Below are 116,441 nucleotides of genomic sequence, written 5' to 3'. Positions count from 1 at the left end.
ACTTGGGACATTCTGCCAATGTGGATAATGCTAAAGTGTCCTTTTCTTTAAAAAAAAAAACCTGAATGCATTTTATTTGTTCTCAAGAAGTGTGCAGCATACAGCTGGTGGTCTTCCATAATGCATTGTCAGGGGTGGAATTCTAGCAGGAGCTCCTTTGCATATTACGCCACACACCCCTGATGTAGCCAATCCTCCAAGAGCTTATAAAAAAGAGCCTTGTAAGCTCTTGGAGGATTGGCTACATCAGGGGGTGTGGCCTAATATGCAAAGGAGATCCTGCTAGAATTCCATCCCTGGTTATTGTACTTCTGGCATGTGCAACAGATGTCTTAGTAAAAGTCAAGCAAGTGGGGGAAAAAGAAAAGAAAACCCTACAAGGTTGCCATAATTTGGCCACAACTTGATGGCACTTCCCAGCACCACCAAGGTAGGAAAACATCATCTATATGAATATTGTCTGTGAAGCTTTCCACAGCATGGCCCATTGTAAGGCCAGTTAGTGATTTCCCAAAGAACTTTTGAAAACCTTCATTGTTCTTGAGTAAAAATCCTTGACAGAAAAAGGGACAACCAGAACACAACTTAATTAAACTGTCTTTAGCTGGTCTCTGTATGGTTATTTATCTTTTAAAAGAACTTTTTAATTACTTTGCTGCAAGTGTGTAATTGTCTTTTCAAAACACGGCTGGTTTTTCAAGCTACATTGAGTGAGTTATCGACCCATCAAATCTGTTGCTGATGGAGAGGTGGTTAAGCAAAAGAGATGCAAAGATCCACTTTGCATTTGTGATCACATGGTGCGCCAAGAGCCTTCAGCATTTTAATTGAAGCATCTGGCCAAATTCAGCCATGGTGGAACTTTGGTAGAGCTCCATGAAGACTTCATCCTGATCACTCTTGGCCCTCCTAAGAGTCCACGAACACCCACCTGTACCTAGAAAGACTGTGAAATGCCACCAGGTCAATATTGGTGGCTTTTATTTACAGGGGACTTAAACTATCCATTAGCAATTAAAAAAAAATGAACCAACTATAATACCAGGAAGGTGGTCGAAGATGCATACTTTCCAACACAACTTTGCTCTTGAACACCCCATAAAAGACTAAAGCAAGACAGATTGGTGCAGTGATTAGATTACTAGACTAGAGTATAGACTATAGAAGACTCAGATTGGATTTCCCCTCTCTGCCATGAAGCTTGTGAGGGTGACCTTGAGCCAGTCACTCTCTCTCTCTTTGCCTGCCTTACCTGTTGTGGTGGCAGTGAGAAGGGGGGATGAAGTTGTAAGCCACTTTGAGCTCCTATGGGGGCTGAAAAGTGGGGTGGCGCCCACCTGCTTGAGGACATCAGGAAGGCTTCCACACTTTTATCATTCCACTGAATGCAGAAAATGGAATCGTTCAAAGAGGCATTTCTATAAAGAAAATAGGGTTGTAGCGACATGGAATAGTTGGGACGGGGTTGTAAATGGCGTAGGGCTGCATTTTGTAGTATTAGTATCTTGGCTGCACTTCCTGCTGTTGTAATCCAATTTTGACACTGCTTATGGTATGCCAAAGAGCCCTGTGGCACAGAGTGGTAAAGCTGCAGTACTGCAATCGGAGCCCTCTGCTCACGACCTGAGTTCGATCCCAGCGGAAGCTGGTTCAGGTAGCGGCTCAGGTTGACTCAGCCTTCCATCCTTCCAAGGTCAATCAAATGAGTACCCAGCTTGCTGGGGGGGAAGTGTAGATGACTGGGGAAGGCAATGGCAAACCACCCCGTAAAAAGTCTGCTGTGAAAACGTTGTGAAAGCAACGTCACCCCAGAGTCAGAAACGACTGGTGCTTGCCCAGGGGATTACCTTTACCTTTTTTTATGGTATGCCATACTATTTTCTTATTGCAGTGTTTTCAGACCTTCAAAGACACCCCTCCTTGAGAAGGCATGAGAACAGCTTAACTTTGCCATTGTACCCCACCTTTCTCCTAGGCTAGCAGGGTAGCATTTATGGGGAGCAACCAATTTTACCCTTGCAACAAGCTTGCAAGGTAGGTCGGGCTGAGAGAGAGAGTAAGCAGTCCCAGCTCACCCAGAATGTTGATTCCTGGTTCTACTTTGGTGCTCTCATAGGCTATGAGAAAAGGAGTGGCCCTCGATTACCTTGTGAGTAATATGGCTGAACAGGGATTCAAACCCAAGTCTGAGCCCAGCGTTATCTCACATGGCCTTTCCACCCTTGGTATGCCGCAAGGACACAGGTTCAATCCCTGGTTTCACCAGTTAAGGGACCAGGCAGTAGGTGATGTGAAAGACCTCATCCTGAGACCCTGGAGAGCCACTGCCAGTCTGAGTAGACAATACCGATGCTGATAGACCAATGGTCTGATTCCATATAAAACAGCTTAAGTGTTTAGGAGTTCACTCTTCTCTCTATCTGACAGATCACAAAGCAGAGAGAACTTAAAGCAAGGCAACATATGGCAAACACAGTACAGCACACCATATTTCTAGAAATTGCCTAGGAGAAACAGATCCTCTATCAAGAAAGTCACATAGAATTTCCTCTTACCTTCCTTGCTAAGCAGTAAGAAATGCTGCAGAGTAGAGGGGGAAGAAGAAAGCAAGGATTAGCCTTTGGGACCCCAGAAGCTGTGAAATCCTTTGCTACTACTGGCTGCTGCAGCTGATTGAAAGGAACTCGAGACTCCCTTTGGTATTTAAGTATCCATGTGTTAGATCTAACTAGTTGCCAGCTCATCTATATGCAATGGCACAATTAGGACTGTTGGTTTACTTTATAACTTTCCTGAGAGGTGTGGCCACTTAAAAGGTTTGGGTAGAGCACAGGTGTCAAACTTTCAATGCTTCAAAGGGGGGGGGGGGACTCTTGCAGAATAATTTTTCAGATTTTTCATATTGTTGCTGTCTCCAGCCACTGTAACTTCAATATCTATCAATTTCTGCCCTCTAAGGACCATTTTAAAAGACAAAGGAACCCATGTACATTCCCCAGGATCCTGGGGAATGTTTTTAGAGTGCACATCCTGTCTATTGAGGAGAGGCTGTGGCTCAGTGGTAGAGCATCTGCATGTATGCAGAAGATTTCAGGTCCAGTCCCCAGTATCTCCAGTTAAAAGCACCAGGCAGTAGTTGATGGGAAAAACCTCTTCCTGAAATGCTGGGGAGCCATGACCAGTCTGAGTAGACAATGCCGACCTTGATGGACAAAGGGTCTGATTCAGTATAAAGCAGCTGCATGTGTTGGTTGCCCCAGTGTGAAATGCTGCTCTGAGCAATTGTGGAGTGTGGGATGTGGAGAACCAGTGTAGTGTAGTGGAAAGAGCAGCAGACTAGGACTCCGATAACCCCAGTTAGGATCCCCACTTCTACCATAGAAGTTTGCTGGGTGACCTTGGGCTGTCACAAACCCTCAGACTGGTCTACCTCACCGGCATGTTGTGAGAAAACGGAGGAGGTGTAAATGACATTCTAAGGTGCTTTGAATCCCAACCAGGGAGGCAATGGGATATAAATAAATGCAAATGCATGTATAAATTAGGATCTATCACTTTATATTAGTGATGTTTGCTCTGGAACACACTAGGGATGTGCAGATGCACATTTTGCTAAGGATCCAACACAAAAATGCAGCAAATGTTCCATATTTGAACAGAATTGTTTCTATCTATCTATCTATCTATCTATCTGTCTGTCTGTCTGTCTGTCTGTCTGTCTGTCTGTCTGTCTGTCTGTCTGTCTGTCTATCTATCTATCTATCTATCTATCTATCTATCTATCTATCTATCTATCTATCTATCTATCTATCTATCTATCTATCTATCTATCTATCCATCCATCCATCCATCCATCCATCCATCTTGATGGTGGGCAGCCCAGGGTAGGGAAGAGACAAAATCACCTTCTTATATTCTGCTTTTGAAATGGCATATGAGAGGCTTTTGAAAGTTCAAAATAAACAAAATGTTTTATTTAATTTGGAGGAGAAAAGGCCGGGTGGAATCAGGCGGAGGACATATGAGGTGAACAGATTATAAAACTGAGGTAACTTTGTATTCACAAAACCACCAGATAATTTGTTGCCAACAATAAAGTGTTTCTGCTATTCAACAAGGTCTTTAAAAACTTTGAAGAGAGATGCTTTCTTTTCAATTTCTGCCTTAACACTCAAGCATAAGTGTCTGAGTTTCACCAACACATAATGTTTATAAGGCAGAAACATAAAACCAAGTTCCCCAAATCTTTCTTTATGTGCATACCAGGGATCATTCCTCTTTTCTAGAAGCTATTTTCCCTCTTAACTGGGTAGGGAGCACTTCTCTTTACTAGAAGCTATTTTCTTTTCACTTGAATGTGAATCCTCCTTGATCCACTTACTCTCTAAGCCTCCTTCCCAGCCCACAGTCAGTGCTTAACTGACTCTTCTTCAACTGTCAGTTCCCAACCGTTGTTACTTAACTGACTCTCTCAACACAATTCCATTTGATCAGCCTGTCACTCAAAAGTTCTCAGACTCTGTTAGGCATTAGCAGGGGGGTTTTTTTGAGCAGGAACGCACAGTAACGCAGTTCCAGCTGGCTTGGTGTCAGGGTTGTGTCCTGATATGCAAATTACTTTCTGCTGGGCTTTTTCTGCAAAAACAATGTAACAATGGTGATGTCAGAGAGTGTGGCCTAATACGCAAATGAGTTCCTACTGGGCTTTTTCTACCCAAAAAGCCCTGGGCATTAGCCCTTGATAGTCCATTAAATCCCATATATTTATTTATTTTATTGCATGTGTGTGTGTGTGTGTGTATGTGTGTGTGTGTGTAGGAACTGCTGGCAATGCTGTGGTAAAACCATAGAGTCTCAAGTGATTCCTAGAGCTGCCCATTATACTTGGATGTAGCTGGATTCTAAATGTTGGACAAATTACATTGAGTATCCTAATGCTGCACCAATTTCAGACAGTAGCTCTGTTTCCTCTGTCTGAGCCCAGGTACATCCAGGTGCATAAGGGCTTGCCAAACCCTTCATTTTTGTAGTTAGTTCTGCTCCAAAACTTTCTTCCATTGCAAACATGAAACAACTGGACTGTTTTTTCAAGAACAGGCAGTGTATGATCTCCTTTCTTCCTCCTGCCTTTCCAACCATATCCTTCCTTCCCATCATGCCTCTTAGCTTATCCTTTCCCCAGTCCTCTGCCTAGGGCCTTTATAGTTCTCTGGTTTCCCCTAGCCTCCCATCCCTTCTTCTCCTTGCTAGCCATTCCATCTTCCCCCTTCTCCAGGCTCCACGTGCCTTCTGCCCTTTGTACTTTTGCATTCCTTCTGGGATGACTCCTGCACCTTTCTCTTCTCCTCGGGAGGACTGCTTATTTAGAAGAGTCACAACGCAGGAAAAGCTTGTTGAATTCAATGAACCATAATTGGGCACTAGTTTAAGATTTGGCAAAGTAAATGGTTTATTGGTTTGCCCCAAAGAAATTGCAGCTGTATTTTATCATTGAACAGTTCGGTTTCAGTTTCTTACATCGCTGTCGTTTCACTTTTCTTTACTATTATGTAACTTGGCCGGGGCAATAAAGTTACTCTCTGCTTAAGCATCTCTTTTTTCCCCTTTTATTCCCTGCCCCGGGAGGGACTTTTAAGTGTAACTAAAAGCTGTGTGTTCAGTAGACTTAAAGGAGCCACTAGGGTTTGGTTCAGATCCTGCACCCATCAGGACAGTCACATGTGCACAATCTGGTTTGTGGTCAATTTTGGTTAATGGCTCTATGGCGTAATGAGCATTTTCTCCCAGCCAGGCTCCAGTATCATCTGGGATGGGGGGAAATCAGCTTAAAAATGGAGTATGGTGAGCCCAGACCCATCTTGCTAAAGGCCTCTGATGGTGGTGGAGAGTCTGTCAAGTCACAGCTGATTTATGGCAATCCTATATGGTTTTCAAGGCAAGAGACTCTCAAATGTGGTTTGCCATTGCCTCCCTCTGCGTCATTACCCTGGACTTCCTTGGAGGTCTCCCATCCAAACACTATCCAGGAATGACCCTGAGATCTGACAAGATCAGGCTGGCCTGGGCTATCCAGGTCAGGCTGAGTTAATCCCTAATTAGGAGGAAATGTTAAGTGAAACCTTCATGTCCTATCCACAGGTGATAAGCTCTGAAAATAAATTTCAACAGGACAGTGTAAGCATAAGAAGCCTATTTCTTTAAAAAAAATTCTTTGTTGATATTGATTCACGTATAGTCCGTCTTTCTTGCTAAAACTTGATGGCTAAATACAGAAAATGGTTCAATCAGACAATGAAAGATTGCCAAGAAGCAAGGCACTTGGACTAGAATTACAGAATGGCAAGGCGGTGCGGACAAACAGAGCTGACTAAGGCATGACATAACGTAATGCAGAAAAAAGGGTTACAAGACACTGCAGTAAAATATTGCAATCTACTGCCATCCTATGCCCTTGTAAAACTGACTTCTGGAGCAGTTCCACTGTACTACAGTTCAAACCCCTTCATAAAAATGCCCTCCTGTTGTGTGCAATACCCCACGGTTGTTGTGTGCAATACCCCATTGCCACTTAGTGCCATGCAAAAATACATCTGTTGTGTACAATACCCCACTGCCACTTAGTGTCATGCAAAAAAATCAGCTTCATACCAGATTACAGGCAACCAAAACCTTTTCCATTTCCCTGGGTGTTTCATCAGAATGTCACAATGAACAGCTCACGGTTAACTCACGGGTCTCCATGAGAGTTCGCCACAGCTCAAGGGGCCACCTCTCTTGGTAAGTCCTGTACCGCATGTCCCTGGTTGCTTTCGGGTTCCCGAGTTGAGCTGCTATAAATATGCCTTGAAACCCTATCCAGTTGCACCTGCATGTGATGACCTGTGTCAAATGGATAGCTGGGGATGCCACATTTGCTTACAAGCCACAAGGAAATTCCAGATTTCCAGGTGGCCGATGCTGTTTTTTATGGAGCAGTGAGTGTTTCCAGGCATAGTGCTTCTCCCAGTGGTCTCTGGAGCAGCTACATGATGTTTTCCTTCAGAGATTCCCATTTTGATGAAATTACTCTTTGTTAGGTTGCAAGTCTCCAGGTGGCACCTGGAGATTTCCCACTATTGCAGTTTATGACAGAGACCAATTTCCATGGAGAAAATGGCTGCTTTGGAGGATGAACTCTAAGGCATTATACCCTGCTGAAGTCCCTCCCCTCACCAAACCCCACGCTCAATAGGCTCCACCTCCAAAATCTTCAGGTGTTTCCCAAGCTGGATCTGGCAACCTCACTCTTTGCTCACCTTCTGACCAGGAATCCAGAATCTCAGCAAACAGCCGTTACTGCTCCAGCAAGCATGAATGCTCAGGTTTCCATTCTGTGGCAAAAAGGGATTGTATTAATATTGCAGGCACCTATTGGTCAATGCCTGTGAAATTTTGTTTTCTGTTGCCCCAGAAGGATGGACCAAAGCCAATGGGTTAAAATGAAATTGAAAGTGTTTCCAGCTAAACATTAAGAAGAACTTCCTGACAGAGTAGTTACTTAGTGGAACAGGCTTCCTCGAGAAGTGGTGGGCTCTCCTTCAGAGGTTTTTAAACAGGGGCTAGATGGCCATCTGACACCAATGCTGATTTTTGCATAACCTACATACAACTTAGGCAGTTCATGAGAAGGAGGGCAAAAAGAGCTCCATCAATACTCAGATCTCATGGCCCTTTCTTACTCACCCAAGGAAATGCTGATTGTAACTTTGGGATCAGGAAGCACTTTTTCTCCAGGCCAATTTTGCCCAGGGACCCTGGGGTTTGTTTTTATTTTTTGGCATCTTCTGGACTTGGAACAGGGGTCACTGGGGTGGGGGGAAGGTACTTTGAATTTCTTGCATTGTGCTAGATGACTCTGGAGACCCCTTACAACCCTATGATTCTATGAAATGTGTCACCAAGTAGTTCCTTCCATCTCCCTGCACCATTTTCAAAGACCATCGTAAAATGTGTCTTCTCAGAGGGGTGAGAAGTGCTCAAAATGGCCCAAAACACTGCACATGAAAGGTTTCTATTTCAACATTCATACCTATAAGGGACAAGGAAAGATGTGTTCTTTTTGGAGACCTTGAAAATCCATAGCCAGTCATAAGAAATCTTGCAGGGCTCAATGGACCAATGATCAGAAGGAGGAATATGCATTTATGTTGAGTGTCCAACTTCTCTAGTGTCTGTATGTGCCCCTCAAGGTTTTTCCATGTACAGCAAGGCTAATCTACCTCCCTTCTCCCAGGAGGTTTGGGTAGATCAGCAATGGAAGATGAAGCTGCTCTTATTGTTCTGAGCCACTGTGAGATTCAGAGTGAAGGGCAGGGTATAAATCCAATTTCTTCTTCTTCTTCTTCTTCTTCATTCAATGTTTTGCAAACATTTCTGGCAGTGCCAAAAAACGCCTCTCGCTTTCAACAACGATCTTTCTGCCATCCTGCTGAAAACATCTTTGTGGCTGGCAGGGAGATCACCAGAGCAGATCTGTAAACACTTGACAGTAATATTATTGTATTGCTGAGGGAGTTGCCAGCCCTCTGTTTCTATTTCATATTGATAGAACTTTAAATCTTATTTGCCACCTTGGAAAAGGCCAATATCATATACAAATGGAAAGAAGGCTTTGCCTCTTCATTGTCCTTGCTTGCCCTTGCTCCGGTTTGACTTCATTTACCCTCCATGACATCATCATGTGGCAGATCATCCAGTGACATCATTTTCATAAATGGCTGGGATCACTCATGGGACCAATCCTGGAAAAGGAAAGAAGCAGTATCTGGTAGGAAGGGCACCAGATGATCACCAGATGAAGCAAGGACTGAAAAAAACAGTGAATGGTCAAACAGGCACACTGTGGAGATGAAATATTTGTACCTCTAATAAAAAGGCTGGTTGGAGGATGTTTGCTACAATGCTGCAGTCTTGGGTTCTTCATTCTGTCTAGCGTCTGTATGTACACCTGTGCTGTCAAGTTACAAATTACTTAAGGCAGCAAGGGGCTTTCAGGGCAGGTGAGAAGCAGAGGTGGATTGCCTTCCTCTGCAGAGCCTTCCTTGGTGGTCTCCCATCCAAATACCAACCCTGCTTAGCTTCCAAGAGCTGACAAGATCAGTTTATACCAGGGGTGTCAAACATGCAGCCTGGGGGCCAAAACAGGCCCCCAAAGGGTTCCTATCAGGCCCCTGCTTCCTTCACAGCTTCATCTGCTTCCTACTCATTCTCTCTTGTTTCCTTCTGCATCACAGCTTGCTTTGCAAGGTTTGCTCCATCACACAGGAGCTTCAGAGCAAAACCTCTATTTTCTCTATTGGCTGAGGCTCCTCCTTTGGGGAGGAAGGGGGAGGAATAGCTTGCTTTGCCAGGCTCTCAATCACACAGCAGAGCTACTGAGCCAAACCTCTCTTCCTTCTATTAGCTGAGGCTCCTCCCCCTGGTCTCCTGGAGAAGGAAGGAAAGAGCCAAAGCTTCCTTTGCCTGGTTTCCTGCATCGCACAAAGAAAGCACCTTTAAGACCAACGAGTAATAACATTTTAAGCATTTTTTAAGAAAATCTTTAATTGTCTTTGTCTGTGTCCTTTATACCTCTGCTACCTAATCTTAAATAGGTACACACAGCTGGACATGGCCCGGCCCAACAAGGTCTCATTTATGTCAGATCCGGCCTTCATAACAAATGAGTTTGACACCCCTGGTCTATACTATGCCTCCTTCTCTCCCCCAGTTTCTGTATGTAGGTTATGCAAAAATCTTTTCTCTCAGTTCATGCATCCACCCAGCACAAAATTGGTGGTTTGTTGACAGATGTGAAGCTTAAAAGCCGCCCTGCAGACAGAAGCTTGTGGACATTTTGCTTATCATTTCCACGGGGGGGAGCTTTTGACAGGCAAAAATTATCATAATCACATGAAGGTTATAAGCACGACACTCCACTCTCTTTTAATATTTCAGCCTTGTTGAGCGGCAAACAGACTTCCCGCTTGCTCGCACTCTTTTCTGCCCATATCATGCAGGGAATCTCGCCCCTTTCTCTGCTTGGCAGGTAAAGAAGAGGAGTTTCAGAATGGTGCAGGTCAGTTTGCCTGGGAGGTGCCTGAACTTTTGATTGAAGAAAAGCCCTTGTTTGTTATTGATTGCATCCAGTGATCAGTGCTTTGGAATGCAAGGAAAAAGATTTGTGTTTTATGAAACTGAGGATCTGGCCGTACCCACGTTTGAAGTGACACACCTGTGAATGGTGGGGAGAGCACAGTTTTGAAATGGTTGAGCAGGTGTTGAAGAAGTGCCATTTGTTCAAAACACAGCATGGCCCCCTCATCACCAACAATTGAGACTGTGTCAAGGGAAATATTGCTAAAACAATTAACAGGGATATTTTTCCCTTCCTCAAGAGAAGGGCATTAAAATATCCAGGGCTTTTTTTTTGTGGCATTAACTCCTTTGCATATTAGGCCACACACCCCTGATGTAGCCAATCCTCCAAGAGCTTACAGGGCTCTTCTTACAAGGCCTACTGTAAGCTCCAGGAGAACTGGCTACAGCAGGGGTGTGTGGCCTAATATGCAAAGGAGTTCCTGCTACAAAAAAAGCCCTGGAAATATTTCATTAATAGTTATTTTGCTGAGACATTGAATAGATTGGAGGGGGCGGTACTTACAGGAGGCCATTTACAAGGCAGAAAAATACAATGAGCAAACGACTGTCATTTTCAGAGGGGTTAGTATGAGAGTCATCCTATGAATTTGTATCTTTCTCATTACCAACTGGGGGGAAATTCAGAAATAATAGGGCACTAGACCCCAAAGCACACCCTTAGGTTCTAAGATCCCTTTACAAGCTTTGATTCCAGGGAAGATGAGTAGCAGATATTCGTGCTGCTTTAGGTAATAAATGATTAATATTCAATTCAAATGTCTCTGTAATGTCTCCAGTGCCCTCTGCTGGTGCATCAAGTAATCACAAAAAAGTTGCAATGACAAAAGACTGTAAGTAGTTGTTTCGGTCTGTTAGGAAAAGAATTCTGAACAGCAGCCTTTTAATTCAGAGGACATGTATTCCTTCACAAGCTTCTGTGCTCTCCAGAACGCAGGCTCAAATACCCTCTGTGCCTTGGAAGCTTGCTGAGTGATCTTGGGCCGGTTATGCAATCTCACCCCTTACCTACTTCCAGGGGTGGAATTCTAGCAGGAACTCCTTTGCATATTAGGCCACACACCCTTGATGTAGCCAATCCTCCAAGAGCTTACAAAGCTTTTTTTTTTTGTAAGCTCTTGGAGGATTGGCTACATCAGGGGTGTGTGACCTAATATGCAAAGGAGCTCCTGCTAGAATCCCACCCCTGCCTACTTCACAGGGTTGTTGTGAGGATAAAATACAGGAGGGGAGGAAAAGGATGCAAACCACTTCGGGTTCCTATGGGGGGAAGACAAGTTACAAATGTAGTGAATAAACTGCGCAAAGAGAGGGGCACCAAGTTCTGAGCATGGCCCTCAAGTATACATCTTCCTTTCTGCATCAGGTGGGATGCAAATTCTCTCTCAAACAAAGCAGTCATCAAGGTCAGGCGGTGCTGCAGATCTGACTCTGCCAAGAACAAGATGTACAGATGTGTGGAGAGATGAGACACCTGGCACTGCAAGCTCACCTGGCTGCCTGCCAAGGGAAAGAGACAATGAAGATACAGTAAGGTTTAAAATATATCTCTTGAGAGCTACCTTACAACACTGCATCCTCAAAAGAATAATGTTTTTATAATGTCACCCACTTTGGAGGGGGGGGGGATCCAGGCTTTTAAGCAGGAATTTGATTTTCTCACTTTCAGGCAAAGCAATCAGCATCCCAGATCAATAGCCTGGTCATGGTGTGGAGCATCGATTAACCTCCCCCCTTTCCCCAAACTCTGGGTCTGTTAGAATATGACCATGCCCAGTTGTCTTCTGTGCATCATCTATCTGTTTCAGCAGAGGAAAAGGACGCACTGTAAGCATCTATTCTTGGAAGATGTATGACCTCATCAAAACTAAGGGCAGAGCTGAGACCAGAAATTAGCTCTGACATAATGTCCAGCCAGATTTTTTCCCCCCTGCTCTTCTTGCACACTCAGGCGATTTGGACAAAGGAGAGAAGAGGTGGCCTGGGTTTTGAAGTCATCGGTGTCTCTGAGCTCCATGTGGCAGAGTGGCAGCATTCTGGTGGGATTATCTGCAAGGGAGATCACCTGGGGATGTGACAGATGCTCCTTTGAGTTCCATGTTGGGAGACAGGTGGAAGGGAAGGAGAGTTGGTTTCTCTTCCCTAAGGAGTCTCCAAGCAGCTTAAAGCACCTTGGGAGAGGTTTTGCACTTGCTCAGAGCAATGATAGCATTATTCAGATGACCCACCTTGCAGGGCTTTTTTTGTAGCAGGAACTCCTTTGCATATTAGGTCACACACCCCTGATGAAGCCAATCCTCCAAGAGCTTACAGGGCGCTTAATACAGGGCCTACTGTAAGCTCTTGGAGGATTGGCTACATCAGGGTTGTATGGCCTGATATGCAAAAAAGTTCCTGCTACAAAAAAAAGCCCTGCCCATCTGCATGTTCACTCATCACATGGGGTGGTGGAGCAGCAACAGCAGAAGAGTTGTTTTTATACCCCACTTTTGAGAGCCAGTTTGGTGTTGTGAAGTGTGCGGACTCTTATCTGGGAGAACTGGGTTTGATTCCCCACTCCTCCACTTGCACCTGCTGGAATGGCCTGGGGTCAGCCATAGCTCTGGCAGAGGTTGTCCTTGAAAGGGCAGCTGCTGTGAAAGTCCTCTCAGCCCCACCTACATCACAGGGTGTCTGTTGTGGGAAGGGGGAGGTAAAGGGGATTGTAACCGCTCTGAGACTCTAACATTCAGAGTGTAGGGTGGGATATATATCCAATATCTTCTTCTTCTACCTTGAGAAGTCTCAAAGTGGCTTATAACCACCTTCCCTTCCATTACCCACAACAGGCACCTTGTGAGGCAGGTGGGGCTGAGAGTCCCACAAGAATGGTGACTGGCCCAAGGTCACCCAGCTGGCTGCAAGTGGAGGAGTGGGGAATCAAACCTCATTTCTCCCAGATAAGAGTCCGTGCACTTAACTGCTACACCATGCTGGCTCTCAGGTGGGATATAAATGTAGCAAGCAGGAATCAAAATCAACAAGACTGGCAATGTGTTGCCAAGAGAAGTGACTGTTCAATCATCTTTCAGAGGGGGCTGATATGATTTGGGGAGAGGTGTCAGATGCTAGCCATCATTTAGAGGCTATCTAGTTTAGCTTTTATAGAGAGCCTCATTGATGGATGTGGAATCCAAATTTTGAAGCAATGATGGAATCATCATAGACTTTCCTGGAGTCCCATTTCTTGGTGTGATGTTTGTAGAACTCTGAGAATCAACTTCATTTATATAGACCAGGGGTCCCCAGCCCCCGGGGCTGTGGACCAGTACCGGTCCATGGCCTGTTAGCAACTGGGCCTTGAGTTGTATAATTATTTCATTATATATTGCAATGTAATAATAGAAATAAAGTGCACAATTATATCATCCTGAAACTAGTGTTCCACCTAAGCTGAGTTAGTGTGAGCTAGCTCACAGTTGTTTAGCCTCTGGCTCACACGTTTTTGTCTCAGCTCAGGAAAAATGGCCTGAGAGCAAACTAATTTATGCAGCAGCTCACAACTTTCATGCCAGTATCTCACAAAGTAGAATTTTTGCTTACAAGACTGCACAGTTTAGAGGGAGCATTGCCTAAAACCACCGCCCCCCTCCCTGATCCGTGGAAAAATTGTCATCCACAAAATCGGTCCCTGGTGCCAAAAATGTTGGGAACCGCTGATATAGACTGTTCCAGAGGGTGCTTTGTTTCTGGGGCAAGTGAAGAAAACTTAATTTGCAGCAGGAAATTCTGCACAACAGAACTTCTTAAATGAGGCTTTGACAGTTGTTTAGTGGTCTAGTGGTTTGGTAGATATTCTGTTGGATTCCCAGGGCTTGGTTGCCTCCTGTTTAATTGTCTGTGCCATATTTTAATCTGGAGGGACTGTTTAACATTTTGATACGTAAACCGCTTTCAGCCAGGGTTATAATTCTTTGCAATTAAAAAGTCAGTTGAAGCAGGGCCAGCCCAATTTTGTGGCGCTTTAGAGACTGATAAAGATATTATGGTCTGAGCTTTTGCAAGTCAAAACACCATTCTTCAGATGTGCGACAAAGAAGAACATGCCATCAAATTGCAACCAACTCATGGTGACTCCATCTATGGGGCATTCCGGTGCAGTGTAGTGATTAGGAGTGGTGGACTCTAATCTGGAGAATTGGATTTTGATTCCCCACTCCTTTGCATGTAGCTGCTGTGTGACCTTAGATCAGCCATAGTTCTCTCAGAGCTGTTCTCTCAAGAGCAGTTCTCTCAGAGCTCTCTCAGCTCCTTGCAGGGTGTCTGTCGTAGGGAGAGGAAGGGAAGGAGATTGTAAGCCACTCTGAGACTGAGTGAAGGGTGAAGAATAAATCCAATAGTCTCCTATCCAAGTGCCAACTGTGGCTGACTTTCCTTGACTTCCAAGCTCTGATGAGCTCAGGCTAAGTTGGACCATTCACACTGCTCAGATGTGCAAAGGAATCCTCAGAATATGTCTGCTTATGCCCCCCTGTGAAAGTACACATGGGTGCAGACACACAAACCCACAGCCTGACTCTATGGGAAAAGGTTGCGGGAATGTTTTCCTGAAATGAGACCATAGTAAATGGAAATGAATAGAAAGCCAAAAGCAGTGCAGAAGGTTACTAGATAGCAAATTGTATTTTACTCGATTACTCAAGGATAGCCATATTTGAGAAGCAGAGCATGTGCTGCGCATACAGAAGGCCTCCAAGCGCATGCTTTGCATGCAGAAGATCCCAGGGTCATCCTTTGTGTATCTAAGACTGAGAAAAGATCTCCACTTGACAATCTGGAGAGCTGCTGCCTCTCAGAAAACACTGAGAGCCAGGCCTTGAATTCAGCAGGAGCTCACAGGAGCACAGTTCCTGAACCTTTCTGATGGCCCCCTCTTCCTCCCCACCTGTCTTATCCATTGAATAGTAGGTGCAGCTGCATAACAATCCCTGGATTAGGAGAGCAGGCAGCCAGCCAGCCACCAGGTGCTTTGCCACACCCCTAGCAGCTCTCATTAACCCCTGGAGAAGCCAGCACCACCCTTTCTCCACTTCTTATGTGATTTTGGGTGGTGGGTAGCTTGCTTGCCTTTTGACTGGGGCGGGGGGCAGCCCAAGAGAGCTCTGGGCAAGCGAGTCCTGCTTGGGCTGACTGGATCTCTAGCCAGCCCAAACAGGTCTCGCTAACCCAGAGCTCTCCTTTCTTCCATCAGGTTGCTTTTGGCTGGGGTGGGGGGGGGGGGGAGGCGGCATATGCTAATGAGTTATACTAATGAGCTCCACCACCTATTTTTCTACAAAACGACCCCTGCTGAGAGCTATATTGCGTACAAGTGCACCCGCCTACCTAAATACACCCACAAGTGACCGTAGCATAGCAAAGTTTCTTCTGTATGAATGCGTGCAATATTAGTTCTAGTTTTAAAAAAGGAGAGGTTCCTGCCCCAGGGAAGTTGTAGTTCTAAAGCACGACTATGGATTGGGGAAAGAATGCAGGCAATAGTGAAGGTCACATGGAAAGGGTGTATTGCATCATCTATATTAAATGGCCCCAGCAATCACCAAGGTTACAAAAATAAAAGTCTGGCGTTCTGTTGTGCCCCCCGCCTTTCTCTAGTAATTTTAAACAAGGTCAAGGGAACAGAATATGGTAATGAAAGCTTGGACTCGTTTCCCTTTCCAAGGAAATCTTGTCTGGCATCAACGGAGAGAAAGCTGCTGCCGGTCGCCAAAGGCCAAGGATGTGGTCTTCTGCTTCCGTCCGCCTCCCGTCTTTAGGGAGATGGCTTCTTACAGAGGTCTCCATCTTGGCTCCCATTTAACTCTGCTGGTAGCGTTTGTATGTAATTGAGGGCATGGTCTTGGCAGCACTTGGTCCCTCTTGCACCAGTAAAAATGTCAGCATAGTTTTGCTGCCGGCAGCAGAAGGTCACAAAATGCCACCCTTAAAATTGCTGGCAAAAAAACGCTCTGCGCCTAGAATAACCCCTCAGTCTCTTGCTTCGTCTCTCCCTTGATTTTTTTTTCCACTTCATGCAAAGGGCTGCTGACAGACCCCTATGCGCAGGGCTTTTTCTATAGAAAAAGCCCAGCAGGAGCTCATTTCCATTTTAGGCCACACCCCTGATGTCACCATTGTTTCGCAACAGCCCAGCAGGAACTCATTTGCGTATTAAATGTAATTTGCATATCGATGGTGCTGCCTCATTTGGAATACTACATTAGGGGGTGTGGCCGAATATGCAAAGGGGCTCCTGCTATGAAAAGGAAAGAAGCCCTGGGTACTACATTCTAGTTTGGTGTAGTGGTTAAGTGTGCGGACTCTTATCTGGGAGAACCAGGTTTGATTCCCCACTCCTCCACTTGCAGCTACTGGAATGGCCTTGGGTCAGCCATAGCTCTGGCAGAAGTTGTCCTTGAAAGGGCAGCTGCTATGAGAGCCCTCTCAGCCCCACCCACCTCACAGGGTGTCTGTTGTGGGGGAGGAAGGTCAAGGAGATTGTGATCCACTCTGAGTCTCTGATTCAGGGAAAAGAGCAGGGTATAAATCTGCAATTCTTCTTCTTCCCCACCACCACCATCATCAGAATTCTATCTAAACTGCTCACATTTCCTTAGTTTCTACACAACATATGAACAGCTACCAGGTAAAACGGCTATTCAAAAAGAAGTGAAGAATTCCTGAAGGAGGGCCTTATCAAACGCTATTAGCCAGGATCCCCAGCTAGCCCAATCTCATCAGATCTTAAAAACTAAGCAGGGTCAGCCCTAGCTAGCACTTGGATGGGAGATCACCAAGGAAGCCCAGGGTTCCTATACACAGTCAGGCAATGGCAAACCACCTCCAAGTGTCTCTTGCCTTGAAAAGCCTATGGGGTTGCCATAAGTTGGCTGCAATTCGACAGCCCCCCCAAAAAATTAGACAGGACGGTTGAATTAACCTTCATGCCCATATTTAATTTATCACTGAATACCAAGTCGCAGAAGTGGGGTATGTGGGGTATGGATGGGCCTTGTGACTGCAGGCCGGATTGAAGAGTCTGGGATTCCTGAGACATAGACACACACACACACACCACAATTCTACATCATCTGGAAGCAAACTGCATGAGTATCATGGAACTGTGATATTAGTTTTGAACAAACACAATATTTAAACTAGTGGGGTGAAGATGATGGCGGAACATCTGTGAATCTTCCTCTCTTCCTTGTTTACTTCGGGTTACTTGAGCTGCTGACCAATAATTGCTTACAAGCAGGGCTTTTTTTGAGCAAGAGTGCACAGGAACGCAGTTCCAGCTGACTTGGTGTCAGGGGGTGTGACTTAATATGCAAATGATTCCCTGCTGGGTTTTTCTAAAAAAAACCCTGCACGAGACAATGGTGATGTCAGGGGGTGTGGTCTAATGTGCAAATGAATTCCTGCTGGGCTTTTTCTACAAAAAAACCCTGCATGAATCAATGGTGATGTCAGGGGGTGTGACCTAATATGCAAATGAGTTTCTGCTGGGTTTTTTCTACAAAAAAAACCCTTCTTAGAAGACTGATTAAAATTCTTTTTATCAAGCAGACGAATGGGATCTGCTCTATACAGATTTTAAGCCACCTTGCAAACCCTGCAAATTTCTTGGATATTGTTATTGCCTGTTCTATATGGCATGGGGAGGAAAAAATGGATAAGGATTCCTTCTGAATACCAAGTCCCACGGACAGAACAGAAAAGAAAGCTCAGATCTTCACTCCCTTCTAGGGTGTTCTCAAAGTCTTCCAGCTGCCCATTGTTGAAAACAGAATGTTTCACTAGATGGACTTTTGGTCTCCTTCAGCTTGTTCTTCTCTTAACGTTCTTTTCCTTCCTTTGCGGGGGGGGGGGGGGACGAAGAAACTCACCAATTAGTATGAATCGCTGATGTGCATGTTGTCCACTAGGAGTTCAAGGCAAAGCAGCCCACTCATTTGAACAGATTTCATCCTTCTGTAGGCTGGCCTGAATTTCTGTTAGGCAGTCACTTCCTTATACCCTGAAGGAGAACGTCTTTCATTTCCCCCTATCTTGGCATTAACATATCAAAGGTTTGGAAATTGCAACTCCCCCATTATTTTGTTAGCAGCAGTGGGTGAAATACAGAGAGTTTTCGTTAATGGGCTTTGTTGCATAAATCTTCTCCCTGGCTGAGCCTTCTCTACCCTTGCAAGTCTGCTTGGGGAAGCTGGAAGATTGATAGAGCCACAGTAAAATACTCATGAAAACTGGGCCAAATGGATGAATTAGATTGTGTTTAAATTCTCCGGAGGGTCACTTGAAGTCTCAGGGCAGGTTCGCATTGGCTCATCAAGGAGAATAAGGGGAGACAAATATGATCTCAGAGCTCTTCATGGGTGCTGAGTCCCATGATTGCTTCAATTTTTTTCCAGTGACAAACAGGAAGTGACATCCCTCATCCTGGAGACCAGCTTGCGAGTCAAATTAAAACAGCGCCCAGAGTCACTGTCTTTGATTTTTATCTCATACTGGAAGCTCAGACTCAAGACAGTTGTGGCTGACTCAGAGGAAACAACGAGATGTCACTGGTGGCACTCACAAAAGAGATGAACGGAATCTTGTTTTTCGGCTCCATGACAGCCTGTTTTGCTCAAGTGGGATGGCATATCTCTTAGATCCAGTTCTGCAAATGGTCTATGAATGGGGGCGGGGGGGGAGCTGCACAAGGGGGCCAAGTTAAAAAAAACCTGAGGGAATCTCCAAGTTTAAAACATTTGAAAACTTTTTTTAAAAAAGTTGGAGGGCTAACAGTTCCAAAATGGAGAATACAAGCCAAAAAATTGCAACATCCTGTGAGATCACAGTTGGTATTGTGGGGGTCACTTAACCACCCCAGTACTGTGTGGGGAAGAAGGCAATAAAAGGCAAAGGGATGGAGAAAGGAGAGAAAGCCACAGTTAGGGAAGCAATGGAAGGGGAAGAAAGTGATGATTGGGAACCATAGAAAGGAGAAAAAATGGGGATGGAAGGTAGAGAATGGAGAAACTGGGACCCAGCAGTGGACTGATGACATTTCCTACCTTTGGAAGTCTTGTGAGTTCCTGCTTGTGTGTGTGTGTCTGTAAGACTAATGACCCTTGAAAGACTATAAGAAAGCCAGGATATATGGATTGTAAGCACAGATAGCTAACTGGTAGTCTAAGGGACAGATCAGGCCCACAAAGCAATTTGCTCTTTCAAAAGCTGTGCAGTGTGTGTGTGGGCGTGTGTGTGTGTGTGTACGTGCTTTCAATTTATGGTGACCCTGGAATTAATGACCTCCAAACATCCTATGGTTACAGTCTTGCTCAGGTCTTGCAAACCGAGGGCCCTTGCAGCTTCCTTGACTGAGTCCATCCATCTCATGCGGTGTCTTCCTTTCCTGCTGTCTTCAACTTTTCCTAGCATTATGGACCTTTCCAGTGAGTCTTACCTTCTCATAATGTGACCAAAATACAATAATCTCAGTTTAGTCATTTTAGCTTCTAGGGAGAGTTCAGGTACAATTTTATCTAGAATTCACTTTTTTGGCACTTTAAGGTATCCATAAGACCAGGGGTGGCCAAACTGCAGCTTGGGAGCCACATGTGGCTCTTTCACACATCTTGTGTGAATCTCAAAGCCCCCACTGCCCCATTGGCTGGCTTGGAGAAGGCATTTGTCTCTTCAAAGCACTTCTCCAAGTCGCCAGCTGGCAGCTTGGAGAATGCATTTAAAGTTGCTTTCTTTCCACCTCTCTCCTTCGCCCTCCCCATCTATTTTCCTTCCTTCCATCCTATCTTGAGGCTCTCAAACATCTGACATTTATTCTGTGCGGCTCTTATGTTAAAGCAAGTTTGGCCATCCCTGCATAAGACTCTTTTCCAACACTACAATTCAAATGAATCAACTTTGGTGCAATGTATTCACAGGGAATTAGCCTCATACACTTTTTTGCATGGATATTCTCCCCCAATGGAAATATTCACCACCATGCAAAAAAAAAAAAAGTATTGTGGGAAAAATAATAAACTGTCCAGAATGAAGCTGTCTTAAGGACTGTTCTCTCCCATGTGAACCTGCCCAGTGACTAGCTATGATCTTCTCCTTCTCCAGGTACCCATACAACTACAATTGTCACCCCTAATTGGTGGAACCAACTCCCAGAGGATGTCAGAGCCTTATGGGACCTTGCCCAGTTCTGCAAAGCCTGAAAGACTATGCTATTTCAGCTAGCATTTAATAGAAATGACGGCCATCGCCAAGGTATTAGATCTGAATGGATGTTTAAGACTACTGACTGCCATCTTTAAACTGCACTGAAATTAGGACCAGATTGTTTTAATTTAATGTTTTAAGTTAAATGTTTTTATTGTTGTTTAATTTTTATTTTATTTTTATTTGGGCAATATATATTCCACCCTTTCCCAAAAAAAATCGGCTCAAGACAGATCACAACATTCTAAAAAGAGTATAAAACAACTGTGAATTGTGGATTGTAAGCCACCCTGAGCCTGCTTTGGCAGGGAGGGTGGGATATAAATCAAATAAACCTAAACCTAACCTAAACCTACAAGTCAGGCAGGCTGTCTTTAAACAAAGGATCTTCTCTGTGGTGGCACCTTGATTGAAGATCATTCTCATTGGTCAAGTTCTTCTGACATCTACATTAAGTTCTTTTAAGTACCATGAGAACCACATATGGATAGAATTTTCCACTTAGAATCATAGAATTGGAAGGAACCTTCAGAGTTATCTAGTCCAACCCCCTGCACAATGCAGGAAACTCACAAATACCTCCCCCTAAATTCACAGGATCCTCTTTGCTGTCAAATAGCCATCTAGCCTCTGTTTAAAAACCTCCAAGGAAGGAGAGCCCACCACCTCTCAAGGGAGCCTGTTCCACTGAGGAACTGCTCTAACAGTCAGGAAGTTTTTCCTAATGTTGAGCCAGAAACTCTTTTGATTTAATTTCAACCTGTTGGTTCTGGTCCTACCTTCTGAAGCCACAGAAAACAATTCCACACCATCCTCTATATCAGTGGCCTCCAACCTTTTTGGCACCAGGGACTGGTTTCGTGGAAGACAATTTTTCCACAGACTGTGGAAATTTTCCAGTGGGGGGGCGGTGTTTTTTGCCACCCTAGGCTCCTGCCCACACCACATCCCTGCCCTCCATAGGGGTCTTTAAATGGGGGAGAGACTGGGACTGTTTCTGCCTCCTCCTCCCATTTAAAGAGTCTACAAATGAGAGGTAGGCTAAGGTCACAGCAGCGCTGCCCCTTTTACTGGGACCCTGCAAGGGGAGGCAGCCTTGGAGTGAGACCATGCTGTCTCTTTAGTCCAGGGCTGCTCTGCCTCACTCTGCAGCCCTCTTGCTAGCAAGTTATGGACTGGTACCGGTCCATGGCCCAGTGGTTGAGGACCCCTGCTCTATATGACAGCCATTCAAGTACTTGAAGATTGTGATCATATCACTTCTCAGCGGCCTCCTCTCCAGGCTAAACATCCCCAGCTCCTTCAACCTTTCCTCATAGGACTTGGTTTCCAGACCCCTCACCAATTTCTTTTAACATCTCTGTGGGTGTCTTTAGGGATGTGTGTGTGTTAGTCTAATTGCTTGATTCTCATCTCCATTTTAACTGGGAATTTGATTTAGTCTGGAAGTTTTTTTAAAGATTTGTCTTCATTTTAGTTTTAGTTGTTCACTGCCTTGAGTGTCTTTATGATACAAAGGTGAGCTAGACAGTTTCTAAGTGAAATCAGAGAATAAATTAAATGGGTTTTGAAAGTGAATGAAGACCAATTTGCCTGTAATAACCATAAATGCTACAAGACAGCTCAATTTATGATAATGGTTATCACAGATCAGCTGTTCAGGACAAAAGCACGGCACTTACTTCTTATTTGACTACAGGGCCTCTAAGTGAAGGTAATGTTACCAAGTGATAAGCATATCATTTTGAAAACTGCAGCTTCCACTGTTTGCATTAAGCGGCCCTTCGAGTTCTAATTTGCTGGCCTCACTGAGGGGCAGTCAGCCATATCGTAGCGTATTTGTTAGCATGGCTTGATTTGTGCTTCATTCAGTGAAGGAACTGATGGGAGCAAATGGGGCTTCCTTCTGTAGTATGCAAGAAGACCTACCTTTCCCCTTACCTTTTGAGACTTTATGAACTCAAGCACTGATCTAATAGAGAATAGAAGCGAATAAAATGGGAGGCTGGGAGCTCATGAAGAGTTACAGAGAGGGAAACCCATCGTGGAACTTTGCTCTATAGGATCTCTCACACATACACATTCATAAGTACTTTCTCACAATACAAGAACTCGTGGGCACTCTATGAAATTGCTGAGGTTAGAACAGATAAAAGGAAGCACTTCTTCACCCAAAGGATGATTAACACATGGAATTCACTGCAACAGGAGGTGGTGGAAGCTATAAGCATAGAGGGGATTGGATAAACATATGGAGCAGAGGTCCATCAGTGGCTATTAGCCACAGAGTATTGTTGGAACTCTCTGTCTGGAGAAAGTGATGCTCTGTATACTTGGTGCTTGGGAAGGGCAACAGTAGCAGGACTTCTAGTGTCCTGGCCCCACTGATCGACCTCCTGATGGCACCTGTTTTTTTTGGTCACTTTGTGACACAGAGTGTCAGACTGGATGGGCCATTGGCCTGATCCAACATGGCTTCTCTTATGTTCTTATGATGTCCCATTACTTAGCAAATGATGTCCTGCAACTAGGTCTTCACATTCAGAGGCAATAAACCTCTGAAAATCAATGCCAGGAGGAGACATCAGGGGAAGTCCTCTGCCAAATTAATTTGGCCACCAGGTTGTCAACCATGTGGGAAAGGGTGGTGAAGGATCACGGAGATGAACTAGCAGGGCTCTCTTGTGTTCCTGTGACCTGTCTGGTGAGCCACCTGGCTGAAAAGTTGTTGGTTTTTTTTACTAGGGTTACCGGCTCTAACTTGAAAATTCCTGGAGATTTGGGGGGTGAAGTCTCAGGAGAGTGGGGTTTGGGGAAAGGAGGGACCTCAGCGTGTACAATGTCACAGAGTCCACTCTCCAAAGCAGCCATTTTCTCCAGGTGGACTAATTTCTTTAGTCTGGAGATCAGTTGTGATTCCAGAAGAGCTCCAAGCCCCACCTGGAGGCTGGCAACCCTATCTAAGAGGCATCTCTAGACATTTCAATCGGGGTAAATTAAATTGTGGATCATAAAATTTGTAGTTGTAATCCCAGGAAATCACCAAGTTCCACCTGGAGGTTGGCAACTCTAGTTCCATCTGATATTAGGTGACAGAAAAGGAGTCTACTTGTGGGCTTTGGCCTATGATGCATTTTTGGTGTTAGTTGCATGTCTATAATTGGCCTACGATGGCTCTTTCACACCTGCAGGCGAATTCATCAGCAAAAAGGGGGAAGGGTCTTTTACTGCTTTTCAAAACAGGAGAATAGCAAAGAACTGATGAACATTCCTCACTGGCTATGATATCTGATTTTCCAGTTTGCAAATGTCTTTCGTCTTTGACTTGTGTATAGATATTGGAATAACAGTGGCCTCTCTTTTTTTGCCATCAAGTTACAGTTGATTCATGGTGACCCCTCATGGAGTTTTCAAGGTGGAGTTTTCATGGAGTTTTCAAGATGTTCTGAGGTGGTTTATAATTGCCTTCCTTTGCATAGCGACCCTGGTATTCTATGGTGGTCTCCTATCCAAATATTAGCCCTGCTTAGCTTCTGAGATCAGGCTAACCTGGGCAATAACGGCCGATGCATGGGTGCAAATTTTCAGTTTTCCAGTTCAGACAAGAGCTGATTTGGGTGCCACGCCCACTCCATCATTTGTCAACAACACAATCCAAAATCCAGAACTCAGCCTCTTTTCAACCCTCCTGTCCAGTCCATTCTTTCACTTGCATTTATTTTGTTTCTGCTGTGCAATTAACCCTGTATCAGATTCAGTTTCAAAAGAAACCAAAGGAAATCTTAACTTTGTAAAAGCAGGGCAGATATTTGCAGGAATAATGTAATGGGGTGGAGAAGAACCCTGCACCCCAGCAGATGGCAGTACATGGCAATCAGTAGAAGGCCTGCAAGCTTTTCACACAAAATCTGGATGGGTTTTTGAAAAGGAAGGTTGATTAACCAGCTTTTCAAATAAAGCAAAACACCAAGTGATGACTCCAGTCATACGTTGTTAGTAAATTTCATTGACTTTCATATTTTCATCATAAAACCATTAACCTCACAAGCCTCTGAAAAGTTGACTGAAGCTGGTGGTGAGTTGGATTATAGACTAAGGTTCACCATATCAGAGCTTCACTAATGCAGTGCTTGGTCACTCCTACCATTCAAGCACCCTCAACAACGGAATGGTCCCATAGGTACCGATAACATTCGTTCAACAGATAAAGTCACTTCCACATGCACACATGATGACTGAAATTAACATCGAAGAGATGAAGAAACGGACATGTCTTTCGATTATAGACAGGCGGTTTCGATACTACTTCCTCAACATTTTATCTTACACAGAACTCTTATTTGGAGCCACAAGAATAAATTATACATGGATGTACACTTTCTCTGTTGTTGGATATGATTTCCATTTCCAAAGGCTCTACAGGTGGTGGCTGGAGATCTCTCACTATTATGGTGGATCTCCAGGTGACAGAAATCAATTCCCTGGGCCACATTGGAAGGTGGACTCTACGGCATTATATCCCTTTAAAGCCCCTCCCCAAACCTGGCCTTCCTTGAGCTCTCCACCCCCCAAATCTCCAGGTATGACCCAACCAGGAAGTAGAAAACCTACTTTCTATCCATCAGTCACACTGAATAGCAAGTGTGACTCTCTCTCTCTCTTACAAGACAGGAAGGGCTGAACCACGATTGCACTCTGAGCTTCTTGGTAAAAGGATGGGCTAAATTCATCTGTACAAAGCTATTAGGATGAAACTAGGTTATTATGCACCCATGACATTATATGCATAGACCTTTTCTCTGTTGCTTTTCAATCAGCTGTAACACTCATAATTGTTGGAGATGTTGCTGTGGCTCTGTGGTAGAGCATCTGTTTGGCATACAGAAGGTCCCTGGGTTCAATCCTGACTTCTCTAGTTAAAGGGATCAGGTAGTAGGTGATGTGAAAGAACCCTGCCTAAGACCCTGGAGAGCTGCTGTCAGTCTGAGGCTGCAATCGCACACACTAAATATTGCACTTTCAATCCACTTTCAATGCACTTTCCAACTGGATTTTGCCAGTTCACACAGTAAAATCCAGCGGGAAAGTGCACTGAAAGTGGATTGAAAGTGCATTATTTAGTGGGTGTGATCACAGCCTGAGTGGACAATACTGACCTTGGTGGACCAAAAGTCTGATTCAGTATAAGACAGCTTCCTGTCTGAGAATCAGATACTACCCTGACAAGCATGTACTGGCATTTCAAAGCTGTCTCTAGCAAAGAATCAACCAAACTTTGTGAACAGATGTTCAGAGGCGGCTTGCTATTGCCTGCCTCCACATCTTGACCCTGGTATTCCTTGGTGGTCTCCCAAATACTGACCAGGGTTTAGCTTAGCTTCTGAGAACTGATGATATTGGGCTAGCCTGGTCTATCCAGGTCAGGATTACAGAAATCTGAAACATGTGTGATCACTGATATAGGTATAATCAGGCGTGGAATTGTTCCAGGAGCTCCTTTGCATATTAGGCCACATACCGCTGATCTATGGACACCCAACTAACATTAAAAATGCATATATTTTACAGGAGAAAATGTGATGCAAATAATGGATGCCAAAAGAAAAGGCCACAGGTATGATTTGCATTAGGGAAAAGAGATACTGAATCAAGGCTCAGAAGCCTGAAACTGCAGAAATTCAAAAATCATCCCTAGTTTTCCGAGTCCTTTTGTAGGGAGACATGACATGGTTGGAAATCAATGCAAACTTACACTGACGTTTGAATAGATACCACCTCCAGAAGGCTCTCACCATTCCATGGTACTGTATTATTTGAGTAGGATGCCAGGAGGCATCCTGAGCACCAGGGCTCTTTTGGTAGCATATTAGGCCACACTCCTTTGCATATTAGGCCACACACCCCTGATGTAGCCAATCCTCCACCAGCTTACAGTAGATCCTGTACTAAGAGCCCTGTAAGCTCTTGGAAGATTGGCTACATCAGGGGTGTGTGGCCTAATATGCAAAGGAGTTCCTGCTATAAAAAAAGCCCTGCTGAGCACATTTCACATTAGAGGAGGACACACAGTTGGCTGCCAATTGAAGCAGTTGTTGTGTTCTTCTGTTTTTCCTAGTTCTTTGTTCTCTACTCTTACTCCCTAAAGCACAAACACTTATTCTGTGCAGTGCTACAAATATACCTGATATGCTAAAAATAATTTCAAATCTTATTATAAAGGTTTCATTTATGGGGAAGGAAACATGATGGCTTTGTGAAAGTGACACTGTCTTTCGGGTCACAGAAATTACATCCAGTTTTTCTGAGAGGAATGTCTAATATTCAATGCCTGCCAACAGGCCGGTGATAGAAGGAAATGATCCCAAGGGACAAAAGGAGGAGCAACTCAGAAAATGATTCTGTTCTGTCTTAAATAAGCATTTTTTGTTATGAAACTGACCTTTCTTGTCACAGTGAAGGGGGGGGCAGCCCAGGACCTGGATGAGGCACTTATTTCTAAGGTGGCAAATTAAAATTGGACTGATATTGACTTACAATTTACATTCTGGTTCATTGGTTCAATTCACACATGCTGTTCATGCAATAATGGTCAAGAACTAATATGCCAATGGACACATGGAACATGGTATCTTTGCAGAGGTGTAGCCATCTTTAGGATCACAGAAATTACATCCAATGCACATGACAGGTTCTGTTTTATAAAGTATGGTATAGTGGTTAAAGGAGACCTGTGGTGCAGAGTGGTAAGCAGCAGTACTGCAGTCCAAGCTCTTCTCATGACCTGAGTTTGATCCTGGTGGAAGCTGGGTTCAGGAGCCAGCTCAAGGCTGACTCACTTTTTCATCCTTCCGGGGTCAGTAAAATTAGTACCCAGCTTGCTGGGGGTCAAGGGTAGATGACCACGAAAGACAATGGCAAACCACCCCATAAAAGTCTTCCAAGAAAACATCCTGATGTAACATCATCCCATGGGTTGGTAACGACCCAGTGCTTGCACAGGGGGCTACCTTTGCCTTTTTATAGTGGTTAGAGGGTGGGACTAGGCTCCCGGAGACTCTGGTTCAAATCCTGCTTTGCTAGGTGACCTTGGACAAATCATAAACTTTCAGCCTAACGTACCTCACAGAGATGTTGTGAGGATAAAATGGAGAAGAAAAGGGAGTAAGCCACCTTGGGTTCCCACTGGAGAGAAAATTGGGGTAAAAATGAAGTGTTCAAGGTTTCTTCATTTTGGAGTTAAATTCTAGCCTCTAATTTTTCCTTTGTTCTATTAAGGGCTCATTTGGACTCTGTTCTTTGTCAGGGTAACATCTTTTGCCCATGGAGCTGTCCTTGGTGCTGCAGAATTGACCAGGGACCACAGTATCTCCTACTCAGTCATTATGCTGCCTTGCTTCCTGTTGCTGTCTCAACCCAGCTGTTCACTACTGTTCCTGCTGTTTCATTCTATTTATTATCCCTGCCACATCAGCTCCCAGCCTAGTATGTACGGGATCCTCCTTGTCATAAAAAAAAGACAATAGCATGACCCCAGTCTTGCAACCAGAATAACAAAAAATGTCGGGCAACTGTCCCACGTTGCCATTCACTTGATATATTATAGTTTTGTATGAAGGGTAATATCTCAGCGGAAGAAGAAGAAGAAGAAGAAGAAGAAGAAGAAGAAGAAGAAGAAGAAGAAGAAGAAGAAGAAGAAGAAGAAGAAGAAGAAGAAGAAGAAGGGTGGTGGTGGTGGTGATATTAGATTTATATCCTACCCTTCTGAATTTCAGAGTCTCAGAGTGGCTCACAATCTCCTTTACCTTCCTCCCCCACAACAAACACCCTATGAGGTAGGTGGGGCTGAGAGGACTCTCGCAGAAGTTGCCCTTTCAAGGACAGCTCTGTGAGAACTATGGCTGACCCAGGGCCATTACAACAGCTGCAAGTGGAGGAGTGTGGAATCAAACGCGGTTCTCCAAGGTAAGAGTCTGCACACTTAACCACTACACCGAACTGGCTCTGCATCCAGAAGGTCCTAATTTCGCAGCATCTGCATTTAAAAGTTAGTAGGTGATGTGAAAGACCTCTGCCTGAGACCTCGGAAATCTGCTGCCAGTCAAAGTTCACAATGCTGACCTTGATGTACCAAGGGCCCAGTTTACTATGAGGCAGCTTAATAAGTTCAAATGCAGTGCAAAGTGAATTATGCCTTATGGTTTAATCCAGAAAAGAAAGACTGTACTGCAGCTATCAAATGTTTAACAAACACTGCATTGCAGTGATCAAAAGAGTGATTTTGTTAAAAATGTAATACTTTTCATGTTCATTATCTGCTATGGTCAGGTCATCACAAGTCACTCTTATTAGAGTGTTTTTAGGCTCAATAAGCTTGTTGGAAGATCTGGAAACTGCCCCCATGTGAAAATGGAAGGATCCCTGTGTGTGAAGTGCCATGAAGGTTTCTAAGGCAAGAGACATTCTGAGGTGGTTTGCCATTGCTTGCCTCTGGGCAGCAACCCTGGACTTCCTTGGTTGTCTCCCATCCAAGTACTAACCAGGGCTAACCCTACTTAGCTTCCAAGATCTGACAAGATTAAGCCATCCAGGTCAGGGCTGGAAGGATCTATGATGTCAAAAAACAACATGGGAAATGGATCTTAGTGGAGCAAAAACTACAGCATGGTGGGAAACATCGAGGTGTATTTCTCCTCAAGGATGGAAGGCAAGGCATGAAGGTGGACCTCTTCCAATACAGCTTATATGGGCTGCTTTTTACCATATAAAACTACCTTATACCAAGTCTGATGGAAGGGAAACCTCTAAGGAAGACTCTACAAAGAAAAGCAATGGCCAACCACCTCTGCTTCTCACTTGCCTTGCTAGAGTCACCGTAAGTGAGTTGTGATGTGACAACTGATAGAACTGATAAAAGGAAGTACTTCTTCACATGGAATTCACTGCCACAGGAGGTGGTGGCAGCTGCAGGCACAGACAGCTTCAAGAGGGGATTGGATCAACATATGAAGCAGGGGTCCATCAGTGGCTATTAGCCACAGTATATTGTTAGAACTCTCTGTCTGGGGCAAGTGATGCTCTGTATTCTTGGTGCTGGGGGGGCACTGTGGAGAGCTTCTAGTGTCCTGGCCCCACTGACGGACCTCCTGATTGTGCCTGGGTTTTTTTTTCCACTGTGTAACATGGAGTGTTGGACTGGATGGGCCATTGGCCTGATCTAACATGGCTTCTCTTATGTTCTTATGACAGCACTTTACACACATGCACACCATGTCTGACCACTGGTTCACCCAATTCATGATTGTCTGCTCTGATTGAAAGTGGCTCTCTAGGGACTGAGGCAGAGGAACACCTGTCTACTGGGGATCCATTCGCTAGAGATGTTGACGGGAATTGAACCTGGAACCTTCTGCATGCCCAGCAAGTGCTGAACCACTGCCCCATGGTCCCTCCAGCAAGGTTTTCTTTCTAGCACCTGGGGCCATGCCCTTCCTGATGGTGACACAGTTGCGCACTCAAAGAGCACCTATAGCTAGAGGAAACATATTTTTGTTTCGGTTGCCAGAAAAGGTTTGGCAGAATGTACAGTTGGAGGAGGTAGGCAACACAAGGGAAAACTGAGAAAGAAGAGGAGAAGATGAATGTCTGGCATCTGAGCCCAGCTGGCAGAATCGAACAAATGGTGCAGAGAGCTGAATAATTTGCAAAAGGGAGAAAAACCAACAACATCTTTTCCTCCCAATCCTGGATCATTTTTTCCCTCCCAGAGGTGAAAGTTGAATATAAGATAAACGCATTGTTGGTAAAGTGGCTAAATCATTCATTTTATTATTTTATTAGAGGCGTCTTTTGCTCTTCCTTCCTCTGAGGAGGGCGGTGCACCATGCAGGGCTCTGCTCTTCTCCATTTCATGCTCACAACTACTAGGATATTTGGTTTGATATAGCAGAGTGTTGCCCAGTCATGGAAGCCTGATACTGAGTGCAGTAAATAAATCTCCCCCAGAAGTATATTGCCAAAAAGGTAAGCTCACATTGATTCAAGTAAATCCAGTTCACATTCAGGTTGCAATCAAAAGGAGAGAGAAAAGCCTAAGCTAAAGAGTACTTTCCCTATCACAAATGGCCAGCTTGTCCAGCATTATGTGTGTGGGAGTATGAGAGCATTGTCTCTACAGGAGAGACTCGCAGACACATGTGTCTCCATGGAAGGCCATGTGAGATGAGGGAGAGGACAAAGGGAGAGTGGAGGAGTCAGAGGGCAGTTCCCAGGTTAAGACAAAGGGAGGCATTCCATTCAAGGAGATAACATCTGTACACACAGAGTGACGTAGCGCCCCCAGTATCAGTCCAGGCATGCTGAGTCGTTCACTCCAACATCAAGAACCCAGTGAGGTTAGTTTGACTGAGAGAGAACTAACTGACCCGGTTGTCATCCCTTAAAGTCCCCAACAGTGAGACCATCAGGCCTAAGATTCCGCGGGAGCTCACAGGAGCACAGCTCCTGAACCTTTCTGACAGTTCCACCTCCTTCTTCCCACCTTGTCCATGAATAGTAGGTGCAGCTGCATAACAATCCCTGGATGAGCTCCACCACCTTTCCCCCCCTACAAAACGACCCCTGGAGACCATCACACCTAAAATACTACCTCTCCCATTGTGACCCCCCCACACACACAGAGTGTCTTAATTCAGCTGCACATGGGCTTTTGGTGGTGACTGGCCCTCAGTTTGCCACTTGAGTGCAACAAGGATTAAGGCCTTTTTCCATTGTGGCTCCAACCTGGTGGAATGCTCTGTCTGGGAAGACTCATGCTCTGTGGGCCTCATCTGCATCTGTAAGACTGAGACCCATTTCTCACTAGCATTACTCCACCCCCAGGCTTGTTTTCCCCTGGCACAAGCGATCGATTTCCCACCAGTTGGGCTCATTTTGATGTGGGGCTCCTTCCAATTCCCCGCGTGGCATCACAGTCCTTAAAAGAGAGTATCACAAAACTGCACGGAAAACTGGAAGGAGCCCCACATCAAAATGAGCATATAGAGAAACTGGTGGGAAATCCATTGCTTGTGCCAGGAGAAAACAAGCCTGGGGGTGGAGCAATGCTAGTGAGAAATCGATCCAAGTTATTCCACCAGGCATCCCACCAATGTAATTCTGGTGGCCTCTACTAGTTTGAGAGCTAGTTTGGTGTAGTGGTTAAGTGTGCAAACTCTTATCTGGGAGAACCGGGTTTGATGATTCCCCACTCCTCCACTTGCACTTGCTGGAATGGCCTTGAGTCAGCCATAGCTTTCATAGAAGCTGTCCTTCAAAGTGCAGCTGCTGTGAGAGCCCTCTCAGCCCTACCTATCTCACAGGGTGTCTGTTGTGGGGGAAGAAGATATAGGAGATTGCAAGCCGCTCTGAGTCTCTGATTCAGAGAGAAGGGCGGGGTATAAATCTGCAGTCGTCTTCTACTAACCACTCTGGATTTTTCAAAAGCTGTGTGTTGCATTTTAATTGGATTTTATTGAACTTATTATTTTATTATCGTTATTGTACTGTTATATGAAGCTGCCTTATACTGAATCAGACACTTGGTCCATCAAATTCAGTATTGTCTTCTCAGAATGGCAGCGGCTCTCCAGGGTCTCAAGCTGAAATTTTTCATGCCTATTTGCCTGGACCCTTTTTTGGAGATGCCAGGGATTGAACCTGGGACCTTCTGCTTCCCAAGCAGATGCTCAACCACTGAGCCACCATCCCACCCCTATGTTGCTAGCTGTCCTGAGCCCCATTGTGGGGATGGGCAGGATAAAAATCTAATAATTACAGAAGTACATAAATAAACTCCATGGAGAGCAGGGATTTGAACCGGAGCCCAGCATTCCAGCCAGTACACAGCATTGAGGTTGGCACCCCAGAAATTCAGAGTAAAAATGAGCTTGTCTGAGGCTGCAGGTGTCAGAATCTTGGCAGATTTTGATGGCACATCCTTGATTTGAAGACCATGTTTTAAAAACCCAATTTTGCATGGAGTTGATCAAAAAGGGTTTTTAGAATTGCCTGCATTACAATCAGTAGCTTACATATGAACATATGAAGCTGCCTTAATCAGACCCTCAGTCCATCAAAGTCAGTATTGTCTACTCAGCCTGGCAACGGCTCTTCAGGGTCTCAAGTTGAGGCTTTTCAAGCCTATTTGCCAGGACCCTTTTTAGTTGGAGATGCCAGGGATTGAACACCTGGGACCTTCTGCTTACCAAGCAGATGCTCTACCACTGAGCCACCGTCCCTTCCCTTTCCTTCCTCAGGGAATGCTCATTTCTAGTTTTAGCGGAGCAAATGAACATGAAGAGGATGTAGAAAAACAAGAAGATTCCATCTAGCACATTGTGAAAACCAGATTGGATGACTGGGTCTTGGTGGAAAGGGGGAGGGAATTTTGGGATGTGAAATTAACCTGCAAAAGCTCCTGCCTTAGTATCCAGTGAGGATTGCCTTCATCCTGATATGGCAAAAGAAACTAACTTATGTTGGTGGCACGGATTTACATTCAGATGACCTTCCTGCCTACATTGTGATGCTCCTCTGAACGCCACTGAACTCTGGATTTGTCTTTCACCTTCTGAGCCACTGTGTCATTGGAAAACAATGGATATATTCACCTGGGGAAGTCTGTTATTTATTTATCTGTTGTGGAAACCTTTGTATGCCACCTTTCCACCCAAAAAGGATCCCCCAAGGTGGCAAACATCGAGGCATTAAAACATATAAACATTAATTAAAATGTGTGTGTGTATACCCATATGGACATAGACGCATAAGAGGGAAGGTAGCATGGTATAGCCCCAACTTGTGAGCTCTCATAAGCTGAGCAGGATCAGCCCTGCTTAGTAGTTGGATGGGAAACCTCCAAGAAAGGCTGCAGAGGAAGGCAATGGCCAACCACCGCTGCCTCTCACTTGCCTTGAAAGCCCCTTTCTGGGGATGCCATAAGCCGGGTGCAACTTAGCAGAACTTTGTGCACACACACGAGTAAAAATACAACGATACACTGACATGATATTTGCATAATTGTCTGGGACCGTAGCAGGAGATTTAAAGAATCATCCTTGCAGAAGGATGTTCCTGCTCACTGAGCAGGGCAGGCCCTGCCACTAGGCAAAGTAGGTGATTGTCTAGGGCGCTGGCCTTCTGGGGGCACTACATTGGCCATCCTCCATGTGGCTTAGTGATGTTATCAGTGGGGGGGGGGGGGTGCCAGAATTTAGCCTTGCCCAGGGTGCCATATAGCCTAGGGCAGACCCTGTCTCTGAGGGTTCTGGCCTCGGACTTTTCTTGCAGCTGCTGGAAAGAAGAAGAAGATTGATGAGGATGGATTTATATCCTACCCTCCACTCCGAATCTCAGAGCGGCTCACAATCTCCTTTATCTTAGTCTCCCACAACAAACACCCTGTGAGGTAGGTGGGGCTGAGAGAGCTCTCACAGAAGCTGCCCTTTCAAGGACAACTCTATGAGAGCTATGGCTGATCCAAGGCCATTCCAGCAGCTGCAAGTGGAGGAGGGGGAATCAAACCCGGTTCTCCCAGATAAGAGTTTGCCACTACACCAGGCCTGGCATTCTGGAGAGGCCCAGGAAGACCTGCCCACCACTTTCTGTTAAAGGCTGAACCCAGCCTACCCAGCTATGGAATGAGTTCTCCTTTGTAATGAGTTCTCTCTTCAATTTCAAGGGCTCATCTTAACCTTTGGTTTGTGTTAATGCAGAACAAGAGAAAGCTTTAGAAAATTAAGTATCCCCTTTCTGTATTATTTTCATCAAGTATGCACACGCACGTGCAAACAGGTTTAGAAGATCCTGTGCAACCGTTCTACTGATGGAAGAGATTCCCTTGCCCCTGTTCCCTCAGCATCCTAAAACGCCCCCCCTTCAGGGACAGCCCCCTCCCCACAGTGCTAGATTAAATCCCGTGGAGGCCCCTAGGGGGTCAAAATCTTGGGGGCCCCCTCCCAAATGATCTCAGAGACTCCACTACAGCCTGCAGGCACCTTCTTAAAAGCCCCTTTTACTGACCTGCGGGGAGAGGCAAACTTGGTGAGGACGCCAGCAGCAGCCGCACCAGGCAAGTCGGGCAAAGAGCAGCTCAGTTGCTGGCTGCATGTGCAGGCTGGGAGGGCTGCAAGCAGCGGGGAGAGAGCTGGCCTGGGGCCCCTTAAAGGTGTGGAGGCCCATAGGCTGGCCTAGTGCCTACTTGGCCTAATTGTTAACCTGCCTCTGTTTCCCCAACAGCAGAAGACGAGACTCCGAGGGCTGCAGTGGGAGGAGGGACCGCAAAAATCACTTCCCTCTTTCCTTTCTGGAACTCCTTCAGGAGATCCAAGTCTTACACACACACACACACTCTGCTGCACAGGGTTCTATTCCGTGGCACAGTTTCCCAGAAAGGATTCTTGTGGATTAATTGGGGTTGGGGGGGGGGGGTGCAATCCCTTCTTCTGCAGCGAGGCTCTAGGAGACAGCGTGGCTTTCTAACTCGCCTCTCCTGCCAGCCTTTGTCTAGCCACACATTGCAGGGAACAAACCCCACAGAGAGAGAGAAGAGAGAGAGAGGCCCGGCTGCTTCTCTGCCTCTCCTCCCCCTCCTTGCCGCTTCTTCAAAAGCGCCACCTTGGTGGCTTCTCGGCAGCGCCTGATGGGTGCGTCAAAAGCGGGCAGAGACCCGCACCTTGGAAAGCGCCTGCATTCCTCCCCCCCCCCCTCCCCTTCTCCGCCGAGCTTGCCTAGAAAGAAAAGGGGAAAAGCTAGGATTCTATATATCTCTTCCTTAAAGCAGCAGCAGCAGCAGAGCTCCTTGCAGTCTCTTGCTTGCGCTGGAGAGGACTCCAGAGGCGGCGGCGGCGGCGGGGCAGGAGAGGCCAACGGGCAGGCGCTGGGTATCCTCCGGGCAGCGACCCACGAGCCCCTCTTGTCCCGGGCCCCGAGAGGCCCTCGCGCCGCAGCCGGAGAGTTGGCCCGCCGGCCCCACCCCCTTCCTCCCCCCCCCACACCCCGTCCATTCAGAAGAGATGATGCGGGCGTCACATGGGCCCCGCTGCCCGGCCTCCCCTCCCCGCCGGCCCCTTTAAAGCGCCCGGTGACACCCAGCCTGCATTTGTACTACACGCACCCGCCCCCCCCTATGGAGGCAGCCGGGCAGGGGGAGCCAGCGGCGGCGGCGGCGGAGAGGGACCCTTAAGCGGCCCCAAGTGGCAGCCGGGATGGAGGAGGCGGTCGGGGGCCAGGGAGGCTGAGAGAGGGGCGTGCACCTGGCCGGGCTGGGGAGAAGCGGCCAGGCTGCGCTCCGACCGCCACCGTCTCCGGCTGAGGATGGCCCGGGTGTGCCGGGTCTCCCCGGAGCCGCCTCGCCAGTGCCACCGCCGCCTCCCTCCAGCGCTGGATGCGCCGAGTGGCCTCGCCGGGTCTCCCGCAGCCTCGCCGGACGCGGGTAAGTTGCTTGGGATTGGGGAGGCTGGCTTTGCGCGCGGAGGGCGAGGGGGGTCCTGCTCCCTTGGGGGCGCTGGAGGATCCCGGCGGGGAGGGCTTGGTTGGTTCCGAAGGCGGGCGGAGCAGCCCAGGGGACGGCGCCAGAAGCTTCCAGGCTGCTTTTCTCGTTTGCGCCCTCCGCGGCTGGCCCTGGGCGAGGCTTGGTTCTGACAGGGCCCGGGAGGGTGCGAGCCGGGGAGCGCAGCCTGCATCCTCTCGCCTGCCCTCTCTGCCCCAGCTTCAGGGAAGTCGAACAAGCGGGGCTGGGAGAGGCAGGGAGGCGACGCACTGCTGAACTGTGGCCGTCCTCTGCAGAGTCCCTCTCCAGGCGGCTCCAAGCCGCCGAGATCCATGCGTTGAGGCTGGTGTCGCTCCACCCGATCGCGCCGCCCGTTGGGGATGCTGGCCGCGGAGGAAAGTTTCGTCTCAGAAATGGGATTTAGTTATTAGCATTATCAGGGGTCGTTTTGTAGGGCGGAAAAGGTGCTGGAGCTCATCCAGGGATTGTTATGCAGCTGCACCTACTGTTCAATGGACGAGGAGGTGGAACTCTCAGAAGGAGGAGGTGGAACTCTCAGAAAGGTTCAGGAGCTGCGCTCCTGTGAGCTCCCGCTGAATCCGAGGCCTGAGCATTATTATTTTGCGATTGCTGGCTTCACTTAGGGGCAGGGTTCCTTGCTACAAGCTACAGGGATAGCTTTTTAAATAAAAATAGGCAAAATGTATGGAGTTCAATAGAACCTCCAGTGACAGAGGCAGTGTGCCCCAAGTGCTGCAGACACCGATCTACTGAGCTGGGGATTTGGAATGGAAACAAGAAGTTTAGTATCAGAAACGGGATGTCATTCATTATTAGCATTAGCATTTTGCAATAGCTGGCTTCACTTAGGGGGAGCGTTCCTTGCCACACACTAAGGGGATAGCTTTAAACATAAAAAGATTAGGCAAAAAATGTATGGAGTTAAATAGATGCTCTCAGGACAGAGGCAGTGTGCCTGAGATGCTGGGGACATAGATCTACTGAGTTGGGGATTTTGATTGGAAACGGAAGTTTAAGTATCAGAAATGTGATTTTTAAAAAAATTTGTTGAGGGGTAGCAGGAATTCCTTGCCACATGATACAATGATGACTTTTTAAAAAAAGGATCAGATGAAAGGTATGGCGTTCAATGAAGCTTCCAGTAACAGAGGCAGTATACCTCAGATGCAGTGGGAACATAGAACTATGGAGTTGGAAATTCCTGCTGAAAAGTGAAGTTTAGCATCAGAAATGCATTTTAAGAACAACTGTGAACGGTGCTAAGGGGGTAGCAGAAATCCGTTACTCCATGATATGATGGTGGCTTTTGAAAAGGATTAGACAAAATGCATGGAGTTAAATGGAACCTCCTCCAGGACACAGAGCAAGAAAAAGGCATGTTACGCCTTGTTGGCAGCCTCAAAGGTTTGGGCTGAGACTGAATGCCGGACAAGATGGACCTTTAGACTGATCAAAGATGGTTCTTTTTACATTCTTCACCCTCACTTTGGAAACTAACAAGCATAGCCTGTCCTGAGATCTTTGAGACAACCACCAAACTGAACACCTGGATAGAGCTGCAGGTTCTCTACATAGCTGTGGGCTGCCCATCCACCTGGTGGGTGGGTGGGTGTGGCCGAGGTTGCCATCAAACTGTTGACAAAATGTGATCTTGACATAGCCAGACCTAGATTGCTCCAGCTACCGAGCCGATGGGTAGTCTGTGCCCTACCTCTCAAGGCTGTTGTTAGCACCACAGTGACATTCTGAGAGGGAGTGTTCTGCGTCCCTTCTGATCCCCTCCTTTAAATTCAACTTGCCGAAGTTTCGCTTTGCCCTTTAATCACTTAACACCAATGGCAGCTGTGGGTGAGATTACATGTAAGTGAATTGGTGGTGCAAAGCCTTTATCACCTTTCCCCCTTCTGTCCTCTTCCTCTGTTATCTGGGTGGGTGTTAAGCTTTATTGATAAAGCAAAAGTGAGGTGCAGTTGAAAGGAACTGAACTTTCTTAGTGCCGCACCAGCTACATCTCCGTATCTTCTCTGGTCCCTTCCTCAAGACCTTTTCTCTCAGTGGAGTTCAAATGAGGAAACAAATGCTGGGGTGGGGGTGTTATGTAGAAGTGGAAGGCATAAAGTAGGTTTATCTTGAGACAGACCATAAGACAGTATTTTCTGCTCTAACTGGCAACAGGATTCCATGGTCTCTGGAAGCCTTTCCTGTCATCTCCTACCTGGTCCATTTTAATTAGACATGTCCGGGATTGAACCTGAGACCTTCTGCATGCCAAACATCTCTACTGCTGAGCGACACCCCCTCCTCATTCATAGTCACAGCCCGAGTTCTAAATAGTGGGGTTCCCCCTCCCACTCTCTCTCTCTCTCTTTTGATATATTGGGGCAGAGATGAGTTAATTTAACTTGTCAGTCTAATTCAGGGGTGGCCAACATGTGGCTGTTTCACATGTATTGTGTGGCTCTTGAAGCTCCCACTGCCCTGTTGGCTGGCTGGGAGAAGGCATTTCTCTCTTTAAATCACTTCTCCAAGTCAAGCCAGTTGGCAGATTGGAGAATTCATTTAAAGTTAAAGTAGCTTTTTCCCCACCTCTCCTCTCCCTCCCTCCCTCCCTCCCGTATCTATCTATCTATCTATCTATCTATCTATCTATCTATCTATCTATCTATCTATCTATCTATCTATCTATCTATCTATCTATCTATCTATCTATCTATCTATCTATCTATCATCTATCATCTATCTATTATCTATCATCTATCATCATCTATCTATCATCTATCTATCATCTTCCTTCCTTCCTTCCTTCCTTCCTTCCTTCCTTCCTTCCTTCCTTCCTTCCTTCCTTCCTTCCTTCCTTCCTTCCTTCCTTCCTTCCTTCCTCCCAGCTCTCAAACATCTGATGTTCATGTATTGTGGCTCTCAAACATCTGGCATTTATGCTATGTGGCTCTTACATTACGAACGTTTGGCCATCCCTGGTCTAATTTGTCACATTTGATGCTATGCAAATTTAGATGGTAAAGACCTATGGGCAGAGACCTTTACTTTGTGAAGCGCCCTGTCTTTGGAGTGGTTATCTTATATGGGGTTGCTGTGGTATAGTGGCTAAGGGACTTCCGATGCAATTCTTTTAAAAGATTTATTTCAGTCTAGGCCCTTTGAAATCAAAGGGTTTATATTGGAATAAGTCTGCAGAAGATGGCACCATAAGCTGCAAATCAGGATGTTCTGTGTACGAATCTTGCCTCTGCTTTAAATGTTCGATGTGCCCTTGAGCATGTCTCAGTTCCCCTACGTCTGCCACACTGGGAGCATAATATTGACATACCTTATAGGTGAGTTGTAAAAACTGCAGCCAGCTAGCATGTGAAAACATGTAACACTCTAGAAGACACATCATAATATAAGTATTAATCCATGATGACTAATCCTACAGAGCCCTGCATGTGTAAAGTGTTGTCTGACTCATGGTGACCCCAGCAATGAGCTTTCAAGGCAAGGGAAAAAGCAGAAGGGTTTGCCGTTGCCTTCCTCTGCAGAGTCTTCCTTGGTGGTCTCCCTTCCCAGTACTGCTTAGCTTCTGAGATCTGGTGAGATTGGGCTATACCATACCTCATTCCCTGCATAAATAGTTCTCGGTACACAAAGATATTTAGCAGCATTCCAGAGTCCAGACACCCAAGCAGACTCAATTATCCTCAAAGCCTTACATGCACAGGAGGAGATGGGTTCTGCAAACTAATCAGAAGTGCATGAAGTTTTGTATCGTCCAGAGTCCTTTTCAAATTGGCAGGAACACTAAACTGTGGATGCTGTGGACTTCCATGTGGCTGGCATCTAGGGCTGAGGTCCGGCCTGGATTTTCTGCTGTAGACACAGCTGCCGATTGATGGTGCTTATTTATTTATTTATTATACTGTATCTTGAAAACACTTTGATTTTGCGAACTGTCCCATTGTGTTTCCTCCTTGCTGCTGGATTTTAAGGTCTTACTCTTCTTCCCTTTTTTCCAATGCGAAGTCATATTTGTTTTGTATTACATTTTTTTTTGGGGGGGGGGACAATAACATTGTTTGTGGGGGGAAAAAAGATATTGCCAACACACACAGTGCCCGTCTGCTAACCCTCTTTCAAACCCTCTTTCATACAACCCCACTGGGACCTTTTCCTGGCCGAGTCCTGCAGTAGTGAATGCTAGCCATGCTTGAATACAGTTTGTGTTCATTCCAGTGGAGGTAACCAGTCACTGGATTGCACCGGATTGCCAACCGGCCAGAGAAAAAATGTCATTTTAAATAGAGGCTTAATGGACTGTTATTTGAGCAGGTGATGCTCTAGACCGCCATGCCATGAAAAATTTCATTTGCCTGTTTACATGTATTATACCTTTAACCAAGGGACAGAACCAGGTGTTGGTCTGGAGCAGCTGAACAAAGTTTGAGTCCAGCAGCACCTTGAAGATCTTAATTCTGGACAGAAGCCTTCTTGTGCATGCACACTTCTTCAGGTACTCTGCACAGCCAATTGCCGCACTTCAAAGAAGATGCTGTAAGGTCATTTCCATGCTAGAGAGGAGATGGATGGAGCATAATGGCAGGGCCTCAGTTAATTACTCTCAGCATTCCACAAATAAGGATACATCTGCCCATCAATCTGCAATTTTTTTAAAAAAAATTACAAAATAGATACAAGACAGTAAAACCTACAACGTACAGTACTGTTTCCCTGTTTCATTTCTATGCAAGTAAGACAGGAAATCAGCACACACACACACCCCAATATGATACAATTCCCCCCTCTCCAAATACCCCACCTATTGCTTCTTGGGATTTTTTTAAAAAAAAAACTTTCCCAGATATTTCTCATGTAGGGAAATTCCCATCCATCTCCAGTTCTGATATATTTATTTCCTTCACCGTGTTTTCCCCCAGAATTAAACCCAAACAAAAGGTAACCATATCAACTAAGCTTGTTATTCCTGTTTGGTTCTTGAATCTGTAAAGCATCATCATTGTTTGGGAGGGATGGTGGCTCAGTGGTAGAGCATCTGCTTGGTAAGCAGAAGGTCCCAGGTTCAGTCCCCAGCATCTCCAACTAAAAGGGTCCAGGCAAATAGGCGTGAAAAGCCTCAGCTTGAGATCCTGGAGAGCCGCTGCCAGTCTGAGTAGACAATACTGACTTTGATGGACCCAGGGTCTGATTCAGTAGAAGGTAGCTTCATATGTTCATATGTCATTTATGCTGTATGCCAATTTACTGATCACCCTCTGCCTGTATATATGGAAGGGTAATTCCCACTTCATTGTATCTGAAGAAGTGTTCATACGCATGAAAGCTTGTGCCTTGAATAAAACTCTGTTGGTCTTAAAGGTGCCTCTGGACTCAGATTTGTTCTCAGGGGACAGGACATTACTCACTGGGCCAGCTGGCAAGATTGCTTTAGACCTGTCCTTTTTTGCTAGCAGTCTCTGATTAGCAGCCGCATTCCACTGAAGCTATTCAGTTCTGTGTTGCTGGAAAGTTATGGGAGTTGGAGGGAGGTCAGTTCCGAAAGGATGTGAATAGACCCCATTGACTGCAGCTTAAAACGTCCCTAATCTTGGGAAGGGGAAGCATTAGCGTAAACAAAGGAATTTATTAATGCCGTAAAAAAACAGAGCCTTGTGACACCTTAAAGACTCGCAACATTTTTTTTCCCTCCTGGCATAAGCTTCCGCGGACAAATAAAGAGAAGGATCAAAGGTCCAGAAAGTACAAAGTGAACGTAATTATGTAAAATGCCCATCTAATCAAGAAAAGTACAGATACCATTCATTAGTGATGCCTGGATAGTTAGCACCTGGGTTGTCCCAGGTTTTGCCGAGACAGTTAACACCTGTAATGAGGAAGAAGTCCCAGGTGTTAGATTTGAATTTTACATAACTACATTTTGCCAGGAGCGATATAAATTTCATGGTTGCTTGACCCTGCTGTTTGTTTGGGATTTTTCATATCCCTATGTAAAATGATTGACTCGCTACAAATTTAGGCAGATTGTGAAAGGGAGGGCAAGAAGGGATGAGCCAGTGTTCAGCTCCCATGGCCCTTCTTTGTGTGCCCAGGGTGATGCCAATCAGGAAGGAATTTTCCTCCAGCTTTTTTGCCTTCCTCTGGGCTTAGAGCAGGGGGTAGCTGTGAATTTCCTACATTGTGGTAGCTGTGAATTTCCTACATTGTGCAGGAATTTGGGCTATATGACCCGTTGGGATACCTTCATGCTCAGTGTTTCTAGAAGAAGATGTTGGATTTATATCCTGCCCTATACTCTGAATCTCCGAGTGGTCACAATCTCCGTTACCTCCCCCCCCCCACCTGCCCACAACAGACACCCTGTGAGCAGTGTTCCCTCCAAGCTGAGTTAGTGGGAGCTAATTCGCAGTTTTTTAGCCTCCAGCTCACACATTTTTCTCTTAGCTCAGGAAAATGCAGTAGTTCACAACTTTAAAGCCTGTAGCTCACGGAGTAGAATTTTTGCTCACAGAACTCCACAGCTTAGAGGGAGGATTGCCGGTGAGGTAGATGGGGCTGAGAGAGCTCTTACAGCAGCCTTCTAGTGCTGCGTAGTTGAGGAAGCATTCATTGCCCCTGAAGAAGTGGGCACTAGTCCCCATAGGCTGGATCCGGACTAAAATTTCTGCTCACGTAAGGCACTTGACATCGGTTGATTGGAACTTTCCTGCCTTTATCCCCCCCACTGCTGCCCACTGATCTCTAGAAATAGTGTTCTTGGGGGAAAACACGTGTGGGCTTTTTTGGTGTGTGTGGTGGTTCTAAAAGTTTTTAATATGTAAGCTTTAATTTATGCTTATGTATTTTTTAATTTGTCTACTTTGGTGGCCTTTGCGGGGGCAGAAAGGCAGGATGCAAATTTTATAAGTGAATAAATGAGAAGCAAATTGAGGCTCTGCAGCAGGAAGTGGAACTTGGTAGAAATGACCCTTAAGAACCTAGAAAGATGCTGGAATGGACCAGTGCTCCATCTAGTACAGAAGCATACTGATTCACACAGAGGCCAACTGAATCCCTTGGAGGGCCAAAAAAACAGGGAGGCTGAGGCCCTCTCTTGCAACTGCCTCCCAGCGCTGGTATTCAGAGGTTTGCTGTCTCTGTAGATAGAGGCTCCTCTCAGTCTCTGTGGCTAGTAGCCATCGATGGAGTGCTCCACCATGAATCCATTCCATCCCTTTTAAGAGCCATCTGTGCTCACGACCACCATTGTGGCTACTGGCAGGGAGTTCCACAGTTTAGTTACTTGTTGCATAAAGAAGTGTTTTCTTTTGTCAGTCTTGAACCTATTCCCCAACGATTTTATTAGATGTCCCCAAGTATTATGGGAGAGAAAGAAAAAGCTTCCTATATCCACGTTTTGCACCCCATGCATAATTGTACAAACCTGTCATGTCTTCCCATAGCTGTCTCTTTTCTAGATGGAAAATCTCAGACACTCCCGTCATGCCTCCAGCCCCCTAATCATATTGTTTGCGCTCTCCTTTGTACTTTTGCCAGCTCTGCAGGGCCGAGCCTGCCACTAGGCAAACTAGGTGATTTCCTAGGGCCTTCTGGAAGTGCCAAGTTGGGCACCCCCATGTGATTTGGTGCAGGAAGGGGCACCAGGAGTTAGCCTTGCCTAGGGTGCTAGATAGTCTAGGGCAGGGGTGACCAAACTGCGGCTCAGGAGCCAAAACCCTCACTGCCCCATTGGAGAATGCATTTAAATCCAAGCCAAGCCAGCTGGTGGCTTGGAGAATGCATTTAAAGTTGCTTTCTTTCCTCCCCCTCCCCATCTATTCCTTCCTTCCTTCCTTCCTTCCTTCCTTCCTTCCTTCCTTCCTTCCTTCCTTCCTTCCTTCCTTCCTTCCTTCCTTCCTTCCTTCCTTCCTTCCTTCCTTCCTTCCTTCCTGTCTTGTGGCTCTCTAACATCTGACGTTTATTTTATGTGGCTCTTATGTTAAGCAAGTTTGGCCACCCCTGGTCTAGGGCCAGCCCTGCAGCTCTGTAACATCCTTCTTGAGATACGGCAACTAGAACTGCGCACAGGATTGCAAATGAGGCCTCACCGCAGCTTTATTCGAGCTTGATGCTCTTCCGCTTCCATTAACTGGAAATGTTCTTTGGATTCAATCCTACAAAAATTTATGCTGGAATAAAACACTGTTTAGTTTTTAAGTTGCTGCAGCGCTCTTGTTCATTTCTTTTGCAGCAGACTAAGAGAGCTACCTTTTGGGAATGATTAGTACTGCACGTGATGCAGACTTGCAGAGAGCTTGCTTCACTGCAGACTTCTTACACAGTCACAGGCATGCTACTTGCTTTGTCTGTTTGGTTTATCATTAAGGATAAAGCATTCTCCTACATCAAAGGCACACGCGAAAGGTCAGATATCATTCAGACACACAAGAGCTGTCAATAGGATGCATTTCCCTTACTTTGTGAGCAAAGTTGGGATGCATAAAAAGTGACTTCTGGTGCCATCCTAAGCACAGCTGCACCAAAATAACCCAGCTGATTTCAATGGACTTAGAAAGGTTTGCTGAGAAAACAAGAATTCTACAACCCATAAATCTCAGATCCATTGCTCGACTTTGAGCTGAATGAATTAGGCATATTCCATAAGGGATACAAATGTGATTTGATCTGCAGATCAATCACTTTTGCATGCTTATGCCGGCTCTCATTTGGCGCTGGCAAGGTGCCATCCAGGCACTGAGTGTATTGTCACAGTAGGGAAGGAAGGAAGGAAGGAAGGAAGGAAGGAAGGAAGGAAGGAAGGAAGGAAGGAGGGAAGGAGGGAGGGAAGGAAGGAAGGAAGGAAGGAAGGAAGGAAGGAAGGAAGGAAGGAAGGAAGGAAGGAAGGAAGGAAGGAAGGAAGGAAGGAAGACCACAAATAAAATAGTAAAAAGGGAAACAGGGAGAGCCAAAACAAGAGATACAAGTAGGCAAGAAAAAGAGGACGTGGGTCCACAGAAGGGCACACCTATGAGTAGTGTTCCCTCTCAGCTGAATTAGTGTGAGCTAGCTCGCAGATTTTTAGCCTCCAGCTCACACATTTTTGTCTTAGCTCAGGAAAAAATGGTCCCAGAGCACAATAATTTATGCAGCAGCTCACAACTTTAATACCAGTAAGTAGCTCACAAAGTAGAATTTTTGCTCACAAGACTCTGCAGTTTAGAGAGAACACTGCCTGGGACACATGAAAACCTCCATTATCATAGTTGCTGTGAGTCTTTCCAAGGTCCTTCTTGCAAAGGTTGCCCTGGTTATGCTTGTGAGGTCTGGAAACTTGCTTGTTAAAAAAGTCTATCCAAACAGGATATGTTAGGCACCACAGTTTATAGGCAAATTCTATGATTGACTATGTGAGTGATGTACTAGTGTCCCTGGATATAAATTAGTAGCCTATTAAAGAGTGTAGAATGGACTCTGCTTGAATAAACTCAGGGCTGGCCTGTTTACTAGATGAACCTAGGTGATCGTCACCTTGGGTGCCAAAGAGGGACAGGCACCAACCAGCCAGTGCCCCCCATTTCCCCCCTGCCCACCCACTTTGTTTGGGTCTGCCATGGCAGGAGGCAGCCAAGGAGGCAACCCCCCCCCCCCCCGCTCCAATGGGTAGCTGAAAGGAGCCTCTTCTTTCCTTCTCTCCCTTTGTTAGGGGAGGGTGGGGTGTCCCAGCCTGACCTTCTTTCTCTCTCCCTAACCATCTTGCCATTGCACTAAAGAACAAGGAGGGTGAATGATGCTGCTAGGCTTGCCAACCCCCCGTTGGGGCCTGGCATTCTCCCAAAATTATAACTAGGTTTTGAGCAGGAATGCAGCTCCGGCTGGCTTGGCATCAGGGGTGTGGCCTAATATGCAAATGTGTTCCTGCTGGACTGTTTCTACAAAAAGCCCTGTGTAAAGCAATGGTGACATCGGGGATGTGGTCTAATATGCAAATGAGTTCCTGCTGGCTTATTCTACAAAAAAAGTCCAGATTATAACTGAACTCCAGATCACAAAGATCAGTTCCCCTGGAGCAAAGGGCAGCTTCGGAGGGTTGACTGTGGCATTAGGACCCCACGGAGGTCCTTGTGTTCCCCAGGTTCCACCCCCCAACTATCCAGGAATTTCCCTACCCAGAGTTGGCAACCCAAGTTGTTGCTCTGCCCCAGCTTGCCCATCTCAGGGTGCATGGGGGCAGGCACCTTTCTGCTGCAATTGGGGGGCAAGGCTGGTAGCTTCTTGCCACACCGCAATGCAGGTGCCTACAGCACCAGACATCCTTGGAACAGTCTTGATAAAACCGTATCAAGGTCCATTTGGACGAGTCTTCTCTTTCCGTCAATGGCTAGCCAGATCACGCATCTGGGAAGGTCATGGGGGAGAACAGAACCCCCTTGTTTTCGTCCGTATAGAAAGAGCAAATTGTACAAGCGATGCCCTGTGCCATGTTAGAAGAACAAAGTACCTATCTTCTCAAAATAAATGGATTTGTTCTCTTCCCATTTCCCCTTTTTGACCGTTGCTTGCAATGATAAATCCTCTGAGTGGTCTTGCCGTCACAAGACTGATAACCCAGGAGGATTGGTGAACTCAGAGATGCAGTGAGAATCTCAGATGCCGATCTGGGCAGAATGTTGCAAACCCTCCCAAGGTAGACCAACTCCCTGTTAGAACAACATAACGTAAGGCCTTTAGTGTCGAGCTGCTGATAGGAGTCTTCAGGTCAACTGACCACGGGACAAGCCACCCATTTAGTCAACACTTTGGAGCAGGACTTTTTTTGTAGAAAAAGCCCAGAAGGAGTTCATTTACATATTAGGCCACACACCCTGACACCAAGCCAGCCGGAACTGCGTTCCTGTTTGTTCTTGCTAAAAAAAACAACACCCTGCTTTGGAGAATATTGGTTGATCTTCCCTATGTGTCTGAACCATGTAATCATGTATGATAGGCTGAAAATGTGCATGCCTTCAATAGAGACATTAATGTTCACCCATTCAGTGTTCCATTTTTCCCTTATTATACTATTAGTATATTATTACTTTTCCCCCCTTCCCTTACTGTACATGGACCATGGCTGACTGTATCGTGCAGAGTTCTAGGAAATCAAAGCTAGTGTCAGAAACCAGAAGACCTCCATGAAGAGACAGGAAGCCCATGTAGAGACGTCATATGGTCTGATCCAGTCACAAGGCACACCAAATTCTAAGTAATTGTAAGCAGAGGGGATATGAGAATTAAAAAAAAAAAAAAAAGTAGTCCCCTGTGCAAACACCAGTCGTTTTCGACTCTGGGGTTACATTGCTTTCACAGCAGACTTTTTATGGGGTGGTTTGCCATTGCCTTCCCCAGTCATCTACACTTTCCCCCCAGCAAGCTGCATACTCATTTTACCGACCTCGGAAGGATGGAAGGCTGAGTCAATCTGGAGCCAGCTACCTGAACCAGCTTCCGCTGGAATTGAACTCAGGTCGTGAGCAGAGGGCTCCGACTGCAGTACTGCAGCTTTACCACTCTGGAGAATTAGGGGTGTATATAATGAAATTCCCTAGCCAAAGTTATAAATCACTGTTTCAGGATGGTATAACGATTTCCCCAGAATTGTAATACAAATCCAGGGTTGTTGGTAGAGCAAACTCCTCTTCTGAATAAATTCCACCCCCACCCCACCCCCCTGCAAAAATAAGCAATTTAGCATGTGTTCATGTTTTTTGTTTGATTCTGCTGATATTCCAGGAAACGTTATTTCTCCCTGCAGAACAGATGATTGCAAGGAAGGAGTACAGAGCACTCCCAGCTAATCATCTTTGGAGACAAACTTTAGAGAGCTGCTTTCCTTTTTCACTCCTCCTTTGTGGGTAGGGTTGCCCGGTCCTACCTGGCTCCCAGCAGGGGATCTTCCTTGTGTACGCTTTGTGCATGCAGCATGATGATGTCAACTAAAAGGGACATTATTATGTTGGGCACATTGTCAGGGGGACACTCTGTCACTTGGGGGGAAACTCTATGGTTATTGTAGAGTTTTTCACAAGTGATAGAGACCCCCTCCCCAGTAATGTGTCTGGCATGATAACATCACTTCCAGGCGATATCATTGTGCCAGGCATGTCACGGCACAGCAGTACTCTTTGGGGGGCTTCCCCCCCCACTGGCCAGCTGAATGGCAGTAGTTTGGGGGCCCTGAAATTGGGGGAAAACCCACCCCCAGTGGGAGGCTGGGAACCCTATTTGTGAGAGCATTTTTTTTCTCTGAAAGTAAAATGCCTAGGGGAACTTTGTTCAGGGGCTCATAGAATTGCACCTGTTGGTCCAATTGGTTTGAAACTGAGGTGGTCTTTGGGGGCAGATTGCACCATGTCCCTGCAATTTTGGTGTTTGGTTGAAAAACAGCCACTCCACCACACCCCAGCCCCTTATAGTGAATAATGGAAGAGCTGCTATTCTTCTTCCTCTTTGAAAGAAACAACAGACCACAAGAAGGAAATATGGCAAATGCAGAGGTTTTTAATGAAAAGGTTTTTTAAAAAATATCAATCACTGTAAGAGTAGAACAGAAAGCAGGAAGGGTGCTTTTTTTGTTTTTTGAATGCTGGTGGCTAGCACACGCACACGCACACACACAAACACACTCTCGAAAGGAATCAGGGAAGAGAACTGTGCCTATGCTTAATGGCATCTGCTTTGTGGGTCTGTAAAATCAACCCCCTTGGTCCAATTAACTTGAAATGGGGGATGTCTTTAGATTAGAGGGAAGACTATGTCCTGTGCAAATTTGGTGCCATTATCTTCATAAACAGCTGCCCCAGACCCTCCAAATAGATTACCCATTGAAAATCATATGGATTTGAATCCCTGACCAGCAATGTCCCACATGAATATAAACAAATACGGACACCTGCCAAACCCCAGATATGAAAGTATAACTAATGTTTCCTTGGTGCACATCCCTAATGAAGATTCGTAGGGAAAGGAAAATAATTGAAAATGCTCTCTTTAATCCATATCTCCCATATTCCTTCCTAGTTCCTTTGGGTTCTAATTGCTTCTGCAGGCCGCATTCCAAATCTCCCTCTTTTTTCTTTCTCAAACTGACTCTAGATCCCATCAGGCCATTGAAAGAGGGCTTTTATAAACTAGTATTTTCCCACACACATTGGAAGTCCTTTGAAGCCCTTATCTTGATTGTGGATGTCCTGGTGTAGCTGTTGCTGCCATTGTCAAAAAACAGAAGTGTATTACCTGTTGACTGATTAATGGAGTTGCTAAGTGGCCTTCTCAGATTGGCAATGTTTTTTTTTCTTGGAAAGGAGAATATCAGGAAAATTGGTGGCCATGCGTAGAATCATCTTGTCATAGGAACTACTAAGAATCTTGGGCAGTGGTAGGGTTGCCAAGCCCCCAGTCTGGGCAGGGCTTCCCCCACCCGGGAGGTTCCCAAGCTGCCAGCCCACATTGGGCCTTCGGGGGGAACCTCCTTCTACATTACCAGTGCAATGATGTCACCCAAAAGTGATGCCATCGTGCCGCCAATGGGGCACAGCGGCCACTCTAGGCATTTCTGGGGAAACTCTATGGTTTTCCTGGACACTCTAGCCATTTGGGAGGGGAAACTCTATGGTTTAATAGGTACCATAGAGTTTTCCCCCTCCCTCCCAAACAGCTGAGCGTTCGGGAAAACCATAGAGTTTCCCTGGAAGTGCCTAGAGTGGCTGCACACAGCGTTGCTGGCACAATTACATCACTTCCGGGTGATGTCATTGCATTTCGCGCGCGTGAAAGTCCCCTGCTTTGGGATGAAGAGGACTTGGCAACCCTAGGCAGTGGAGATAGTGTGTGAGAGACATAATCAGTTTTTATCTAGTTCTTATCAAAGGGCCAATGCACATTTACAAAGTCCTTCTGGCCACTATGAGGACTGTGTGTCAGATGTGTGATGGGAATTTTGGACACAGGGTCAGTTCTCATCGCAACCATAGTGCATGCGGTGGTGAAGTTTTGACCTTCCCCTCTCTGCAGTCATCACATCCCGAAACCACCCCAAGAGCTGCTGTTTGTTTGTTGTGAAAAATACTTGTCATGGATTCCAGCTTTGAATGCTCCTTTGAATGCTCAAGCCTGCCCTCTGTGTAAGTAGAAAATGAACAGAGCAGGGAGAAAGGGTCTGCCCTCTTCCTTCACTCTCTGTGAGAGCCAGTTTGGTGCAGTGCTTAAGTGTGCGGACTCTTATCTGGGAGAACCGGGTTTGATTCCCCACTCCTCCACTTACAGCTGCTGGAATGGCCTTGGGTCAGCCATAGCTATAACAGGAGTTGTCCTTGAAAGGGCAGCTTCTGGGAGAGCTCTCTCAGCCCCACCTACCTACCTCAGCCCCAAACTGGAGACCCAGTTTGGTGTAGTAGTTAACTGTGCGGACTCTTATCTGAAAGAACCGGGTTTGATTCCCCACTCCTCCACTTGCACCTGCTGGAATGGCCTTGGGTCAGCCATAGCTCTGGCAGAGGTTGTCCTTGAAAGGGCAGCTGCTGTGGGAGCCCTCTCAGCTCCACCCACCTCACAGGGTGTTTGTTGTGGAGGAGGAAGGTAAAGGAAATTGCAAGCCGCTCTGAAACTCTGAGATTCGGAGTGGAGGGTGGGATATAAATCCAACATCATCATCATCATCTACCTTATAGAGTGTCTGTTGTAGAGGGAAAAGATATAGGATATTATAAGGCACTCTGAGTCTCTGATTCAGAGAGAAGGGTGGGGTATAAATCTGCAGTCTTCTTATTATTTGCAGTTAGCTTTTAATCTCAGCCGTCACCAGCACTAGGTCAGTCTATTCTTCCTCTATTCCCCTTCCTACTACATGAGGCATCGAGCTTAAATTAAGTCCTAAAAATGGGGGCCATGCACATGTATCTGTCACTTGTCTCCTTGTTGCTACTGCTGTATATTTGCTGATTGGCAGTTGAAGGTGTGGGCTCCATCCATTGAATATTATTTCTTTAAGAGGTTCTGAATGTTCTGCCTAGCACCTTAGGCCTGGGATGGTTCATTCGTGTGTGTTCCAGCCCTTGTTTGATGTCACAAACAGCCAGCAACAAACAGAGATTATTAACTGGCGCCTAATCTGATTCAAATGATTGGGATTGTTGCTTTTCACTTGAATTGAGTTCTGACCTCCTGTTGTTGCAGTTTGGGGTTGTATTTCTTCCTGGTCTATAATTTTTATTGTAATTAAAATTATGGAGTTCTAGCCTTGCTGATGGATCTCCTGATGGTGCCTGGGTTTTGGCCACTGTGTGACACAGAGTGTTGGACTGGATGGGCCATTGGCCTGCTACAGCACGGCTTCTTTTACGTTTTTGTTATACCTCTCACAGGTAAACAGTGAGTTGGGGCAGCATCCAGAAGCGTTCTAAAAGGCAGGGGGTTGGATCCAGACTCAGTTTTCCAATGGCTGAATCAAACTTTCCTGCCACGCCCTACTACTGCAGCTCACACTTCACTACAAAATACTGTTCTGTGGGTATGGGGAACCCTAAAGAAAGACATAAGGGTTTTGGGATTTTTTTGGCAGCACAAGAAATTTTTTATTTATTATTTTTGAAAGTACATCAGTAAATAGTATTATAAGAATTAAACAAATAAAACAAAGAGCTGCCACTCGAGTCACATAAATACAAGGCAAACAGTGATCTAATATGATATGCCAGATGCAATTATGAAGTAGCTTGCTGCTATGAATATGGTTATAGTAAAAAAAAAAGTCAGAGAGCACGCTGCATACAATGAAGTAAACATAAACAATCTATCAAACAAGAGTACAAAGAATAGACCAAAACAAAAGGAATATCTCAAGTAAAGCTTCACAGACCAAGAAGAGACAAGGAAATCAAGCAGGTGAAAAACACCAATGTACAGCTAATAGAGAGATTCCTCCTGCGGGAGAGTACAAGAATGGAGAGAAGAATCAAAATTCCAATGCAGTAGTGGTTCCCATTTGTGTAGGAGGGACACCAGGCTTTCCCTTGCAGTATAGGGTTGCCAACAACCAGGTAGAGCCTGGAAGTCTCTCGGAATTTCAGTGGAACTCCAGCCAGCAGAGATCAGTTCACCTGGAGGAAATGACACTTGGGGAGGTGTCATCTGAACTCCCTCCCCATCGCATAATCTGCCCTCTATATGTACTACCCCCAAATCTCCAGGAATTTTCCCAGCAGTTAGCAACCCTGATGCAGTGGGAAGGGGAACTCAGTGGAAACTGCCAATTTAGCCTGGATCCAATCCAGGGAAAGGGATACTAATTTGGAGCCAGCTCTTAAAACTTTCCTTGCCTCTGGCTTGAAACTAATTAAATGCTACACGGGGAGGTGAAGTCAGTGGTCTCTTTCTTACCCTTTGGTGTCTGGCACATGCTGGGAAAATGCCACTGGCTGAGTCTCAGCTTGAGTTATCGAAAAGAAGTCCACTGTCAGTTATTGAGCTTTTGCTGACCAGCAGCCAGCAATGCAATATTATGCCCACGTTTCATCCATCTTTGTTTCACTTTTTTAAAAAACTCTTCCATCACCAGCCCCCCGGCAGTTATTCCTTCCAAAGTTTGATTCCTACCACATGATTCCTAGCAGGTGGCTCCTGCAAAACCTACAGCTAAAGAAAGCAGCAACCTCTCTTGTCTCAGTCATGTGAATCAGTGTGGTATGATCATTAGAGTGGCAGATTAGGTAAAACTTGGCCTCATCGGCCAGTGGCTATCTCATAGTCAATCCTTTGAGAATGTATGTAGTTATCAACTTCATTTATACCCCATCTTTCTCCTTGGGTGAGTCACAGTTCTCTCAGAACTGTTCTCTCAAGAGGTCTCCCACTTACCTCACAGGATGCCTGTTGTGGGAAAAGGAAGGAAAGGAGATTGTAAGCCTCTGTGAGACTCGGAGTGAAGGCTGGGGTATAAACCCAATCTCCTCCAATTTCTCCTCCTCCTCCTCTTCTTCTTCTTCTTCCTTCTCTTCTTCTTCTTCCCCTTCCCCTCCAATGGGAGCCCTGAGTGGCTCACATTGTTTTGCTTTTGTCACTTCCATTTAGGGATGCCAGTCTCCAGATGAGACCTGGAGATCTCCTGCTTTAACAACTGATCTCCAGCAGGCAGAGATCAGCTCCCCTGGAGAAAATGGCTGCTTTGAAGGGTGGACTCTGTGGCATTATACTATGCTGAGGCCCCTCCCCTTCCCAAATCCTGTCCTCTCCTGGATCCACCCCTCCAAAGTCTCCAGGTATTTTCCAACACAGACCTGGTGACCCTCATTAAATCCTCACAACAACCCGTGAGTTAGGTTAGAGTGAGAGTGTGTGATGGGCCTGAAGTCACAAGCTGCCATGGAAGACCAGGGGTACTCCTAGTATGATAATCTGACCACTACACTATACCAGCCCCAGATTAAGAGGAAGAGAAACCAAGCAAGGCATCTGGGATTTCACTCAAAACAGGGCTTTTTTTGTAAAAAAAAAAAAAAGAAAAGCCCAGCAGGAACTCATTTTCATATTAAGCCACACCCCCTGACATCATTGTTTCACACAGCAGGAACTCAGTTGCATATTAGGCCACACCCCTGATGCCAAGCCAGCTGGAACTGCATTTCTTCGTGTTCCTGCTTTTAAAAAGCCCTGATTCTAAGCCTGAATCCTTTTCACAAGAGCCTTTTTAACAGACCGAATCTTAATCCATTTTGATGCCCTTACTCCCAGTTACTCCATTTCTGTTCTGGTGCGTATGTGTGCATGCAGCATTTTTTTAAATAAACTCTTCTTACCCACCCACAGCCTCACAGAAGCTGCGGCATAGAAACTGAAACATGTAAACCGAGGGAAGCAATTAGGATCTCAGCCCAAGTTGAACCGACTTTAAGAATGTACACTTTGCTGAGATTCAGCTCTCATTCTAAATCCATTGTGGGGGAGAATCCACCCATTCCTTTAAAAAAGGCTGAATTTCAGCCAAAGCTCACTCTCTAGGAGCATCTCCTCTTTGTCTTTTTCTCTGAAAGGGTGGCAAAACAGAAAAGAAACTCCTGTATATGCTCCTCTCCCCTCTCCCTTCTCCATCACTGGTACAGTATTTCAGAGGCTAATGCATTTCAAAGAGACCAGCAGTCAGCAGGTGGGGTTCTGTTATAACAGGCAGCAAAGCTATCTTGGCTTTGGTAAGTAAGTACCGTCAATCAGTCCCCTTTGTACTTCTGTCGGCAGGTATCTCAAGCAGTTCTTGAGGGGATACCTTTGTCAGGTGGCATTAATTTCCCTCTCTGCTGTTAGAAGGTGTCTCTGCCAAGGGAACAAAAACCTCGAAAAGATGAAGACACAAGCAATTTTTATTACTTCTAGGCTGAACCGAGATTACATTTTGAATAGGAATTATATGGAAAAGGTGGGAAGAATTCATTTTCTGGGGGCTCTGTGGAGAGCACGTGATTGCCTGGGTGAGCGTTTTCTTTTGGCACGTGCATAGATTTTGTAATAATATTGTTAATCAGGGCTTTTTTGGTAGCAGGAACTCCTTTCTGCATTAGGCTACACCCCTTTGATGTAGCCAATCCTCCAAGAGCTTACAGGGCTCTTCTTACGGGACCTACTGTAAACTCTTGGAAGATTGGCTATATCAGGGGTGTGTGGACTAATATGCAAAGGAGTTCCTGCTACAAAAAGCCATAATAATAATAATTCTCAGAGCTTAACCAATGGCATTGACTATCATGCGGGCAGTGAGACGGGGCTACCCAGAGGCAAGGGAGGGGTTTCTGCACCCTTGGGGGGAGCATTTTCCTCTAATATTAGTGTGTTAATTTTTAAAAGGTTGACAGACACTGAGCATGCTCATTACCCATGGAATGTTGAGGGTAGACACGAGTTTGAAGGCGGAAAGAAAATAAATGGAGAAGGAAGGATAAATTGCCCTATTAGATTCTTTAAGAAATTATAGTTATCATAGAGGGGAAAATTAAGAGCAGAGATTGTGCAGCCCTAACTAACAAACACCAGCCAATGCAGGTTGTTGTAAAGTTTTGAAGAAGCAGGGCTTTTTTTGAGCAGGAGCACACAGGAACGCAGTTCCAGCTGGCTTGGTGTCAGGGTGTGTGGCCTAATATGTAAATGAGTCCCATCTGGGCTTTTTCTACAAAAAAAGTCCTGTGAAGGAGAGACAGTTCTCCCAGATTAGAGGCCATGCACTTAACTACTACAACAAACTCTCTCTCTCTCTCTCTCTCGAAAAGAAATTCAATTCCATCATACTGGGCAACCTACTTGCAAGCTGCAACTTGAAAGGAGGAGGCTTACAACAGCAATAAAACATCCACTTTAATAAATTTAATTCCCCCCCTTTACTAATTTACTTTATGTAAGTTTCCAATTCTCTTATAAGGCGATAAAAGCCTCAAAAATCTTGCGTTGCTCCCCCAGCAACCCAAATGAAAACAAACATCCTTCTTCTAATAACTCTATGAACTGACTCCACCAGTTAAGCCAGTCTGTCTTTGGGGGAGGGGGAGAGGTTGCATCAGTACCTGACACAAATGGCATGTGCCCCCTAGGATACTTCCCCAAATTCTCTGCAGTGCGGAGGAGCACCATGGCAATTGTTCAGGAGTTACTCTGCAGAGACATTGACATGAAAAGATGAAAAAAAATAGAGGAAAAATAACTCTGTGCTGCACTGTGTAGAAGAAAAATTCTGCTCCATCTCTCCTCATTTGCGACGCCTTCTTTTCCACTCTCAGATGTACAGATCGCTTCCTTGGGTTTTAGATTCAATCATTCAAATAAATGCTGCCCAACTGGAAAGAAAATCACAAGAAGTTCCTTGGAGAAAATTAATTGGCACAAGTTCCTTCACTTCTTTCAGAAGAAACCTCAGTACTCCTTATTTCCCCTCATAAGAGTTCCTTCTGATGTACTCTGTACATGCTCTGAGGCACACTTCTCTTTGCAATTTTTGTAACTACTCCCTGCGCACGCTCACAAGGGCCTTGCCCTTTTAAACCCCTCAACAAAAGAAACCAGGATTCTGCTTAGAGATAAGGCTGCCAATCTCCAGATGATTGTTGGAGACCTCCTGGGATTACAACTGACCTCTAGGCAACAGAGTTTCAGTTCCCCTGGAGAAAATGGCCACATTGGAAGGTTGACTCTATGGCCTTAAACCCCACTGAAGTCCCTCCCCATCCCTGCCCCTCCCCAAACCCAGCCCTTCTCCATCCACAAGATCGCCAGGTATTTCCCATCTGAGAGCTGGCAAATTTAGAGGAAAGACCATGGGTCTTTGGTATGAAGGGCTTTAGCTAGAAACAGAGCTGGATCTATCCCAAGGGTCAACTAGTCGAGCTCCCTGCACAATACAGGAAATTCACAGCTGCCTCTCCCCCACCTCAGAGGACGGCATAAAGGCTCCAGGATCCCTTGGCCTATCTGGCCTGCAGGAAAATTCCTTCTTGACCTCAAAGGGACAATCAGCATTATCCTGGGAAGAGAAAGTAGGGCCACGAGAGCCGAACACTGGCTTATTCCTTCCTGCCTTCCCTCTCACAGACTGCCTAAAATTCACTGATAGATCCAAGTGGGCAGCTGTGTTGGTCTGAAGCAGTTGAACAAAGCAGGAGTCAAGTTGCAGCTTTAAGACCAACTAAGTTTTATTCAGAACGTAAGCTTTCATGTGCTAAAAACACACTTCTTCAGATGAGGGGATCAGGTATATTACGTTCTGAATAAAACTTAGTTGGTCTTAAAGGTGCAACTTGACTCTTGCTTTGTAAAACTCACTGAGTTTGTTCACCTTCTCAAAGAACCACCTCTTAACGTCACTCTCCGGCCAGCCAGCCAGCCATCTTTAGCTTGTGGAGAGAAGCCCTGCAGTAGGGAGAAGGTGATAAAAATGCCTCTTTGTGCTGCTGATAAGAGAGTGATGCACGGCCTCTCTTTTCCTTCAGCAGTGCCTTTCATCAGCCTGTCCTAAAGGACCAAATGGCTTTATACCAAAGTGACATGTATTTATTCTCCTTAGTCTTGTTTAACGGAGGATGGCAAGCAGCTTGAACGGAGGGCAGTCCAAGACTGACAGTCAGTGGCCCTGATAGACTGTAGACCGCTGGGAACAGGAAGCAAGAACCTTACACTCCAGCCTCTGATTCTCCTGCTGATGCTTGCAAAGCTCTGCCATGAATTTCAGTGGGGTCAGTGTTTAGGGTGCTTAAAATGTAGATAATGGGGAGGAAGGGAGGAATCCAAGGCCCTGAGTCTGCCTTGTCTGCTGTGCTGTATTCTTCTGATCAGGGCCAGGCCCACCACTAGGCAAACTGGGCCATCTCCTAGGGTGCTTGCCTTCTGTGGGTGCTGAATTGGGTGCTCCCTATGTGACTCGGTGACATTATCAGCAGGGGGTGGGGGACACTAGAAGTTAGCCTTGCCTAGAGTGCCAAGCTGGAAACTTTGGTTTATGAATTTTAAAATTACTTTCTGCCTTCTACCTAACAATAGCAGATTATGTTGCACATGGGGGTGGGGAGCTAGGCATGTGGCTCAGTGGTAGAGCTTCTGCTTTGCATGCAGAAGGTCCCGGGTTCAACCCCAGTCATCTCCAGTTAAAAGGATCAAGCACTCTCGGTGATGTGAAGGACCTCTGCCTGAGACCGTGGAGAGCGGCCGCCCATCTGAGTAGACAATACTGACTTTGATGGGCCAGTGGTCTGATTCGGTATAAGGCAGCTTCATGTGTGTTCATGTGCCCCCTAAATAGGCATGATCTACTCAGAGGGTTGCCATGTTGGTCTGCAGTAGAGCAGCTAGATTTGAATCCAGTAGCACCATTAAGACCAACCAGATGTTCAGGATGTCAGCTGTTGAGAGTCAAAGCTCCTTTCATCAGATACTTTTGGCTTTGGCTCTCAGAAGTTTCTACCCTCAAGATTTTGTTGGTCTTTGAGGACTCAGATCAGGCACAATCTAGAAAGTGTGGGTTTGCCTTAGGAAGTGTGGATTTGCCTTTGCCCCAAATACCACTTATGTTCTGACTGAGGCAGAAAGAAGAAAAGAAGGGCTCTCTGAACACTAAAAGATTTAGAATGTCCTAAGTGTTCATGAACTACAGCCTAGATTGTCAGATGCATGAGTTATCCACTGTTGGCTGATATATACATGAGCATAGAGAGAGAAAATGGGCTCCAAAAGCCATGAAATGCAATGAAATTAAGTGCACAAAGATAGAAGCTTGGAGCATAAGCCTTGCGTCTGTCTGTACCTCACAACTTTTCTTTTAATTTGTGTAGTTAGATGTGGTGTATCTTTTAATTTTCTTGATTTTCTTAATTATTTCTCTCTCTGGGTTTGTAACACTGACATCAGGAATTTAATTCCAATCTTATTAACCTTTCCCACACAGTATTGGGCCCAAATTAAGTCTCCTTTGTTGGATTATGTGGTCCTGAGGATGAGACTCTTATATTTTAGTGTCATAGGACCCATAGGAACATAAGAGAAGCCATGTCGGATCAGGCCAATGGCCCATCCAGTTTAACACTCTGTGTCAGACAGTGGCCAAAAAAGCCCCAGGTGCCATCAGGAGGTCCACCAGTGGGGCCAGGACACTAGAAGCCCTCCCACTGTCCCCCACCCAAGCACCAAAAATACAGAGCATCACTGCCCCAGACAGAGAGGTCCAACTAATGGAGCTCTGCTCCATATATAATCCCCTCTTGATTCCCGGTTAATATAAAACAAAATAAAACTTTATATGTACAATAAGCATATTGACTTCAAGATGTTTATAGATTAACTCTTCAGTGAATAATAATAACTTCTAAGATCTTATTCGATGCACATGCTTAATATTAATAACCTCAATTGTAAGTTGGCAGCACTAGCCTAGTTTGAGCTTCAAAATCTGTTGACATTTATTTTATGACTGTATCAGATTACTCAGTATATGGAGAATATTTTATATGTATGGTTGATTAATATTTTAATAAACATTTTGAATTTAAAATAACAACAACAGCTTCTGACTGAGGTGCCACACTCTTTGCCTTCATACACTCCTCAATCTCAAATCCTCCTTTCTCTTCCTAATTCAAATTTCTGTCAGCTTCTGTCTCTCACACACCTATAATACTTTGATAATATTAGGTGTTGGCTCTCTCTCTAGCCCCTAATACATCCTCTAAAGTATTCTGCTTTTCTTCTATAGAATCTTAATGCCTTTCAAAGCACAAATATGGGATTCTAATCAGAAGACTGATTCTCAAACTCTGCAACCTGCTGACTGACCACAACTGATTATTCCCTGATGACTCACAGACAGACTTCTGCTGTCTCTCTCTCCACTCACACACTTCTTAGTTCCACCCATACTCTCTCAGTCACTTACCGATCACCTCAGTCACTCTCTCAGTCACTTACCGATCACCTCAGTCACCCTCTCAGTCATACTCTCTCAGTCACTTACTGATTACTTCAGTCACTCATCTCCCTCTTTCATCCCACCCTTGTTCATCTGTAACTAACCAAACATTTAAAGGAACACACACTTGAAACTTTAAATCCCTACAGCCAGGGCTCTTTTTTGTAGGAAAAAAGACCAGCAGGAGCTCTCCTGTGCCTTTCCGGTGCTGAAGCCATTGGGGAGGCATTTAAAGATGCCTCCCTGCGCCTTCTCGAGTGAACCAGCTGGAGCCCTGGCCAGCCCAAATGGAGCTCTGCTCCTGTGTGCTCCTGCCCCAAAAAAGCCCCGATTACAGCACCTTTCTTGGCCTGTTTCAAATACACTCCTCTGCTGCACAGCCCTTTCCTCTGGCAGCTTTGTGGCTCACTGGAAGAGCCTGGCAAGTGGAAGCTCCTTGGACAAGAGGCAAGCATTCCACAGCACAGCATGTCTCCAGCAACTCAGCCATGTGCTGCAAGGCTTAGGATGCAAGCCAAGGTCTTTGATACTTCTATGCCAAGCTCAGGTGAATACAAGAAAAAGGACAGCGGCCATTTACATCAGCAGTATCAGGTGACAGAACAGTCTTCCTGCTGGTGGAAAATGCCATTGAGTTGCAGATGACTTACGGTGACCCCATAGGGTTTTCAAGTCTAGAGACATTGAGAGGTGGTTTGCCATTGCCTCCTCTGAGTAGCAACTCTGGACTTCCTTGGAAGTCTCCCATCTGAGTCCTAACTAGGGCCAACCCTGCCTGGTACCCAAACTCTGATGAGATTGGTCTAGCCTGGACCATCAAGATCAGGGCCAGACTTCCTAGGTTTGCTAAAGCAAATCAACACCCATTGCATGAAAGGAAACCACTATCATGACCTGGACTAACTGGATTCCCGCAGAATTCAAATGCGGCAGTTCCATGTAGGACTCTTAGTGACTTTTAGCATTTGGCACAGCAGTTGCATTCATGTACTACTATTTACTGGCTAAATATGCACTTCTGGGTCCAGGATGGCAGCCTTTGTCCACCATTGACAGCAGGGCCGACCCTAGACTGTCTGGCATCCTAAGCAAGGCTAACTTCTGGCACCCTCCCCGACTGATAACATCACTGAGTCAAATGGGGGCGTCCAGTTTGGCACCCCCAGAAGGCCAGCGCCCTAAGCAGTCACCTCGTTTGCCTTGTGGCAGGGCCAGCCATGATTGACAGGGAGGTTTCCTGCATGAGGTTCACTGAAAATTCATGGGGAGTTATGCAGGAGCAGCTCATCGCCAAGGACAGTTTTATTTTGCCCAAATAATGTTTTAACTTTGAATGGACGATTGGGTGGACAGGAAGTGCCTGGCAAATGGCAGTTGGACTGTGGACAGCGATATGGTAGTGGTGGGCTTGCAATGGTGTCCGTAGAGTCACATCACTTCTGGTAAAAAAAATAGAGAAGTGACAAAGGGTGGCTCTAGGAACTGCCAGAAACTCTATGGTGAAAACATAGCGTTTCTGACAATTTCTAGAGCTACCCTTTGTCACTTTGTTTGTTTGTTTTTACCAGAAGTGATGTGATTTTGCAGCCAGCATTGTGGGTTTTTTAATTCTCCTGTGCCACCACTCAGAGTGGCAGCAGGCAATGGGGTCAGGACTAGGGAATGCCCCTCCCTGACTGGGGTCCTGGCAGCTCTGGTGTATAGTGTTATATCATCTTTGATTAGTTTTTAATTGACTGCAGGGTGACAGAAGGCCTCTTCCCCTTCATTCTCACACTGAATAATATTAACTTTAGTGAAAGCATTGCTGTGTTCATTAACTATATACTTTTCAAAAAATGGTATGCTTCATTTTATCTTCTACGTTTCGCAGAGATGAATGCATGCCTTTTTCCTCTGAAGAAATGTCATGGGAGACTTGGAATACACTGGGAATGGCCCGCTTCACACTCCTTTATATAATAAAATAAATACACACGAGGCATGTGGGGAGTAACCTATTTTATTTCGCCATCTTCTGACCCAATTTTCAAGCAAATTCAGCTCTGCAAATCCTGATCCTCAGGAATGAAAGTAACTTGCATTTCTTACCAGTACTGTCTATCTTGGGGGGATGGAAGTTGAAGGTGGCAGCTACAACTCTGGCCAGTTTCATAAAGGCCCAAACCAACTTGCTTTCAGTCCTGCTTCAAGTCAACACCAACCTCAGGATTTTAGGCACAGAAGTCCAATGTACATCGCTCTAAAGTTTTGTGTTCTGCTTCCTTTGGAACTACAACTTTGTTTTGATTTTCAAAAGAAAGCAAAATATTAGCCCTCATGGTTGTAAGGATAAGTCTGAATCATTCATGTCAGTGTGGTTCTTGGTGTAAAGCTAAGGTTGCTAGGTCTTCTTGCTACAGCTCCTTCAAGTAGTAGGACAATAGTTTTTTTGAAGAGGAGGAGGAGATTGGATTTATATACCTCTCCCTTCACTACCCAAAGTAGTCTCAAAGTATCTTACAATCTTATTTTCCTTCCCCTCCCCACAACAGACACCTTGTGAGGTAGGTGGCACTGAGAGAGCTCTGACAGAAATTGCTCTTGAGAGGAACAGTTACCAGGGTCACATACATCAGGATGTCATTTCCAGGGAAAACCCAGAAGTGATGTTATGCCAGTCTAGGAATTGCCAGAACTCTATGGTAAAACCAGTGATTTCTAGAGTGAAATGGCATCAGTTCTGTTTTTCTCTAGAAGTCACATTATGCCACACATGACACCGGGTTCCCAAGTTTCCCTTATCTCCTATTGGGTGCAATGCACATTAGTTATCTTCCCTTAAAAGAAAGCCAGGGTGGTGTAGTGGTACAGCAAACTCTAATCTGGAGAACTGGGTTTGATTCCCCACTCCTCCTCCACAGGAAGCATACAGGGTGACCTTGGGGCTGTCACAGTTCTCTCAGAACTTTCTCAGCCCCACCTACCTCACAAGATGGCTGTTATGGGGAGAGGAAGGGAAAACAATTATAAGCTGCTTTGAGACTCCTTAGGGTGAAGTTGGACTGAATCAAGCACTTTTTGTCTAAGCTGGTTTTTATAGCAGGGTATAAAAATCAGCTTAGACAGAAAGTGCTCAGTTCAGTCCAACTTCACCTGTGCATGAATGGAAGTTGTGTCTCAAAAATATATGTGGATGTAGGTGCACATTTGCACCCAGATTTAGGAGAACAAAACTATTCATGGCGGAAAGCAAAAAACGGTTAGTGCTCTGCTCTGCCTTCCCCAGTTCCCAGTGGTTTTCCGTGATTTCAGTGAAAGTCTATGCAGAGGGCCAATCTCTGTAATGACCTGTTTTTCTTCTGTGCAGAGATTATAAAAAATATTCAAGAAGATCATTCAGACATCTTAGTAGGCAATTTTCTTTGATTGCAGCCAGGCAAAAATTGGAAATGTTCAGAGTCCGCTTCTAAGAAAGGCCTGCTTTGTTAAAATTGGGTACTTGATGAAGATTGATAAAATAACTGAAGCGTTTTGGGGGAAATGGAGAGGTAAAAAAAAATTCTCCCTCTCTCACAAAAGTGGAACTTTGGAGTCATCCAGTGAAGCCGGTCCAATGAAAAGAACAGGCAAGAGAAAGATTGATAAATGACAGCATTCTGTCGATGCGTAAAACCATTTTCCTCGACTTTATTTCTGCTATGAAGGTGATGATAGTTAATGCTACAAGTATGTAGGAAGTATGAGTATCAAAGCTTGGATATATAAAGGAGGGCTGATCACCAAAATTGCAAGGTTGACTGAACTAGTGAGATCAAGGGATGGGTATTTTTTAAAAAACTTTCCTCTTTTAAAGGTTGGAAACCTTGTTTTAATTACTGGAGTATGGAGCTACATCTGGCAATTGGTTTTTATAACTCGTAAAATTCAGTATTGCAATTTGTAGTGACTAGAGATGCCAGCCATTAAGTGGCACCTGGGGATCCCCCAGAATTAGAGCTCCAGGCTACAGAGATCAGTCCCCCTGGAAAAAACACGGGGCTTTTTTGTAGCAGGACTATACCCCACTGATGTAGCCAGTCCTCCAAGAGCTTACAGTAGGCCCTGTAAGAAGAGCCCTACAAGCTCTTGGATGATTGGCTACATCAGGGGTGTGTGGCCTAATATGCAAAGGAGTTCCTGCTACAAAAATAGCCGTGAGTAAACTGATCCTCTGTACCTCACTAAGGCCCCTGTCCTCCCCAGGCTGCATCCCCAAATATCCAGGAGTTTTTCAACCTAGATCTGACTACCCTACCTCCCCACCCCCACCCCCGGCCAAACTGGTGGCCCAGGAGACCTGGTAACCGTGGTAGTGGCATCCATTAACCAGGGCTTTTTTTTGTAGAAGGAACTCTTTTGCATATTAAGCCACACACCCCTAATGTAGCCAATCCTCCAAAAGCTTACAGTAGGCCCTGTAGTAAGAGCCCTGTAAGCTTCTGGAGGATTGGCTAAATCTAGGGTTGCCAAGTACCTCTGTGCCTCCAGCAGGGTACTATCCACTCTAGGCATTTTCAGGAAAACTCTATGGTTTTCCTGGATGCTCTAGCCATTTGGGAGGGGGAAACTCTATGGTACTTATTGTACCATAGAGTTTTTCCTCCCAAATGGCTGGAGCATCCGGAAATGCCTAGAGTGGATGCCATGCAATGCTGCTGGCATGATGACACCACTTCTGGGTGATGTCATTGTGCCAGCAACATCGGGGGAGGTTCCGCCCACTGGTGCAATGTGGGTTGGCGGGTTGGGAACCTCCCGGGCAGGGGAACCCCCACCTGGACCAGGGGCTTGCCAGCCCTAGCTACCTCACAGGGGTGTTGCCTAATATGCAAAGGGGTTCCTGCTACAAAAAAAGCCCTGCCATTAACTTAGATGGCTGTGAAAAGGAGCTAAACACAATTATGGAGGAGGGATCCATCAACAGCTATGAATTACATTAGCTAAATGGAGCCTCTCCATTCAGGGGTAGTGTACCTCTGAATATCAGTCTCTGAGGTGGGCAATGGTGAGAGAGGCCTACTTGTCAAGGGGCTTCTCAAGAGCATCTGATTGGCTGCTATAGGAAACATGATACTGGACTAGATGGTTTGATCCAGCTGGGCTCACTTTATCTTCTGTTTGGTGTAGTGGTTAAGTGTGTGGTCTCTTATCTGGGAGAACCGGGTTTGATTCCCCACTCCTCCACTTGCACCTGCTAGCATGGCCTTGGGTCAGCCATAGCCCTGGCAGAGGTTGTCCTTAAAGGGCAGCTGCTGTGAGAGCCCTCTCCAGCCCCACCCACCTCACAGGGTGTCTGTTGTGGGGGAAGAAGGTAAAGGAGATTGTGAGCCGCTCTGAGACTCTTCAGAGTGGAGGGCGGGATATAAATCCAATATCTTCTTCTGAAGAAGAAGAAGAAAACCTATGGGTGGAGGGTGTGAAGGCTGAGGTTTTAAATGCTATTAAGAAGAGATAGCATGCTGGGTAATTTGGACCCATAGGCATATGAAGCTGCTTTATACTGAATCAGACTGCTGGTCCATCAGGATCAGAATTGTCTACTTAGACTGGTGGTGGCTCTCCAAGATCTCAGGCAGAGGTCCTTCCAGGGCTTTTTTTTTTTTGCAGCAGGAACTCCTTTGCATAGTAGGCTTCACCCCCTGATGTAGCCAATCCTCCAAGAGCTTACAGGGCTCTTAGTACAGGGCCTACTGTAAGCTCTTGGAGGATTGGCTACATCAGAGGTGTGTGGCCTAATATGCAAAGGAGCTCCTGCTACAAAAAAGGCCCTGGGTCCTTCACACCAGCTATTTAACCTGGAGATGCTAGGGACTAAGCCTGGTACCTTCTACATACAAAGCAGATACTCTACCACTGAGCCATGGTTCCTCCAGTTCAACCAGAGTGGCTTCTACCCCTAGCCTTCTACTGACAGTCTGAATCCCAGTGGCCTTTTAAATGCAGTAATTTCATATGGCATCAAGGAAACAGTAACTTTTATTCATTACCAGGATTAGGGGGAATAAGGATATTTCATAACCCTCAGAAATCTCACAGTGTAAATGTGAGCTCTTCCCAGACACTACGAATCTTTAGCTAGTTTCCCTCAGAAAATAGGTTCTGAGATAACTAAAGTATTTTCCCTAATGCATTCAGGATGCTAGGATGTTTTTTTTTTTCACAAAAGACTTGATTCTGAGACATCCAAAATCTCCTGAAAAAGCATTTCTAGCCTACCCCTCTGTAAACAAAATATTTATCTGAATGGAGCTGACAGAGTAGAAGTTCTTCTGTGTGTGTGTGTGTGTGTGTGTGTGACAAACTGCTTTTAGTAATGCAAAGGATCCCTTGGCTGCACTCCTCCTGTCTTTGCAATCCACTCTTCTTCCCATTTTGCAGCCAAGACGCTGGGCGTGAAGGAGAAATGCTTGAACTGAGGTTACCAGGAACATCCATAACTAAGATGGGATTTGAACTCAGGACTGCCAGGACCAAAGCCAATGCCATATGTATTGGACTACGCTGGCTCTCACACTGAGGTAAGGGCTCTGCACATAATACACTTACAGGAGCCAGTTTGGTGTAGTGGTTAAGAGCGTGGACTCTAATCTGGCAGAACCGGGTTTGATTCCCCACTCCTCCACTTGCAGCTGCTGGGCGATCTTGGGTCAGTCACTGTTCTCTCAGAGCTGATCAGCCCCACCTACCTCGCAGGTGTCTGTGGTGGGGGAAGTAAGGGAAGGAGATTGTAAGCCGCTCTGAGACACTGAGTAAAAGGCAGGCTATCAATCCAATCTCTTCTTGTTCTTCTTTGAGGGGTCTCCCATAAACAAGCTGATTCTGTTTCCAAAGACATCTAAGTTTTTTGCACAATCAGTGCAGGGCTTTTTACCAGTCTGTTGAGTACATTCTAAATCTCTTCTTATAGGAAGGGCTGTGACTCAGTGGTTCAGGTTCAATCCACCCCATCCAGGAGTACTTTTTGTTACGATTTTTTTCCTTGTTATCCCACTCTTCCTTCAAGAAGCTCAAGGTGCTGTACATTCTTCGCTCCTCCTCCATTTTATTCTCACACCAGACTTATGAGTCTGATTGCCAATTCTGGGTTGGGGACTATCTGGAGATTTTGGGGGTGGAGGTTGGGGGGGTGGGTGGGGAAGGGAGTGACCACAGCATAGTATAATCCCCCCAAAGCAGCCATTTTCTCTAGGGGAACTGATCTTTGTTGAGTAGAGATCAGTTCTAATTCCAGGAGATGTCCAGATAGGGTTGCCAGCTCTGGGTTGGGAGATGAGGTGCGGTAGAGACAGGGTGGGTGCGGTTTGGGGAAGGGAGGGTATAATGCCATAAACTCTATCCTCCAAAGCAGGGCTGGCCAAACTGCGGCTCATAAGAACATAAGAGAAGCCATGTTGGATCAGGCCAATGGCCCATCCAGTCCAACACTCTGTGTCACACTGTGGCCAATAGCCACTGATGGACCTCTGCTCCATATTTTTATCCAATCCCCTCTTAAAGCTGGCTATGCTTGTAGCCGCCGCCACCTCCTGTGGCAGTGAATTCCACATGTTAATCACCCTTTGGGTGAAGAATACTTCCTTTTATCCATTTTAACCTGACTTCTCAGCAATTTCATTGAATGCCCACGAATGCTCAGAAGCCACATGTGGCTCTTTCACACATCTTGTGTGGCTCTCAGAGTTCCCACTGCCCCGTCAGCCCAGCTAGTGGCTTAGAGAATGTATTTAATATTAAAGTTGCTTTATTTCCATCACTCCCTCCCCCATCTATTTGCCACCCTCCCATCTTCTTGCTCTCAAATATCTGGCATTCATGTCTTGTGGTTCTCAGACGTCTGAGAGCCAGTTTGGTGTAGTGGTTAAGTGTGCGGACTGTTATCTGGGAGAAATGGGTTTGATTCCCCACTTGTCCACTCATCCTTGGGTCAGCCATAGCTCTGGCAGAGGTTGTTCTTGAAAGGACAGCTGCTGTGAGAGCCCTCTCGGCCCCACCCACCTCACAGGGTGTCTGTTGTTGGAGGAGAAGATATAGGAGATTGTATGCTGCTCTGAGTCTCTGATTCAGAAAGAAGGGCAGGGTATAAATTTGCAATTCTTCTTCTTCTTGTTTATTCTATGTGCTTGTTATGTTAAGCAATTTTGACCACCCCTGCTCCAAAGCAACCATGTTCTCTAGGAAAACTGATCTTGGTCATCTAGAGAGCAATTGTAACAGGGGGAGATCTTCAGATGCCACCTGGAGGTTGTGCAACCAAAACAGAGAATCACAGAAAAGAACGACGGGGAAAAAACTGCAGCTTCCGTGATAACCAGCCTCAATGCAATAAGGAACTTGTAAAAAAAACTATACAAATATATCAAATATAATTATACACTCTCATAAATCCAACAACTTGTAAACATACCCTACAAATGGAACAATAACACTCAAGGACCTTAAAGGAGTACTATACATAAATCCCAGAAAAGTCTCTTTTCATTCAGTCCAAAGAACGAGGTGTCTTCAGAGTTCCAAATAAATCTCTGTTTATGAACAGCTTGGCAAGCATCGTCACTTGGATGTGTGTAGAAGAGAGATGTTCTTGCCATGCCCTAGCTGAATTGTTGGAAGATGGATAAAACAAACTTGAAATGGGGGATCCAAAGAGTACTACCTTGTTGCTGCTACTACGACATTGCCAAGCGGAGATTTCTTTGGAACTTTGAAGACAACTCGTTCCTTGGACTGGATGTAAAGAGATTTTTCTTGGATTTATGTATAGTACTCCATTAAGGATCCTGAGTGTTATTCTTCCATCTTGTTGGTTATGTTTACAAGTTGTTGGATTTATGAGAGCATATAAGACAATGGCAAACCACCTCATAAAAAAAAGTCTACCGTGAAAGCGTCGTGATGCAACATCACCCCAGAGTTGGAAATGACTGATGCTTGCACAGTGGACTACCTTTAGCTTTTTATAATTATATTTGATATATCTGTATATACTTTTTTGCAAGTTCCTGATTGCATCGAGGCTGGATATCATGGAAACTGTGGTTTTTCTCCAGCCACCTGAAGTTTGGGAACCCAGTCTCCAGGCCCTATCTGGAGGATGACAAACCCTACTGTGAGATGAGTTATCTGGAGAGAAGGTGACTGGTGAACGTCACCCAGCAAGCCCCATAGCAGGAGCTGGGATTTGAATCAGAGTCTTCCAGACTATAGGCCACTACTCTAACCACTACACTCACTTAGGGTTGCTAGGTCCCTCCTGGCAACCAGCAGGGGATGTGGGGGAGTTACTGGGAGCGACAGGGAAACCCAGCTGATGTACAGTGATATGTCTACCCATGTGACCCAGAAGTGATGTCATTTCATTTGGGATGTCAGGGCCATGCTCTGGTATCTGGGCAAAACCTCCATGGTAAATTTGTCTTCTACCATGGATTTTTTGCCCAATTACCAGTGTGTCACCCTGATGTCCCAGATGTGATGACACTACTTCCAGGTCACTTGGGCAGTGATGTCGACACATTGCTGCACATTGGATGGATCTTCCTGTTTTTCAGAGTAAGTCCCCCCCCCAGTGGCCTGCTGATTGGCGGTGTGGAGGTGGGGCCTGGCAGACCCCCAACTCCACCAGGGGGTGTGGCAACCCTACACTCACTGCAGGAGCTCTTACTTGTGGACCCAGCAGGGTCAAACAGTGCCTTTGAACCCCTTTCTAGGCTTTAGTTCATTCATTTTTGTTGATTCACACCTCTGTAACCTCAAGGCTAGATTACTGTAATCTGTTTCAGGTAGGACTGTTCTGAAAGACTGCTTCGAAATTTCAATAAAGTGCAAAGCGCAGCAGTTCGGCTTCAAACTAAAGACCCAACATTTCCCCCTGTCTCACAACTGCTTCGCTGGCTGGCAATAATCTCCTGGGCTCAATGGAAGAATCCGGTTTTAATCTTTAAATTTCTTTACTGCCAGGGGCCCACGTACCTAAAAGACTGCCTCACTTTGTTGCAAGATGCTGCAGTCTCTCGGGAATACGCTGAGGGGCCTTCTCAGGTAAACTGTGGCTTTATTCAGAATAAGAAACTGTATGAGGCCAGCTGGAGGCTTTGGAAACAGCTTGCTTGGTTCTAGCTGATAGACAGGACTGTAAGTAACACCCAGATTAGAGTTGCTGCCTATTCTGGTACCTCTGAAACTATAATAAAGAAGAAGACTGCAGATTTATACCCTGCCCTTCTCTCTGAATCAGAGTCTCAGAGCGGCTTGCAAGCCAGTTTGGTGTAGTGGTTAAGTGTGTGGACTCTTATCTGGGAGAACCGGGTTTGATTCCCCACTCCTCCACTTGCACCTGCTGGAATGGCCTTGGGTTAGCCATAGCCCTGGCAGAGGTTGTCCTTGAAAGGGCAGCTGCTGTAAGAGCTCTCTTAGCCCCACCCACCTCACAGGGTGTCTGTTGTGGGGGAGGAAGGTAAAGGAGATTGTGAGCTGCTCTGAGACTCTTCGGAGTGGAGGGCGGGATATAAATCCAATATCTTCTTCTTCTTCATCTTCTCCCCCCCCCACAACAGACACCCTGTGAGGTGGGTGGGGCTGAGAGAACTCTCACAGCAGCTGCCCTTTCAAGGAGAACTCCTGCAATAGGTATGGCTGACCCAAGGCCATTCCAGCAGCTGCAAGTGGAGGAGTGGGGAATCAAACCCAGTTCTCCCAGATAAGAATCTGCACACTTAACCACAACACCAAACTGGCTCTCATTACAAAACTTGTAATGGGCTCAATTGAAGAATGGACCTACTAGTATTAGCCCTATATATTCCCGGGTCCTGACCTGAATAGCCCAGTCAGCCTGATCACATCAGATCTCAAAAGCTAAGCAGGGTTGGTCCTGGTCAGTATTTGCACTATTTTTTTTTCCTGGTTTAATAGGTTTATTGGATTTCCAGGTACAGAGGGATGAGGGAGGGGAATGGAAGGGTAAATGAATTTAAATTTTTTTCATAATATTTCTACTTATACAATGTTCAGTTCATATCATCATTGGTGTCAATGATCTTATAATATTCACTGTAAACAGATCTTCTCGTTTAATAATACAATGCAATAGTCCTTAATATCTCTTAAAGCTCCTACTAAGACTAGAATATAATTATATACGGCAAAAATTTTCATAAATTACCTGTCCTAGTCAGTATTTGGATGGGAGAACACCAGGTAAGTCCAGGGTTGTGACACAGAGAAAGGCAATGGCAAGCCACCTCCAAACATCCCATGCCTTGGAAACCCTACAGGAACACCATAAGTCAGTGGTGACTCAAAAGCATTTTTTACCACCACTATACTCCTAGGCCTCAGTTACTCTCACTTTCTCTACTTCTCTTCACTGTTCTTTCTCATAAGGAGGTCTGGTGGCTGTAGGGTTGCCAAACTCCAGGTGGAGCCTGGAGCTCTCTCACTATTACAATTGATCTCCAGGCTACAGGGATCAGTTTCCCTGGAGAAAATGGCTTCTTTAGAGGGTGGACTCTATGGCACTGTACTCACCAAGGTCCCCCCCCTCCTCTCCAGATCCTGCTCTCTCCAGCCTCCAGCCTCAAAATCAAGTATTTCCTTACCCAGAAATGACCACCTAGGTGGCTCTTCTGGTGTTTACTGGTGACTGCCAGTTGAGGGTTATTCCTCTCAACTTAAGAACATAAGAGAAGCCATGTTGGATCAGGACAATAGCCCATCCAGTCCAACACTCTGTGTCACACAGTGGCCAAAAAAACCAGGTGCCATCAAGAGGTCCACCAATGAGGCCAGGACACTAGAAGCCCCCCTCACTGTGCCCCCCAAGCACCAAGAATACAGAGCATCACTGCCCCAGACAAAGAGTTCCATGTATACCCTGTGGCTAATAGCCACTGATGGACCTCTGCTCCATATGCTTATCCAATCTCCTCTTAAAGCTGTCTATGCTTGTAGCTGCCACCACCTCATATGGCAGTGAATTCCAAGTGTTAATCACCCTTTGGGTGAAGAAGTATTTATTTTCATCCGTTCTAACACAACTGCTTAGCGATTTCATTGAGTGCCCATGAGTTCTCGTATTGTGAGAAATGAAGAAAAGCACTTCTTTCTCTACCTTCTCTATCCCATGCATAATCTTGTAAACCTCTATTATGTCACCCCTCAGTCGACGTTTCTCCAAGCTAAAGAGCCACAAGTGTTTTTACCTTTCTTCATAGAAGAGCACAACAAGTTATTTTTGTTCTGAGGAACATTTGGCTAAATTTGGATTCCTAGAAGTTGGGTTTATATTGTCAATTCCAACATTTGAATATTATATAGGAAGGGTTGTTTGCATGGTAAGATATGGTTACACTCTTACTCTGAATATTCTTCCATCTGAGTCTGGTGGGAAAAGCACAGTCTGTAAATATCAGAAGTTTCCTTTTTGAAGGATTTCTGGAAGCAAACGCTACATGGACCAGAACCCCTGGAGAGTTGCTGTCTGTCAAAACAGACAATGCTGAGCTGATTCAATACAAGGCAGCTTCTTGTGTTCTCTTCAGATATCTGTTCCATTGCAGGCATTTAAGATTTGATCAGCACTGGAATCCACCTGTTTCATGGCATGGAAAATGCTGTTAACTCTCAGCCAACTTAAGGCAACCCCATGAGGTTTTCCAGGCCAGAAGCATTCAGAGGTAGTTTGCCATTGCCTGCCTTTGTGTAGCAACCCTGGTTTTTCTTAGTGGTCTCCAGGGCTTTTTTTGGTAGCAGGAACTCCTTTGCATATTAGGCCACATACCCCTGATGTAGCCAATCCTCCAAGAGCTTACAGTAGACCCTGTAAGAAAGGCCTTGTAAGCTCTTGGAGGATTGGCTACATCAGGGGGGTGTAGCCTAATATGCAAAGGAGTTCCTGCTACCAAAAAAAGCCCTAGTGGTCTCCCATTCAAGTCTTAACTTGGTGGCTCAGTGGTAGAGCATTTGCTTGGTAAGCAGAAGGTCCCAGGTTCAATCCCCGGCATCTCCAACTATAAAAGGGTCCGGGCAAATAGGTGTGAAAAAACTCAGCTTGAGACCCTGGAGAGCCGCTGCCAGTCTGAGTAGACAAGACTGACTTTGATGGACTGAGGGTCTGATTCAGTATAAGGCAGCTTCATATGTCCATATGTTCAACCAGGGCTGATGCTGCTCATCTTTAAGATGAGATCAGGCTAGCTTGTGCCATCCTGGGAAACAGGCAATTCTTTCTTCCAGTCTGCTGGGTAGGCACAAAAAAAAAGTGCTTACAAAAAAAAAGTGCTCTGGACTGCTTATCCAGGCCCATTTCCAAATAAAGTTTCAGAGTGCAGCAAACTATTTTCCTTCCACACACAAAAATAATGCTTCCCCTCTCATCTTTTCCAGCAAAATTCCGGCTAATCCAGTACGATACTGCCCACAGGAGCATGATATGTGGATATAATGCTAAGAATGGGATCTCTTTTTTTGGTATCAAAGTGCAGAGTATCTTCTGCCAAGACTCTAAAACAAAGCAATAGGAGAACCCCCATTCCCAGTTGATGCCAGTATGATCCATGGAAGTAGGAAGTGGGTTCCATCTACAGCCTGTTCTTTGTTGCTTATTCTTCTGCCCTTGGAGTCATCCTTAAGTTTTTGCTTTTCCCCAAAGTACATCTCTCTAATTGTTTTGCTTGCTCCTGCCCCATCTACAGAGTCATGAGAAGATCAAAGTGAGAGCATTAACAGACTTGGTTAGATTTCAAACAGGGCTTGCAATAGATGTACATTTTTGGTGCATGTGGCTTCCTTCTTGCTTTGATCTACTGAAGAGGCTGCTCTCCTTAGGAGGTTCCTTCTTTGTACCCAGAAAAATGATAAGATTCCTGGTGGGTTCTGTCTGTCTTTCTTCTCCCCAGTGGAACAAAGAGGTTCCATTAACAGGCACTTTATCTCTTTGGAGCGTGTCAACCTCCTACCCCCTCTTGTTTGCTGGAGATGATATTCAAGAAGATTTGACAAGCCCATTTGCACCTCTGTTCTCTGATCTAAAGAGCCCCGTGGTGCAGAGTAGTAAAGCTGCAGTACTGCAGTCCTAAGCTCTGCTCACGACCCGAGTTTGATCCCAGCAGAAGCTGGGTTCAGGTAGCCAGCTTGAGGTTGACTCAGCCTTCCATCCTTCCGAGGTCAGTAAAATGAGTACCCAGCTTGCTGGGCGGGGGGGAAGTGTAGATGACTGGGGAAGGCAGTGGCAAACCACCCCGTAGAAAGTCTGCCGTGAAAATGTTGTGATGCAACGTCACCCGAGTTGGAAGCGACTGGTGCTTGCACAGGGGACTACCTTTACCTTTTTTACCCCTCTGATCTAATCTAATTTGCCTAAGCAAATTTTGTCCAATCAGGTTTTTTTCCCTTTTCAAACATTCTATGTTAGGGATTATTAGGAAAGGGACTGAAAATAAAACTGCCAATATTATAATGCTCCTATACAGATCTACGGTGCGGCCTCATTGGGAACACTGTGTACAGTTCTGCTCACCGTACCTCAGAAAGGACATTGCAGAGTGGGAAAAAGTACAGAGGAGGGCAACCAAGAGGATTAGGGGTTGGAGCACCTCCCCTATGAGGAAAGGCTAAAGAGTTTGGGACTTTTCAATTTAGAAAAGAGACCACTAAGGGGGAAAATGATAGAGGTTTATAAAATTATGCATGAGTGGAGAGAGTTGACAAAGAGAATTTTTTCTCTCTCCCCCAAAATACTATACCTTGAGGGCACTCAATAAAGAGGGATTAAACAGATTCAAGGAGGATTAGTGTTAGTGGCTACAAACCATGGTGACTGAGGAGAACCTCCACATTCAGAGACACTAAAACTCTGAATTCCAGAGCCAGGAGGCTACATCAGGGAAAGGCCTCAGCCTCTGTGCCCTGTTGTTGTCCCTTCAGAGGAACTGGTTGGCCAGTGTGTGAGGCAGGATGCCGGACTAGATGGACTATTGGTCTGATCCAGCAGGGTTCTTCTTATGCTCTTATGTCTACTCAGGAAGTTACGTTTATTGTTGTTGTTTTTCTAATCTAGCCCAACCATGGCTGGAGATTCTAGAATCTTCATGAACCAGGACATGGATATTGGCGTCACTCCAAGAGAGCACAAAAAGATTCCCAAACAGGCCCGAGATGACATCCCGATTGCCACTGATCGAACACGCCTTTTGGCAGCCGAAATCAAGAAGCCGCGACAGCGCTACATGCAAAAAAGTGGCAAGTGCAACGTCCACCATGGAAATGTTCAGGAAACCTACCGCTATCTTAGTGACCTTTTTACTACATTGGTGGACCTCAAATGGCGTTTCAACCTGCTTGTATTCACCATGGTTTACACTATCACTTGGTTGTTTTTTGGCTTCATTTGGTGGCTCATTGCTTACATACGAGGAGATCTGGACCATGTAGGGGAAAAGGATTGGATCCCTTGTGTTGAAAACCTCAGTGGGTTTGTCTCAGCATTTCTATTTTCCATCGAGACTGAAACCACCATTGGGTATGGTCATAGAGTTATCACTGAAAAATGCCCGGAAGGCATCATCCTGCTTTTGGTTCAGGCCATACTGGGATCCATAGTCAATGCATTCATGGTAGGGTGCATGTTTGTGAAGATCAGCCAACCAAAGAAGAGGGCAGAGACCCTCATGTTTTCCAACAATGCTGTGATTTCCATGAGGGACGAGAAGCTGTGTCTTATGTTCCGGGTTGGGGACTTGCGGAATTCCCACATTGTTGAGGCTTCCATTAGAGCCAAGCTGATCAAATCCAAACAGACCAAAGAAGGGGAATTCATCCCTTTGAACCAAACAGACATCAATGTGGGTTTTGACACTGGAGATGACCGGCTGTTTCTGGTGTCGCCGCTCATCATCTCTCATGAAATCAATGAAAAAAGCCCCTTCTGGGAGATGTCCCGTGCCCAGCTGGAGAAAGAAGAGTTTGAAATCGTGGTGATTTTGGAGGGGATGGTGGAAGCAACAGGTAAGACCTTACTGCAGCGTCAATGTTGTTCCAGTCAGCACTTTGCTTATGTTGATTTTTGAGCATGGTTCAGAAAACCCTTTTCTTTGTTTTCTTTCACAATTTTTAAATGCAATTTTCCACCATTTATACAGAAACAGGCATCAGTTTTAATGGCGATGGGTTGGTTCCAAAGTACTGTTAGCAGTAAGCAAAGAACACTTAGGCTGCGGTCACACTAAAAGCTTGGCCATGCCTCTAATGACACTGTTTTATTTTGTAATGGGAAGTTTTGATCAGACATTCCACCCTAGGGTTGCCAAGTCCTCTTCAAGTCCCAGCGGGGGACTTTCGCACATGCGCGATGAAATGACGTCACTTCTGGGTCAAAATGGTGGTCCGTGCGCAGGCCGGTCTAGGCGTTTCTGGGAAAACTCTATGGTTTTCCGGGATGCTGTAGTCATTTGGGAGGTTAAAACTCTATGGCACCTATTGTACCATAGAGTTTTACCTCCCAAATGGCTAGAGCGTCTGGGAAAAACCATGGAGTTTTCCTGGAAACAGCTAGAGTGGCCCGCGTGCATGCCGCCATTTTGATGACATCATTTCCGGATGAAGTCATCATGCCAGTGACACACAGGGAAGTTGGGAACCTCCTGGGTGGGGGAATCCCCATCTGGACTGAGGGCTTGGCAGCTGTATTCCACCCTGAACTGGCTTCACTGTGCGCCCACCCCATTGTCGATTGTTCAGCTTGTTGTGGCATCTTTTTTTTGGGGGGGGGGGTTACCCATGAGCTAATTCAAAATTTATTCATTTGAGGCAATAATTCTGTTATATATCGGCAATCAATAACAGAAGTGAAGCACAATATTAGCCAGTGTTGGGGGATTAAGAAGATCAGTTTCCCCATCTCTCTCCTGTTTTCCTGTGCATTCATTGTAGCTCACAACAGAAGAGAAGAATAAGACTGGCTACATAGGTAGGGTAGCTATCCTTCAGATGGGGCCTGGAGATCTCCTGGAATTACAGCTGATCTCCAGATGTCAGAGATCAGCTCCCCTGGAAAAAATGGGTGATTTGGAAGATGGACTTATGGCCTTATGGACTTATGGCCTTATATACCATATACCTCCCCAAACCGTGGCCTCCCCAGGCTCCACCCCCAAAGTCTCCAGGTATTTCTCAAGCCACTTTGGATCCCCATTAGGGGTGAAAGGTGGGGTAGAAATCAATTAATTAAATACATGTATTATTAAGGCAAGGAGCCCCGTGGCACAGAATGGTAAAGCTGCAGTGCTGCAGTCCGAGCTGTCTGCTCATGACCTGAGTTCGATCCTGCTGGAAACTGGGTTCAGGTAGCCAGCTCAAGGCTGACTCAGCCTTCCATCCTTCCAAGGTTGGTAAAATGAGTGCCCAGCTTGCTGGAGGGGAGGGGAAGTGTAGATGACTGGGGAAGGCAATGGCAAACCACCCTGTAATAAGTCTGCCGTGAAAATGTCATCATGCAACGTCACCCCAGAGCCGGAAATGACTAGTGCTTGCACAGGAGACTACCTTTACATTTATTATTATTATTATTAAAGACAGTATTGGTGACAAGCTTTTAAAGTTTTTAACCACTTTCTGCAGAGTCTACAGCTGTGTTTGGATCAACTGTATGAACCCTGGCCAATCAGCTAGGAAGACGGGTCTTATTCTGGACCTTATTCTGCATGATATATTCTGCTTCCAGGATTCAGACTAAACAAATCTTGTGCCCAGCGAAAGAGAATATGTAAAAAGGGTTTTTTTTTTGGTGGGGAGCTCAGGCCCAAGGGAAGGAAATAATAGCCATGGAACAGAGAAGAATTAAATGTCTGAAAGCTCACACTCATTTCATGGTTTGTTTTTGAGTTCTAGGGATTATTTCTGAGTTCTAATGAAACTTGGGGTTTGGGAAGAACAAGAGTCCAGTAGCACCTTAAAGACTTAACAACATTAATGGTAGGATATGAGCTTTCATGAATCACTGCTCACTTCTTCAGATGCAGCCATCTGTCCTTATATCTTGGAGAGTGGGGTGATTTCAGATGCTGAATGACAACAGCAGGTGAATGAAAGTAGCAGGCAAATGACAATAGGAGATTTGACTGAATTAGGTGTGAAACGCAGAGGGGTAGCAGGCATAGAGAAATCAGCATTGGTACTGAGACAGGAAACTTAGATCTCAATTCAGTCCAGGAGGATGCATTGTCTTGAGATTCCTTATCAGTTGCAATTTGGTAGGGAGTGACAACAACATCCCCAAATTCTGTGTTTGCAGAGTAGCCCCCAAAATATCAAGGCTGTCGTAAACCTTGTTTAGGAGGTTTAGGAGGTCAATCTTTAGCTCAGGTTTTGCTTCTGAATGGAGGTTTGCAGAGAACAGCTCTTACAATGAAAGAACACACATTTCTTCAAGACAAACAAATCAGTCAGTGCAACACAGTGGCAGTTCTGGGGGAAGGGAAAGTTTCCCCGGTTGCAACTTCTATTAACTCTCTCTTGGAGTCTATGCAGCTTCCTGCGTGACCTTCAAGATTTGATGGTTGCCATGGAAGCTCATTGCCAAACAAGATAAAACGGACAAAGAAAATGCATTTAATAAAAAGAAAACCAAAGCAAGCTCCTTTGGAAATCAATGGACTTGCGTATTCCCTGTCTATATTTGAAACTACCAAGGCTGATGAGTTCTTGAAAATGTGTAATATTGAGGGAAGTAGGAGTGTACAAAGAAAGCAGGAGGTTCAGAGCTGGTTTTCAAATCCAACCTTTGCCCACGCAAACAATGCCAACTTTGTATAAATGGAAAACATGCCACTGAAATTCTGGGAATTGTTGGTCACTACAGATGTGGGTTTTTTAAAAACTTGTGTAATTAGTCTATATGTGTCTCAACAAATAGCTGAACAGTAGGGGTCCCATGTCCCCTCGCCCATCTGGCAGAAGGATTTGGGGGGTATTCCAGGGGTGGGTGGGGATGTTTCTCAATGTCCCTGACATGATGACGCCACCTAGAAGTGATGTCACTGTGCCAGGGGTGCTCTGGTTTTTAGGCAAACTCGATCGTTAAATTGGGTTTAAGCCATAGAGTTTGCCCAAATACCAGAACATCCCTTGTGCAATGTCCCCAACACAATGACATCATTTCTGGGTGATGTCCCATGTGACATCCCCGTTTAGAGGAAGAGTTTCCTCTACCGGCCACCTGGTCGATGGCAGGGAGGAGCCCCCAAAACTGGGGGATTCTCTGCCCAAGACCTGGAAGCTGGCAACCCTACTGAACATTCTTGCATGGACAAAATGTATGTATTGGTGCAGGACAGATAATTTCTTGGCTTAATCAAAGGACCCCAACTATATGCTATTTTCTAGCCAGTTGGGTTCATTTTTTTCTGAGTTTCCTGGACCCTACTTACTTTCCCTAGTTCCATACAGCAGCTGCAGGGGATGGAGTTGCCAACTCTGGAGTGGGAAATTCCTATTGGTTTGAAGATGGAGCCTGGGGAGGGCAAAATTTGGGAGAAAAGGGACCTCAGCAGGGTATAATGTCACAATGTCCACTAGGGTTGCCAATCCCCAGGTAGGGCCAGGGGATCCCCTGGTTTGGAGGCCCTCCCCCCACTTCAGGGTCATCACAAAGCATGGGGGGGAGGGAAATGTCTCCTGGGCACTCCATTATTCCTATGGAGATCCATTCCCATTGATCCATGGGTATCTGGGGCTCTGGGGGACTGTTTTTTGAGGTAGAGGCACCAAATTTGCAGCATAGCATCTGGTGCCTTGCCTTAAAACATGCTTCAAGTTACAAAAGGATTGGACCAGGGGGTCCATTTCTATGAGCCCCCAATGAAGGTGCCCCTATCCTTCATTATTTCCAGTGGAGGGAAGGCATTCTGCGAACCCTTTAATTGTGATGGCCAGAACTCCCTCAATTATGCTTGTCCCACCCCAGCTCCACCTCAGTGTCTTCTGGCTCTACCCCCAAAGTTTCCTGGCTCCACCCCCAAAGCCCCCAGATATTTCTTGATTTGGACTTGGCAGCCCTAGCCCGGATAGGGCAGGATTTGGGAGAGGAGGGACTTCAGCAGGGTATAATGTCACAGTGTCCACCCTCCCAAGCAGCCAGTGTCTCCAGGTGAACTGATATCTATCATCTGGGGATCAGTTGTAATTTTGGGGCATTTCCAGGGCCCACCTGAAGGTTGACAGCCCTAGTGGGGAATGTCATTTTTAAAGCCTGCAGGGGCCCCAGTTTGATATGGGACTTTGCCATGAATGAAGGAGGACCTCAGCCCTCAACCCCCCCCCCTTCCCCTTCACCATATTTCCATGCTTAGACAGCCCTGGTGGGAGTTATTTGCATAACATTGCAACTGCACATGGCGTATTCTGGGAACCTATACTCAGCTTAATGAAAAAAAAATGTAATATGCAGTTTTGCCCCAATTCTTAGCATGGTTGTGAAGATAAAACAGGACAATCCCCTTGTCTGTCATCCTGTGTTGCTTAGAGGGGGGGGAAATAAGATACAAATATGAATAATGATAATTCAAAACTGCAGTGACGTGATTGCTGGCAATACATTCCGGTGGCCCAGTTTGCAATGTCAAAAGAGAATCTCTAGAGCCACCCCGAGGCACAGATCTGCCACAGGCTTGCATGCCTATTAATACTAGAATTAGTTTGTACAACCAATTGTAAGGAGGTTATATCTTTATTAGGGGAACCAATTTACATTAAAAACAAATAAAAATAATAGGGAGTGGTGGAAAGTGTCAAGTCATAGCCAGCGGATTGGCAACTCTGTAGGATTTTCAAGGCAAGCGATGTTCAGAGGTGGTTTGCCATTGCCTGTCTCTGCAGAGACCCTGGGGTTCTTTGGTGGTCTCCCATCCAAGTAGTAACCACCAGGTCTAACCCTGTTTAGCTTCCCAGATCAGACAAGATCAGGCTATCCAGGGCCAGCCAAGCCAGGTTCGAATACATGTACATGACAGTAGGTTCCATGAATTTGTCTAACCTTTAAAAAAGCAACTGTCCTAGAATAGCAATCTTGCCCATCTTGTGACAGCGAATTCCAAAAAATTTTTGTGTTTTAACAATTTATTAATAACATATGGTTACAATATTTAATTGTTTCTTTTCTATACTAACCCATATGATATTTCAACCCCCCACTCCCTCCAATATTTGACTTCCCCGAAGTTATAAATTTAAATTCAATTATAAAGGTACCGCTAACCAATCAAAGTTCAATACTTTTCTTTTCTCATTGATACTAAAAAATTGTCCAATGTCTTTTTACATTCCACTCTTTCTCGATATATCCTTTAAATTTCTTCCACTCCTTTTTGAATATATCTAAATCATAGTCTCTTAAAGTTTTAGTTAATTTGTCCATCTCACTCCACGATAAAACCTTCACAATCCAATCCCATTTCTCTGGTATTTTTCCTTGTTTCCACAGCTGCGCATACAATGTCCTAGCAGCTGAGAGCAAGTACCAGATTAAATTCCAAAAAATTAATCATGTATTGTTTACAGGAATGTGCATGAAAAAAAATTGTACTTTTCAGATTCGGGGTTTTAGGCCCTGAAAACCCAAATTCCAGTATTGATATTGTATTGGAATTCAAGTTATTCCGATTTTTTGGCTCCATTATAGCCTATGGAACCATTATAATTAATGGTAAATCTCCTAGGGCAGGAATGTCCAACTCATGAGGGCCAGATTTGACATAAATGAGACCTTGTCGGGCCGGGACGTGTATATCATAAAATGTAACGCCAGGTAGCGAACATATAAACTTTTTAAAAGGGCACAGACACACAATTAAAGCTATTTTTTTACTTAAAATAAAACATGCTTGAAATATTAGCACACTTGCAATATTTGTTTTACAGTCTCTGATAAATGTCACCTCTTGCTATGAATTATTTCATCAAAAACTGCAGACAATGTCTGTGCTGTACCAGTCTTGAATATGTGCTGTTCAGGTGTGCACATCTGTAAATTGCAAACCTACTTTTGATTCATTGACATTCATTACAGATGTTTCATGATCAATGCTTTGAGCCTAAGACCCAGAGGAACATGAAGCAGCTGGGCACTGTGAGCTTTTGTACAGAAGTTGCTTCACGTACTAGTCAAGAACATGTGAAGGCACCATGGCACAGACTGAGGGCTATGTGCTTGTCTACAAAGCTATAATTTTCCCCAGAAAAATGACTACAATTTGAAAAAAAATCCAACTTCCCCCCAAAAAACAACTATAAGGACAGAGAGAGCCATGTACAGTGATCAGTGTCAGTCTACTATCTGGGAAGTCTAAATTCAAGACCCCAATCAAAGGAAAATGTGAAAGGAAAATTAAGGAAAAGTTGTTGGGTAAACCCGGGGTGGAACACACTCTCAGCCTAATGTTGATATTTCTCTTCTAAATAGTTCACATGCTTTCCTATTGAGCAAGACTAGAGGCATAAGTACAGTGAAAAAGAGGGGAATCCAATTACACCCATAACAAGCCCAAAAAATCTCTCTCTCTCTCTCTCTCTCTGTAGAAAGGCAAAAAGGTCATACCTTCACTAAAACATTGCTAGTCTTAAAAGCACTCTTAGCAGCTCTCCTGATGGTGGGGACTGTGCAAAGGAAGCTCTGGCTCTTTCTTTCCTTCCCCCTGGCACAACAAGGAGAGAGAGGAGCCTCAGCCATTCATTAGAAGGAGGAGAGGCTTGTCTCAGTAGCTCTGCAGGGTGATTAATTGAGCCTGGCAAACTTAATCACCCAGCAGAGCTTTAGAGCCAAACTCCCTTATTGGCTGAGGCTGCTCCTTCCTCCTCCTCCCTTTGGGAAAAGGGAGGGGGGAGAGGGAAAGACTACTTTGCTGCTCTGGTCTGTCCGGAGAGAAACACAAAATGGCGACCGAAAAAAGCAGGCAAGGGAAAGTTAAGCAGAAGACAGCCAGTTGCAGGAGGGCCTGATTAGAGCCCTCTGTGGGCCTGATCCAGCTCGCAGGCCATATGTTTGACACCCCTGTCCTAGGATATATTAAGTGGGCTTGTGGGGGGGAGAGGTTTGAGGTAGAGGAACCACATTTGCTGTGTAGCTGCTGGAGCCTTTCCCCAAAAGAACCCCAAAGTTTCAAAAGATTGAACTGGGGGTCCAGTTCTACAGGCATCCAAAGAGAATACTCCCATCCTCCATTGTTTCCAAAGGAGCGGGGGGGAAGCAAGGCAAGCATACAAGCCCAGCAGATTCTCCCAGAGAATCTCTGCAGTAGAAATTGAGGTGTAGGGAGGGGGCATGTTTGCAAGGCAGGCAGCAGAACCAGTGCCACTGTAGCAGTGCTGAAACCCAACAGGACTAAAGTCAGATCAGAGAATCTTTGAAGTAAGGGGGGGGGGGGATCCCTTCATTTTTTAGACATAATGTATATATCAAAATCATGAACAAAAATGTTTAAAATATGCAAATTGCACGGGAAAATTGATATGGGGAAACAGAAAAATGAAGTATTTCGGGTTCAAGTCACACTAGGAAGAAACAAAATGGGGATTTTTCAGGGTGAATGAGTAAGGATTGGGGTTACCAGCTCTGGATTGGGAAATACTTGGAAATTTGGGAGGTGAAGTCTGGAGAAGACAGAGTACAATGCCTTAGAATCTACCCTCCAAAGCAGCCATTTTCTCCAGGGGAACTGATCTCTAATGTCCGGAGGTCAAGTATAAGAGCAGAGGTAGGAATGGGCATGAACAAAATTATGAACTGTGATTTGTCACAAACTGGGCCTGGTTCGTGGTTTGTGTTCCTTGGTTCATGCCATCCTGCCCCCACAAACCTCCCCTTGACTTGCTGGTGCCAATGGCAGGGATTGGAGAAGGCGTTTTAAAATTGGCTTGCAAAAATCATTTAAAGGAAGCTCTTTGGTGGTTTTTGCAAGCTCCACTGCTGCTGCCACTCACAAGTGAATTGAGTCACAAGACAGGGCAGCAGCGGAGGCACAGTTTGCAAAAGCCCTTTAAAGCTGGGTGAATCTGCCACTTCCCAGAGAATTCGCCGTTTCAATTCCACTCCTGCATGACGCCCAGTTGCAAAAGCCATTTAAAGGGAATGTTCATTTTTAATGACTTTTGGAAGATCTTACTCCCTTCCATTCTGCTGGCCTCAGGGGGATGCCCCATCAGAAAGGAGGGAGGGAAGATCCATGAACCTCATGAACCCAAATTGGTTCCCAAAACTGGGAAGTTCATCCCAGTTCGTGGGACCTAACGAACTGGGACGAACCTCTGTTTTCCCAGTTGATGCCCATCCCTAAGCAAGAGATCTCCAGCCCCCACTGGGAGGCTGGCAACCTTAATATTAAGGATGAGAGCTTCAAAAGCACCCCTAGTTGCCATGGGACGTGCTGATCTCAGTCCCACTGCAAAGGATGCTTGTAACTCAGTGCTTCTTGAAAGCTGCTTGAAAAAGGGTAAAGGCCCCATCATTTTTCAGAGGTTAATGTTGCATCCGAATCAATTTTATTCTCACTTTCACATTTTGGAATGCTAGGAAAACATTTCTGGCCAGTAGTGACATTTAATTGTGGCTTATATTTTTTTTAGTTGTCTTTGATATCAGCAGTTTTTGGCTTTGTTCTGATGCGCTAAGATGTTCGAGCTGCTATTAAGATGAGCATTGTTCTTAACCTTTGGAAGTACATTTTCCTTCTGTGTAATCTTGGGGGTGTTGTTGGTCCTTTATCATGGCTCATATTGTGGATATGTCACAGAAATGAAGGACACTGCAATATCATAAAAAAGAAAATGTACATTTTGGGGAAGTGGCCACCATAGCTGAGTGGTAGAACATCTGCTTTGTGTGTGGAAAGTTCCAGTTTCAGTCTTTACCATTTCTGGTTATTTATTTATTTATTTATTCTATGACTTATATCCCGCCCTTCCCATAAAATGGCTCAGGGCGGCTCACAACAAATGATAAAACAATAAACAGAGTGCAAACTTATTACATTTAAAAAAGTCGAAGTGTTTAAAACCTAAAAACCTTAAAATCTTAACGTTAAAACTATACAGTATATTTCACTGAAGTCTGATAAGCTACATTTATCTAGTCAGGCGTAGGCTAACTGGAAGAGGCTTGTCTTACAGGCCCTGCGGAACTGAGTAAGATCCCGCAGGGCCCTCACCTCTTCCGGCAGCTGGTTCCACCATGTGGGGGCCATTGTAGAAAAGGCCCTGTCTCTGGTTGTCTTGAGACGGACTTCTTTGGGCCCGGGGATGGTGAGAAGGTTTTGCATCCCAGACCTCAGTACTCTCTGGGGAACGTGTGGGGAGAGATGGTCCTTCAGGTAGGCAGGTCCCAGGCCATATAGGGCTTTAAAGGTAATGACCAGCACCTTGTACCGGACTCGGTATATTATTGGAAGCCAGTGCAAAGCCCGAAGACCCGGCCGAATGTGCCCCCACCTTGGGAGGCCCAATAACAGCCGGGCCACGGCATTCTGCACCAGCTGCAATTTCCGGGTCCGGCACAGGGGCAGCCCCATGTAGAGGGCATTGCAGTAATCCAACCTCGAGGTGACCGTAGCATGGATCACTGTTGCTAGGTTGTCGCGGTCCAGGAAGGGGGCCAACTGCCTTGCCCGTCTAAGATGAAAAAACGCGGACTTGGCAGTGGTTGCTATCTGAGCCTCCATCTTTAGGGACGGCTCCAGTAGCACCCCCAGGCTTTTGACCCTGTCCGCCGCCGTCAGCTGACAGGGCTTTTGACCCTGTCCGCCGTGGTTAAAGGGTTATAGAGTAGGGCTGAACTTTTCCTGATATCTTGGACAGTCATTAGCAGAGTAGACCTTCCTAGACTGATGGTCTCACTCAGTACGAGGTGTTTTCATGCAGTTGCTTCATAGGACTATAACTCTGGTTGGCCTCTGTTAATGAGACCAGTGGTCTCTCTAGTCCAGCACCCTGCTTCACACAGCAGCCAACCAGTTGCCCTGGAGAGCCAGTTTGGTGTAGTTGTTAAGTGCACAGAATCTTATCTGGGAGAACTGGGTTTGTTTCCCCACAGCTCCACATGCACCTACTGATGTGACTTTGAGTCAGTCACAAGTTTTCAGAGAGCTGTTCCTCTCAAGAGCAGTTTCTGTCAGAACTCTCTCAGCCCCACCTACCTCACAGGATGTCTGTTGTGGGGAGGGGAAGGGAAGGGGAAGGAGATTGTAAACCGCTCTGAGACTCCTTTAGTGAAGAGCAAGGTATAAATCCAATCTCTTCTTCTTCTGGAGGCTGAACAAAATGGTCACACAGTTCCTCCTCTGATACACAGTCCCTCCTCTGATTCCAACTCTGTGATTCTATGATTCTATGTTGCCTCCTGGCACTGGGTTTCAATGTTTCACTGTCTAAATACAGAAGGTCCCTTTAATTGCCATGGCTAGTAGACATTGATGGACCTCTCCTCCATGGATCTGTCTAATCCCTATTTAAGGCATGTATGCTCATGGCCATCACTCCCTCCACTGGTAGTGAATTCCATAATTTAATTACTCATTGAGTAAAGCAGTTGTTCCTTTTGTCCATCCTGAATCTTGTGCCCATGAACTTCATTGGGTGCCCCTGAGCTCTGGTATTGCGGGAAAGCAAGACAAAGCTCCCTCTATGAACTTGCTCCACCCATGCATGATTTTATTGCTTTGAACCATGTTTTTCCTCTGTCTTAGTCTTTTTTTCTAGCTAAAAAGTCCTGGACCTGTCAGCCTTTCCTCACAGGTAGGGTTGCAAACTCTGGGTTAGAAAATACCCAGAGATTTTGGGGGTGGAGCCTTGGGAAGATCTTCAGCAAAATATGATGCCACATAGTCCACCTTCCAAAGCACCAATTTTCTCCAGGGAAGCTGATCTCCATAATTTGGAGATCAGTTGTAATTCCAGATCTCCAGACCCCACCTGGAGGGTCAGAACTCTCCTCATGGGAAAGATGCTCCCACTTCTCAAACCATCTTGGTTTTCCTCTGCTGTGCTTTTCCCAGCTCCAACCGAAACCCTCTGTAGTTGATCTTCTACAAATCCTGGTGATGGAGCAGAAGCTGGGAAATGAACAAATTTAGCAAATCGCAGTAAAATTTTAATAAGACATCACTCAAGGGGAAAATAACAGGTTCAGTTCAGTTTATTTATATGGCACCAAGCCAACCATAAAAGCCTAATAATTTAAATAAATTTAAACACTGAATGGCAAAATTATCCATGGTTAAAATAGAATAGTAAAATTAATCAAAGTATCAATAAAATCAAGAGACAGGTGCATTTCTAAGACAAAGACAAGCATTACAAAACTTAGTTGCTTGTTTTGTGATATTCTGATTGGCATCTGAGAGGAGATGGACTACCTGAGCAGACTCTGTTAGCCCTGGCTTAGCCTTAACCCAAGGGAAATTTGTATTTAGCACGGCCTAAACTATACCCCATGGCGTAGAGTGGTAAAGCTGCAGTACTGTAGTCCAAACTCTCTGCTCATGACTTGAGTTCGATCCCGGTGGAAGCTGGGTTCAGGTAGCTTGCTCAGGGTTGACTCAGCCTTCCATCCTTCTGAGGTCGGTAACATAAGTACCCAGCTTGCTGGGGGGGAAGTATGGATGACTGGGGAAGGCAATGGCAAACCACCCCGTAAAAAGTATGCCGTGAAAATGTCATGATGTGACATCACTTCAAAGTTGGAAACGACCAGGTGCTTGCACAGGGGACTACCTTTACCTTTACCTTTTAAACTATACCAAGGACATCTTAGAAGCACATGTTCGATTGCTTCTAATTTTTACAACTCACAGTGGCAAAGTCTCTGAGCAAATGGAATTTTCTTATACTTTCCTTCAAGAACAGCAGAAGGGAGGGTTGAACATCCTGCCAGGGAGAAAGCTTTCCTCATCTTATGATCCCCTGTTAGTAAGATAGGGGAGAGGAGCAAGATGAGACCTAGTTGAATCAGACACAATAAAATCCAGGCATCTTGAGAGATCAAGGTGTCTTTCCATGTCCTTTATCTTTTGTTGGAAAATAACAGGGGCAGATCAGGAACAGTGACTGACCAGGGTTGGGGAATCCAAAATAAGGAGTGTCCCTGGTAACTTAAGAAGAGTTGGGAGCAGGTTACCAGGCCTGGTGAGAATCGATTCTATGCTTGGCTACAGACAGTGATTCTTCATCCAGAAGCTCAGTCATGGCTAATGATATGCAAAGAGGAAGTCATTATCAATAACAACCCTGGAATTAAAAGCATGACAAAAGCGTATTGCTTTACAAATGGGTTCTTCCACCCTAGAGAATGCACAGGCCAGCGCCTAATAGCATTAAGGAGCTTGTATCTGTGTAAACTCCATTATTCTGGTCCCCAAAGAGTCACGCCACATTTGGTGTGCAGGCAAGGAAGCGGGGTTGGCAGGCGTGCTGCTGAGATTCTCTGTGTCCAAATTCCTCCCCAGGTTTTGGAGCTCTGAAGTGAAACCAGCTGATCCTCTGTCATTCCATCGGGGTTGAGAGGGTTATTTCCAGATTTTGCTAAGTGGCTGAAGATGGTTGGAATGCAAGCTTTTAATGCTCAAGGCTTTCGCACTTGGACCCCTGGTTCAACTTCTGGCATTGCAGAAATGACAAGGGATGTGTCTCTCTTTCCCATGGCTCTCAGAGCATGCTTCTATGGGTCTAGTACTGCTACTACCAGTAGTCGTTTATTACGGTCTTTAGACCAGCATACAGTTCAAACAAGCATAAAATACAATAGTAATGCAATGGTAAAAATTTCCGGAACTTTTAAGTTGCAGTTCCCGTAATTTAAGAATTAATGCACAAAATTTAGCAACTTCACACGTGATTTTAGAATTATTATCAGCGGTGGAATTCTAGCAGGAGCTCCTTTGCATTTTAGGCCACACACCCCTGATGTAGCCAATCCTCCAAGAGCTTACAGGGCTCTTCTTGCAGGGCCTACTGGAGGAAGGATTGGCTACATCAGGGAGGTGTGGCCTAATATGCAAAGGAGCTCCTGCTAGAATTCCACCGCTGATTATTATTATCAGATATTGTGAGTCATTACCCAAGGTAATTGGTTGTTAGCCGCCCTGAGCCCATACAGGGAAGGTAGGATATAAATCAAAGAAAATAAATAAATAAAAATAAAGGTCTTCCGGTGTAATTTAATCAGCCTGGCAAAATGTGGATGCTGAGAACTCAGGGAATTTAGGGAGGGTTACCTGGAGATCTATCTCTTGAGATTACAGCTGATCTCCAGATGACAGAAATCAGTTCGCCTGGAGAAAATGGCTGCTTTGGAAGGTGACTTTATGGCATTATATCCCCCTGAAGTGTCTCCCCTTCTCCAGCGTCGCCCTTCTCAAGCTTCACCCCTCCCCCAGAATCCCCAGATATTTCCCAACCCAAAGCTGGCAATCCTACCTTTGTCCATTTTTCACAGTGCTTATGCATACACATCAACAAGTATTCATGTTCACACATGCATAGACCCTTGTTGTGATAAAGATAGCTTCTTGGGATTGACCTTGCAATAGTGTGGATAAGTAAAATTTGGTCAGACAACTTCTTTTCAGTGGGATGGGTAAAAAATTGATTTAAAAAATTGCTTACGTACAAACCTGCCTTGTACCAAGTCAAACCATTACTGCAACTACCATGACCCACTACTTGGCCCGACCAAGACCCTTTGGGATCTCAGGCAGAGAGGGGCCTTCCCAGAGGTTCTTTAATAACTGGAGATGCTGGCCATTAAACCAGAGGCTTTCTGTATGCAAAATATGCACCCTACCTTGAACTGCCAGCAATTGGCAAGAGCCTGGGAGGGAACAGTCATGATGGCATGGTATAATGCCATGATGTCATTTCCAGTCAAAAGTCTAGTCATGATATCACCGTGTTGCACTGTGCTCTAGGCATTTACAAGATCTCTATGACTTCTATCATAGATTTGGGAAATTTCTAGAGTGTCATGTGATTTTTCAACCAGAAGTGATGTCATGACATTGCATGTTGCCACCCCCCCTGCCTTCTCACTTGTGCTATTCATTTGAGCAGTGGCTGGGGCAGGGGACAAATAGCCAGTGGTTGCCCACTGAAGCCAGCAGCCTGGCAGCCCTAACTCTACCACTGGACCACCCCCCCCCCCCCACTATGCATAATGACCCTGGGTTGCAGCCTTTTGGATGGTTATTTCTCTCCATAGAACAAAAACTGTGAGCTGTCCCTTTGGCTGATGTCACATATCATCCAGGATGGCACCCATTTTAATCTATGCAGCAAGCTTCCCATCCCCCCAGCCTTCCACAAAGCAGCTCAGGGCTTCAGACATCATTCTCACTTCTCAGGGATTTTTTTTGTAGCAGGAACTCCTTTGCATATTAGGCCACACACCCCGATGCAGCCAATCCTCCTGGAGCTTACAGGGCTCTCAGTACAGAGCCTGCTGTAAGCTCCAGGAGGATTGGCTGCATCAGGGAGGTGTGGCCTAATATGCAAAGGAGTTCCTGCTACAAAAAAGCCCCATCCCTTCCCCATTCTATCTTCACAACAACCCTGGGTAGGGTTGCCAGGTCTGGTTTGGAAAATACCTGGAGACTTTGGGGGTAGATCTGGGAAAGGATGGGGATGGGGGAGGGAGGGGCCTCAGCAGAGTAAAATGCCATAGAGCCCACCCTTCAAAGCAGCTATTTCCTCCAGGGGAGCTGATCTCTGCCAGCTGGAGATCAGTTGTAAAAGCGGGAGATCTCCAGGTCCCACCTGGAGGTTCGCAACACTCACACTGTGGGGTCAGCTAGGTTGAGAGAGGGACTGGTTCCAAGTCACTCAACGAGCTTCACAGCAGGAGGATGATTTGAACCCGAGTTTCCCCATTCCTAGTCTGGCATTGTAAGCGTTATGCCACACAGTCCCCTGCTGGTTTTTATGTATTATATGTATTTGTGTGTTTGAGCGGGGGGGCGGGCAGAGACAAAGAGAGAGACAGAGAGAAAACAAAAGGCAAAAAGATAAAGCTGAAAATCACTTCAAACCAACTCTGATCCTGTTTGGATATTCTCCAGATGACTGATTTTGGTTTGTGCAGACACTGAATTGTGGTTTCTTATTGCTCTCTGGTTTAATGTGCTGTCTGTTTGGATGGTTCTGCTTCTTACCTTGTATTTTATTGTAGGATGTGATTTTATTTTAATCATAAGCTCATGCTGGTGTGGGGGGCGGGGAGAGAGAAGGTTACCCAGATGTAGGGTTATAAATTTTTAAAGAATGAATATCCTTCATTAGCCTGTTTGATTGTGGCTTATATGAGAGCTCTTAATCCTGGAGACAGGCGCACACACTGCAGCAGCGGCAGAAGCTCATTCCAAGCACCACTCTTAATTGGCTGTCTGAGCACTGACTCTAAGCGCCGTCTGGGTGCCGCTGCTCTTGAAGGAGATATTGGGCGGGGGGCAGAGTGGCCACTTCCTTTGGTTCTGAGCAACCATGCCCTGCTGTTCCCAGAGGAAAGGGAGGGGCAGTTTGCAATCTCTAGAGCAGGGGTGTCAAACATGCAGTTTGGGGGCTGAATCAGGCCCCCAGAGGGCTCCTATCAGGCTCCTGAGCAGCTGGCTGTCATCTGCTTCCTTCTCCCTCTCTCTTACTTCCTTCTGCATAACAGCTTGCTTTGCAAGGCTTGCTCAATTGCACAAGAGCTACAGGACAAAACCTCTATTTTCTCCATTGGCTGAGGCTCCTCCCTTGTGGAGGAAGGGGGGGAGGAATAGCTTGCTTTGCCAGACTCTCTCAGTTGCACAGCGGAGCTACTGAACCAAGCCGTTTTATTTCTATTGGCTGAGCCTCCCCCCTCCAGTCCCCTGGGGAAGGAAGGAAAGAGCCAGAGCTTCCTTTGCCCAGTTCCCTGGATCCCCAGGGAGAAATACAAAGAAAGCATCTTTAAGACCAATGAGTGCTAACGTTTTAAGCATGTTTTACGTTTTTATTTGTGTTTTTCTGTGTCCATTATAAAGTTTATGTCTCTGCTACCTGATCTTAAATAGGTACACACATGGCCGGGCATGACACGGCTCGGCCCAACCTGACATGGCCCAGCCCAAGAAGGTCTCATTTATGTCAGATCCGGCCCATAACAAATGAATTCGACACCCCTGGTCTAGAGTGCATCATCAGGTTGATAACTCTGTTATGAGAGATTCCTTTGGCAGGGAGGGCTGGGAGTGCAGAGTTTGGGGAAGGGAGGGAGCTCAGCAGAGAACTGATGCCATATAGAGCAGGGGTGGCCAAACTTGCATAAAGTAAGAGCCACATAGATTAAACATCAGATGTTTGAGAGCTGCGAGACATGAATGATAGGTGTTTCAGAGAAGGAAGGAAGGAAAATAGATGTGGGGGGAAGAGTGAGGTAGAGGTGGAAAGAAAGCAACTTTAACTTTAAAAGCCTTCTCCAAGATGCCCGCTGATTTGGCTTCGGGAAGTGATTTAAAGAGAGAAATGCCTTCTCTGAGCTGGCCAACAGGGCAGTGGGGGCTTCAAGAGCCACACAACATGTGCGAAAGAGCCACATGTGACTCCTGCGCTGCGGTTTGGCCACCCCTGCCATACAGCAAGGTGTTCCCAAGATGGATCCCTTGGGCACCATGATACCTGCTAAGTGTTTTTTGAAAGTGGGCAGGTCCAGGTGGGGCTTTTGCCTCACAAGACGTCTGATTAGCTGTTCGGATTTTTAAAAATGTTACTTTGGCAGCAGCCGCCTCTACGTCACAAGGATCTTCACTAGAGGCACCAGCTTCCGGGTGATGGCTGGAGATCTCCTGGGATTACAACTGACCTCCAAGTGACAGAGAACAGGGCACCTGGAGAAAATGGCCACTGTGGAAGGTTGACTCTATGGCGGGGTGACCAATGGTAGCTCTCCAGATGTTTTTTGCCTACAACTCCCATCAGCCCCAGCCAGCATGGCCAATGGCTAGGGCTGATGGGAGTTGTAGGCAAAAAACATCTGGAGAGCTACCATTGGCCACCCCTGCTCTATGGCATTATATCTCATTGAAATCCCTCCTCTTCCCAAACCCCACCTTCCTTAGGTTCCACCCCAAAATCTCCAGGGATTTCCCAACTTGGAGCTGGCAACCTTAATCTTCATTGTATGAATGAAAGTAAGCTGAGGCAACCATTTTGTAGCTGACTCCACCTCCTGAAGTAGCCATTTTATGATGTCATTTGGCTGTGCACACTGTGCTTATCAGCATTCCAAAGGTTCATAGAATCATAGAGCTGGAAGGGAGTTCTAGGGTCATCTAGTCCATTCCCCTGCGCCATGCAGGGAATTCACAAATACTTTCCCCCCATGCCCCCAGTGGCCCCTATTCCATACCCAGAAGATGGCCAAAAAACCTTCCAGGATTCCTGGCCAAACTAGCCTGGAGGAAATTGCTTCCTGATCTCAAAGTGGCATTCAGCATTTCCCTGGGCGTTCCCACAGTTTCAAAAGGGTTGGGAACTCCTGCCACAAAATCTGCCCTCCAGAATTGCCATGTCCTCCAGGGGGACTGTCAGTAGCCTGCAGGTCAGTTGTAATTCTGGGAGACATCCTGGAATCTGACAACTCTAGAAACATATTTCTCCTTCTGAGGATCCACATAATGCCAGGGTGGTTAAATAACACTGGGGGACCATTGGTAGGGTTGCCAGCTCAAGGTTGGGAAACACCTAAAGATTTTTTTTGGGGGGGGGGGGGGGGTGGAGCCCGGGGAGGGTGGGGTTTGGGTAGAGAAAGCACTTCAGTGGGGAATTATACCATAGAGTAAACCTTCCAAAGTGGCCATATTCTCCGGTAGAACGATCTCCATCAGCTGCAGATCAGTTGCAATAGTGGGAAATCTCCAGCTACCATCTAGAGGTTGGTAACCCTATGAGAAAGAGAACCAATACCCAACCAGCTGGGCAGTGTGTGCGAGAGAGGGAAGAACACCTCAGCACGTAATAGCTTTTCGCAACATATTTCTGAGGGGGGGAGTTGAAAAATGTCACCACGATCTAATAAATAATTGCCGTATCCCTCTGTCTCCCCTGTAATTTAATCTAGACATTACCTTTCCCTGCCTTGTTTCTCAGATTCAATCAGTTTCCAAGGCAGAAAGTTTTATTTACAGCTCCAGTCTGCGTGTGTTTGCTTGCACATAAATCCCATGGAGTTCAATGGGACTTTCTCATAAGTAAGCGTGCATGGAAGTGCTGCCTCTCTGCAGAGGAGGAAGGTCCTTTTTTTTGTTTTGTTTCTTACAGCTCTGGATGTATTGTTCTGCATCAAGAGAGAGGAGGGTAAGAATCAGAAGTGTTTCACCAGCCAAGGCTGCTTTATAAAAACTGCCCAAGCTAGAGTTGGCAGACTCCCCACAGGAGAGGTGTGTGTGGGGGGTCCCCTGCTAACAGGTCCCACCTCCCCACTGCTGATCTGCTGGCTGGTGGGGAAGGCTTACCTCAAGAAAGAGGTCGATCTATCCCATGTGCGGGTGATGTGTCCACATCACTGCCCATGTGACCTGGAAGCACTATCACATCCAAGATGTCAGGGCAATGCTCTGGGATTTGGGAAAAACTCTATGGTAGAAGCCAAATTGACCATAGAGGTTTTGCCCAAATACCAAAGGGTTGCTCCAACATCCCAGATATGATGACATGAGCAGTGATGTAGACACATCTCTGTACATTGGATGGGCCTCCCTGCTGCTCTCGCAACGTCTCCCCCCTCCTCTGCTGGTTGCAGGGAGGGACCTGGTGACCCTAACCCAAGCTCTTCTTCTGCCTCTTGCTTAATGCAATGGGCCCACTGATTCCTTTAGGCCATGAATCCTCCTCCTTTGCCTTCATTAAAAGGGAAGCTCATTAGGCAGCAGTGATTAATTGAACTGTGACATGAGTGTTACACAAGGGTGGAAAGCACATTGGCTGGCAAAGTGCATGTCACTCTAGCAAAACTGTCATTGCAAATGACAAGGAATGACAGCCGACATTCCCTTTGCTCAGCAGAACTGACTTGGTGGATTTCTGGTCCTGTCTCCAAAACGATGTTAGTCTCATGGAAAGAAAAATGGTCTCACAGATACACACACAGTTGTCTTATAATGAATAAGAACATAACAGAAGCCATGTTGGATCAGGCCAATGGCCCATCCATTCCAACACTCTGTGTCACACAGTGGCCAAAAAACCCAGGTGCCATCAGGAGGTCCATCAGTGGGGTCAGGACACTAGAAGCCCTCATACTGTTGCCCCTCTCAAGCACCCAGAATACAGAGCATCACTTGCCCCAGACAGAGAGTTCCAACAATACGCTGTGGCTAATAGCTACTGATTCAGACCCTTGGCCTCTCATGATCAGTATTGTCAATTCAGACTGGCAGCAGCTCTCAGGGTGAGGTCTTTCACATCTCGGGGTCTCAGGGTGAGGTCTTTCACATCACCTGTTGCCTTGTCCTTCTCTCTGGAGATGCCAAGGATTAAACCTGGGACTTTCTGCATGCCAAGCAGATGCTCCACCACTGAGCCACTGCCCCCTCCCAAACAATTCCTATTTGATGAGTTCTCAAACACTGCTGTTCAGACTCAGGTTTTTCTCTAAAATTACCCCGAATTCTGGCATGGAATTTTCGGTGCTGAAATAGGACATGAAAATCCAGCTCTTGGGGGGGAGTTTTCTTCCATATTTAAAATACATGTTTTAGGACTTTTTAAAAAACGAAGTGGCATTTCTGCTGTCACTAAATGCTGTGGCAGTTCTGCTGTCAGATACTGGCAAACATTGATTATTGCATGTATGATGTTGTCATTCGACTATGATGACATCTGTCAAAGATGATAAAATACTGACTGCTACTTGGGGGGGGGGGGGGAGGGAATCCTTTTCTGTCAAAAGCCCAGCGTTGAATATCCAAGGTTTATTTACCCGTCTGAATGATTTCTTAGCTGCTTCCCCATAAAATATGACTAGATCATCTTATGACAATGTGCAGCAAAAATAAGAAAACCACATGATCAACAAATGACATCAATACATTTGGTGAAACCAGTGACAGGGTGGTATAAAAACAGCAACACAGAAGCACGTTAACACCATTTCAGCAAGCAGACTATTGGAGGATAGGTCTGTCAGTGGCTACGAGTCATAGGGCCTAAACAGAACCTCCACATTCGGAGGCAGTCAGCCTCTAAATCCCAGAGTGAGGAGGCAACGTCAGGAGAAGGTCTTGGCCTCTATGCCCTGTTGTTGGCCCTCCAGAGGAACTGGTAGGCGGGGCTAGATGGACCACTGGTCTGATCCAGCAAGGCTCGTATGTTCTTTGGCCACTTATTATCTTGTTTTGTTTTATTTCCTTGATACCTGTCTTTCACCCCAGCGGGGACCAAACTGGTTTATATCCTCCTGTCCTACATTTTATCCTGACAACAACCCTGTGAGATAGGTTAGATTGAGACTGCGTGAGTGGCCCAGGGACATCTTGCAAGCTTCCATGGCAGAGTGGAGATTCGAACCTGAATCTCCTAGACCTAGACTCTAGTCCAGCCCTCTAACCACTGCCCACGTAGTTCATTTGATTGTATGTACAGAGAAACCCAGATTACAGACATCACAAATATCTAATGAGTTGCCAGTTCTGGGTGGAGAAATACCTGGAAATTTGGGGGAGCAGAGCCTGGGGAGAGCAGGATTTAGGGAGGGAAGAGACCTTAGCAGCATACAATGCCATAGAGCAGGGGTGTCAAACATGCGGCCCAGGGCCGAATTTGGCCCTTGGAGGGCTTCTATAAGGCCTCCAAGCAACTGGCTCTTGTCTGTTTCCTTCTCCCTCTCTCTTGCTTCCTTCTGCATCTCAGCTTGCTCCACAAGGCTTGCTCAATCACACAAGAGCTACAGAGCAAAACCTCTGTTTTCTCCATTCATTGAGACTCCTCCCCCTCCTGGTCCCCTGGGGAGGGAGGGAGGGAAAGAGCCAGAGCTTCCTTTGCCCAGTTCCCTGGATCCCATGGGAGAAATACAAAGGAAGCACCTTTATGACCAACAAGTGCTAATGTTAAGTTTTAAAAAGTGCTAAGTTAAAAAATCTTTAGTCGTGTTTGTGTCCTTTAAAAAGTTTATATCTCTGCTACCTAATTTTAAAGAGGTACACACATGACATAGCCTGGCTCAGCCCAACAAGGTCTCATTTATGTCAGATCCAGCCCTCGTAACAAATGAGTTTGACACCCCTGCCATAGAGTCTATTCCAAAGCAGCCAGTTTCTCCAGAGGAACAGATTTCTGTCATAATAGTAGGAGATCTTCAAGCTCCACCTGGAGGTTGGCAACCCTACATCCCCTGAATGTTTGCACTTTCCAGAGAACTGCTGGAAAATATTTCACTGTCAAAAAAAAAAAACTTGCAGGGGGAAACTGAGATCAATTCTCAGAGTGCTTTCACTTTCTTAAAACCAGTTGAAATGCAAAGGGAGTGAGCCTTCACGGGTCTCCTCAGAAGGAGGTCCCAACTTATTCAGTGGGGCTTACTCCCAAGAAACTGTCCAAATGTCTGTGCATCAGATTTTCAGTAACAGCTGCTCCTTTGTTTCAGATCAAAAAGGTCCCTGCTTAGGGGAGGGACGATGGCTCAGTGGTAGAGCATCTGCTTGGGAAGCAGAAGGTCCCAGGTTCAATCCCCAGCATCTCCAACTGAAAAGGGTCCAGGCAAAGAGGCGTGAAAAACCTCAGCTTGAGTCCCTGGAGAGCAGCTGCCAGTCTGAGTAGACAATACTGACTTTGATAGACCAAGGTCTGATTCAGTTTAAGGCAGTTTCATATGTTCATATGCTCAATGGAGTTTTTTTTTTTTTACGTGACTATAAAAACAAAGCAGCCTTTAAAAAACAAGCAACTGGCAGCTCACCCCCTGCACGCACTCAGATTTGTCTGAGTTATTTGATGAATGACTTGGCTGATTCAATTAGAGAACATTAGAGAATACAATTTTTTCACCCTCCAGCCGTCCATCCGCATGACAAAATGGTCTGCGCCGTCTCCTAGACTTTCTAGCTGATCTCCGTTGCCTGCCAGCACTCCTACTCTACCTGTGTCATGTTGACAATGAAACCCCCATTTGTTATTTGTGTTGTCAGCACCAAACTAAAAGATTCAGTCTGTTATCCTTGGCTAAATAAGATGCTGGGAGAGGAGGATTAAGAAGAAGCTGGTTGTTTAACACTATCAAGAAAATCACAGGCTTCTTTTCTGATCTACAGCAAATCCTGGTTCAAAATCTCCCCTTGGCAATGAAGATAGGCTTGAACAAGCAGTAATCTCTCACCTTCCTTCATGAACACATGAAGCTACTTCATGTTGAATCAGACTGTTGATCCATCAAGGTCAATATTGTCAACTCAAACTGGCAGCAGCTCTCCAGGGTCTCAGGCAGAGGTCCTGCATGTTACCTACTGCTTAGCCCTTTCAACTGGAGATGCCAGGGATTGAACTTGGGACCTTCTGACTACAAAGCAGAGGCTCTTCCATTGAGCCATGGTCTCTCCTGGTCCTTTTTAAAGGGTCTTCATGAGGATTCCTGAGCTTATGAATGAGAAGCATTACAAAGTCTTTCAAGTGTTATAGAAATGCAACATTCTTACTAGGTATTCTTATGAGCATGAATAGAATGAAGGGTTCACAGCCATGCACATGAGAACATAAGAGAAGCCATGTTGGATCAGACCAATGGCCCATCCAGTCCAACACTCTGTGTCACATGGTGACCAAAAAACTCCCAAGTGCCATCAGGAGGTCCATCAGTGGAGCCAGGAATGTCTTGGGATGCTATAGGTTACCTAAGAAATGGAGGGACACAATGGGATGAATCTAGAGATGTCTTTCATTGAATCATCACCCAGTTCTCTTCTTTGTAACACCCTGTGTCCCACATGGCTTTTGTCCCTGCAGGTTCAATGAACTCCAGAATAGACTGTTTGGGTGGGTTGAGCAGGATGCTTTACTCCCTCCTTTTCACGAATGGAAAAATCTGGTTGAATCAAGCCCCATGAATGCTCAATTTGTTTTTTAAAATGTCCCATCCATTGTAGAGAAGCTTAGAGAACAAGCTGCAGTGATAAGGTAGATCAGCAGGCAGGCCTCCATCTTCCCAATCAGTCGGCTGATGGTGACTCCAGCAAGGGGCTTTCAAGGCAAGTGAGAAGCAGAGGTGGTTTTCCTATGTCTTCCTGTGCAGAGTCTTCCTTGAAGGTTTCCCTTCCAAGTATCAACACTGCTTAGCTTCAAGATCTAACAAGATGGGGCTATATCATTCTCACGAAACAAGTTCACATATGAACATATCAAGCTGCCTTATACTGAATCAGGCCTTTGGTCCATCAAAGTCAGTATTGTCTTCTCAGACTGGCAGCAGCTCTCCAGAGTCTCAAGCTGAGGTTTTTCACACCTATTTGCTGGACCCTTTTTTGGAGATGCTGGGGATTGAACCTGGGACCTTCTGCTTCCCAAGCAGATGCTCTACCACTGAGCCACCGTCCCTCCCCTTTGTTTCACAGATTGTGTTGTCATGTATCCATTTTCCTAAAAATAAACATCAGTAAGCAACAGTTTCCCTGAAAGTGCCAGAGTTTTTGAGGGATAAATCCCAAACTACCCTTTCTTCCTTCAGTCCTTGATGGAACTGAGTCTCACAGACTGTAGAATCCTTTCTGTAATCCAGAATTTCTCTGCTTTTCAGACGTATGGAAAGCAATTTGAAATTCTGGATTCTGAAAACAATTCTAGAGGGTGAGGTAGATCTCTCACCTTATGCCAAATCAGACCATTGGTCCGTCAAGGTCAATATTGTCTACTCAGACTGGCAACAGTTCTTCAGGGTCTGACAAGATTTTTCCATTCAAGTCAAGGTAATTCATGCTGGAATAGGCTGGAAATAGTAAGTTTACAGGCAGGATGGACCCCAGTCAAACACCCCACATAGGGCTTCTTACTCCCACTCTTTTGGAAATGTAAGGGCCTGTGTATTGAAGGGGGGCTGTTGGGGAAGGGAATTGGCACTTTTGTGTGTGTGCATGCCTACATGCAGGGCTTTTTGTAGAAAAAGCCCAGCAGGAACATTTACATATTAGGCCACACCCCCTTGACACTAAGTCATCCAGAATTGCATTCCGGTGTGTTCCTGCTCAAAAAGAAAAAGCCCTGCACATATGTATAAGCATTAGTTGCCAGGTCCCCACCTCTGGCCACTGGCTGGGGATAGGGTTGCCAGGTTGGGGAACTCTAGGGGATGGAGGCTGAGGAGAACAGGGACCTCAGTGGGGTACAATGCCACACCCTCCAAAGCAACCATTTCCTCTATGGGGACTGAGCCTGGAGATGAGCTGTAATTCCAACGGGTCCCCAGGTCCCACCTGGAGGCTGGCATCCCTAGTTGCCAACCTCAGTTTAGGGCGTGGCATCCTTCTAGTACTACAACTGATTTTCAGATTGCAGAGTTCACTGGAGGAAATGGCTGCTCCCCAGGCACCCCAGCCCCCCCCCCCCCCAAAAAAAAACCCTTCAGTCCAGGCTCAGTGGTAAATGGTCACTGCCCATCGGTTCACCCCCAAACCTTCAGGAATTTCTCAAGAGAGAATTGTCGACCGATCGGGCATTTTCAGGCATTCATCAGACACACTCACAAAATGAAAGTGGGGTTGGGTTGAGCACAGACAGAGCTTTTTTTGAGCAGGAACACAGTTCCAGTTGGCTTAGTGTCAGGGGGTGTGGCCTAATAGGCAAATGAGTTCCTGCTGAGCTTTCCCTACAAAAAAGTCCTGCACGAAACAATGGTGGTGTCAGGGGGTGTGGCCTAATATGTAAATGAGTTCCTGCTGGGCTTTTTCTACAAAAAAAGCCCTGACCACAGAAATGTTCACCCATTATTGTTTCCTGTGTACAGTCATAAGGCCATTTATTATATCTTTATGAGACATTTCTTGTGTGGAATGGCCTTCAGATTCTATCAGTGAACTGAAATTCAGAGAGCGAGGTTTTAAGGCATGCTTTTCTCTTCTATGGAAAGGAGTACCTTAGCCTGAGATTAAATCTGATGTCCTGTGTTCCTTTCATATTCCTTTTGGTTCCTTTGTCCTTGGCCTTAGGAAATTCTGAGCTGAAAGCAAAAAGAAATTAAACGTTGGGACACAGAAATATGCACCGAGATATGCTGCAGGATAATGCTGTCAACATTACCTTCCCTCTGTCACTGGCATAATTAAAAACAAAAGAAAGAAGCAAGATTTGCTCTTCCCATAATGCATGGGGCAAACCGGCATTTCTCTTTTGATGCTTGCCTTCTTTTGAATTTCCAAAGCCCAGGGCCTTTTACAAACCCAGGGAGCTTTCAGAAGAGGTAGAATCCTGAAATTTCCCTCCAGCATGGAAATCAAAGTGAGCTGAGTGTGGATGAGATCTCCCCTGGATGGAACAAATTGGGAACTGAGCCCAAACTACCTTTCAATGTGTTTTTGATGAGGGATGATAACAAATTTTTCAGAGATTGGAGTTTTTGTTAGATTAATTAGTGCAAATGGGGTACTAATTTTTACATCCACTTTATGGCACATGTTGTTGTTAACAAATGATGCACTCGACCTAATTAGAGAAATGATAGAATATTTATGACCATTCCTTTTGCACCCTGGCTAGATGGCAGCAACAATTCCTCCATGTGTTCTGAAATTACCTTCTTTGGTCCATTCCTCTGTTTGATTAAAGCAGACTCCTAGTTGAACTGCTAGCAAGCCAATCCTAAAGAACACTTTCCTGGAATTACAACCTATTTAATTGATCTGAGTAGGATTCTGAGTAGTCCTGCTTGAGATTATTCTTTGAACTGCTATTGTGTGAGGTCAAGATGGCACTGGGTGAGTACAGAGCTTTTTTTTTTGTTGTTTAGCAGGAATGCACAGGAACGCAGTTCTGACTAGCTTGGCATCAGGGTATGTGGCCTCATATGCAAATGAGTTCCTGCTGGGCTTTTTTAGACCCTTGAAGGGATCCTATCAGGCCCCCAAGCAACTGGCTGTTATCTGCTTCCTTCTCCCTCTCTCTTGCTTCCTTCTGCATAACAGCTTTCTTTGCGAGGCTTGCTCAATAGCATAGGAACTACAGAGCAAAGTCTCTACTTTCTCCATTGGCTGAGGCTCCTCCCTTGGGAAGGGAGAGGGGAGGGAGAACTTGCTTTGACAGGCTCTCTCAATTGCACAGCAGAGCACCTGAGCCAAGCCTCCCTTCCTTCTGTTCGCTGAGGCTCCTCCCCCTCCTGGCCCTCTGGAGAAGGAAGGAAAGAGTTAGAGCTTCTTTTGCCCAGTTTCCTGGATCCAATGGGTGAGATACAAAGAAAGCACCTCTAAGACCAACAAGTGCGATTGTCTCAAGCATGTTTTATTTTAAGGGGTTTTTTTTTAAAAAAATCTTTAATCGTGTTTGTCTGTGTCCTTTATAAAGTTTATATCTCTGCTACCTAATCTTAATAGGTACACACACAGCCTGGTCCAACACAGCCCAGCCCAACGAGGCCTCATTTATGTCAGATCCGGCCCTCATAACAAATGAAACAAATGAGTTCAACACCCCTGCCCTAGAACATAGTGTGACACAGTAAGGGGAGGGTGGTAGTTCAGTGGTAGAGCATCTGCTTGGGAAGCAGAAGGTCCCAGTTTCAATCCCTGGCATCTCCAACTAAAAAGGGTCCAGGCAAATAGGTGCGAAAAACCTCAGCTTGAGACCCTGGAGAGCCGCTGCCAGTCTGGGTAGACAATACTGACTTCGATGGACCAAGGGTCTGTTTCAGTATAAGGCAACTTCATATGTTCAGTGACATCACTTCCAGGTTCCCAGCAAGAAATGACATTGCAGCATTGCGCAACACTATTTTGCTTGTCTCTGCCCTCCCAAATGTTCCCAAGAAGATGGGTTGACAACCCTAGTTTTTGCAGGCCAATCCTATGCATCTATTAGAGAAATATATGGGTTTCCTTAAAGAAAAGATGAGATAGACATGTGATAGATAGGAAGTAGACCACACTGAGGACTATGGAATCTACTGTAGGATTGAGCCATGGTCAATTTTCAATGCAGGTATACATAACATGACATATAAAAATGCAATCTAACACCAATAAACATCACATAATATGCACTCTAAGCAGACAGCAGAAAAAACACACTCTAAATCCTGCTTCAACAGATCAGAGCTCTCTGAAATGAGAATGTCTTGATGGTAGAAATGAGACAGGTATGCCAGATCCTTGGATGCAGATTTCACAATACAGGTGCCGTTCCAGGGTTAACCAATAAGCTTCATGGCTAAACAGAGAACAAGACTAAAGCTGCCCTCTGTTGAGCCAGACCAGCCAAGGTCAGTATTCTCTCCTGTGTCTGGCAACAGCTTTCCAGGGTCTCAGGTGCAAATCTTTTATATCACTTCCTGTGCCTTTTAAGTGAAGATGCTAGGGACTGAACCTGGGACCCTCTGCATGCCATTCAACTGCACTATCGTTCCGCCACCTCACGCTGCAAAGGGCTGCTGTAACTTTGCCCGGAATAATGTGCACAAAGCCTTTTGAACACCAAACCCGCTAGATAAATGTCAAGTATTGTTATTGAGTTAAGCTCCTTGTGGACAATCCGAGTGTCTGACTTGTCACTCTTGATTTCCATATGATTTTTAAACTTTGGATGTAATGTCAATATAACGAACTCACTAGGGTTGCCAATCCCCAGGTGGGGGTAGGGGATCCCCCGGTTTGGAGGCCCTCCCCCCGCTTCAGGGTCGTCAGAAAGCGGGGGGAGGGGAGGGAAATGTCTGCTGGGAACTCTGTTATTCCCTTGGGAGATTTATTCCCATAGAAAATAATGGAGAATTGATCCGCGGGTATCTGGGGCTCTGGGGGGGGGGTGCTGTTTTTTGAGGTAGATGCACCAAATTTTCACTACAGCATCTAGTGTCTCCCCCCAAAATATTTGCCAAGTTTCAAAACGATTGGACAAGGGGGTCCAATTCTATGAGCCCCAAAAGAAAGTGCCCTTATCCTTCATTACTTCCTATGGAAGGTGTGCTGTCCCTTTAAATGTGATGGCCAGAACTCCCTTTGGAGTTCAATTATGTTTGTCACAGCCTTGATCTTGGCTCCACCCCAATGTCCCCTGGCTCCACCCCCAAAGTATCCTGGCTCCACCCCCAAAGTCCCCAGATATTTCTTAAATTGGACTTGGCAACCCTAGAACTCACCCGCCTGCATCTCTGAGCATTGCTTCCCCGTGTGCTGCTGCAAAGGAAAACATCCTGTCCGAATTGACCCTGAGGGTCTCCTGTCTACCACTGAGCAGATTTGGGGGGGGGGAAATGCCAAACACAGAGGTCACCCTGCCTGCCAGCAACGAAGCAGCAGCCTCCGCCTGCAGTTAATGAAGCGCATCTCTTTTGTCTTAACACCTCTGTTGTCGACTTCATTGGAGCGGAGGAATAATTAACACGGAAAATGAAAAAGTGCACTAATGAGCCCGGGCTGGAGAGCAAAGGCAGCCTCCAAGGCAGGCCCTCAATGGGATTTTGAGGCAAGGACAAGGCAGTCTTCCTTTCCGAAAGAAGTCAGGGCTGTCAGGCGCTGCATCCCTGTATGATGGATGCAGATGCACGCGAGCTCAAAAGGAACCTCTGAATGGCATTCTGGAGCAATTACAAGTTGCTTCAGTCGTGCTGGCTCTGTGCACCCCTGGGGTTAAACAATTAAAAAAGGCAACTTCTGCAGAATACAGCATGTGGTTGGTTTTCCATTATTCCAGCCTTAATTGAACACTTACAGCAGGAAAGAAAGAACTGCAGATCGTCTGTGGAGTTCCAAATCAGCATAAGATACCAAAGGCTGTTCGGAGAGCCAATTCAGAGTCAGGCATTGATGTGAAATCTCTGAGACTGTCTTGAACTCAGTACTGAGTTTGGTGTAGTGGTTAAGTGTGTGGACTCTTACCTGGGAAACCAGGTTTGATTCCCCACTCTTCCACTGGCATCTGCTGGAAAGGCCTTGGGTCAGCCATAGCTCTCATAGGAGTTATCCTTGAAAAGGCACCTGCTATAAGAGCTCTCTCATCCCTACCTACCTCACAGGGTGTCTGTTGTGAGGGTGGGGAGGTAAAGGAGATTGTGACCACTCTGAGACTCTGAGATTCAGAGTATAGGGCGGGATAAAAATCTGATATCTTCTACTGGATGGGCAGTCAAGAGAAGACCTCCTTTCTGCTGTCTGAGATTGTATTTCTAGTTCAGGTAGCCATGCTAGGGGCAGTTGGATTTCTAGTCGGGAGGTTCAGGTATGGAAGAGACAATCAAAAGCCATTGCCTGGAGCCAAGTGTCAAAACTGACTCTCCTCAACCAACTCTCAAAGAAGGAGGAGCGATGCCTTCCTAGAATCGGCCAGCCCTACTTTGGCCACTGCTGATAAGTGATGAGAATTCATAGTGGTGGAAAGAGCAATCAAGTTGCCGCTGATTTGTGGAGACTCCGCAGGACTTTTCAAGGCAAGAGACAAACAGGGGTGGTTTGTCATTGCTTGTTTCTGTGTAGGGACCCCAGTACTCATGCTTAGCTTCTGAGATCAGATGAGATCAAACTAACCTGTGCCATCCAGGTCAGGGCAAAGATACCTAGCACAATACTCATTTTGGCATTCTGTGGATGGAAGGAGGGATTCGGTATTGCCTGGAGCCTTGCACAGTGTGGTTTTATGGTTCAGCCACAGAGGGATTGCATCTCCTTGCTCACCATGAGGAGCTGTGGCTCAGTGGAAGAGCCTCTGCTTTGCATGAAGAAGGCCCCAGGCTCAGTCCCTGGCATCTCCAGTTTAAAAAGACTGGGAAGTAGATGATGTGGAACCCCAGAGAGTTTGCTGCCAGTCTGAATAGACAGTGCTGACCTTGATGGACCAATGGTCTGATCCAGTATAAGGCAGTGTCATGCATATTCATGAGCAAATATTCCTGATTTTCTTTTGTGTTTATATTTCTTTCTATTTTTTGCCAGTGGTTTCAGCTGGCCTTCTTGGTAGCCTGGCAACCCTATTCAGACTACACTGCCCTTGCTAAGATGATGTTACTGCACCCCAAAAGAATCAAGGATTCTTTCTGACCTGCCGATAGGAACCAGTTTGGCGTGAGAACCAGTTTGGTGTAGTGGTTAAGTGTGCGGACTCTTATCTGGGAGAACCGGGTTTGATTCCCCACTCCTCCACTTGCACCTGCTAGCATGGCCTTGGGTCAGCCATAGCTCTGGTAGAGGTTGTCCTTGAAAGGGCAGCTGCTGTGAGAGCCCTCTCCAGCCCCACCCACCTCACAGGGTGTCTGTTGTGGGGGAGGAAGGTAAAGGAGATTGTGAGCCGCTCTGAGACTCTTCGGAGTGGAGGGCGGGATATAAATCCAATATCTTCTTCATCTTCTTCTTCTTCTAAATTCCTAGCCAAGCCTATCACTTCCTGAGTGAGGCCCACTCGTCCAGTCCAGAACACTGTGCCTTCGTTTTCCTCCACTGGCACAATATTGTTCATAGCAGCCCTTGCACTTCCTCATTCCTGCATTTGCTGAAAGCCAGAATTCCGTGACTAACACTGTTCTTGTTGTTTCTGTCTGCCCAGAAGCCTACAATAACAGACATCTTCTCTTGACAGCCGGCTGGGCTGGAGAGATTTCTAGCCTAGTTTCAAGTGCAAAAAGAAAAATAAATCATTTCTTTTTTGTTCCTTTCCAGTCATCTTCTTGAGAAGATTTAAAAGCTTGATGAGAAACAATATTAAAGAAAGGGATAAGAATGTACAAAGAGCCCTGCTGGATCAGACTAATAGTCTATCTTGTCCAGTATACTGTCTCACGCAGTGGCCAGCCAGTGCCTCTGAAGGGCCAGCAACAAGGCATAGAGGCTGAGTCTTTCCCCTGATGCTGCCTCCTGGCTCTGGGATACAGCGGATTAGTGCCTCTGAAATTATGGAGGTTCCCCTCAGTCATCAAGGGTATTTTTAGAGCAGAAACGCACAGGAATGCAGTTTCGTCTGGCTTGGTGTCAGGGGGTGTGGCCTAATAGAGTTGTTAGCCACTGAGCCTGTCAGGGGAAGGCAGGATATAAATATAATAATAATAATAATAATAATAAGATATTGGATTTATATCCCGCCTTCCACTCCAAAGAGTCTCAGAGTGGCTCACAATCTCCTTTACCTTCCTCCCCCATAACAGACATCCTGTGAGGTGGGTGGGGCTGGAGAGGGCTCTCACAGCAGCTGCCCTTTCAAGGACAACCTCTGCCAGAGCTATGGCTGACCCAAGGCCATTCCAGCAGGTGCAAGTGGAGGAGTGGGGAATCAAACCCGGTTCTCCCAGATAAGAGTCTGCACACTTAACCACTACACCAAACTGGCTTTTTATTTTATAAAACTAAAATAAATATGCATATGAGTTCCTGCTGGGCTTTTTCTACAAAAAAGCCTTGTGCAAAACAATGATGATGTCAAGGGGTGCAGCCTAATGTGCAAAGAAGTCCCTGCTGGGCTTTTTCTACAAAAAAAAGCCCTGCTAGTAGCTGTTGATAGACTTATCCTCCATCCATCTATCTAATTCCCTTTTAAAGCTGTCTATCCTGTGACCTTGACTACAGCCTCTGGCAGTGAATTCCATATTTTAACCACTCTCTGTGTAAAAAAGTATTTCTTTATGTCCATCCTGAATGTACCACCCATCGGCTTCATTAGATGCCCTCAAGTTCTAGTATTTCGGGAGAGGGAGAAAAAAAAATCTGTTTGATAACTCTGTCCACCCCATGCATAATTTTATAAACCTCTGTCATATATCATTGTATTATAAAATCTAGTGGTCTCTTTTCGAAACTGATAAGTCCCATGTTCTTCAGCCTTTCCTCATAGAATAGGTGCTCCAGCCCCCTAATCATCTTGGTTGTATGCAGTGCTGGATTAAACCCTGTGGAGGCCCCTAGGCAGTTGAAATCTTGGGGGGCCCCTCACAAATTATCTCAGAGTTGGAGCGCCCACCCCACCACCTGTGGCCCCTGCTGCAGCCTGCAGGCACCTTCTCAAAAGCCCCTTTAACAAAACTGCAGGGGAGAGGCAGAGAGAAACAGACTTGGTGATGACGCCAGCAGCAGCTCCACCAGCCAAGTAGGGCAAAGCGTGGCTCAGTTGCTGGCTGTGTGTGCAGGGCTGAAAGCAGGGGGAGGACTGAGGGGGAAGCCAGCCTGGGGCCCCTAAAGGCATGGGGGGCCATAGACCAGTGCCTGCTTGACCTAATTGTTAATCTGGCTCTGGTTGGATGCAGGGCTTTTTTGTAGCAGGAACTCCTTTGCATATTAGGCCACACACCCCTGATGTAGCCAATCCTCCTGGAGCTTACAGTAGGCCCTGTACTAAGAGCCCTGTAAGATCTTGGAGGATTGGTTACATCAGGGTGAGTGTGGCCTAATATGCAAAGGAGCTCCTGCTACAAAAAAGCCCTGGTTGGATGTGAAATTTCACTTTTTGCTGGGCTTTCACATGTAGCAAAAACATTCATGTCCCGTTCAAATATTCATTTTTATTACTCTTCGACTTACTTATTTACTTAATTTAGAGTTCACCCAAGACTCAAAGCAGATCACACAATTGGAAGAATGCAACGAGAACAGTCGAAAACATGCGCTAACAGTGAATAAAACTGTGCTACCAAATTAGATACTGATGTACTAAGAACAGTATAAAATTCACAGTAAGAATCTAGAGCAGCCTGCATAGTCCAGACTAGTCCAAGCTTTTCAGAGCTGGGACAGGCTGGCCATTATTAGTGCTCAGATGGGAAGCCCCCCAAAGAAGTCCAGGCTATGCAGAGGAAGGCAATGGCAAAACCACCTCTGTTCCTTCCTTGCCTTGAAAACCCCATGAGGGGTTGCCAGAAATCTGCTGTGATGCGACAGCAGATATTGGTATGACAAGCACAAACAGTGCTTCAGGAACTCATAGCATCAAGCACTAGCTCCATGCATGACAAGATACACAAATATATTAACCAGGGCTTTTTTTGTAGCAGGAACTCCTTTGCATATTACACCACACCCCTTGAGGCAGCCAATCCTCCAAGAGCTTACAGGGCTCTTAGTACAGTGCCTACTGTAAGCTCCAGGAGGATTGGCTACATTCGGGGTGTATGGCCTAATATGCAAAGGCATTCCTGCTACAAAAAAAACCCCTGATACTAAACCATCGCAAAGCCCATCTCAGCCAATAAGAGGGTTACCACCAGTCTTCTATAATTACAGCTTATCTCCAGACTTTAGAGATCAATTCTCCCAGAGGAAGTGATAGCTTGGGGGGGGGGGGGGCAGACTCTCTGATATCACAACCCCACTGAGCTCCCTCCCTCCCCAAACTCCACCATCTCCAGGCACTGCCCCAGATCTCCTGGAATTTCCCAAGCTGAAGTTGGCAGCTCTAACCAATGACAACTTCAGACTCTTCAACAGAAAAAGTTCACCATTACCCAGCAAGGAAGGAGAGATGGGGTAACATCAATGCACATATAAAACCACTTTGGAGCTTCAGGCATCAAGTTAACATTTTTAAAATCTGACTAATATGAGTGAGTTTCTTCAGGTCTTGTATCCTGGTGGGAGCCAACAATCCTCTCATTTCTAGGCCATCAAGAAATCATTATTGTCAGCATGAGAACACAGGGTAATGCTTCTATTACCTTTTACAGTCTTTACGCTGGACTCATTCTGCTTGCCTATCCAAAACGCATGACCGTTTTCACAACCCAGAGATCTAGATCCTGTATAAAACTGAGACCAATGTGTACTTCTTGCCTGACACTTGTAAAGATTGTGTCCTTGTGTTTGCACCAGATGCAATAAAGAACACCTGGTGAGGATTGGTAACTTATGCTTCATGAGCCAAATCCTGCTCTAGGGCAGCCATCCTAAACAGTGCAATCCTAAACTAAGCCCATATAAAGCTGAAGAGTCTAGGCCTGGGAGTGGTCTTGGAGTCAATCTAGTCCAGAGGTAACCAAACTTGCTTAATGTAAGAGCCACATAGAATAATTGTCAGGTGTTTGAGAGCCACAAAACATGAATGTCAGATGTTTGAGAGTGAGCAAGAAGGAAGGAAGGAAGGAAGGAAGGAAGGAAGGAAGGAAGGAAGGAAGGAAGGAAGGAAGGAAGGAAGGAAGGAAGGAAGGAAGGAAGGAAGGAAGGAAATAGACGGGTGAGGGAGAGAAGTAGAAAGAAAGCAACTTTAACTTCAAATGCATTCCCTAAGCTTCCAGCTGGCTTAGCTTGATGATTTAAAGAGACAAATGCCTTCTCCAAGTCTGCTGATGAGGTAATGGGGGCTTTGAGAGCCACACAATTTGTGTGAAAGAGCCACATGTGACTCCCAAACTGCAGTTTGGCCACCCCAGCATAGAGGTTGGTGTGATATATCCAGGGCTTTTTTTTGTAGCAGAAACTCCTTTGCATATTAGGCCACACACCCCTGATATAGCCAATCCTCCAAGAGTTTACATCAGAGATGTTGTGGTCTAATATGCAAAGGAATGCCTGCTACAAAAAAAGCCCTGGATATCTACAGCTGGAAAGTTGATGAGGTACTTATTAAATGCCCTACCTGAATACTTAAAGCTAGCCTGACCTCCTCAGGTCTTGGAAGTTAAGCAAGGTCAGCCCTGGTTAGTACTTGGCTGGGAGGCCACTGAGATTACTACTCGGGGGCAGGCAGTGTCAAACCACCTCCGAATGTCTCTTGCCTTGAAAACCCTAGGAGGGTTGCCATAAATCAGCTGCACCTTGGTGACACTTTCCTCCCCTTATTGAACAGGCAAAAACATAATAGGAGAGTAAGTCCTGACATTCAGTACCAGAACTGCACAGGAAGTTGGAGCGTTCGCAGGGCCTTTTTTGCAGAAAAAGCCCAGCAAGAACTAATTTGCATATGAGGCCACACACACCCTGATGTCACCATTGTTTCACACAAGGTTTTTTTTTTAGAAAAGCCTGCTTGGGATCCATTTGCATATTAGGCCACACCTCCTGATGCCAAGCCAGCCGGAACTGTGTTCCTGTGCGTTCCTGCTCAAAAAAAAAAAAAAAGCCCTGAGCGTTTGCAACTTAAATACTTTGCCCAAACCACTGTTAACCTTTAAAACTTCCCTTTTATGCATTCAAACTTTTTTTGCACTCCAAAATGGATGCTCGGTTCCTTGGCTACTTGGTGCTTTTTTGGGTTTAAACATAAGATCCCTTTTTATTAAACTTGTTAGGCAAAGAATGTTTCCGTGTCCTGAAGTAATCAGGTACAGAAGCAACACTAAAGTGCTCTTAAAGCAAAACGGGGGACAGAATGTGTGCATCAAGGCTGACTCTTGATGTTGCATTTTCTCTGTTGCGTCTCCCAGCCTTAGTAACGTTTCTTCCATTCCTTCTCTTCACCCAGGAATGACTTGCCAGGCGCGGAGTTCCTACATGGACACAGAAGTGCTCTGGGGACACCGTTTCACCCCTGTACTTACCCTGGAGAAAGACTTTTATGAAGTTGACTACAACAGCTTCCACAACACCTACGAAACCAACACTCCCGTGTGCTGTGCCAAAGAACTGGCTGAATCTTTACGGGAAGGGCATCTGCTCAGCCACCTCTCCAGCGTCAACCTTCTGAGCGGTGGGGAACCAGAGAAGGCCAAAGAGGAAGATGGAGAAAACCAGGAAGACGAGAAGGAGGCGAATACAGAGAAAGGCCAAGAGCTGGCTGAGCTGAATGGAGCCAACGGGACAGCAGAAGTGAAAGACAGGGTGTCCTTATAACCCAAGAAGCTAGCCAAACGATAGACAATTCAAATGCACCAAACACGCAAGGAGGCGCAAGGGCAAGTGGGAAACTGAAGGGTTAGAAGAAGATGTTTTTGTTGCCAACAGATGACTGAACACAAACAGGTCTTTCCAATGATCTGGGCTTCTTTCCTGCTGACTGCAAAATAGGGGTAAACTACAGGGACTTCACTCACCGTTTTGAGATCCATGGACAAAAACGGGGGGAAAAGTGCTCAATAATGAATGTTGATATTTCATTGCTGGTTTCTCTGAACGCTTCTCTTCAGGTGGTGGGAGAGTATTGTAAAAGGAATGTAGCTATAGAACCTGCCCGTGTTTGACACGGCAGTACATTTTGGACACTGTCGTGGCTGAATTCAAAGAAAGAAGGGGAGGGAGACGGGATGGGATTGAGAACCATCTGTACTCAACCAAGCATGTGTTGAACTTTCTGTGGGCCAGTACACGGGGTGGTATTTTGCCTTGGGGATCGTATCCACTGTGACTCCAGTCCAGAGGCACGTGAAATGCCCTGGCATTGGTACAAGGGATCTCAGTGCTGGAGATCAGGTGGATGTTTTAGATTCTCTGCTATTTTATGGCTTCCATAGCAGAGCCCAATCAGGTTCCATCTTCAACTGGGTGAGGAATTGCTCCCAAATGGATGGGTTTGATCTTATCTAAGAACTTTTTCTTTTCACGTATTATGCTTCAGCTGACTCACGTCTGCTAGCGAGCATACATTCAGCAGGGAGCTACAGCCAAGAAATCTGGATTTTGATATTAAAGCTATTAGGTACAATTCTCCTCCTCCCTGTTTATATAGCGCATTGAAAACATTGTAAAGAACTTTTTTATTGCATTGATCAACAGCAGCTCCGCAAGAGACGTCATTCTTCTTGCCATTTTACAGGTGGGGAACTGAGGCAGGGTGGGAGGAGACATTATGTAAGGCTAGTGAATAAAAATAGTGACTGACCAGGGATTTGAACGGAGCTGTTCATTGGCCAACTCTATCACATGATCCACAGACTCACTAAGCTAGGGTATACATTTGTTGAGAACATCTCGCAAACTCTCATAGTCTCAGCATTCACAATATTGTTAAAGAATAGAAAAAGCATTCAGTCACCAAACTCCACGTCGTCCAAAACACAACGGCATTCACAGGGCAATGTTAAGCAGAGTTATAGCCTTTTAAGCAGGGTCCTTTCCTCAACAGGATGCCCATGGGTGCTGTATTAGTTGCTGACACCATTCTTGGAACCCACCAAGTCTCTTTAGGAAGTGGGTGAGGCTTTTATCCAGCAGGGCTTCTGATTGGCCACTGGAGATCCAATTGGCTGTACAGATTAAAACAGCATTGTCTCAGGCTGATTCTGCATTCACCTTCCTCCGGGGCAGGCTTCGTTTCTGTGTGGAGCAAGTTGGCAGTTTCGCACTCCGCACCACCATTTTGCGCAGGGCAAACCCATGATTTGCCGCGCTGCAGTGTGAACCTGAAAAAACAGGTTTACACTGCAGTGCAGCAGATTACAGGTTTCTCCCATACAGAATGGTGGCATAGAGCAACTGGTGCGAAATCACCACACAGCAACAGAAGCCTGCCCCAGAGCAAGGTGAGTACGGAATCAGCCTCAGTGGCAGCTGCCACCCCAGAGTTAGTGTTATTCTCTCTCACTTCTCTTTCCCCACTGCATTTTTTTCCCAAAAAACCCTGCCTACTCCTCTTCCCCTTTGCACTTGGGCTTCTTCTGAGGGGCTGGCATTGCCTCTTGCAGCATCTGTTTTATGGTTCTGCCCACCACCTGTGTCACAATTCCAGAAGAGCCCTCAGGCTCAAAAAGGCTGGGGACCCCTGTCTAAGCCCACTCAATTCAAAAGGCTTAGAAGGGTATAACGCTACTTAGGGTGATGCTGTAGAACATCTAAAGCAGGAATGGCCAAACTGGCTTAACATAAGAGCCACATAGAATAAATGTCAGATGTTTGAGAGCTGCTAGACATGAACACCAGATGAAGGAAGGAAGGAAGGAAGGAAGGAAGGAAGGAAGGAAGGAAGGAAGGAAGGAAGGAAGGAAGGAAGGAAGGAAGGAAGGAAGGAAGGAAGGAGGAGAAGTAGAAAGAAAGCAACTTTAACTTTAAATGCATTCTCCAAGCCACCATCTGGCTTGGCTTGGAGAAATTATTTAAGGAGAGAAATGCCTTCTCCAAGATGGCCAACGGGGTGGTGGGGGCTTCGAGAGCCACACAATATGTGTAAAAGAGCCACATGTGGCTCCTGAGCTGCAATTTGGCCACCCCTGTTCTAAAACCACATTGTTAGTATTACAGTTTGGCTTCTTTGGTGTGCAAGCTGTACATTTCCATGCCATTTACTGTTCCCTTGAAGTAACTGTTTCCTATTAAAGTTAACACATTTTCCAGCATTTTTTTGATAAATTGGTTATAAAGGGGATATACTATGAAGTAAACAATGAACTGGGAACACAGAAAATCAAAATGGAGAGGACATTGTGTCTAATGACAACATAAACAAGCAAAAAGAACTGGGAAAGGATGTGGTCAAATCAGGTCTACAGAAAGGGTTGCTCTGGCTTTGGAAATTTCTGGAGATTTGGGGGTGGAGCCTGGGGATGGTGGAGTTTTAGGAAGGTGGAGGCCTAAGCAGAGTATAATGCCAGAGTGTAAGTCCACCATCAAGCAACCATTTTGTCTGGAGATAGGGTTGCCAGCCTCCAGGTTACAACTAATCTTCATCTGACGGACAGACAAAATGGCTGCTTTACAGGACTCTGTGGCATTATGTCCCTCTGTGGTCCCTTTCCTCCCCAAATGCTTCCCCAGGTTCCACCCCCCAAATCTCCAGAAATTTCTCAATCAAAAGTTGGCAACCCTATCTGGAGATCAATTGGAATTCTAGGAGAACTTCAACTCCCATTAGGAGGTTGGTAACCCTATCTATAGATCATACAGATTTCAAAATTGCCCTCTTACTTAATACAGGGGTCCCCTATCTTCTTGAGCCTGTGGGAGCTTTTAGAATTCCAAGGATGTGGTGTGAGTGTCTACACAAAATGGATGCCAATGGGACAATCGCCAGATGGCTGCCACTGCCACGGAAGCTAGGGCCAAACACAAAACATTAAGAGGCTGCAAGCTAAGAATCCTCCTGTAATGAAGACTGTTGTTTCTGAATGGATGCTCCCTGCAAATACAAAGGTGATACATTTTGGGTTCTGAGGTGCTTCCTGCTCCACTGAGGTGGAAGACATCCGGGATTTGCTGTTTGCTTTAGGAGACAGATGCTTTGTAAGCAAGCTAGTGCCAGCAAAGCTATTGGTGGACACTTCAGTGTCTCCAGGTGCCATTCTGGAGATCATTGACCTACTTCTGTATCAAGAACCTGGTTTCATAATAGAGTGGCAATTCATCTGATGGTAGGCTTGCCAGTCCCCAGGTCTGGGTGGGGGATCCCCCAGTTCTGTAGGCTCCTCCCCACCAGCCACTATATGTCTTTCGATCACAGGCAGGGTTAGAAGCTTGCAAACTGCTTCTACTTTTGGAAGGTGTATGCATGCCTTTAAAACTCAGTGAGACTGAAACTGCAGGGAGTGGGTGAGGAGACAGAGTCACATGTGAGAGAGGAAGTGAGAGAGTCCAGTCCCTCTGTTTCTTTTGTGGTCCCATTAGAAGTTGTTTGATAGTAAAAAGGCCAGTAATTAATTAATTCAAACCTGATTATGGGATAGAGGGAAACTCCATCCCCCAGATGTCTCTCTCCTTAAGTTGAAATACAGCAGAATGTTACATTCAGCAACTCCAGTGAGTAAAGCTATATACACCATTGCCCCAGGGAGATCACAAAAGTGAGGGCATGCAAACTGTCTATTTTGACTGCTTTGTGAGTGTGTGTGTTCAGTTTCATTTAGTGTGTGCATGTTCACTTTCATTTAGCAGCTGCTGAGGAACAAAAAAAGGCAAAAAAAAAGAGGAGGAAGAAATGAAAACTGTATTCAGGGGAACTGCACTGCTGTATTTTTACTCATTTATTTGGAACGGTAAAGTCTGCTGGCTCTACCCTCAAAATCCCCAGATATTTCCTGAACTAGACCCAGCAACCCTACCTGATGGGGATGGAAAAACTCCCACCCTTGTTGCCTGCCCTCTCTCCAGCAAGTGGAAGTGGGGACTGGGGGGGGGCATAATGGTGTTCCACAGCATCATAATATTATTTTCAGCCACATATCTGGGAGTAGTGTCACTGTGTTGTGGGATGCTCTAGGATTCATCAGCAACTCTATGGTTTTACCGTAGACTTTTGAGTGAATCCTAGAGTAACTCATGACAGTGTGATGTCACTTCTGGTTACATGGCTGTAAACGATGTCATGATGTCACAGAGTGCAATTCTGGTGGATCCCTTCTCCCCCAGTCTCCTGTGGAGACCACCCTATGACACAGGCACCCCAATCGCCACATTTCTCTTTTCATTTGATCATACCATGAATTTGAAAAAAATGCCACTAAATTTTATCAACATTTCATTTCAGGCATGCTTCATTAAGAAATCTATCCACACCAATCCAACTAGTTCAATAGTGACTTGCCAGAAAACTGTTACAATAAATATTTTCGCTGTCTATTTTTGCCCTCCGAACTGCTGCCAAACTTATTGTCGCTTTGTCAGCAAGGAAAAGAATCGACTGTTTGTTTGCCTAGACTCAGCTAATTTGCTCACACTTCCCCTCCCCCCTTTTTCACCTCCTGTTCCCACCTTGTCACACTGTCACCAGCCTTCCTAAAACTAACTCCGCTGACCTACAAGGAAGCACATCAGAATGTGTGACTGCCTTTATTTCCTTCATGGAGGAAGACTATGGGAAAGGGCAGGTGATGAACTGTGACATTGCAAACCAAAGCCTGAGTAAAGTTTAGAAGAGGGGACCTGTAAATATATTCATGGCGCTTCCTATACTTTTGTACTCTTTACAGGGAGGGACGGTGGCTCAGTGGTAGAGCATCTGCTTGGGAAGCAGAAGGTCCCAGGTTCAATCCCCGGCATCTCCAAAAAAGGGTCCAGGCAAATAGGTGTGAAAAAC

General features: G+C 45.7%; 1 protein-coding gene across 2 annotated transcripts; it reads left to right on the top strand.

Moving 5' to 3' along the window:
• Positions 1-35,842: 35,842 nt before the first annotated feature.
• KCNJ5 (potassium inwardly rectifying channel subfamily J member 5) lies at positions 35,843-111,558 on the top strand. Of its 2 annotated transcripts, XM_060251198.1 has the most exons (4): positions 35,851-35,881; positions 65,808-65,947; positions 74,485-75,431; positions 110,967-111,558. In XM_060251198.1, the coding sequence occupies exons 2-4, from the start codon at positions 65,916-65,918 to the stop codon at positions 111,332-111,334; spliced, it is 1,347 nt and encodes a 448-aa protein (XP_060107181.1). In that variant the 5' UTR covers positions 35,851-35,881; positions 65,808-65,915; the 3' UTR covers positions 111,335-111,558. The 2 variants fall into 2 exon arrangements, with proteins under 2 accessions (XP_060107182.1, XP_060107181.1); XM_060251199.1 differs by lacking the exon at positions 65,808-65,947 and having other exon boundaries at positions 35,843-35,881.
• Positions 111,559-116,441: the final 4,883 nt, after the last annotated feature.

This window comes from Heteronotia binoei, chromosome 12 (assembly GCF_032191835.1).
Source record: "Heteronotia binoei isolate CCM8104 ecotype False Entrance Well chromosome 12, APGP_CSIRO_Hbin_v1, whole genome shotgun sequence".
Classification (NCBI taxonomy): Eukaryota; Metazoa; Chordata; class Lepidosauria; order Squamata; family Gekkonidae; genus Heteronotia; species Heteronotia binoei.
This window is presented reverse-complemented; position numbering and strand designations above follow the sequence as displayed.

What these genes read in the sequence shown, in the direction of transcription:
- KCNJ5 (XM_060251198.1), top strand. Translation starts at nt 65,916, where the DNA reads ATGTATTGGACTACGCTGGCTCTCACACTGAG. An exon ending in ACGCTGGCTCTCACACTGAG is followed by an intron (nt 65,948 to 74,484) that starts GTAAGGGCTCTG and finishes TTTCTAATCTAG; the next exon opens with CCCAACCATGGCTGGAGATT. An exon ending in GGGGATGGTGGAAGCAACAG is followed by an intron (nt 75,432 to 110,966) that starts GTAAGACCTTAC and finishes CTCTTCACCCAG; the next exon opens with GAATGACTTGCCAGGCGCGG.